The sequence below is a fragment of the Diadema antillarum genome, unplaced genomic scaffold (genome assembly GCF_040938485.1).
Source record: "Diadema antillarum isolate AM-2024a unplaced genomic scaffold, OU_Dant_1.0 seq00000835_RagTag, whole genome shotgun sequence".
Classification (NCBI taxonomy): Eukaryota; Metazoa; Echinodermata; class Echinoidea; order Diadematoida; family Diadematidae; genus Diadema; species Diadema antillarum.
In genome coordinates this window covers 771,259-915,437 of record NW_027271711.1, presented here as the reverse complement: position 1 = coordinate 915,437, position 144,179 = coordinate 771,259, and the positions used below count along the sequence as shown (strand labels likewise).

Here is a 144,179-nt window from a genome sequence, read left to right as displayed (position 1 = left end):
AATTAGAGATTTGCTAAATTGTAAATATGTATCTGTAATGGAATACCTATAATCATGCAGTTGAAACAAATACTCGATGAGCATATAGCATGAATTATCAGAATTTAGCCATTCACTGTTGGAATGTCAATCAACGATTATGTGTCAATTACAAATGCAGTAATTAGGCCTATACTAACAAATTTTGATATGTCAACCGGCAATAATTTTTAGGTTTTTTTCCAATTTTATATCAAAATTTCGTCGCCTTTTTTCCACTATTTGAATATATTTCCCTTTTCTATCCTTTTTTGAAAATAATTTACGGATTTTGTATGATAACTAATATGTATTTCCGCTTGATGTTTTGTCGATATCACAATCTTTATTTGTAGTTCTCATGCTTCGGTGCATTGAAATTTTTCACCCATTTCAACATTTTACTTCCTTGCCCGCTCGTCTCCATCTTGCCATATTTGTTATTCTCTATACAAGTACACTACATACTGTATCTCTTTACCTGTTGTGCAATATATATACCCTCACCTATCCCATTTTCTGATGCCCCGGTCTGATGTGTATTATGTCTTCTTCTTTTTTTTTTACATATTTCACGCATGCTTATCCTATCAATGTCATTTCATTTTTTTTTTAATGATTCTAATGTAAAGCAACCGTATCAGCCTTCGAGCTGCTGGATTGCTATTTACTTTTTTTTAATACTTGCACAATAAACCATATTGAATTGAATTGAATTGAATTGAAATGTCGATATACATGAAAATGCACCATTTGTAGAAGCATAACGATTAAGAATGAACACAACTGAATTGCGACTGTGTATACTATAGTAATGAACCTCATTCATTCATGTATTCAATGACGATACAAATGTACTCATTATCCGTTGTACGTAATGTTTATACATTTCAGGGCTTGTTTGGGTTCAGTTACGATCAGAACCTGCGAATAATAAAGAACATCAGTAACCAACATTGCGAGTCCCGGCTCCATTTGTTGCTCGATCGTTACAAAGAATAGGCCCTATAAGAAGAATTTAGATAAAAGGGGGGGGGTGGGTGGGTTATGATTAATTTAAATAAATTGAGATTCCATTGCCACAATGGTGCTACCTGTCGATTTTGTTGAAATTCTGCCAAGGATCTTATAGGTTTTCCCGCCCAATTTCATCATTGCATTCGAATTAGTGACAAGGCGTCCAAATTCAAGGGATTTTTGTCACTGCTCTACTCTCACGGTTCATTTTAATTCTTTGAGAATTCAATTTCATTTCATGTCATTCCTTGTAGATTTTATTTCATTCAATTTTTAGAGAAAGTCATTCAATTTAACGGCTCAAAGTTGGCATTCAATATTTCGCGCCAGCTGGATAGACGTTCAAATTCTCACCAAATGCCAATTTCAATTTCATTTATAGGCACACAACTTCGACCTTTGAACGTTCAAATTCAATTAGCATAACCAAGTCCTATAATTCTTGCAATTCTTACGAATATTCTTACGTTGATGAATGGCAAATTCATCAAAGTTCAGTGTTATCATATCAATTTCAACATCTCTTCTTCACGTTTTTTTTTTCGGCTATATAGTTTCACTCTATTTCCCCATCAAAATGGATAGCACATTATTTTACAGAATGGTTAAACTCCGACTTTGCTAACATAATGAGAGATCACATGAGAACATCGATATGTCAAATGTGACTATAGATAGTCAGCATAGGCGCCGGAAGTATGTGTGGGGGGGGGGGGGCAGGGGGCGGCCGCCCCCCCCCCCCCATCCCCAAAAGGGGGGCGCAAAACGCATTTTTGCCCCCCCCCCCCCATAAAAAAAGCCCCCCCCAAAAAAAATAGATAAAAATAAATGAAATAAAATAAAGATATATAGGCCCCTATATAAATAAAATACAAATGGGGAAATTTATTAGCTAAGACTAGTGATTCTAACTCTCATAAATGTTTAGACATTCATTTTTTCGTTGCGCGTGAGCAGATTATCTCAACCGCATTCAACGGTAACCGTTGCAGTTTTAAGAGGCCTTTGGCTATGGAAAATCGTGTAAATATCAAAATGTTAGCTTTAAGCACTGGCGGATTTAGAGGCGGGCACAACTGGCCTACGCCAACCCTCCTTTTGAAGCAACTTTTTAAAAATTCTTCTTTGTTTTGTGATTTTTATACGTGTGCCCCCCCCCCCCCCCCTTGAGAAAAAAAAATCTTCCATACGTCCCGCTTCCACCGCTAGTTGTTACTAATGTGACACCTGACGTAGGTAGCGCTCCCGGTAGATAGTTTTAACCCCCCCCCCCCCCCCCCCATCCCCGCTTATCTGTTTTTTCGGCGAGTTTCGACTTGGGGTAAATTCAGAGGCTGGGAAAGTACACAAAACTGCGCCACCACCCCCCTTCTAAAATCCATATCACTACACTCGTCAGTCGTCATTCTCCGGCTTATAAAACACAAAACAAATGGGGTGCCTCCTCCCTTTACGCAAAAGGTAGGGTCAAAACGCAGCCCCCCCCCCCCCCAAAAAAAAAAAAAAAAGAAGAAGAAGAAGAAGAGAATGAGTGAATGAAAGCAAAAGAAAACGAAATAAGAGAGAAAGAAAAGATAGATAGAAAGAAAGAATGAATGAATTTCAATGAAAGAACGAAAGAAAAAAATAATAAAAAAGAACGAACATTATAAAGAAAGTAAGAAAGAAAGGAAGGAAGGAAGGATAATTGTGCCTTAACCTATGAAACAGAAGCTACAAAATTAATATAAGTCAGACACTCATGATGAAACTACGAGTCTATTTGTCAGATGTTGCAGACAGGGATCCCGTGGGTGTCCACTGAATTCATTTGAATTTATTGTAATCAGGAAAAATCGACATGAACCTCGGCTACAAGTCATGTAGATGCTACTCTGTAGGTTTAGGCTATAGATTTGGTTTGGATTATGGTTGGTCTGCTATTGTCCTAATTATAAAAATGTGTAAAGTTGTATGTTTACACTTGTTGACTGGTCATCATTTATTTCTCACACCTAGACCACCACCACATCCGTCACAATCACTCCAGCACGCGTTATAACTCTTTACACTGAATGAAGACGACTGACATTGGATTTAAGTGGATGCCACATTATATTATGACCTTACAAATCTGACAGGTTGAAACCATCATTTTGATGTATATCTTAATTATTCTCTTAGTACTCATACAAGTTATAGATACCTAATATGGAGGTGAATTAATACTAAACTTCATTTTGTGTTACTCACCGTACCGTGCGCGGAGTCCATTGTCCGTATTTACAATTCAAAGGATGCGCAAGTCATCAAAATAAAACAATTCCAGCGAAACGCGAAATGGGGGGTAGGGGCGTCTCCATGGTTCAGATCCTCAAACGTTAAACGGCGGCGGCGCTCCAGGCTTGGCTCCAAAAGGTCCAGAGTGTTCGTCGGGGCGTCCAAACTCCATACCATTGTTCGGGTCTCGGCTTTGAATAGGCAACAGGAACATTATCGAGATACGATGTAAATCAACGTCTTTTGTTGAAGTCCAAAAGCATCAATATAGCTGCTGATGCAACATAATCCGCTCCCGGGATCAGGAAATCAGAAAAGCATCTCCAGTGTACATATGATAAATATAGGAGCTGCAGTAAGTTGGTACAAAGTCTCAGAAAAGTACCATATTGAAGTTTCACGATGCAAGACTGATCCCTTTGAAATTTTGTAGAGAATTATGAAACTTTTAAGACGTTTTGGAACATTTCTGCTCCTCTGGAGTCCCGAGAAGAAGTCTCAGAAAGGCATCATTTGAAGTTAGCAGGATTTGGGAAACATAATTGCTCCCTTCAAAGTCTAAAGAGAAAGTTGCTCTGGATTATAATGATTTGGGAGGCATGACTGCTCCCTTCGGAGTCCAAAGGAGAGATCGCATTGAGTTATAATTTTCTCTCACCTCCACATCTCATTCACCTCAACCCTAAACAATCTACATTAATATTAAAACCCTCTCTTTACAACTCATACGCTAATTGGTTAACTTTACATGTCAGTCACTGATGGTTGTCAAGTACCATTGGTTGATTACATCTTAGGGTGGGCAGAAAGTATAAAATAAATTCTGATTGGTCAAATGTTCTTTGGCTCCGCCTACCTTCCTTCCAAAAATGATTACTAAGCACTTGCCAAGAACTGTCCATTGATGCATCTGGTTTATTTACAAACCCTTCTAAGTGATTGATATTGTGGTTGGGGTAGAGGTCTGCGTAATCTCCCGTGATTTTGACCTTCTAAGACGTTAGTGATTGATATTCCCATTTCTTTACTTTCTCTTTCTTTGGGTTTATCTATACTCTGACCTCAGTCATTAACAATTCCCAGTTTCAGGACAAAGGTCCCTATGTACTCTGGGCTTGGCCGGTCAGTGGCCTATATAGACTACATTATTTACACAAGGAAGATTAACTTTGTTTTAGATTTTGCTAACTGTGTAAATGGGACAACCTGTGGGAGTAAGATGGGGGAATTCACATTGAAATATGGTCTTTAGGTGAAGTAACCGACTGAGCTTATAAACACTGTGTGAGTGGGCCGTGCCTATATGATTCATAAATAAGGGATAGTTTAGTGTCTGACCCCAGTATAAGAAAGACCGCATGACCTCTGGTGAATGACCTCTGGTAAGAGATAGATGGGACAATGAAATAGCTCAAGTCAAATAAATCAAAGAGTGCTTCCAATTTGTAAATGGGCACAAAGAATGGAATAAAATCAAAGGACTACATAAACTGGTATTTGGTGAAACTTAATCCTTAGCCAACTGGCTGGACTACATAGAGAATTATCAAGTTTTGTCATGTTCAATGTTACTCGAACTTGCAAGAAAATACAGCAAGATTGGTGTGAGTTACACTACAGTAATACATTTGTTGTTAACATAATATTTAGTGCATTTGATAAATGTTACAAACAAATATTTCACTGTATTTCTTTCGTAGGTACAGAATTATAGTATTTTACTGACTTACTGTCATACGAAACGAAAGCTAACTCTAAAGTTTTGTGTGGTGACTTGTGAAATAACACCATCCTGTCAAGTTGACTTGAACATTGACGTTTATAGTACAAAAGTGCACTTTATATTTATCTTTTAAACTCTTCATTTGTTGATATATTTTGTCAAGACTTATTTCGTTGTAAAACTTATCCTTCTTGTCAACATTTTTCTTCTCTATAAACAGCTTAAAACAGGAATATGTAATACACAACAAAAATGTTATTTTGTTTTACTGACAGGTGTCCGTCACAAAGACTGGTCGTCTTCATGTTTGGTTTCATCTTTGTTAATGATTTATTGTTTCGCTGCGCTCGCTCGCCAAAATTTATCACAAAAAAAGATAAGTACAAAACGTGATGATGACGCGGAAATATACAAATTTCGGCTCATTCGCGCGTACTAATTTAGAGTATTCTTTCAAGTCCTCACAGTTTGTTGGTATAAATCGTTATCTATAAGGCCGTCACTATATCTTGATTAGAATTGTAAGATTTAATAAGATTTAATAATAAAATTTATTACATTTAAATCACCCTCAAAAGACCCCTTTTATGTGCTTGAAAAAGCATATCATGTGGACTTTTTAAAAGTTCCTACCGGGATGGGGTTGGGGTTGAACAGTTTTTCAGAAATTCTAGGGGCGCAATTTTCGCGCTTGCCCCGCGGGTGCCGTTTTCCCTAGATACGCCATTGACTAATTTAAAGTATTTTTTCAACTCCTCAGTTTGTTTGAGTAAATCGTTATCTATAAGGCCGTCCACTATATCTCGATTAGAATTGTAAGATTTAATAAGCAAAAAAAATGACAAGAATTCCATGTTTTATAAGCTGAAAAACAAAAATGTTCGGCTCGCTCGCTGCGCTCGCTCGCCAAAATTTATCAAAATTTATTACATTTGAATTACCCTCAAAAGTGTTATTTCCTTCATTTGATATAAACAAACATAGTGTGTTTAATTCTAATAAATATATAGATATTAGATATATATATATATATATATATATGTATGTATATAATATATATGTGTCTGTGTATGTGTGTGTATGTGTATATTGTGTAACATGTATGGTCTATCGTGAGCCCCCTCCAATATTTGCCCCCCCCCCCCCCCAATCCAAAACTGCTTCCGGCGCGCCCGACTATAGTCGTATTACAGATTTTGTTTTCAGTCACGTTCGAGGTTTGAAATGTGAGTGAGATACTAAGTACATTGCATTGGGATATTCCTTGTTTTACAAAATTATTCATAATTTCGATGTTCAGTCTCTCAGTCTCTTCAGCCGACGATCTGTTGACGCGCCCGGCACCTTGGCATGTACGTCTGAGAGTGGTTGTACCATTATTCAAACAGATGGAGAATATTCAAAGAACATGAGCAGCAACGAAAAACACTGCCCAGATGCTGTAAATGTTTGCCTATTCGTTAATTTGAATTCCTTAATGTTCATCGCAGCTGTGCTGGTGCGAATTTGGTTGCGTTTCACGTGTATTTTTAATTTGAAAGCGCTGTTCACAAGTTTATATGACAAAATCAGGAATTCGAATGCTGATGAAATTAAATTCAATAAACTATACTTAGCTTTTTAGCTCACCTGAGCCGAAGGCTCAAGTGAGCTATTGCGATCGCTCTTCGTCCGGCGTCCGTCGTGCGTCGTGCGTCGTGCGTCGTGCGTCGTGCGTAAACTTTTTACATATTCATCTTCTTCTTGAGAACCCCTTGACCGATTTTCACCAAACTTGGCAGGTAGCATCCCTCGGGGGATAGGATCTCAATTTCTTCAAGTGGGCACCATACCCCACCTGGGGGCCCCCAGAGGGGCGCACCCCCCCCCCCCAAAAAAAAGGAATCTTAAAAAATTTTCTTCTCTAGAACAAGAAGTGATAGAGCCTAAGTTGATACTATGAATTAGTACATTGATGACTGTAGTTTCAAGTTTGTTCATGGCGGAATCAGGGGTGCCCCCCCCCCCTTGGGACCCAGGGGATGGGGTGGGGAGGGGTCCTAATGGGGCCCAAATTGTACATTTTCATCTTTTTCTTGAAAATGCCATTATGAATTTTCACCAAAGTTGGCAGGTAGCATCCCTGGGGGAAAAGAATCTCATTCCCATCAAATGGGCACCATGCCCAACCTGGGGGACCCCAGGGAGCCTAAAATTGGACCGAAATTGTAAATTTTCATCTTTTTCTTGAAACCCTATCATAAACTTTCACTAAACTTGGCAGGTAGCATCCCTAGGGGAATAGAATCTCAATTCCATCAGATGGGCACCATGCCCCACCTGGGGCCCCAGGGGTCCCAGGGGTCCCAGGGGTCCCAACCCCCCCCCCCCCCCCTCTCCTGTAAGGAATCTTTACAGATTTTCTCTGGAACCAGAAGTGATTGAACTAAGTTGATACAATGAGTCAGTATATTGATGACTGTTGTTTCAAGTTTGTTCATGGGAAAATCAGGGGTGCCCTAACCCCCCCCCCCCCTCCACCCCCTTGGGACCAAAGGAAGCTTGATAGGATGGGGGGGGGTCCAAATGCGGGCCTAAATTTTTATCTTGCTGAAAACAACAATGGATTTTCACCAAACTTGTCAAGTAGCATTCCCATGGGGATAAGATTTCAAAGTGTTTGAATGGGCACCATGCTTTCCCTGGGGGCCCCAGGGGGTCCAAACCTCCTACATTAATGAATATTCAATAATATTTTTCTCTAATTCTAATCAAAAGTGATAGGGCTTTAAGTCTTTTTCCCCCAAGCTGCATAATCCAACATTCTATAAAGTACAGTGTACTTGGTAGGTATTTTTCACCAGTGTGATGGAATATGTAAATGGACACCATGCCCCCACTCTCAAAGCTACCCCCACCATAAGTTTCCAATGTTCTCAGGTAAGAGTCTGCAAGAATGCATGGAAGGTGAACTTGCGATACTCAGGTGAGCGCGTGACCCCCGGGTCTCTTGTTGAATGTTGACCTCGGTGATCATTCAAATTCGCTCGAAAATGAATGCTCGCGTCATTAAATTGAATGCAAATCTGATGAAATTGGGCGGGAAAACCTATATTAAGAAAATATTAATGGTGGAGGTTCATGCGCGCAGTTTTGCGCAGTTTATTTACCATCTTATACACAGTATCGCTAAAGCAAATGATTTGCACAAATCCCGGCGACGTTTGCACATTCCCGGCAAAATTGAACTTTTGCACAATTTAACGGCGTCATGTTTGCACATTTTCCGGCGTTTCACATTTCCCGGCGAGACGTTTGCACATTTCCCGGCGTTTGCACATTTGCTTCCTGGCTCCACAGCCATGTCATCAGTTCGTACATGTGTAATGTTGTTGTTGTTGTTGTTGTTGTTGTTGTTGTTGTTGTTGTTGTTGTTGTTGAGTGACTCACTCAATGCCCTTCAAGCCATACGATCTCAAAGAGAAGAAAGCTCTGTTACAGAAATATTAAGATTCTGCACTAATCTATATTTTAAGGGAATATTAAGTAAGTTTGGAATGGATTCCTGGACAGTGTGGAATAACAGGGAATGTAGTGGTAGATTAAGCAGCAAAAAAGGCTCTACAAAATGTTTTTTATACAAGTGAATAACAAGTTGAATACATATGAATTTAATAAACTGTTGAAAATGTATATTGAAAATATATCATATTACAAAATGGCAAACTAAATGGGAGGAGACAAACTCCCCCCTCAAATGTGTTCAACGAAAGGTTTCTCAGACCTATTTATGCACTTTGAATGATAGAAGGGCTGAGAAAATTACCTCAGTATGGGGAACTTAGGTTTAAATGACAATTTTGTTTAAAATAAACCAACATGTGAATATTGTATAAACGTCCCAGAAACAGCTGATCATTTTCTTATGTTCTGCCCCAGATAATACCCAGATCTATGATGTTGGCTGAAACAAAAAATTCATGAGAACAGCATTCAAAGCTTATTAATTTCATCTAACTCAGTATACCAAAGAGCTCTTGTGTTAATGTTAAAAGATCACAAAGATTTTAGATAAACTTTCGTGCATGTTATGAGTGTACACAGTTGTACTACCTCTGCCTCGAGGTATTCTGAAGAGGCAATTCATGCGCACCACAGCCCAGAGATTGCTTACTTTACTCAAGAATTTGCATGAGATTATTATGTATATATTTGTATCTTATTAATATTGTTTGTTTGTTCTGTTTGGCTTTGAATCGGACCAATTGAGGTTCCTGTGTTGGTAAGCATCGGACTCTACAGCCTGTATATCGGAGGGGCTTAGGCCGTTAATAATGGCTGAGAATTCTGCTCGAGACAATGAGCCGGATGGCCTGAAGATATAATACTTTAAGCAGGCAAATAGACGTACCGACAGCTGACCAAGGATTCTCATTCCAATATTTTCTTTTTTGTGAAAGAAAAAAAAATGATCAAAAGAAAAAGAAATACATTGAGCAGTATTTGGCGTATTCTAAAGAGAATGGAAAACGCCACTAAACACTAAACACAAAACAACGACAACAACAACAACAACAACAACAACAACAACAACAGTGATCGCTGGACCGAGACGCGTCGCCTGCGGCCCCTCCGGCCGTGTTCGTTAACGTTGTTGTTGTTGTTTTGGTTTTAATGGCGTGTATTACTCACATTGAGTATTTACGCCAAGATTGAGTACATGTATTTAAGGTGTTGTTGTTGTTGTTTTTATATTTTGAGGCGCGTCATTCAAATATGAATATTTACGCCTTTATCTTTATAATATGATTATTTTACATATAATTAATTTTAAAAATAATAAAAGCTTTTTACAATTATTTTTATGCGCGCTATATGTCTGCTGTTATACGGTTGGGGCAAATAAGTTCTGGTGCATGCTGATAGCAAACTCTGATCAGCCCGGCTCGTTACATTGAGCAGGCTTCTCGGTCTTGCTGTCGCGCAATTAGTCTCGATTCAGACACACATAGGATATAAGCCCAGACGGCATTGGCTATAACAAGATCGTAGGGGTGCAATAACGGACCATGATGGGTGATGACAGTCTGTTTTAGAATCTCCAAAATTGCGGCAATAATGCAGCGAAATTAATTTGAATTTGTGTTCCTTGTAAAAGAAAAAAAAATAGTATAGATTTTAGTAGGTATTAGGCGTAAATATTCATAACTGAATGACACACGCCTTTAAACTAAAATGACAACAACAACAACAGTACGACATTAAAGGACAAGTTCACCTTCATAAACATAAGGATTGAGAGAATCTAATAGCAATATTAGTAGAACACATCATTGAAAGTTTGAGGAAAATCAAACAATCCGTTCAAAAATTATGAATTTTTGAAGTTTTTATGCAGTCACCGCTGGATGAGAAGACTTCTGCAGCGTATGATGTCACATGAGTACAACAATGTAAAGAAAATATAAAGAGAATTTCACAAAATTTCATCTTTTGAAAAAAGTACACATTCCCCTGACTTGTTACTGACATATGTTATGGGTAATATTATTTCCCCTGCCTTTAGAAAGAGGCAAGTCAAGTGCTCTTTTATTATACGAAAAAAGTGAAAATATGTTGAATTTTCTTTACATTTTCTTTATACTGTTGTACGCATATGACATCACAAGCTGTAGTAGTCTCCTCATCCAGCAGTTCCAACACAAAAATTTTAAAAATTCATAACTTTTGCATCTATTGTCTAATTTTCCTCAAACTTTCACTGATGTGTTCTACTAATATTGCTGCATTCTCTCAATCCTTATGTTTGTGAAGGTTAACTTGTCCTTTAACGATCTTTGCTGTTTAGTGCAAGTGCGCTTCTATTTTTGATAGTATAACCAAAGAGGTTAACCTCTTTGGATAGTACTCTATGCTCTTTGGTACACATCACGGTGCGCGAGAAGCAGTTGAACGAGAGGTCCAGATATCTACAACTGTAACTGTTAGTACTGTCTCTTGTAAAGGTTCAACGCAGATTTGTCTCGTAGTTGAAACACTCAGATGTACTTCATCTCATTGAATATAATTTCTCTTCATGTTCTAACGTTACCAATACTGTAAACTGACCCATACCAACCTAAGGAGCTAGTACCTCCTAGACAGAAAGATCCGTCTGTCCGAAGGAGTCTTTTATTTTTTTGACGTTATCACTCTCCTCAAGCCAGACCCAGTCTCCGCAGAACATTTCCCCGACGACCAGATACAGACCGATCTTTCGGTCAAGTACCTCCTTGCCCATGCATATACTAGACAGAAGGTTGTCTCCCGTCCTACTACAGAGCGCTCGGGTTCTCCTTTGGATGGATCTACGGTTATAAGTTTCAAGTTTAATACTTAAACAAGTTTCAAGTTTCTTTATTTCACCAAAGCAAAGAAGATATTAAAAAACAAACAAACACATACAACAACATTAGAAAACAATTACAAACATATCAGTTAAACAGTGTAAAAAGAAATGCTGATAGTAGGCAGCAGCCAGATAGGAAATGTCCCTTGATTTCGGCTGACCTAAAAACCTTCGTTAAATGTCTGTTACCAATGTGTTCGAAGCAAGTAAAACATAAGAACAGGACAAGACTAAGACATGACAATCAACATACAATGACAAATAACAAATACCTTATGTCTCATAACATAAAGGATTAAAAACTGATGCTCTTAACTTAAATGAGTTTGGTTGTAATTATTGAGGAGAATTTTTTTATAACTAGATTTAAATATATTCAAAGAGTTAGCATTGCGTATACAAAGGGGAGAGAATTCCACAGAATAGGACTCCTGTAAAGAATAGATCGTTGATAGAAAGATGTACGAGATAAAGGTATAATAGGTGAAAATCACTCGCGGTTCGCGTATTGTAATTATGAATTTGATTATTGTATGTGAAAAAATCCAAGAGAGTTTTTGGTAATAAAAGATTCTTACATAAATACATAAAAAATCCCCACTTGATATTTATACATATCATTCAATTGCAATATTTTCAGGGATAAAAAAAGTGGTGGGGTATGGGCAAGATAAGAGGCATGGGAAATGATTCGTATTGCACGTTTTTGAAGCACTAAAAGTCTTTGAATATGACATTCATGAGCATTACCCCAAACAGTTGTTTTATTCCATAATACAAATAAGGTAAAAGTATAAATTGATTTTAAAACAGACTTCGGGAGAAAACTAAGTTTATATATTACACCAATATTTTTTGATAATTTATTACAAACATAATTAATATGATTAGACCAATTCAACTTATTGTCTACAAAAACTCCAAGAAATTTCAGTGAAGAAGCCTGCGTGATTTGAGAACCACGCATGTTAATAGATAGTGTCAATGCTACATTTTTTCTTTGTAAATGTCATAAAATTAGTTTTTTATATATTAATTAGTAATTTATTTATTCGTAGCCAACTTGTAACATATTGCAATTCCTTATTAAAAACCTCTTGTAAAGAATCCATATCATCATGAGACAAAAATATGCTTGTGTCATCGGCAAATAAAATACATTGTAATAATTATATTAGAAACATTTGGCAAATCATTTATATACAAAAGAAATAAAATAGGCCCAAGGATCGATCTCTGGGGCACTCCACATTTTATGTTTTTATATTCAGAAACATTCTTATAAATTGATACAAACTGCCTACGATTACTCAAATAACTTTTAAACAAATTTAAAATAAATTACCTGTGGTTATCGTACCGCACGTCGGACAAATTTTCAGAACGATAGGGAGTCAATGTTTATGTCTAATAATGCAATGCGATGTTTACATTTACACCAAGGACGCTTAAAGGGGGCATAGTCCCGGTAGTGTAGAGGGCGCTGTTGATGATACTGCCGATCACCGTTAGCATTAATACGAAGATTACCGAAGTTGAGCTGTCATCAAGAGTAAAGTGCGTAGGTGTTGCTAAGTAACGTTGCCTTCGTTGTCTTCTCTGCGCATCGCGCAGTCTCTAGTAATGCCAGGGTGCGTGCATATGTGCTTGTTATTATGACATCACAAAAGAAGTTTGCTAAAGCTGTCATCCCCGAATCATGAGCCGAACTGTGATCGGACCACTGACTACAGTGGATCGGACTTCTTCGCCCGACTTCGGACTCGGAGAAGTGGGCCAAAGCGTAAGCGCTAAAGAGGAGTCGATAGCGTAGGTCTCTGTAGGAAACTTGCGCCGTGCGCCCGCGTACGCATTTGACTAAAACACCGGGACCATGCACCTTTAACTAATAAGACACGAAAGTGCGCGCTAATCCTGTACAAAACAAATGGACAGTGCGCGGTCCTCATGCGTATTATGCGCATCACCTGAGACCACTCAGTTAAAGGGGCATAATCCCGATAGTGTAGAGGGTGCTGTTGATGATACCACGGTACTGCCGATCACCGTTAGCATTGATACGAAGATTACCGAAGTTGAACTGTCATCAAGAGTAAAGTGCGTAGCTGTTGCTAAGTAACGTTGCCTGCGTTGTCTTCTCTGCGCATCGCGCAGTCTGTAGTAATGCCAGGGTGGGTGCATATGTGCTTGTTATTATGACATCACAAAAGAAGTTTGCTAAAGCTCTCATCCCCGTCAGCCGAATCATGAGCCGAACTGTGATCCGACCATTGACTACCGTGAATCGGAATTCTTTGGACTCGGGAAAGTGGGCCAAAGCGTAAGCGCCAAAGAGGAGTCGATAGCGTAGGTCTCTATAGGAAACTTGCGCCGTGCGCCCGCATACGCGTTTGACTAAAACACCGGGACCATGCCCCTTTTACTTCAAAGACAGCGCGTCTCAGGCGATGTGCGTCTTTGCCTGAGACGCGCTGTCTTCGAAGATGTTGTTGTTTGTTTGCAAGCGTCTTTGATTGGGAGATCATGTTGTTGCCAAATTTTTACCTCCACGAAATAATTCTTATTAGTGGAGCGGCATAGCCGAACAATTGTGCATTTTGTGATAAAAGCACCAAATTTCGTACACAGGTTGACAATCACGTTCAGATTAAATTTAGATATTGGGCCATCGCAGAGCGGGTTGATAGCGCCCTCAACGTCCATGGCAGCCATTTTTCAAAATGGCTGCCATAAAATGCCATGTTTTTGCAAAATTTGCTAATTTTAGGAGAGAAAAGTCACTAAGATTTGGGTTACAAATGGGAAATTACATTCCAAATAAATCTAGATATTGGGCCATCGGAAATAGCGCCCTCAACGGCCATGGCAGCAATTTTTCAAAATGGCCACCATAAATGCCATTTTTTCAAAATATTTGCTAACTTCAAAAGGAAAGCCAGTACAATTTTGCAAACAAGTGGGAAATTACATTCAAAATGAATTTAAATATTTGGCCAGTGTTAATTGCGCCCTCAACGTCCATGACAGTCATTTTTCAAAATGGTTGTCTAATGTGCCACTTCTTCAATGATTTTTCAAATTTCAGAAGGGAAAAGTTAATAAGATTTTGCCCATAAATGTTAATTACATTAAAAATAAATCTAGATATTGGGCCATCAGAAATTGCGCCCTCAACGGCCATCGTAGCCATTTTTTCAAAATGGCTACCATAAATGCCATTTTTTTGTTAAAAAATGCAAATTTCAGAAGGGAAAGCCATTTTTTTTTCTTTTTTGCAAACAAGCGGGAAATTACAACCAAAATAAATCCAGATATTGGGCAATTGAAAATTGCGCTCTCAATGGCTATGGCAGCCATTCATTTTTTTAAATGGGCACCATAAGTGCCACTTTTTCATTTTAAAAAAAATGCTAATTTCAAAACAAAAATTCAATGACATTTTGGTTATAAATGGGAAATGACATTTAAGATAAATCTCGATATTGGGCCATCGGAAATTGAGCCCTCAATGGTCATGACAGCCATTTTTCAAAATAGCCGCCATAAATGCTATATTTTCGAAAAGATTTACTAAAATCAGAAGGGAAGGGAAAGCCAACGAGATTTTGCAAACAGGTGGGAAATAACATTCAAAAGTAAACTCAAAATTAGGCCATCGCAAATTGCCCCCTCAATGGCCATTCCAGCCATTTTTCAAAATGGCCACCATGAATGTCTTTTTTTCGTAAAGTGTTGCAGACGTCAATCAGAATTTCCACAAAGGTGGAAAATTACATTCAAACTGAATTTGATAATAGGCCATCCAAAAGTGCACCCTCAACAGCCATAGCAGCCAAGTTTCAAAACAGCTGCCATGGATACCCCCCCCCCTTTTTTTGGCAAAAATTTCCTGATGTCAGAGGGAAAAGTCAATAAGACTTTGCAAACAAGTTCAAAATTGTGCTAAAAAACACATTTAAGTATAAGGTCTTCTTAGAAGGCGCCCTGAAGGGTCATGGTGACCGCCTTTTTTGTGTGGAAAGATTTGCTAATTTCAGAGAGAAAATCAATGAAATTTGTACACATGTTGAAAATCACATTCAACAGAAAATAATTATGACCAATTATGACCATGGCAGCCATTTTCCAAATGGCCGCTATAGATGCTATTTGTTTCTTGAAAATATGATAATGCCAGAAGAAGACAATTCAATTTCTTGTGCAAATTAACAAAAGACATTCAAATAAATTCAAGTTTGAATTTCAATTTGAATTTGAAATGAAGATATCAAGCCACCATATAAACATCGTCCCCAACGGCTATGGCAGCTCTTTGTCAAAATGGCTTCCACACACTCCTTTTGTTTTATTTGCTTATTCCAGAAGGAGAAAGCAATGTAATCCTGCTAAACAGCCATTATATCTAATGCAATCTGGTATTCAAAGAAATCTAAATTTACAAAAAGGTTTCATTGATGGGTTCTAAATTCGTTTTCAGTTTAGTTCTAATTGCAGTATTTCGCTTGTGACGGCTAACAGTATGGATATCAAAGGTATGTGCTTTTATGGAAGCATAGCAAGTAAATAAACTTTTTTCGTAAAATGACAGGCCATTTTCTCGTATCTGTCTTAAGAATATTTAGGAAATTACATTTTAGAACAGATGCACGTCATATAGTGCCATATATGATATGGCGTTACTGTCAAAGTTAATACATGGCGCCATTATCCCTGGATATTCATATTACTCTTTTTCGGAAATTGTTCATGTTTGCCACCTAAAATATGCGTTCATCATTGGTGAGATATAATCGCTAAGCATTTGCCTTGTTTATTTTAGTTGTTCCTCAAACGATTTCTTTAACACCATATTTCAAATTATATAATGTCTCTGTGAGTATTGTACTGTCTTCTCCTTCTGAAGTTAAGCAAATTTTCAAGACAAAAAAGAAAAAGAGTGTATTGTAGCCATTTTGACAAATAGCTGAAATAGTCACTGAGAACACAGCTTATGATGGCTCAATGTCTAAACTTCTTTGTATGTAATTGTCACCTTGCGCAAAAAAAAAAAAGTTTATTGTCTTCTTCCGGCATTAGGACATCTTCATAAAAGAAAAATGGCATCTATGACAGCCATTTTGGTAAATGGCTGCAATTACCGTTATTAGCAATTTTTTCTTCTTGAAAATTTGCGAAGGAACAATTTCTAGACTTAATGCAATCTAGATATATATTTTTGATTTTAAACATGATTTTCAATTTATGTACACATTTGTTGATTTTTCTTTCTGAAATTACCATTTTCTAAAACAAAACGATCATGACAATGGCAGCCATTTTGGAATATGGCGGCCATGGCCGTTGAGGCCAGTATCATAATAATCTAATACAAATACTTATTTCAAACATAATTTTCAAATTGTGTGCAAAATCTTATCGACTTTTCCTTTTGTGAAATCAGGAAATAAAAAATAATGGAATCCATAGTGGCCATTTTGAAAAATGGCTGAATGGCCATTAAGGGCACTATTAACAATGGTGTAATACATAGGATCAACATATATTTCAAACGAAATTTTCAAATTGAGTGCAAGATCTTATTGACTTTTCCTTCTGGAATTAGTAAATTCAGAGAAAAAGGTGGTATTTATGGCAGCCAATTTTAAACATGGTCGCCATTGGCGTTGAGGGCACAATTTGCGATGGCCCAACATCTAAATTTATTTTGAATTTTATTTCCCACTCGTTTGCAAAATCTTATTGATTTTCCCTTCTAGAATTTTTTAATTTTTTTGCAAAATATTGCATTTATGGCGACCATTTTGAAGAAATGGCTGCCATGACCGTTAGGGGGCGCAATTTGCGATGGCCCAATATCTACATTTATTTCAACTGTTATATCCCACTCGTTTGCAAAATCTTATTGATTTTCCTTTCTGAAATTTGTAACATTTTACGAAAACTGGCATCTATGGCGGCCATTTTCAAAAAATGGCTGCCATGGCCGTTGAGGGCGCAATTTGCGATGGCCCAATATCTAAATTTATTTTGAATGTTATTTCCCACTCGTTTGCAAAATATTATTGATTTTCCCTTGTGAAATTTGTAAAATTTTATGAAAATTGGCATTTGTGGCAGACATTTTGAAAAATCCTTGCTATGGCCGTTGAGGGGGCAATTTGCGATGGCCCAATATCTGAATATATTTTGAATCTTATTTCCCACTCGTTTGCAAAATCTTATTGATTTTCCCTTCTGAAATTTTTAATTTTTTGCGAAAAATGGCATTTATGGTGGCCATTTTGAAAAAAGGCTGCAATGGCCGTTGAGGGTGCAATTTACGGTGGCCCAATATCTAAATTTCTTTTGAATGTTATTTCCCGCTCGTTTGCAAAATCTTATTGATTTTCCCTTCTGAAATTTGTAAATTTTTACGAAAAATGGAATTCATGGCGGCCATTTTGAAAAATGGCTGCCATGGCCGTTGAGGGCGCAATTTGCGGTGGCCCAATATCTAAATTTCTTTTGAATGTTATTTCCCGCTCGTTTGAAAAATCTGATTGATTTTCCCTTCTGAAATTTTTAATTTTTTGCGAAAAATGGCATTTATGGTGGCCATTTTGAAAAAAGGCTGCAATGGCCGTTGAGGGTGCAATTTGCGGTGGCCCAATATCTAAATTTCTTTTGAATGTTATTTCCCGCTCGTTTGCAAAATCTTATTGATTTTCCCTTCTGAAATTTGTAAATTTTTACGAAAAATGGAATTCATGGCGGCCATTTTGAAAAATGGCTGCCATGGCCGTTGAGGGTGCAATTTGCGGTGGCCCAATATCTAACTTTCTTTTGAATGTTATTTCCCGCTCGTTTGCAAAATCTTATTGATTTTCCCTTCTGAAATTTGTAAATTTTTACGAAAAATGGAATTCATGGTGGCCATTTTGAAAAAAGGCTGCAATGGCCGTTGAGGGTGCAATTTGCGGTGGCCCAATATCTAAATTTCTTTTGAATGTTATTTCCCGCTCGTTTGCAAAATCTTATTGATTTTCCCTTCTGAAATTTGTAAATTTTTACGAAAAATGGAATTCATGGTGGCCATTTTGAAAAATGGCTGCCATGGCCGTTGAGGGCGCTATTTACGATGGCCCAATATCTGAAATTATTTCAAATGTAATTGTCAACATGTGTGTGTAATTTGGTGCTTTTGTCATAAAATGCAAGCGGCATAGCTTGAAAAATTAGAGGAATTGTGCATTTTATGATAAAAGCACCAAATTTCACACACATGTTGACAATTACATTTGAAATAAATTCAGATATTGGGCCATCGTAAATAGCGCCCTCAACGGCCATGGCAGCCATCTTTTAAAATGGCCGCCATGAATTCCATTTTTCGTAAAAATTTACAAATTTCAGAAGGGAAAATCAATCAGATTTTGCAAACGAGCGGGAAATAACATTCAAAAGAAATTTAGATATTGGGCCACCGCAAATTGCGCCCTCAACGGCCATGGCAGCCATTTTTCAAAATGGCCGCCATAAATTCCATTTTTCGTAAAAATTTACAAATTTCAGAAGGGAAAATGAATAAGATTTTGCAAACGAGCGGGAAATAAGATTCAAAATATATTCAGATATTGGGCCATCGCAAATTGCCCCGTCAACGGCCATAGCAAGGATTTTTCAAAATGGCTGCCACAAATGCCAATTTTCATAAAATTTTACAAATTTCACAAGGGAAAATCAATAATATTTTGATATTTTGCAAACGAGTGGGAAATAACATCAAAATAAATCTAAATATTGGGCCATCGCAAATTGCGCCCTCAACGGCCATGGCAGCCATTTTTTGAAAATGGCCGCCATAGATGCCAGTTTTCGTAAAATGTTACAAATTTCAGAAAGGAAAATCAATAAGATTTTGCAAACGAGTGGGATATAACAGTTGAAATAAATGTAGATATTGGGCCATCGCAAATTGCGCCCCCTAACGGTCATGGCAGCCATTACTTCAAAAATGGTCGCCATAAATGCAATAATTTGCAAAAAAAAAATAAAAATTTCAGAAGGGAAAATCAACAAGATTTTGCAAACGACTGGGAAATAAAATTCAAAATAAATTTAGATGTTGGGCCATCGCAAATTGTGCCCTCAACGCCAATGGCGACCATGTCTAAAATTGGCTGCCATAAATATCACCTTTTTCTCTGAATTTACTAATTCCAGAAGGAAAAGTCAATAAGATCTTACACTCAATTTGAAAATTTCGTTTGAAATATATCTTGAATCTATGTATTACATCATTGTTAATAGTGCCCTTAATGGCCATTGCAGCCATTTTTGAAAATGGCCACTATGGATTCCATTGTTTTTTTATTTCCTGATTTCACAAAAGGAAAAGTCAATAAGATTTTGCACACAATTTGAAAATTATGTTTGAAATAAGTATTTGTATTAGATTATTATGATACTGGCCTCAACGGCCATGGCCGCCATATTCCAAAATGGCTGCCATTGTCGTGATCGTTTTGTTTTAAAAAATGGTAATTTCAGAAAGAAAAATCAACAAATGTGTACATAAATTGAAAATCATGTTTAAAATCAAAAATATATATCTAGATTGCATTAAGTCTAGAAATTGTTCCTTCGCAAATTTTCAAGAAGAAAAAATTGCTAATAATGGTAATTGCAGCCATTTGCCAAAATGGCTGTCATATATGCCATTTTTCTTTTATGAAGATGTCCTAATGCCGGAAGAAGACAATAAACTTTTTTTTTTTTGCGCAAGGTGACAATTACATACAAAGAAGTTTAGACATTGAGCCATCATAAGCTGTGTTCTCAGTGGCTATTTCAGCTATTTGTCAAAATGGCTACAATACACTCTTTTTCTTTTTTGTCTTGAAAATTTGCTTAACTTCAGAAGGAGAAGACAGTACAATACTCACAGAGACATTATATAATTTGAAATATAGTGTTAAAGAAATCGTTTGAGGAACAACTAAAATAAACAAGGCAAATGCTTAGCGATTATATCTCACCATTGATGAATGCGTATTTTAGGTGGCAAACATGAACAATTTCCGAAAGAGAGTAATATGAATATCCAGGGATAATGGCGCCATGTATTAACTTTGACAGTAATGCCATATCATATATGGCACTATATGACGTGCATCTATTCTAAAATGTAATTTCCTAAATATTCTTAAGACAGATACGAGAAAATGGCCTGTCATTTTACGAAAAAAGTTAATTTACTTGCTATGCTTCCATAAAAACACATACCTTTGATATCCATACTGTTAGCCGTCACAAGTGAAATACTGCAATTAGAACTAAACTGAAAACGAATTTAGAACTAACCCATCAATGAAACCTTTTTGTAAATTTAGATTTCTTTGAATACCAGATTGCATTAGATATAATGGCTGTTTAGCAGAATTATATTGCTTTCTCCTTCTGGAATAAGCAAATAAAACAAAAGGAGTGTGTGGAAGCCATTTTGACAAAGAGCTGCCATAGCCGTTGGGGACGATGTTTAGATGGTGGCTTGATATCTTCATTTCAAATTCAAATTGAAATTCAAACTTGAATTTATTTGAATGTCTTTTGTTAATTTGCACAAGAAATTGAATTGTCTTCTTCTGGCATTATCATATTTTCAAGAAATAAATAGCATCTATAGCGGCCATTTGGAAAATGGCTGCCATGGTCATTGATGGTGCCGGTTGTAATGACCTCATAATTATTATCTTTTGAATATGATTTTCAACATATGTACAAATTTCATTGATTTTCTCTCTGAAATTAGCAAATCTTTCCACACAAAAAAAGGCGGTCACCATGACCCTTCAGGGCGCCTTCTAAGAAGACCTTATACTTAAATGTATTTTTTAGCACAATTTTGAACTTGTTTGCAAAGTCTTATTGACTTTTCCCTCTGACATCAGAAAATTTTTGCCAAAAATGGCGGGGGGGGGGGCATCCATGGCAGCTGTTTTGAAACTTGGTTGCTATGGCTGTTGAGGGTGCACTTTTGGATGGCCTATTATCAAATTCAGTTTGAATGTAATTTTCCACCTTTGTGGAAATTCTGATTGACGTCTGCAACACTTTACGAAAAAAAGACATTCTGGTGGCCATTTTGAAAAATGGCTGGAATGGCCATTAAGGGGGCAATTTGCGATGGCCTAATTTTGAGTTTACTTTTGAATGTTATTTCCCACCTGTTTGCAAAATCTTGTTGGCTTTCCCTTCCCTTCTGATTTTAGTAAATCTTTTCGAAAATATAGCATTTATGGCGGCTATTTTGAAAAATGGCTGTCATGACCGTTGAGGGCTCAATTTCCGATGGCCCAATATCGAGATTTATCTTAAATGTCATTTCCCATTTATAACCAAAATTTCATTGACTTTTTGTTTTGAAATTAGCATTTTTTTAAATGAAAAAGTGGCACTTATGGTGCCCATTTAAAAAAATGAATGGCTGCCATAGCCATTGAGAGCGCAATTTTCAATTGCCCAATATCTGGATTTATTTTGGTTGTAATTTCCCGCTTGTTTGCAAAAAAGAAAAAAAAATGGCTTTCCCTTCTGAAATTTGCATTTTTTAACAAAAAATGGCATTTATGGTGGCCATTTTGAAAAAAATGGCTACCATGGCCGTTGAGGGCGCAATTTCTGATGGCCCAATATCTAGATTTATTTTTAATGTAATCAACATTTATGGGCAAAATCTTATTAACTTTCCCTTCTGAAATTTGAAAAATCATTGAAGAAGTGGCACATTAGACAACCATTTTGAAAAATGGCTGTCATGGACGTTGAGGGCGCAATTAACACTGGCCAAATATTTAAATTTATTTTGAATGTAATTTCCCCCTTGTTTGCAAAATAGTACTAGCTTTCCCTTCTGAAGTTAGCAAATATTTTGAAAAAATGGCATTTATGGCGGCCATTTTGAAAAATTGCTGCCATGGCCGTTGAGGGCGCTATTTCCGATGGCCCAATATCTAGATTTATTTTGAATGTAATTTCCCATTTGTAACCAAAATCTTAGTGACTTTTCTCTCCTAAAATTAGCAAATTTTGCAAAAACATGGCATTTATGGCAGCCATTTTGAAAAATGGCTGCCATGGACGTTGAGAGCGCTAACAACCCGCTCTGCGATGGCCCAATATCTAAATTTAATCTGAACGTGATTGTCAACCTGTGTACGAAATTTGGTGCTTTTATCACAAAATGCACAATTGTTCGGCTATGCCGCTCCACTATTTACACCGAAGAGTATAGAAGCGCACTGCGTGCGCTCTATACAGTATGGTTGGGTGTCCATAATACCGGACACCTAACGTTTTTCTATCAATAGAAACGTGAAAAATCTCACAATTGGCCTGAAATTTTACTCACGTGTGGAGAAAATACTCCGCATTCACAAGCGCGCACTGAAAATGCGATCTGAGGTACGCGCTCTAATAGATGGCGGCTTCGAACGCGTGGGGTGTCATTTTTTCCGCACTCAGTTGCCCTGCTCATTTCCACCGACCACCTTGAGAATACGTATAAAGGGCACTTAAATGCGTTTTTTCGACAGGCCGCTGTTTTTTTCTAGCCGTCATTTTTTTTCCCAATAATATTTGAATATATTTTGAATCCTTCGATATTACTTTTGAAGGACCGTTTGATGAATTTGAATTGATTTTCATAAGGAAACTTTTCATCGTAATTGAAATAAATTAGATGAGTCGGTTTGTTTTTTCACATTCATTTCTCGTTTCTGCATCAACTCGTACGGTCGTAGCGGGCGACAAAATGTTTATGTCATGTGTATGTGTAACGTGTGTGCTCGATCGTACAAGCGGCGGTGACAATTTTGCGGTCAAAATCGTCAAATTTATTACGGAAGGATACTCTACATCTAACAACGAGTCAGCAAAGGTAGGCCTAGTTATAATATATGTAACGTTAGTTACACGATAAACCTTATTCGATTTTGCTAAATTTCGGTAATTTAGAGGGAATACTTAGTTGTTTTCGCCACATTTTACTCGGTAGCGTAGCCAAGTGAATAATCGAACACCGTTGCGCGTAGTCCCATGCGTACATTTTCTTTCTGTACGCGCAATGCCATTATAATGCGCGGCCGGTCGTTATGGACCCGGTCGGTAGGTTGGACACCTACCATACTCTTTTGTTTACACCCGAAAATCGCCACCCTGCATACACGCACGTACGTCGCGTCGTCCATTTGCGTTCAGCAGGCAGGGGGGACCGGGAACAAATCCAGGACCGAGTACGAGAGCTCGAGAGTCGGAGCGGAGTAGAAGCTTTTTTGTGTTGTGCATTCTGAGAGTAGCAACGGTCGTTCTTTCTTTTTATCGAAGTTTATCGAAGTTTTCGTAAGTATCAATGACTTAAATGTCTGTTATTATTGATATCATCTGTGCCCAAAACCCAATTTACGAATAGAGTGTAGTCTCCACTCTTGACCGAAAGATAGAGTCTGCATCATCGCGGATATGTTCGGCGGAGACTACGTTTGGCGTCTCGCTGAATCCCGTGGCCACCGCGCCGGAGCTAGGGGGATCGTAACTACACGCAGCGCTGTCGCGAATCGCGACAGCGCTGCACCCCTTTTCCTTCGCGGACGTTGTTATCGCGCTTATATCGTTCACTGTTTCCTTCATGAATATCTTTATTAATCGTGGAAAACTAAAATATAAGGAACTATCGTAATCTATGATCATCATTCAATAACCGGTATGCGATTTTTTGTTTAATTACGTCTAAGACTTACCGAAATCTATGGCTGAAATCAGGTCTGTAAACGTCCTTACTGCTTCACTCCTCATCTGCGTGTTATATGAATAGCATTCACTCTCGTATACTACAACGTAGGTAGTCGGAGATAGTCGGATGACCCCGACTCAAAAAGGTCAAATCATTGCCGGTGCAGCACGCGCGGATCTACTACAAGTTTTACGTAGCACATGAAACGCACGGGCGCACGGGCGTAGGTAAAAAGCAACCACTTCTGAATGCGCATGCGTGGTAGTTTGTTGATTTTTTGAAGCTCTCGAAGGAAAAGATGCTACCGCACGATCTATACTCCGAAAAATTCAACAATAAGGTCTGGATACCGACAAAACGCCGAATTCAACTCAACAATCAGGAAAATATGCTGTAGGTAAGTGTTGCAATTATATTACTCTTAAAATCATACAAAATAAAAGGTATTTTATGTGATTTTGCCGTCAATAGTGACGGTCGGTTACAACGTTGAAACACTAACACATGTCAGACCCTGTTCACAGTGTCTGGTCAGGCTAGGGGGATCGTAAACAGTGAAAGTCAGACTCTAACGTTAAGGGTGGTATTCTGAAATTTCTTCCTAAGTCAAGATTTTTTCCAAAGCGGTATTCTGAAAATCTTCCTAAGTTTCTTCCTAAGTGTTTCCTAACTTTTTTCCTAAACTTAGGAAAAAACTTAGGAAGAAATGCAATGAATGAGGATATTAAGATATAAATGCAAAATTCTAACTTAAAGGCCCTAACGTTAGGCTTTAGGGAGAAGTTGGTATTCTAACAGATGTTAGAATGCACTGTCACAGAGACTCCAACCCCAAGCATCCTGATCTGGAGATTCTCCCGCCTGAACCCCTCGCAAACAGGAGACTCCAACTTGATGTGAAGTGGGAAGTCCCCTGGGTCATTATAGGGTTCTATAGATGCTCTCTCGCGCTATCTCAGGCTTATTTTCAACATACGATGGCACTATAAAGTAAGTAATAATTCAATTAATCAAATCATATATTTTAGCGTAATAAAACTTCATTTCATATATCATGTGCAGATGCTAGACATATGCATGTGCATTATGAAATTGACTGGCATCTACATAGCCATACAAGCGGGAGACACAGAGCCAGGGCAGGAGAAATTTAATCTCAAGCGGGAGAACGGGAGATTTTGTGAAAATGGGTTTTCGGTTGGAGATCTCCCGTCGAATGCAGGAGAGTTGAAGTGTCTGTGCACTTAAGAAAGAATTTTAGGAAGATATTTAGGAAACCCCCACCCCTGTCTGAAGTACGTTGTTAAGATACAGGCCTAACGTTAGCTCTAGCAAGCTGCAAAACATGATAGGCGCATCTCATTCACTGCGCGCAACATGTCAGTTCGGGAAACCCACTCACAAGGGGGGCCCCTCCTTATAAGTAACCCGTCCCCCTTATAAGTAACCCCGTCCCCCTTATAAGTAACCCCGGGGGCACCCCTTATAAGGAGTCTCCACGCTTTTTTGCAATGCAACGCGAAAATGAAAGGACTGCGGCAATTCGCTTGATTATGTCCATAAAGCTTCACAAGTTTCCTAGTTACTCACGAAATTTGAGCAAAATCGGTTTGAGGCATCATATCTAAAATCATGGATTTAAATGCGATGTCAAACGACCCATGCGAATGCTGAAATGCGAGCGATTACTGGCGTGAGTGTCGCCAGTCGCGGCGGGGCGGCAATGCTTGAGTGCAGACGTGGCGACTGAGTACGTTACTCAGTCGCCACGTCTGCACTCAAGCATTGCCGCGCCGCCGCGCCTGGCGACACTCACGCCAGTAATCGCTCGCATTTCAGCATTCGCATGGGTCGTTTGACATCGCATTTAAATCCATGATTTTAGATATGATGCCTTAAACCGATTTTGCTCAAATTTTGTGAGTAACTAGGAAACTTGTGAAGCTTTATGGACATAATTAATCAAGCGAATTGCCACAGTCCTTTCATTTTCGCGTTGCATTGCAAAAAAGCGTGGAGACTCCTTATAAGGGGTGCCCCGGGGGTTACTTATAAGGGGGACGGGGTTACTTATAAGGGGGACAGGTTACTTATAAGGAGGGGCCCCCCTTGTGAGTGGGTTTCCCGAACTGATGTACTTTATAGATCTATGCGCAAAAGAAATGGGCATGAGAAAGGAACATGCTGCGCACACATGTAGGGGCCTATTGGCTAGACTTCCATATGTACCCTCCCCGCCCCCCCCCCCCCCCCCCCGCTAAAATTATTTTAAAAAAGTAAGAAGAAAATATATATTTAGTCATAAAATACATTTATATCTTTGTATAAAGGTAGAAATAGTGGCAGAAATTAATAAAAACCTATAAAAATGTAATAGGCCCTATATCACGATTATGCCTGAAAAAGATGAATTCTGATGGTATGGTACCGGATTCTAATTGCTAGCGAATTAAATGTAACTTACAGTTCAAAGACTGATGCGATGGATGGACACCGTACTTTGCTGTGTGTATGCGTTTGCATGTACGTCACTCGGTTGAAGGTAACTACATGTGTAGCCCTTAATTTAACTCACTACAATTATTAGACAACTCGGCCGTGACCATGTACAGGTTTACGGTCAGGGTAAGGGTAACGTTGATCCCGCAGTCTTATAGGGTGACGCTGACCCCGGTATCCTAGGGAGACGCGGACCCCGGTGTCCAAGGGTTACACGGACCCCGGTGTCCTAGAGTTAGGGTTAGTGTTAGGGTAATGTTGATCCTGTAGTCCCTAGGGTTAGGCGGACCCCAGTGTCCTAGGGTGACGCGGACCCCTGAGTTATGTGATTCCCTGTGACATAGACTCTTATCCACCTATAAACCCTCTATGGTTTTCAAACAGTCAAAACTAGAAGAAGTCTGAGATCGGTCTGTTATGGGGTGAAACTTCATTTGCCGAGACTGCACCTATTATGCAAAACAATACAAGGCAGACAACTTGGAAGAAAGTATGTAAATAGAGCCATCTACGGCGAGCATAGAGCAGTTGATGCATTGTATATTTCTCAGGAATTACCTCTGTATCACAACTCATCGTGCAGCACGATCGTAAGCGCACTGGGCTCAGATACTCATGATAGTGAGTTCGAGACCCAGACCCGTCAGTAGTTTCGGCAAAATGTGTTCTCTGTCTATTATGTCATGTTTGTCATTTCAGATTCATTGCAAGAATTCCACTTGGAGATGGTGATCGTGAAAAGGAGAGACAGAAAGAAGGAGAAAGAGAGGGAGAGAAGGAAGAAGGGGACGTGTGAGAGGAGAGAAAAAAATTTTTTTGCCTTTTTTTCTCTTTTAGTAATAACCCCCCCCCCCCCCCCCAAAAAAAAAGATACCACGCCCCATTTTTTACTCAACCCCCATCAAACTTTTCGCCCTCTTTTAGAATGTCGACGTAGAGCTGTTTTCACACAATTTTAGCTGGGGGTACATACAGTGTATGGAAGTCTTAAAGGAGAAAGAGAGGGAGAGGGAAGAGAGAGAAGGAAGAAGGGGACGTGTGAGAGGAGAGAAAACATTTTTTTCACTGTTTTCTTCTTTTAGGGCCTGGCCACACTGCCCAAAAGTCGCGTAAACGCATGAATCATGCAAGAAATTTGGTTGTGTGTGCTTGTCCATCGAGAATATTTGCTGATTTACGCGATGAAAATCACTGATGAATTGCGCAAGAACTACGGAAAGATCACGCAAAAATCACTTCCAAACTACGCACTTTCAGTGCATAGGCACACAAAGGCCCCAAATAGGGCAAATTCGTGTGTGTGCGCGACGACTGAGGTCCACGGAAAACCACGCATAATCTGCGCTTTATCACTAATGAACTGCGTATGAATCGCGCATGATTCGCACATGAATGCGATAGCGGCAACATTTTCACGAACGATCACTGATATTACACGCATATTTTGCGCATTGTTCGCGTAAGAACTATACAAACTACGCAAAAATTAGTAAAACAGGGCAATACTGCGTAAACTTTTATGCAAAGCCGAGTTTTGAGCTGCTCAAAACCTGGCCAAGGCCTGGTCACACTGCCCCAAAATCGCGTAAACACATGAATCACGTAACAAATTCGAGCCTTACGCTATACATGCGCGATTTGCGCATTTCATGAGTTTGTCTGACGTGAAACCTTCGTAGTTGTCAGCCGATGTGCGCCGGATCGGCGTTTTACGCGATTCCGGGTTTTGAGCAGCTCAAAACTCGGCTTCGCGTAAAAGTTTACGCATTATTACGCTGTTTTACGTAATTTTTGCGTAGTTTGTGTAGTTCTTACGCGAACAATGCATGAAATATGCGTGGAATATCAGTGATTGTTCGCAAAAATGTTGCCGCTATCGCATTCACCGACAACTTTCCACTGATGTTTAGCAGACATATGCATGTGCGCTTGTAACATACTACGTATCACTGAAAATCGGTAAAAAACAATTATTGGCGTATGTATCTCTAACAGAACACGTGAATAGAAAGCGCATGTAATATTTATGAAATACTGATGAATCCCTGATGTAACGACTCACGTATGATTGGCGCTATTTTAGTGATTTTTGCATGAAGAATGTGGGCGGGGATAAGGATGGCCTTATTTGCATTAAGTTCCTTGGAAGAAATTTCAGAATACCCATTCTGTCTTTCCTAGGCACTTCCTAACTTTCAAACTTAGGAAGAAAATTCGTAAGATTTTCAGAATACGGTACCATGAGTTTGTCTGACGTGGAACCTTCATAGTTGTCAGCCGATGTGCACCGGATCGGCGCTTTACGCGCCAGAATTCCTGTAGCTCAGATTAATATATGTGAAAATCTTTTTTTGTCTCTCGGCTTGTCGTCTCTGTAATAAAATCTTCAAAATGATGAATTTTCACGTCAAAATCAACATAACATGTTCTCACGGCAGCTCGCATGCAGCAGGACAGGCAATCATTGGATCTGAATGTAGCGATCCCATAGCGATCACAGCTACAGTAGTTTTTCCTATGGTATCTTTAAAAAGACATACTTTTTTTCCCTGTCCCTCAATTAGCTTGTCCCAAGTCTTGCGCAAGTAGTGGTATTGGTTGTTTATAAAGCAGTTAAAGAGAGTCCTGTTTACCTTTGGCAGCAGTGATTTTAAAAATGTTTAAGATATCATTTTTGAAGCATGTGTGTAGGTCAGCTGTATCACAAAACATTTTACCATATAAAATTTTAGCAATAAAGCCTAAAATATTAGGAGATATCACTGTTTTTCTCATTAAACCATAATTGTAGACGGTTTAGTCTGGAAACATTTTTATCATAACTATTGTTCACATTTTGTATATTTAACAATACTTAACATCCATTATACTGGTTCAAATTTTTACATTGGTTGTTTCTATCCCTAACTCACATTATAGAACTATTTTGAAGCACTCATGCTTGGTTTTTGTTTCATCTGCAAATGGTTAATTATACCTTTAATTGAGGTGTTGAGTGTTTCGTGTTGCATGTGTGGTGTGTGTTTGAATGATATATAAGAATAAAAGATTTGACTTTATGTCGATCTCAGAAAATAGCAAAATATGGAATTTGGTTGATTAGGTTTATTTAAGAGAAAAAGACAGGAGATAGGAGATACAGACAGAGAGAACAGAGCATATGGGGGGAGGGAAAAAGAGAAAGGACGGGAAAAGGAGGAATAGAAACTACAACGATACAGCACTGAAAGGCCAGAATAAAAATTATGAAAAAATACATTTATAGGATAGAAATAGCCTTAAAATGAAAAGGAAAAGAAAATAGGAAGGGAAGAAATAAGAGACAGATGGGTTCCAAAAAAAAAAAAAGGAGGAAAGGATGCATTGAAAGTAAAAGGAGAGAAAGATTGAAAACTAAAGAAAAAAATGAATAGAGAAGGAAACAAATTTTATTGTACTAAAACAAAGGTAAGATAAACTTATTGATGAAGAACTTGGTGAAAAAATATTGGTTTGTTGGAGAGAAAAAAAAATGAATGTAGAGGAAGAGAAAGGTATAGACAAGTACTTAAAAAATGAAAGAAGAAAGATACAAGAATGCACAGCAGTTTTTTAATCATGTTCTTTATTTGAATTTCATTTAAATGCAACCAAAACCCCAAAAGAAATGTGGATTGAGTGAAAGCAACAACATTAGTAGAACACATCAGTGAAAGTTTGAGGAAAATCGGACAATCGATGCGAAGGTTATGAATTTTTAAAGTTTTGGTGTTGGAACCGCTGGATGAGGAGACTACTAGAGGTTATGACGTCATGTGTGGACAACAATATAAAGGAAATATAAAGGGAATTCCACAGAAATTCATTTTTCATGAAAATTACACACTCCACCAACTTGATACTGACATATTGTTAAAGGTACAGTTTACCATTGGGAGCAGTGATGTTTGAGTTATCACATTTGATGCATATGTGTAGGTCAGTTGTATCACAAAACATCCTACAAATACAAATTTTGCAGTAAAACCAAAGACATAAGGAAATATCGCTATTTTTATGCCCGCCGTCACGAAGTGGTGCCGGAGGCATTATGTTTTCGGGTTGTCCGTCCGTCCGTCCTTCCGTCCGTCCGTAATGAATTTTGTGGACAGGGTAACTATCAAAACCTTTTGAGGCATCCTAATGAAACTTGGCATGTATGTGTATTAGGGGGTGAAGTTGTGCCTATCAACTATTGGGTGCACATGCTCAAGGTCAAAGGTCAAAAGGTTGAGGTCAAATACATAAAATTTTACTATTTCCACCATATCTATGCAATGCCTGAAGACATTTTCTTGAAACTTATTGTAAACATGTATTACCCAATTAAGATTCTCTGGTGAAAGTTTGGGGTCATGAGGTCAAAGGTCAAAGGTCAAAAAGTCAAGTAAAAATATTAAAACTACCTTTTTTCTCTGAACCTTGGAAATTGTTCAAGGTATCTTCATGGAACATAGTATACATACATGTACTGACTGGCAGTGATTATCTAGAGAATTTTGGGGTCAAAGTCCAGATGAAAATGGTAACAATTTACTATTCAATACAGAAATTGCACTTTTTCTCCATACCTTGAAAATTACTCAATGCATAAACGTATGAATGGGTCAAAGTCAAGTTCAAGTCCTTAAATCCCAAATACATGCTCTCCTATTCATCCAATTAAACCTAGGTCATGGAAGGTGAATATTCAACACATTTGTGACAAACTTGTCATTCTAATAAAAGTATTTTGCCAATTTTGTGAAAATGTAATCACACATTGTCCACATATACTATTTAGACCTATTAGGAGAATCATGCATTATGGCGGAGGCATACCAGTCGCCATAGCGATATTTCTAGTTCTCTTTAAACCGCAACTGTAGACCGCTAGGTCTAGAAACACTTTTATTATACCCCCACCCACACTTGGACCCCGTTTACAGTGAGTGAAAGAGCCAGGCTCGGCCTTCATTTCACTGTAAACCCGCAAAAGGCCATATGCAGTACCAAAATCGGCCGCGCATTTGGCCAAGCTCTGGAGGTAGTCTCGTCTGCGGCCGATCCCGGCCTTTTCTCACTTTAAACGCAAACTGGGCCAAATGCGGTACCAAATTGCAACCGGCACACTCCCAACAATAGTCGTTTGTTTACGAGCAGAGCGGCACTACGACAAAATATTGGAAGGTTTGAATTAAAAGCCCAGGCAAAGTCCGCACAAAATTGCTGGGCTAAGTATTTTCAATTGAGGCCGGGCTCGGCCGCGACTCGGCCCAGGCTCGGCCCAGCCCTGCACTGAAACGGGGTCATAGTGTGAATGGGGGTACTGAGTACATAGGAATCACTCTGAGGTCGGGTGGCCGGGCTGTCGGTCGGTCCCTGTTGCAAATTCTTGTGGATCGAACTACTCTCTCATTTTTTGAGCAATCGAACCCAAATTTGACATGTGTGACCACTATCAAAAGAAGATGTGCAAGACCCCTTTCTTGTTAGTATCGCATAATGCGTTGCCTTGGTAATGGCATATTTTCATAAAAACTTGTGGATCTAACTACTCTCATTTTTTGAGCAATTAACCCCAAATTTGACATGTTTGACTGCTATCACAGAAAGATGAGCAAGACACCTTTTTTGTTACTATTGCCTAATGCATTGCCATGGCAATGGCAAATTTTTAAAAAAAATGTTGCAAAATGTTGTGGATCAAACTGCTCTCGTCATTTTCAAGCAATTGACCCCAAATTTGGCATGTATGCCTGCTATCAAAGGTGGATGTGCAAGACACATTCATTAGTATTGCATAATGCATTGCCATGGCAACGGCAAATTAAAAAAAATGCAAAGTGTGGATTGAACTCCTCTCATTTTTTGAGCAAGTAACCCCAAATTTGGCATGTTTAACCTCTATCAAAGGTAGATGTGCAAGACATCTTTTTTGTTAGTGTCTCATAATGCATTGCCATGACAACTGCATACCGTCTCAAAAACTTGTGGATCGAACTACTCTCTCATCTTTTTTCAGCAATTAACTCCAAATTTGGCATGCGTGACCACTATCAAAGGAAGATGTGCGCAACACCATTTTCGTTAGTATTGCATGATGCATTACAATGGCAACAGCACATTTTAAAGAAATCTAACAAAATGTTGTGGATTGAGCTACTCTCAGTTTTATCCCAATTCAGTTGAAATTTTGGATATATGATCAATGTATTGGTAGTTGTGCAAAAATATTGTGGATTTAGCTACTCCCTCAGTCTTTGAGCATATGGCTTAAAATTTGGCACACGTGACAGCAATGGTGCATAGATGTGCAAACTTAATCTTTCGTCATTGTTGAAAAATGTGTTGCCATGGTAACAGTGTATCCAGAATGAAAAATGTACAAAAATACTGTGGATTCAGGTATCTCACTCAGTCTTTGAGCACTTGGCTTGAAATTTGGTACATGTGACCGCTATAGTAGGTAGATATGCAAACTTTATCTTTCGTCATTGTTAAACAACGCATTGCCATGGTTAGCGGTTTTTTTCACTAAAAAGCATACAAAAATATTTTGGATTCAGCTTACTCCCTCAGTCTTGGCACATGTGACCACTATGGAACATAGATGTGCAAACTTAATCTTTTGTCATTGTTGAATGATGCGTTGCAATGGTAACAGCATATTTTGAATGAAAATCATTCAAAAATAGTGTGGATTCAGTTTACTCCTTCAGTCTTTGAGCATTTGGCTTGAAATTTGGCACATGTGACCATTATAGTATAAAGATGTGCAAACTTCACCTTTTGTCTTTGTTGAACAATGTGTTGCCGTGGAAATAGCATGTCTTGAATGAAAATCACAACAAAAATGTTGGTTCAGCTAACTTTCAGTTTTTAAGCATTTGGCTTCAAATTTTGCACATGTAACCACTGTATTACCTAGATGTGCAAATATATATCTTTCATCATTGTACAAAAATGTGTTGCCATGGTAACATTTTGAATGAAATTATGCTCTGATATGAATTCCGCTAACTCTCACCTTTTGAGCATTTGACTTGAAATATGGCACATGCGACTGCTGTGATATAGTTATGCAAACTTCATTTTTTGTTAATGTCAAATATTGTGTTGCTATAGTAAAAACATTTTTAAATTAAAATCATAGAAATTACCGATTTGCTTATCTTACTCCCCTCAGGTTTCGAACCCTTGACTTGAGATATGGTACATGTGACTATCAGTGAGCAAAATATACATTCATTCAATGTTGAACAATACATTGCCATGGTTTCTAGTTGGTTTTTTTTCGATAAAAAAGCATACAAAGTAATAACTAGTTGAGCTAACTCCCTCACTGTTACATGTAGGTAGGGGTATTAGTCACATTGAGTGATAGTTCTAGTAATAACTATTGTTCATATTTTGTATATTTAGCAATACTTAACATTGTCTACACTGATTCATATTTTTACGTTGGTTGTTTCCCTAACTCACATTTTAGAACTATTTGAAGCACTAAAGCTGGGTTTTTGTTTAATCTGCAAATGGTGAATAATGTCTTTGAGGGTAGTAAGTTTTCCTCCTGCTTTCTGAAAGGGGTAAGTCAAGTGCTCGCTTCATTACGCTCAGAAATGATTTTGTTTGTGTGTGTGTGTGTGTGTGTATGTGTGTGGAATTCCCTTTACATTTTCTTTATTGTTGTCCACACATGATATCATAACCTCTAGTAGTCTCCTCATCCAGCGTTTCCAACACCAAAACTTTAAAAATTCATAACTTTTGCATCGATTGTCCGAATTTTCCTCAAACTTTCACTGATGTGTTCTACCAAGGAGGTTGAAGAGATGGAGTAACAACAGAGTTATTCCCTTTTATCCATGTTCGAAGCCGCCGCTCAAAAATATTTGAAGCATGTGCCAAACAGGATCTGCCGAGCCGATGCGAAGACAATTGACTCGTGTCTCATTGCATAATCACCAGCCACTTTCAAAGGAAGATATGTCTTTGTGATGGTAATTACTTTTTGCCATCCCTTCTTATAAAAGCTAGGTGGTACAGACACAAGGATGCGTGAACAGAAATTGAGGAAAAAATGCTGAAATGAAGATGAAGATTACTCGACTGGGCATACGCGGGCACTAATCTGATGGTATCAATAAAGAATTATACTTGAAGATTATTACATGCTAGTTTCATTTGGGGAAATAAAGTCAAAAAGTGATAAAACCAGCTTTCCGGGATGGTACAGTTTTAAACGTTTTCACATAATACAGCTCTGATTTACACTTTTGCGCAAATTTCTGAATAGAATTGACTTTTGTTTTACATGCTGTATTATTAAGTGAAATTCAATTTCTTTTAATAAATAAGCAAAATATGGCCAACATTATGATAACGTTCAAAATTAATCTTCAGATTGCTCAGCAAGACGGTGGCTTGGAACATCGATCATCAAAGGCACAAGTGCACCTGTGGAATTCTTTTGTACATCAATAGAAATCTGACAACTGCTTCAATAATTACAGCCAGTTGGAACTCCATGTATAAAACCTCCTTGGTTCTACTAATGTTGTTACTTTCGCTCAATCCACATTTCTTTTTGGGTTTTGGTTGCATTTAAATGAAATTCAAATAAAGAACATGATTAAGAAGTGCTGTGCACTTTTGTATCTTTATTCTTTCATTTTCAAGTACTTGTATTAAATACATATCTTCTCTTCCTTCCTATTTATACTCTTTTATTCCTCCAACTTTGTTTTTTTCAATGTTTTTTCCTCTTATCCGTTCTGTTTCCTTGCTTACACCTTTCCCTTCCTCTACATTTAGTTTTTTTTTTTCCTCTCCAACAAACCAATATTTTTTTCACCAAGTTCTTCATCAATAAGTTTATCTTTCCTTTTTTTAGTACAATAAAATTTGTTTCCTTCTCTATTCGTCTTTTTCTTTAGTTTTCAATCTATCTCTACTTTTACTTTCAATGTATCCTTTCCTCCTTTCTTTTTGATTTTGTTCTTTATTTGAATTTCATTTAATATCAGCATAAACACACACACACACACACACATGCAAATATTACATTAAACAACAGAGATGCTAGGATTGTTCAGCACTAGCACTGTATGTAGGTACATTTTGTATAGTAGTCCATCTACTGTAGTCTAGGCGCTGGCAATCGTAGAATCATACCATGGCCACTGACGATAGATGGGTGGTAGCCACTGATGTACACTGCTGGGCACCGTCGAACCATGGGCCTAATATACATGAACTGTTCACTGCAGTCTTTCTTTGATGTAATAATCGTCGCCGACACCTGATTATGTGCATCTTAATGACTACATTCAGGTGTCTGGACAATCATGATTGTGTGATCATGTATTGTCACTCACAAAAGGATCGTTTCCCTCATTTCAGTCTTGTTTCGCTGATGTGCCTTTGTCAGATGGAAATATCTTTGAATAAATACAGGTGATGAGGAGCAGCAAACCTGAGATCATTACAAATTTTGTGTCAAAGATGGGTAATTGCTGATTCGCACATTTTCGCACACGCATAAGGCCTTGCCTAATAACAGGATATATCTGTTCTCTACCATTACTGTCCCTTCTTGCTCTGGAATAAGCTGCGGAAAAGTGAAATATTGAGATCACAGATGACAGTCATTCTGCCAAAATGTTAGCTTTCTTTTAAAAACTACCGGGTACCTGCTTCTCCCGAGCAAAATTGTTTGAGGCATGATTTCGTAACATGCACCACAACTGCACATTCACTGTACTTGATCTTTGTGAGTTATTTTCTTCTGCGCATATAGTTTTAAATTTCTCGAATCTCCGTCTTGTTCTTCTCCCAGCTTGCTGGCAGTGATGGTCATGGGATCAAAGCAGTGAAGCATGCTAAAAATGTCTTTGTGGCGCTTTTGAGATGAACGGGTGCATGAATTAATTAACGATACGATGAATGTCCGTGTGTATTTAATAGGTCCATGGTCGAACAAACAGGAACTCCATGCATGAGCCCTGATGGCAGGTTCAATACGTCAGTGTAGCCACAAACACGATACATTCAATAGCCAAGCCTTATGTGGTATGCTGGTAATGTTCAGTCAGGAGCACGATGTATGCTAGGTCAATGACATTACATGGAAGTCCCTGGTAGTGGTGTGTCATAGGAGTGACTCGTACTATCCGAGGTTGGGAATGTCCAACGTATTAAGCACAGTTCAATATAAATCCACCATTAAGATACTGGATAACTGCAGAACAAAAGACCTCCACAAGCAGAGCTAAACAAAACTTGTCTATACATGTACTACATAGACTGAGTAGTAGACTAGTATAGGCTAGAGAATCTCAAAAGTCAACTCAACTGACAACCCAAGACAAGTGTGCCTTACATAATGGGAGCACATGACAGGTCTGAGCAAAATTGAAATGTATAACAAGGTGTTCACTCCATGAAAGTTGCAGCAGGACTGCCTAAATTTGGGGGTCTGAAACTAATCTGGCAAGCTCCCAATGGCGACGAAGGCAAAACTATTTTGATTGGTTATAAAATACTGCATACATTATGTAACTGCAAAATAATTGGCTGGTATACGTACAGTAATATACAAATAGTGAATGGTCACGAGGTCTATGGTACAAGATTTCGCACGAGGTGAAAGATAGAGGCGCTCTATTCAACGAGGCGAAGCCGAGTTGAATAGTGCGCCTCATCTTTCACCGAGTGCGATATCTGGTTCCATTGCACGTGTAAAGACAATACACTATTTGTTTTATACAACACCTCGAACGTCAACAGATTCGGTACTCACAGATTCTTGAATTTAGCACAGAAATGGCAACCATTTTCCGTGAAAGACGAATGAGTAGCCTCACAGTCGCAGTCACCGTGTATGTACATGTACGTATGCAAAACGAAGTTAGTTGTTTACAAAAATGAGTGACAAAAATACGTGCTTGTTAGCGCGCTTGTAATTGTTGAGTGCGTGCGGCACATATTTGTTTATTGTGACATCAGAGCGCATGCAATGGAACATTTTGGTCAAACAAAATTGCGCTGCTGACAGCCAGAGCATGCAATGGAACTTTTCACTAAATGTCACGTGATGGGCAATCGACCAATCGGATAGCTACATTCTAAATATGTGTTGTATAATTATTCATAATTGCTTCATTAGCATACAAATCAGTTGACACTAACTTTTCAGACAGGAACTGACCTGAGCATCCAGGGTATGTCTAGCTTGCAAATAGATTGTGGTGGTAATTAACACACATAAGCAGCCATCTGCAGTACCGGTACCGGTAGGTGTTGAAAAGCTATGTACAATTGTATATGTGAAACCTACAGCAGTGTATAAGCACACTGCATTTCATGCTCTTAAGAGTTACAAAAAAAAAAAGCACTGCATATCTCTTAATGCATTATCATAATTATAGACAAATGTTGATCTGCTACATCAGTCCCTCGCTAGGCTAGATACAAAGTGGTGAAAAACCTCTGAGTGGCGACAAAAATCAAAACTGCATAGTCAACAATTGAAAAAAACAACAAACAATGTACATATTTGTATGTGTAGCGTCAAACATACAATACCCCATGCACACAATGTATAAAAGAGAATATAAGGACATATTTATACATGAGAATTGAATCAATTGTGGTTATGAAACTGCATGAGCACTAAACCACAACCTTTAAGGGAATGGCTAGTAACTGATCAGTGGGAATCAGTGGGAATGCTGGGGGATGATTGTTCCAATTCTTGTGGGATTCATTTAAGAGTACATTATATATCTATTGCTGTGTGAATATTATTTGCTTCAGAATGGTGTCATATTCAAGTAATGTGCAGTTTAATGCCCCGTCACTGTACTGGTACAGGCATGCTAACCTGGAAACATTAAACTGCACATTACTTGAATATGGGACCATTCTGAATCAAATAATTTTCACACAACAATAGATATATAAAGTATTCTTTAATAAATGAATCCCACAAGGATTGGAACAGTCATCTGCCAGCATTCCCACTGATTCCCACTGATTCCCACTGATCAGTTACTAGCCATCCCCTTTAAACAGGGAAAGTTTATCTCTTAAGAAAAAGAGAAAAAAATCAATGCATATTCATGTATTAAACACATTACACATAAGCAATTTGTACGAAACTCTTGGGGAAATGAACATGCCTTCCTGAACATGTCATTCGGGTTGGAGGTGAAGAGGCAGTGGCACGTGTAGGCAAAGACATTTTGGGAGGTTTGGGAGGGGAAAGGAGGGAAGTTGACCCTTGACTAGATATGACCACAGCATCTCGTGAAGAAACAGGCTGGTTCTCAGAGTCAGATGATGAAGGCTGTTCCAGATGGGCTACAGAGCTACCAAGTCTCACGCATTCTGAGTGAGACTCAAGCATTTAGGGGTCGTCTCACCATCTCACGCATGGCACCCATTTTTCTCACGCGTCGGGCAAAGTCGGCGATTTGGGGCCATAATAAGGAGCATAGCTCAGAGGATTAAAGTGGTAGTTACAATTGAAGGTATATTTTCCTTTTGCCTTTCAAAATAAGTAAAAAATAATCACTTAAAGGGGCATAGTCCCGGTAGTGTAGAGGGCGCTGTTGATGATACTGCCGATCACCGTTAGCATTGATACGAAGATTAACGAAGTTGAACTGTCATCAAGAGTAAAGTGCGTAGGTGTTGCTAAGTAACTTTGCCTTCGTTGTCTTCTCTGCGCAACGCGCAGTCTGTAGTAATGCCAGGGTGCGTGCATATGTGCTTCTTATTATGACATCACAAAAGAAGTTTGCTAAAGCTGTCATCCCCCTCAGCCGAATCATGAGCCAAACTGTGATCGGACCACTGACTACAGTGAATCGGACTTCTTCGGACTCGGGGGAAGTGGGCCAAAGCGTAAGCGCTAAAGAGGAGTCGATAGCGTAGGTCTGTATAGGAAACTTGCACCTTGCGCCCGCGTACGCATTTGACTAAAACACTGGGACCATGCACCTTTCAGTATGCACCTGATCGCACCATTAAGAGCTAAAAATTGAAAAAGCTCCCTACCGTGGGAGGCCACTGGGGGGACCCCTCCCACACCCTCGCTTGCGTGCGCCTTTCGCTCGCCGAGATGCCGAGTCATGCAAATCTCACTCATAAAAATTTTTTGAACTTGGCATCCCTGGGGCTACTTTCAGGCGATCAATGGTGATGTTTTCCTTCCTCCCATTCATGTCAAAAAGGTAGAATTTCTCTCTCTTCTTCAAGATACAAAAGGGGCCAATGGAAGGCTGCTGTAATGGTTTCTTAACCATGTCCATATGCACAAATCCAAATGGAGCGTTCGCTAAATTTGTGGGTACATAACTCTTCACCTGTTGATCTCGTGTGCGAGTTGGAGCAAGATGATGCATGTGTTCGCATAAACGCTCGACGTAACTACCAGAATCTAATGGAGGGGTAGGTCGTTCTGGTGCAACGATCCAACGGACCGGTTCGTCGTAGCGTCGTACCATACACCAGTTCCGCTGGTGAACAGTTCAAATCAGCTTTTGCTGTAGTGTGGATCCCGAGAAGAGTCAAAGAGAGATACTCGAACCAGTGGTCGGGGTCGTCATGTGCGTTCAGTGCAGCTTTCGAGGTGTGATGAAATTGCTCAACCAATCCATTTGAAACTGGATGGTATGCTGTCGAGTGAAGTCTGTTTGTACCGAGTAATCTGGTCAGCTGCACAAAGAGATAGGACTCAAACTGACGTCCACGGTCTGTTGTTGTGGTAGCAGGAGTGCTATACACTGAAATCCATCTCTCGACGAATGCCTTGGCGACAGTCTCAGCCTTGATATCCTGAAGAGGAATAGCGTCAGGCCAGCGTGTGAATCTGTCGATGCAAGTCAACAGGTAGGAAAAACCATGTGAAACTGGTAACAGTCCAACAATATCCAAGTGTACATGGGAGAATCAACTGTCAGGAGTGCTAAAAACTCAGATTGGAGCTTTAGATATGTGTTTGTGCACCTTTGACTTCAGACAATGTAGACATGTCTGTGCCCAAGTGTGGGTATCTTTCCGCATTCCAGGCCACACAAAGCGTGAAGAGATCGCCTTCTGAGTCGCCCTATTCCCTGGACGGGAAAGCCCGTGGATAGCAATAAACATTGCTGGCCTTTGTCCTTTAGGCACGAAGGGCCGAGGACTGCCTGTAGACATGTTGCAGGTGATGCAAATACGCAGTCATCTGCAGTAGATGTTGAAAAGCTACAATTGTATGTGAAACCTACAGCAGTGTATAAGCACACTGCATTTCATGCTGTTAAGAGTTACAAAAATAATGCACTGCATATCTCTTAATGCATTAATCATAAGTATAGACAAATGTTTTCTGCTACACACTATATTATAGATTAATTAACTGCATACTGATAACCCGCAAAGGCCACGTATAAAGACATGGGCCAAGATGTAAGACTTAAGAAGGAATGGATGGGTGCACGTCACGAGACCAACACCCGCGATTCATACAGCTCACAAGTTATACAGCCCAGGAGTCATACAGCCCATGAGTTGACACTAAACAAACAAAGCCCACGAGACCGACACATTAAACCCTGTGTTGTTTCTGTCGAACTTGTGGGCTGTTTTTACGTAGTGTCGAACTCATGGGCTATATTTGCCTGAGTGTCACACTCATGGGCTGTATGACTCGTGGGGTGTATTACTCATGGGCGTTGGTCTTGTGGGATGACCCCAAATGGATTTGGATCTGTGCGAATGATTTTGCTTTAGGAGCCCAAACAGTTTGGTAATTTAAATTAGAATGAAAACAGATGAATATTTAGTTATTGTAGCCTTGTCTAATCAGGTACAATGGACTCCTGTTGTAACAACGTCCTCAGGATTGGCAGTTTAATTTTCTTTCGTTGTATCAAAATTTCACTATAACCGAACAAAAAACAATTAAAAACAAAGATCAGACAATGTTGCAGCCTGAATTTTTACTTTGTTGTACCTGGAATTTTGTTATAACCATGTTCATTGGGAGTGCACTGTATTTAGGGAAATTTATGTGAAGTTAGTTTTGCAATTGAGTTCAGAATTGTAGGTTAAGATTATGGTTCAATACAGCGCTTATGCATAGAAAATGATTACACGTAGCTCATACGCTGTAGGTATTGTGAAGGATTGCGGCTCAGTGGGCCGAAAAGTAAAATGATTGAAGAGTAAGTAATTGAAGCTTGCATGCTTTAATGGAAATATGAGATTGTGCATGTTTGGATTGACATTCATCTGTTGATTTACAGAATGCTCAGAAGGTTTGCACTTGTAAAGTACCGGTAGTTGGTTATTCAGGAATCAGACTAAATGTAAAGGCCCTTTCACACCTTACCGGGCAAGCCTTGCATGCAACTTGCGAAGAACAATTTTTGCTACCTAGGAGTTCCCCGCAGATGACCCGCACATGACAGTACAATGTACCTACACGTAGCATGTATCTCACCCGTAGTTACCCAGAGTTGCGCACGCAAGTCCTCTTTACCCGCAGCCAAGTTTTGGCCCTTGATGCTTGTTGGGATTTTCCAGCTCGCAGGATAATTTTTGCAGGTGGACAAGGATTTGGGCGAATTTCGCATACGTGTGTCTTACCTGCTGGACCTGTGCTACTTACGTTCTACTTACGTCCATTGCGTTAGACCTGCATGTAGGCACATGGGTGGCGAGTGAGGGCTTACAACTCGGTGAAGGAATTCCTCTGAAGGAATTTGGTATGGTGGATGTCCCACAGAATGTTATGCAGATGACGCGCACTTCTGGCGCAAAAGCATAAATTTACGAGCAACTTACATACGTCAAGCGGGTCAACTGCCTGTGACTTGCGGCAGCTACAGGCCTCCAACTGGTGTTCTGCGTGGACCTCTGTGGGCAATTCCTGCAACTCACCCGGAAAAGTCTTGGTCATGCTCAAAACTTGGCTGCGGGTAAATCGGATTTGCGTGTGCACCACTGGGCAACTACGGGAGAGATGCGTGCTATATACTGTCAGGTGCGGGCCAACTGCTGGGAGGTCCGGATATCAAAAGTTTTTCCCCACAAAGCAACCCGCAATGCTTTCCCAGACATGGTGTGACAAGGCCTTGAGCATGCTCAAAACTCGTCCGGGCGAGTCGCGGGGGTTTACCCACAAAGGTACATGTAGAACACCAGTACGAGGCCCTTAGCGGCAGCACTTTGCAGGCAACTCATACGATGTAGATACTTTGCAGCTGTAATACAGGTACTTCACAGCCCCCATACATCACTCGTATCTGAAAACAGATCAGTTTCGAAGCTCTCACGTAGGACACAAAATGCACGCAAGTAGCAGGTAAGTAGCATGCGTCTAAGGCCAAAATAATATGTTGGTTTCCGGTAACATGACCTCAAGAACAGTGGGTCGGAAGGTAGGGGAAAAAATTTATTTTTCGAAAAAATTTTACCCTCTGGTAACCAAACCCCTAGAATAGTGGGTCGGAAGGTAGGGAAAAAATTTCATTTTCCAAAAAAATTTTACCCTATATTTTATTTTGTCTGTATTTGCTTCCTGAAGCATAGTAAAATCTGTGGGATAGGAAATCCGAAAAAAGGGACATATGAGAGCTGCCAACCGTTTCGAAACCAATTCATATTTGTTACGAAAAATCGAAGGGAATACGAAAATACGAAAACGTCCTTACAAAGTACAAATTCACAGTTGGAAAAAATAATGGGTAAAAAAATGGCAAACGCACATCACATGTGCCATGTTATCTGTACTCGGCTTGGATATCGATGCAATGCGTACGCACCGTATGTGGAAAGCGCTGAATAGAAAAGTGTGCGCACACCATAGAGCTGCATTTACATATCGCTAGAGGGCGTACTCATTTAAATCGCTGTGATCGCATGGAGAGCTCGCCGCCATTACTAAGAGTGGCAAGTAAGGGTGGCAAGTGCATTATGCACGCGCACTGCATCTGCCAAAATTGTGCATGCAGACGATATTGCCAGTGCGTACTTGGGCTTTAAATAATTCTGTATTTTGTGTTACAGATTTTCTAACAGCCATTTATGATGTATGTCGAATAATTTGAGAATTAATATCCCATGACAAGATTAAATGCATAGAATATATTATGCTCTGTAGTACATGTATTCATTTGTGTGATATGTTCAAGACTTTGTGTGTGTGTGTGTGTGTGTGTGTGTGTGAGAGAGAGAGAGAGAGAGAGAGTGTGTGTGTGTGTTTGTGTGTGCAGGCATATTCACTATGTCCCATTCAAATGATTGTATTCCTAATTAAGGTTGAGGTGGGGGCCTTCAGTAAGTAAGTGTGTGTGTGTGTGTATTTGTGTTTGTTATGGATGTGTATGTGTGTGTGTAGGCCTACTTGTGTTTGTTACGGATGTGTTTAATATGGATGTGTATGTGTGTGTATTTATGTTTGTTATGCGTGTGTGTGTGTGTGTGTACAAGTAATGACCCTTTGATCTCAAAATACACCAAATTCACTCTGAAGATACCTTTTTTCAAGTAGCCTAGCTACTTCTGTAAAAGTATGGCCTTTTCCTCTGATTTCAGCGATTTTGCTACCCTTTTCACTATACGCGCGTACATCGCCCATCCGTGAAAAACAACCCCTTTTACACGCATTGTTTATACAGGACTTGTAATGGCAGTGTCCCCAGGGCTGTAGATATGGGGGACCTGCCCCCCCCCCCCCCCCCCCCCCCCAAAAAAAAAAAAAAATTGTATGCCACCATGTGCCTCCCACCCCCACCCCCTGAAAAAAAAAAATATGCTGAATAAAAAATAATCACAGTAGCAGTTCAGGGTGCCCCCTACTGGAAAAATCCTAGCTATGCCACTGATCCCCACCCCCGGGGTTACAAATTATCTCCAAGTCGCGTTCACCACTCGATCAATCAGAGCTAAATATTAGCTGCGGGGTAGCTGCACTTGAATGTCCGCGATGAACAATCAGCGCTCAGCGTATGAAAATTGATACACTACTGAGGAGATAATTATTTAGCTTTAATTTACATTAAAAATAGCAATTATATTGCGTTATGCGTGGTTTTGTGAATGAGATTATAAAATTATCACTCAAATCGTTGATTTTCATCGCGTGTACGTCTTGCAAAGGATTAAATCCGGCGTTGTCAACCCCGTTTGTCAACGCAACGGTACATTGCTAGTACACAAGCGATTCGCACTGTACTTAAGTTTTGCCACTCTTAGTAATGGCGGATCAGGCTCCATGCGATCACAGAGCCTTAACGTGTGCGCGTATGACGAGTCCGCACTCTAGTACGTATAATACAGCTCTATGGCGCACATGCAAGTCGCTGCTTGTGCACTGTGCGTACAACGAACGGAACTTTGCGCGCGTGAAACCCTATCGCCTACGGACCCTGGATGTTTACATTGATCGCCGTGGTATCCCCATGTGTGGCCGGCTGGGGAGCGTGTGTGCCAAGTCTGTAGCCAGCTGCCACTACAGTACCCTATTTCATTTGGAGGCGGGGTAGAAGACGTACCGTTGTGCAATGTCTGCTTCTTTTTCTCTTCTTCTTCATCCGCTTTTCCCTTGCCTCCCAAGTATGAAATGAGTGTGGTGTGTTTTTTATAACGTTATTGCATCATTTTTCTGCAAGGAAAAGGTGAGTTTCTGTTTGTGTATTGATGTGCACTGCAGTAAAATTATGTGCAGGTGAAAAGCGTTCAAACTTTCTTTCCCGAGTATCGTGGAAACTCGATGTATTTCTAGGCCTATTAAGGGAGATCTCATATAACAGAATACTTATAACAAACTATTTTCCAGACAAAATGAATTAATTTCCTTTGTTTTGTATCGTTTATTGACTTGATCCCAAGGATCTCGTCGCAATACCAGGTTTCCAAAGTGTATTTATTTTTGCGTAGCTTTCGGTGCTGCAAACTTTTGCTAGGGCCTAAGCTTATACTACTAAACTTCGTTTTATTTCTGTCGTTTCTCACACCTGGTTTGGTACGATTTCTTCAATTTTATATTGCTTTATCCGTTCCCTTTATATTTTGAAGTATTTAAACATAATTCTTTCAAGTGTATCGCACTATTATTTTCGTAACGGCGATTTTCTGCTTTCCTGCAATACTTTTTCGAATCGAAGCGACGGAGTTTGATCCCAGCCGCTTCGATGTGCTTTGTGTTGTTTGGGAGGTGTTGATACTTTGTATTTGTTATCTATTTTCCTAGGTGTTTATCTTCAGGGACTATGCGTGTTTCTTAATGTTGATAGGAAAAGGCTAAAATGATCCGAGTGATGTCTGATGGTGATGATAACTATGTTGGTGTAAAAAGAAGGCTTGCTGTGAGCGTACGTGCCGTTTTATTTCACTTTCCCTCTTACTCTTCTTTCCCCTCCCAAGAATGATAAAAAAAGAAATTGCATACACCTCACAACAAAAAGAACCACATGCTAGCAGCCTTCGTAAAGTTAAATCTAAATATTCAATATCAGCAGAGAATATACAAGGGAAACATGAATGACAATAAATAAAAGCGAAGAGATTGCGTATGCAGTCAAAGATCGTACACGGCTCTGATCTTTAAGTCTCTTCAGCTCGAAGAAACTTGACACCCCACCCCTCTTCCCTTGTGGAAATTTCCACAAAAGCAGGTGCCACACCCAGGTGCGTGCCAGACGAAAGAATGCGCGCACTGGAATAAACAGCGTGTAAATATCCTGGAAATATCGATCGAAGAACCAGCTCATTAGTTGAATTAAAGGAATGATTGCAAAGATATGATTCTATAGCCTTTCTTTTGGCGCATAGTAGGAAACATCGAACAGTCGATTATAGTGTACTTGATCGAATATCTTATGTTCCCTGAACAGTAAAAAAAAAAGGATTGATTATTCAGTCAATTATGAAAATCCAGGACTGATTTTCTTATTTACTAGATAAATCTATGTACCCACCTATTTTGCTAGTCTCTGACTACGCACACCAAACGAGCAAGTTTTAACACAGAACCAAATAGAGTGCACACCCCACCCCCCCCCCTGACTCCCCACCCTGACTCCCCCACTTGCGCTGTCCGCGGGCGCCATCTTCCTCGAACACTGCCGTAGCCCTTGGGAGTCCCAAGCAGTGGGACATGTCGAGGAGCGGGGATGGTAGGTGGGTCATAGGTGGGTACATAGATTTATCTAGTAAATAAGAAAATCAGTCCTGGATTTTCATAATTTACAGCAATAAATCAATGTACCCACCTATTTTGCTAGACTTACACTGATAATGTCTGGGAGGCATGTCCCTCTGGGAGGAAGGGTCCACCAGGAGTCAGGCAACACTTCCTGCGGCGGTCAGCACTGCAGAGGCGAAGGATTCCTCCCCGGCTGGGATGTCCCGCAGGTAGTGAGAGATGAAGGAGTTGGAAGAGCGCCAGTATGCTGCTTTCTGGATCTCCGCTAGAGGCACCCCTTGAAAAAGTGCCCAGGAAGTGCTAATGCCACGCGTATCATGGGCCCAGGGGGTAGCTCCTGGTAGTAAGGCTTCTGTACCAGCGGCCTGGATGGCTTCCACAATCCAACGGGAAATGGAATCTTGCGATGCTGGTGTGTAGGGCTCGCGTGTAATAATGCATAACTGGTCGTCCTTGCGTAAGCTCTTGGTCCTATCGAGGTACCAGTTCAAGGTTCTGACCGGACACCAAACCTTGTCTTCTGCGATAGAGGACAGTTCCGAGAGTGGGCTAATAAAAATCTCCACTGGACCTGAGGAGGCCGTTTGATTTTTAGCTATGTAGGTAGCCCAGGGGATGAGGCGTACCCCACGCCTCTCCCACCTGATATGACCTGGGGTAAGGCAGAGAGCATGTAGCGCACTGCGCCTCTGGCCTGAAGCAATTGCTATCAAGAAGGCTGTCTTCATACTAAGGTGGTGTAAGGAAGATGTGGCCATGGGTTCGAAGGGTGGTCTGGCCAATGCATCTAAGACGCGGGGCAAGCTCCAGGCGGGGACCAACTTGGTCATGGGGGGTCGTTTCAAGAAAAAAGAGCGGAGCAACTTAGTAAGATATGGTGAAGAGGAAATTCCTGACCCGTCTGGTAAACCTGAGTGTACTGCTGCAATGGCTGAACGATAGCCCCTAATGGTAGAGAGGGTTCTCCATGCTGATAGGAAGAATTGAAGACGCCCCCCCCACCCCCACAGGGGGGACAAGCGCTCGGGAAAACCCGTCAAAAACGGCGTCCGCCTTTGGCGGACTTGCAGGTATCACCCCGCCGTTTGTCACCAGCAGCTTGTCCGCCACATGGCCGATCTTGTCGGGCTGATTGGGCGGGGCTGGGTGCCGGTACCGTCACCGTGACACAGCGCTGGGATTGCGCGGTATGCCCTCCCGCAGTCGGGGGACGAAAGGTCTCCTTCCGAGGTCGGGGGGTATGCCCCTGTCTGGGCTGCTTTAATTGTGCTATCTCAGCCGCTTGTTTGCGGCTGGCTACCTCCCTCTCGATTACCTGAGCAAATTGTCCGGCAAAGAGGAGGGGGCCACGGCAAGAGAGGCCCTGGGTGAGGGTGGGGACATCCCCCTGCTTTACACCCAAACTTTGCAGAGTCATCTCGCGGTGGCGATGGGTATATACCGCGGCCTGAGATAACTGGGACCATTGCAGTCCTGTGAGGGAGAGGAGTAAGTCATCTATGACTGCTCTGTCCCCTTCGGATACCCCAAGTTCCTGTGCACGGGTGTTGAGCCCAATGAGGGCACCCATATAGGCCGTAAGCCGCATGCCCGAGCGTACCATAGTGGACATGGCCGCCCAGTGGGCATCACCCTCCCTGAATGTGCGGGAGCGCAAGGGGTTGCGGGAGGCTACACGTTCCCCTACCGCTAGCGTGTCAGGGGAAAGTTTCTCCGCTAAGAAGAATTGAAAATCCTCCGCCTGGAAGGTGAAGGCCTTGCCCAGGGCTGTGCTGGATTTTTGCGGGGGTTGCCCGGCAATGCGGTCAAACTCTCCTTTGAAATCGGCAGTCAGGGGAATGCCTGTGGGCGGGGCTTGTTGCCTAAAGAGCAGTGAAGCCCGCGATTCCTGCCCTGCCTGTTTGTAAATATCGGGCAGGTGTTTGTGCAGCAAGGTATGGGCTTCAGTGCCCATCCGCTGAAGAGTAGGGGGGTCCTGGGCCTCCTTGGGTGTGGGGGACGGGGCCCTCGAGCTGGTTGAAAGGCAGGACACCGAATCGGTGTCTCCCATGCTCGGTCGAGAGAGGCCATGACTTCAAAAGGCGGGTCCACATACAAGGGAGTGGTACTAGCCTGGTACGTCTCCTCCCCGGGGGGCGCACCCAGCGCCACCGGAGGATGAGATGGCCTGTGCGGTGGTGCTGGCGGCGATATGATAGCCGCGGGCCCAGTGGCAGGGCTTCCTGTGCTAGGCGGGTTGCTGTTCGCCCCAGTGGGTGGCGTTAAAGACCAGCCCTGTTGGGCGGCAAATGCCTGAAGCATGCCCATAAGTTTGCCTTCCGAAGGGACAGCTGTCGGGCGATCTTTGCCAGACTTTTTGTCTTTATTCTTCTTCCTTTTCTTAGCTTTCTTATCCTCTCTCTCGTAGTAAGGAGAGGCTTCTGCTACCCGCTTTAAGCTGTGGGAGGAAGGCTGGGCTGGTGGTGGGTCGAGGTTGTGGGCCAGAAGCGGGAGGGGGGGACAAATCCCCAGGGTCCTGAGCCAAGCGTCGGTCCGTGGCAACCACGAAAGATTGCCCGGCCCCCGGCGCTGCGCGCCGTGCTCGCTCCCCAAGAAGTGGCGCAGAAACCACCGCTGGCTGGGAGGAAAGAACGGCTGCGCAAACCAGGGGGGCGGGGGGCAGAACCCCTGCCGCCTGGGATGCGCTCCAGCCCGTAACGGGCGCAGAAGCCCGCCTGGCCACTGGCTGTGCATGCCCCGCCAGCTCCCCAAGCGGAGGCGTAAAAACCCCCGCTGGTTGAGAGCGCGGCGTCATCCCCTCGCCCTGGCCAGAGCTACTGACGGGACAAAACCCGCCTGGGACGGCCTGGGCACCCTGGTTGTTGGCTGGCGGAACAGCCACAGGGCTTGGGGAAGTCGACTCGGGCGAAGACCCGGCCGATGGGCGCCATGGACGACCCAAACCATTTGAAACTGTCTCCGAAGAGGAGCTCATATTGTTTCCAAATTTTTGTGTCCTAGAAATCATACGCCTTGAAAAAGCGGTTGGATTTATATATCTAAAGTCAAGTAATCTCGAAACAAAAGATATGAGAAAACTTACAGGACTTACCCTGATGCTAGGCCACAGGATATGCACTCACGTCCCAACACGAACGTCTGCAGTCACGCAGAAAAGATCAGGAGCCGGCGCATGCACGGCGCGCGATATGCAAAAGTCCTGCAGTGAAACACGTACGCGGGACTACAGTGTCGGTACTGAACGAGGAGGTTACGATAGTACAATAAAATCGTCTAAAATCCCTCGAAATATTTAGGTTCTCAGATGAAAAAAGGTTACAAAATTATATAGAACACCATAAAATTTGTAACACTAGTGCAATTGAAGACAGTAATACTCTGAAAGTTACAATGGAAGGGGATGAATTCCCCGTCCAAAAGAACTTAGCTGCTTCGTCTAGGCTGCGAGCAAAAAAGAGGAAGATGGCGCCCGCGGACGGCGCAAGTGGGGGAGTCAGGGTGGGGAGTCAGGGGGGGTGGGGTGTGCACTCTACTTGGTTCTGTGTTAAAACTTGCTCGTTTGGTGTGCGTAGTCAGAGACTAGCAAAATAGGTGGTTACATTGATTTATTGCTGTAAATTAAAAATGCAATCACAGAAATACATGAAAGGTCTCTTACGCCCAGACAAATTCACTACGAGTAGGTCCAATGAGATGCAGTCATCACCTGGTCAGACAGCAAAATAATGACAATTAATTTCAGTTCACGCTCATCAAAACTGCTTATTACTTTTCAAAGTTTTGGCTATCAACATACGTTCATGGGTTTTTTTGTTTTTGTTTGTTTTGTATGTTCTTCCCTCGTAAAAGACGTAATGGTTTCTTCGTATCGAACGTAAACTGCATGTTTACCGTAAACAAGCCATTCAGCTCAGCTTATGGCGCATTCGATCCATCGAACTTGCAGTACTAGTAACCTCTTAGGCAGGAGCACATGGCGCATTCCTTTAAACTTGAAAGTGAAACCACGTGTTTGCACATCAGCGCTTCCACACACAGCGCGGCATTTTGCGATCATCGTTATAGCAGACTTTCCGATTCCAGTCTGGGGGGAAAGGAATTTGAATACTTCGGAAAATACTGATGTCTAAAATCCAATAAAATGAAAAAGCCTGAAAACAACGCATGATTATGTTTTATAGTAAACAATAATTGGAAACACTGAACAGAGTTTTGCATTCGCTCACACAGAAGCTCTCTTGACAAGATGAAAGCATTCCCCCTCCCTTACTAGATAGTGGAAGCTTCCATTAGACCTAGCTCTGCAGCATACGTTACAGGAACGTATGCAAGTCGCACAATATTGCAATGCACACACAGTCATCCAAATGCATTTTATACCGTACACACATGCATTGCATTGTGCAAAAAATGTATCGGGTACGCCATATACGGTACTTCGCAGTAAATTGCGTGCAGTACAACGTTGTCGTGTAGTTGTACTTGTGCGCGCTGGTGCAATTTCTACTGTCATTCTTCGTATGGATCATAAAATTTCTGTTGAAAGTCTTGGAGATAGATTGCTTACACGGACGGACTACTGAAAATTTTGTTTTTTCTCTATGAAGATTTCTTACACGGACAGACTACTGAAAATTTTATTTTTCTCTATGAGAATAAAATTTACCGCGTCGCCACCTTTTGGTCGGGTCGGTCGGGTTACCGGAAAGCAACATATTATTTATTTTGGCCTAACAGGTAAGACGCAAGTACGGAACTCGCCAACATTCTTGTCATTCCACAGAAAATTTTCCCGCGTGCTGGAAAATCCATACTTATGTAATGTTTGTGAAGGTATTAGTTTCATTAATTGTTATTACATTGAGATGTTAATTACAAAGACATTTGTGAGTTTAAAGGGAAATGCTAGTTTGAATATAATGAATTTATTCCAATTGTTTTCCTATTCTAAGATTTGTCGGTTGTATTCCGCGATAGACAATTTGTGGGGATGCAATATGATTGCATTATTTAAACTAAATTATGCGAGTGATAGAGATAAAGGCCACCTCATTACGCACAGTGAATTTTTTTTTTTTTTTTTGAGAATGATCAAACAGAAACAAAATGTTGCAGGACTATGTCATTAACAATTCCTACTCCTACAATTGTATGCAGGCTTGTTGCGTGTATGGATTTTCAAGACCACAGGATAAATTTCTGCGGGGGACTAGGATTTGCAGAGCTACCAAGTCTCACGCATTCTGCTTGAGACTCAAGAATTTAGGGGCCGTCTCACGATCTCACGCATGACACCCATTTTTCTCACGCATCGAGCGAAGTCTGCATTTTGGGCCTGTAAAAACATGAATAATGAGCATAGCTCAAAAGATTAATGTGATAGTTGCAATTGAAGGTATATTTCCCTTTTGTCTTTCAAAATATCACTGAAGTATGCACCTGATCGCACCATTAAGAGCTAAAAATTGAAAAAGCTCCCTACCAATAGTTGCAATTGAAGGTATATTTCCCTTTTGTCTTTCAAAATATCACTGAAGTATGCACCTGATCGCACCATTAAGAGCTAAAAATTGAAAAAGCTCCCTACCGTGGGAGGCCACAGGGGAAAAAAAACCCTCCCACACCCTCGCTCGCGGGCACATTCGCTCGCCGAGATGCCGAGTCATGAAAATCTCACTCATAAAAATTTTTTGAACTTGGCATCCCTGGATTTGGGTGCGTTTCGCGTGCATATTACCTGCTGGAAGTGTGCTACTTGCATTCTACTCAGGGTTACAGGCAAGTTGCGGGAGGGTTGCCATCGAGGTGCTACCGCTACGGCCATTTCTAGTTGAAGGCATGTCTTTGCAACAGCTTTCATGAGTGGATGCGATGCACTGATTATTTGAAACAAACCAATGAATGATAACAGAAGGTACCAACATAAAGTTGTATTTTGCCATTGAATTTCTCTAATTTGTATTTCATGTGTGCCTATATAAATACAGATGGTGCACAGAGCAGCTCTATAGATCACTGGTGTTCATAAGATAATCCACTCACTTCAAGAAAGATGTCAGCACAGCATGTTATGAATAGGTATGTAGACATTGCTCATGGATATGCCATGATTTTAGCGAGTCTGATTTGTCCCGAATCTTTTTTCCTTACAATTTCACAAATTTTTACATTTATGATCATGGAGTACATTAATGAACAAATTAAAGTACATGCTCACATCAAACTCATGTTGAGTTAATATTTTTCCAAGTTGCTTAAAGGGATGGTACAATATTGGTGGGGATGAGAATTGGGCCTTTAACTTTTTGCAAAGTACCAAGAAAACACTTAGGGTATGGAATAGTACAGAGCATACCATTTTAAGAGGAATTCAAAGTTTATTTGATGAAAATCGGGTTTGGAATGATAAAAACATCCACAAACAAAGTAAAACAAAGTGATTGTAATAAAGTGTGGGTCCCACACTTATTAGAATCGCTCTGTTTTGGATATCTCAGCCATTTCAAAACCAATTTTCATCATATAAGCGTTGAATTCCTCATGGAATTACACGCTCTTTCATATTTCATTAGAGGTTTTTCATTATCTCACCAAAAAATGTTAGAAACCTGAAATTAGGTCTCAACCAAAACTATACGACCCCTTTAAAGGAGAATTCCGGATGATTTTCAGACTTTTACATTAGAATAACTATGCATCAGTGGGGGCTCAAGGAAGCAGAGCAAAACTAGAGGAGCCGTCACAGGTGGCAGACCCACGCCTTAGTGGCGTTAGAGTAGTTGCAATACTACACTATGGGGTCAAAACTGCAAGGTCACATAGAATTTCTTTCGTCACTTCCACCAAAACACTCTACAATGAAAAAGAGTGCGAAGCAGTGATCGTGTCATCTATGGTGCTGTGTCCAAATTTCGCCCAAGACTTCAAATTTCGCCCAGTGAGATAGTGCACTACGAAATGGAAGCATACGCACTGCAGTGTGACTGGGACCGAGCAAAATTTTTCTGTGATTGAGGAATATTCCTCCAACGAAAAAAAGAAAATCAATTTTAATATGAAAAATCGCCAAATACGGGCCATTTTGTGACGACGGAAAGTGAACTTTCACAAAATGTTCACAAATTCAGGACTAGTCCCTCAAATAAACATAAATTTCGGAATTCTTCCTAACATTTGACAGCGAAGTCCATTGTCTGGGAGTTCTGTTTTCGTATGGTAGTGGAAAATGTGCAAAGTAAGAAACGGGAAAATTTTCAGAGTGGTCACCCCATCATACTATACTATGGGGTCAAAACAACAAGGTCACAGGGGTCAACCGATTATCACCAAAATCTAACTGATTCTTTCCTGTCACTATCCAAACATTCCCTGAACGTTTGGTGCAAATTCGTTCACCCATTCTCTGTTCATCTTGTACACAAACAAACAAACAAACATATGGAGCCCTTTACATAACCCTGCCAATTTTCATCGGCGTGGGTAAAAAGAAAGCATACATAAATTTTGCACAGGTGAACTTGGTAAGCAAGCGGTGTTATAATGGAATTACATTGTCTGGAATATTTGAGCCTCCTACTCACAATGCATTCTTATGGTGAGCCCAACTCCTGCATTCTTATGGTGAAGCTGCAATTTCATCATCCTTGTTCACTGTAATTGTACCCCAACCCACACAGAATGTGTATGGGGGCATAGGAATCACTGTGAGGTCGGATGGCCAGGCGGTCAATCGGTCCATTGCAAAATCTTGTGGATCAAACTACTCTCTCATTTTTTTGAGCAATTGACCCCAAATTTGGCATGTGTGACCACTATGAAAGGTCAATCCCGTGTGCAAGACACCTTTTTTGGTTAGTATCACATAATGCATTGCCATGGCTTCGGCAAATCTTCATATAAATCTTGTGAATCAAACTCCTCTCGTTTTTTTTAGCAATTAACCCCAAATTTGAGGTGTGAGACCGCTATCAAAGGTAGATGTGCAAGACAACTTTTTCAGTAGTATTGCATAATACGTTACCATGACAGTAGCAAATTTTCATAAAAATCTTATGAAATATTTCAGATCAAACTGCTCTCCCAGTTTTAAAGCAGTTCAGTTGAAATTTGGGATAAATGATCAATGTAATGTGCTGTGCAAGACACCTTTTTCGTGTGTTGAAGAAATGTGTTGCCATTGGCAACAGTGCTCAGGGTTTTGTTTTGTTTTTTTTTTTTTGTTTTTTTTTTACCAATCACACAAAACATACCTGTATGTGGATTGACCTTACTCCTTGAGTTTTTGAGTATTTGACTTAAATTTTGACACATGTGACTGCTACATTATGTAGATATATGTGCAAAACATAATGTACCTTCTGCCAATGTTGAACAATGCATTGCCATAGTAACAGCATTTTATTAACTAAAAAGCATGTGTATGAAAATATTGTGGATTCAGCTAACTCTCTATGTCTTTGAGCATTTAGCTTGAAATTTTTCACATGTGAGTGCTGTGATACATAGATGTGCAACCTTAATCTTTTGTTGTTGAACAATACGTTGCCACAGTAACAAAGTAGTTTGAATGAAAATCATTCAAAAATACTGTGGCTTAAGTTAACTCTCTCTATGAGTATTTGGCTTTAAATTTGGCACATGTGACCGCTTTAGTATGTACAATGTAGATGTGCAAACTTTATCTTTTGTCATTATTAAACAATGTTTTGCCACCGTAACAGCGTACTTTGAATATCATGTCCAAAATATTGCAGATTAGGCTAACTACCTCAGTTTATTACTATTTGACTTGAAATTTGGCACATGTTACCGCTAAAGTACAAAGATGTGCAAACTTCATCTTTCGTCATTGTTTAGCAATGTGTTGCCATGGTGACAGTATATTTTGAATGAAAATCATGCCAAAATTTGGAGTCGGTTCTGTTTTTTAGCAATTGGCTTAAAATTTCACATGTTACCACTATATTACCTAGATGTGCAAAATTTTTCTTTCTACATTGTTGGCCAGTGTGTTGCCATGGTAGCAGCATGTTTTACCCTAAACTGATAAACACAAGATTAACAACGTATGAAAATTTTGTGTCTTGTTCGGCAAGGACAAAATATCTTATATACATGTATGTATCTTCCTCTTTTTAATTTGTTAGACATGTCTTTGCAACAACTTTTATGAGTGGATGCAATGGACTGATGTGAATATGTTTGCCCTCAATAAAAATTCACACTTTGAAATAGCCTATCAGTGACACTATGAAGCATCATTGTCAAGTCCCCCTGTTACTGTACCTACTAGTGTAACTTTGTTTTTTGTACACTTGAGCTGTGTACATTCTGGTTGGCATTATGTGTTATTACGTCTTTAATCTAGAGTGGATATTTTTACAAGATGGTTGATAGGTGTCCATAAAATCATAATCATTCTGATTACTTTTGCATGCATTGTCATTTTTGGACCATTTAGGAAGAGTGACTGTGGACTCAATCCCCATCTGAAAAAATATGAGAGTGACTGTCTCTTCCATATTGGGTTCACCACAGTGGAGGATGACTTCCAAGCATTATTTGGAGACATCAAGGTGAAAATATCATTCTCTTTTTAACTTATCTGGTTGTCTGTCCATCTTTCCACCCATCCTTCAGTCTAGAATTGATTTTGTGGTCAGTAGAACTTAAGAACCCACTGAGGTATCCAAATTAAATTTTGCATATGAGGTCAATTTTGTAGAATATGCCACATGTACACTATACCGTGTGTCCCCACCCCCCCCCCCCCCAAAAAAAAAAAATATGGTACCCTCCGTAATGATAGCTTTAAAAATAGTGAATCAATCCAAATACAATTTCAGGGTATGAAACTATAACTCATTGCCCACATCTTACAGAAAACCCCATTTGATTTACTTCAGTGGTCAAAGAGAAAAGAGGAATTTGTAGAGCATGTCAGGAATCCCTTCCCTCCAAGTTCTGTCTATCGAGTTCACACATTAATTTGCATTTCCAAAAACATCCAAGTGCTAAACTTGGAAGAATCAAACTCATGCCATGCTTTTACAACAATCCACATTTCTCTGTGACCGCTTAACCAAATTGAATGGGGTTTTCTGCAAAATAGAGCTAAGATAATATATTTTAAGACTCTGAAGTGGCATTTAGAAGGTTGAATCATATTGGGTGTTATCATTGCGAAAAGTGGATTGTAATTTTTTTGGGACATACTGTACATGTTTACAGGGTTTCTGCGTAGTATTAAAGGCACTCAATCGTGGTGAGTGGTTTGTGCGGCACGGAGACGAACGCAACACGCTGCCTCCCCCATTCTGTATCAAATGTAGTGACCCCGAATGAGAATAGCGCTGGCTCAATGGGTCAGCGAACAACACGCTGACCTACAAGAGCTCTATGCTACAAATCTCCTAACCCAAAATGGCTGTCTGAGCAAGCCACGAGAGCTTCCGAATGGACGCACACTCTCAGTGCCCTTGCGCATGAAGAGAGGCCAAAAGAGCCACGCGTCTTCTGGCCTCTCTCCTCCAATCACCGCAGCTCGCGGTGACAATGTTTGTGTATGATGCAAACACACACACGCACACACACACACACGTGTCTCAGTGGCAGCATTGTCCCACACGTTTATGGATATAGCACCGAGTCTGGTATTGCGCAATTGCATGCACAAACTTCGGTCGTTCGGAGTTTACGTACCATAAGGAATGGCGATCGGCTGCCTTTAAAGTAGAATTTGGCAGTGAATTTGCAATTTGTCCAGTAATTTGCTCCTTGCAATGTAGATTAAAGCACGTCTGTTTGTTTTTGTTTTTATGCCTCTGCAACAAAGTGGTGCCAGAGGCATTGTGTTTTCAGGTTGTCTGTCCTTGCGTCCGTCCATCCGTCCGTCCGTCAGTAATCAATTTTGTGGACAGTGTAACTAAAAAATCTTTGGAGGTATCCTAATGAAACTTGGCATGTATGTTTAAAGACCTAACAAAATGGTTTAGACATTTTTTTCTTAATGATGTACAATGTAATGATATTAAATGTTAAATTCTAAGTAATTCTATGGTTGTGCGGAGTTTTATACTGTTCTGAATTTTGTTCTATATTTGTTAACGTACTGGATGCAATTTCCTTGGTTTTGGAAAACTTTCTATACTTTCGCCGCATGCGGCGCTCTATCACTTCTAAGTTGTGATGACGTCAAAGATCGGAGTCGTCGATATCGATTGTCCGACCAGCCTAGCCATAGTCAGCGGGCTAGCGCAGCGCTATCGCAGCGCGCGACAGCCGGCCGGCGGCTAGCACTGGCGGGGGAGCGAGCTAGCGAGCGCATAGCTAGCGCTGCGCTGCACTATTGTCATTGGCTAAGCCTTTGGACAAAAGAATATTTAATGAATTGTATCGGATTTAATACTGCCAATAATACAGATTACAACTGTGGTACGCTTGGATATCCATTATTTTCACTGTAAGATCATGGAGACTGTGGCGAGAAAAGGATACTTCGCACTCGGACAACGCTAAGCTTACATAGATTTGTACTAGGCAAACTCGTGAAATAGGCCCCACCACTGCGTGTCTGTACTAATACTACGGCGACTCGCCTGTTTATACTTGTGAATTTAGCCCCACCGTGTGGCGTTCATCGGTAGATAAGCACGGCTGTGGGGCTTCCTTCCACAGTATGATACTCGTGAATGCGGCGAAAAGGACTTCCTAATATGTCCCTCGACTAATTTAACGGCCAATTTAACCATAAATACAACCCTACCTAACCCTAAACCCTAACCCTAGCCTAGGACAAACCCTTTGCTTGCTATAAACGCACAGGTGCACGTGCACTGCGGTGGGGCCTATTTCACGAGGTTAGCCCCACCACTGCATGTCTGTACTAATACTATGGCGACTCGCCTGTGTATAGGCCTAGGCCTACCCGTGAATTCAACCCCACCATGGCATTCATCAGTAGATAAGCACGGCGGTGGGGCTTCCTTCCACAGTATTAAACTACTCGACCAAAATTGATGATCATTCTTGGTATCGTTTTTCTTAGAAAATGGCGCATCTAAATAACTGATAACAATTATTGCAGAACTGACCATGGGGGAAACTGGTTAGGCCTTTTTTTTTTTTTTCTTTTTTTTTTTGAGCCATGACCCACCCTGTAACATACTCTAATCCCCCTAATGTATATGTTAAGAGTGTAGCCTCTGTACTACTACCAAAGATTCTGCTACTATTACTACTTACTAGTCTACTAGACCTAGTGGTACTACTACTAGTACTAGTTTAACTTGTTAGCGCCGGCCGACGGGCCAGGCCACGGCCGGGACGCTCCCATTCCCGCTGGCGGCGGCCGGAGTAGCCACTCACTTTGTGAGCGAGCTGGGTCTGTTCATCTACTACTTACTAGACAAACAGTTACAACTTACAGTGTCAATCATGTAGAATACAGTATATCCTTTCTAACGTTAAACTATGGGGGCATACCACTCTGTATTTCCCAGGCGATCGTTTCCGTGAGGTCTTTTCTCGGACTTGGTGCCATGTTCATACGCTCTTGCACTGGCAGCGGGAGATGCAGCTGGTTCATATCGGTAAGGTGCAGCCCCACGATAACGTTCTGGTTCATCGGCTGCCTCTCCCTCCCCATCTTCCCCTTCAACTTCACGTGCTTCCTCTTCTTCTCCGCTATCGTCAGAGCTGCAGTCTTCATCATCATCATTATCATCAATGTCGAAGTTTACCCATATAGGGGAAGACATTATGCTCGAGGTACCAGGTATTTGTGCAAGCTAACTTAGTGATAATGTACGTGGTACTAATGCGTACATGTCGACAGTCAGTGGGTCGACCGGGAGCGCACATCCCGGGCCCGGGCCTGGCCGGGCTAGCTAAGGTGTACGCACGTGTACCAAGCTAGTAACCTAAGTGCTAGTGCTGAGCGGCGTCTGCTAACTGAGCACAACTCCGTGCTTATAAGTCATCAATCGGTTCAGGGGTGTTGGTCACGTGACATATTTTTTTCGCAAAAGCTGCAACGAGGTCCTCCAAAAATGTGATATTTGGTGGAGTTTCTAGAAGCGATAAAAACCGGAACGACACTGAAAACATATTTACATTGATAATCATGACATATATTTTACATTTCTTTTGCATATCAAAACATTTTGCACGCATTTTATTAGGTCTTTAAGAGGGAGTGAGATTGTGCCTATCAACTTTTGGGTGCACATGCTCAAGGTCAAAGGTCAAGGTCAAATGCTCGAAATTTCACTATTTCCCCCGTATCTGGGTCATTCTTCGCTAAGTGTATATTGCTGTGTCCCACCAATTTAAAGGTTATATGTACAAAAATAAAAGGTCATTTCATTACTCTCTGTTCTGTTCACAATGACTTACATTTATGGAATTAAGATAACATACAAAAAGAGGAATTAATTGTTTATCCTGACCTATTATTTTAATTTTTTGGTATCCGTACCACTGAAATCCCCATGTCCCTCTATTACTACAAATAAATATCCTTATGTTGCATTTCAAGATGGAAGCATGTTGAAACGTTTTTAAATGCTTTTCTATTTCATTTCGAAGCATACTATTAAATTATTAGCATAAGATATACCAATATCAAATGATTTAAGAAAAAAATGAAATTAATAATTCAAAATTGTGTCCCACCATTTTGCGTCATCTCCGTCACGAACATTTAGGGAGCCATTAACGAAAAATATCGGGTACCCTAAGTATCGATTTTAGTGAGCTACATGACAGTTACATGCTGAAGTTGAAGAACTCACCTAGTTTTCCCCTATTTTAATCAAGAAAGTTATAATTTTTTTTTAGATTTGTGACAAAACCCAGGTCGTACCTTTATTCAGCATCATCTCCGAACGCCTAAGATTACATATCAAATCAAATTAACTTATGATTTTGGTGACATAACGGGAGAGAAGATCATACCGTCTACCAGTACACACGGTTCTTACTGCAGGTGAATGGATTAGGAAGATGATATGAGGCCATTAATTGTTAAACCCGTCATCTCCATCACGTCATCTCTGCCACGAAAAGTGATGGAGATGACTTTGATGGAGTTTTTTCTTTAGTACAAAATAACAATAAAGTGATATTAAAAATGCATGGTATTAATCATATTGGAAGTCCTTTAACCATTGCTATTTTTTTTTTCGTTCAGTTGCATTAAATATCTATCCTTAAATTTGTTTATGCCATATTAGATTACCAAATGTAATCTCCGTCACGTCATCTCCGTCACGTCACATTTTGCATATATTTATTACTGCAGCACTAAAAATTGAAAGTTAGATCCCGTTTACAGTGCGGGGCTGGGCCAAGCCGTGGCCGAGCCCAGCCTCAATTGCGGGGCCAAGCCCCGCAATTTTGTCTGTTTACACCGCCGGGCTTGGCCGCGCTTTTAATTCAAACCTTTCAATATTTCGTCGTAGTGGCGCTCTGCTTGTAAACAAACGCAATTTGGTATAGTCTGGCTTTCAGACTCTTTGCCAGCTGGATTCCATGGCGACAAAGTCGCCGTTCGGGCAAAGGCCTTTGCTGAAGGAAAAATCCTTTGCAGGACAAAACCACCTTAAACTATACTAGTTTTTGACATTGAGGGGGTTATTATCCTGAATAACGAAATAGTACGGGCAGAGGGTTTGGAAGCCAGACTTAAATTGGCCGCACATTTGGCCCAGTTTGCGATTGCACTGAGAAAAGGCGGGGCGCGGCCGAGACCATCTCCACAGCGTGGCCAAATGCGCGGCCAATTTTGGCCCCGCATTTGGCCTTTTGCGCGTTTACACTGAAATGAAGGCAGGCTCGGCCACAGCCGAGCCGCGGCCGAACCTCGCACTGTAAACGGGGTCTTATTTTAAATGAGGAAACACCCCATAAAGATTGCACCCATATTAAATGAAGTCAACGTTCATCGTGATTTTCCCACTTTATGTAAGATTTTCCATTTCTGAGACACTTTTTCTTTCAATAATTTGTAATGCCAAAAATATACACTTAGTGAAGAATGACCCATCTATGCAATGCCTGAAGATATTTTCTTGAAACTTAGTGTATACACACCAGATGTACTACCAAATTGAGATTCTCTGGAAAGAGTTTTGGGTTATGAGGTCAACGGTCAAGTGAAAATGTTAAAATTTCGTTTTTTTCTACATATCTTGGAAATGGTTGAAAGTATCTTCAGGGAACATAGTATATATGCATGTACTGACTGGCAGTGATTATCTAGGGAATTTTGGGTTCATAGTGTCAAAGGTCAGGGGTCAAAGGTCAAGGTCAACTCTTCGAAATCTGACTGTTTTCCTCACATTTGTTGAAAAGTTGGTGTATACATGTATTACCCAATAGAAATTCTCTTTGAAGTTTTTTTTTTTTCAAAACAGGTCAAAGGTCAAAAAGTCAAAGATCAAGTGAAAGTGCTGAACTTTACTTCTTCCTCCATATCTCGGAAGTGGCTCAAGTTATCTTGAAACTTAGTACATATTTATGCATGTTCTATCTGACAGTGATTCTCTTATAAATTTTACGGTCATAGGGTCAAAGGTTATGGGTCAAAGGCTAGGTGAAAATGGTAACAATCTGCTATTCAATACAGATATTGCACTTTTTCTCCATACCTTGAAAATCACTCAATGCATAAACTTATAAATGGGTCACAGTCTAGTAAAAGTCCCAAATCCCCAAATACATACTCTCCCATTCATCCAATTAAACCTAGATCAAGGAAGGTGAACATTCAACACATTTGTGACAAACATGTCATTTTGATATTTTGCCAGTCATGTGAAACCGCCATCACACATTGTCCACATGTACTATAGACCTATTAGGAGAATCATGCATTATGGCTGAGGCATGCCAGACGCTATAGCCACATCTCTAGTTTATATTTAGAGCTCTCTTTAAATTGTCAATTGAGTATCTACAGACTTACGTACAGCTTACTGTGTACCAATCAATTTTCTGTACCATTTTTATATCACCGCCCACACATAAGGTATGGTCAGACTGGCAAAAGATTGTGAAGTTTAAGATCGCGATCTTTAAGATCTCAAAGTTTTGCTGGTGTGACAGCAAACTTCCCGCAAAACTTCCCGCGAAGCTTCTTGATCCTGTTTGCGGGCGGTGCCCCCGAAGCGCGAGGCCATTGCCATGTTCAGATGTGTATTGTTACGTCACAATCAGTACCCATCGGACGGTGCACTCTTGCTTGCGCACATACCAATGGCCCAAACTTCGCAATCTTAAACTTTGCGATCTTTTGCCAGTCTGACTGTGCCTATCGTGTGTATGAGGGTATAGAAATAACTCTCAGGTTGGGAAAGCCGGTCAGTCGGTCGGGTGGTCGGGTGGGCGGTCGATCCATTGCAAAATCTTATGGATCAAACTACTCTCTCATTTTTTGAGCAATTGACCCCAAATTTGATATGTGTGACCGATATGAAAGCTAGATGTGCAAGACACCTTTTCCGTTAATATCGCATAATGTGTTGCCATGGCAACGGCCAATTTTCATAATTATTTGTGGATAGAACTACTCTCATATTTTGAGCAATTAACTTCAAATTTGGCATGTGTGACCGCCATCAAAGGAATATGTGCAAGACACCTTTTTGGATAGTATTGCATAATGTGTTGCCATGGATTTTTGTAAAGATTTGCTGTTGCCATGTGTTTCCATGGCAACAGCAAATCTTTAGAAAAATCTTACAAAATCTTGTGGATCCAACTACCCTCATTTTTACCCCCCAAAATTAAGGAATCTGTAAAAATCTTCTTCTCTAGAACCAGAAGTGATAGAGCTAAGTTAATACTATGAGTTAGTACATTGATGACTGTAGTTTCAAGTTTGTTCATGGCAGAATCAGGGGTGCCCCCCTTGGGACCCAGGGGAGGGGGGTGGGGAAGGGTTCTAATGGGGCCTAAATTGTACATTTTCATCTTCTTCTTGAGAACTCCATGACCCATTTTCACCAAACTTGGCAGGTAGCATCCCTAGGGAGTTAGGAACTCCATTTGTTAAAATGGGCACCATGACCCACCCAGGGGGCCCCCAGGGGGCCCAAACCCCCCAAAATTAAGGAATCTGCAAAAATCTTCTTCTCTAGAACCAGAAGTGATAGAGCTAGGTTAATACTATGAGTTAGCACATTGATGACTGTAGTTTCAAGTTTGTTCATGGCAGAATCAGGGGTGCCCCCCTTGGGACCCAGGGGGGGGGGGGTGAGGAGGGGTCCTAATGGGGCCTAAATTGTACATTTTTATCTTCTTCTTGAGAACCCTATGACCCATTTTCACCAAACTTGGCAGGTAGCATCCCTAGGGGGTTAGGATCTCAATTTGTTAAAATGGGCACCATGCCCCGCCCAGGGGGCCCCCAGGGGGCCCAAACCCCCCAAATGAAGGAATCTTTAAGAATCTTCTCTAGAATCAGAAGTTATAGAGCTGAGATAATACTATGAGTGAGTACATTAATGACTGTAGTTTCAAGTTTGTTCATAGGAGATCCAGGGGTGCCCCTCTTGGGGGTAGGGGGGGGGTGGTTGGAAGGGTCCAAATGGGGGCCTGAATTGTACATTTTCATCTTCTTCCTGAAAACCTCATGATGGATTTTTGTCAAACTTGGCAGGTAGCATCCCTAGGTGGTCAGGATCTCAATTTATCAAACTGGGCACCATGCCCCACCCAGAGGGCCCCAGGGGGCCCCAATTCCCCCAAATTAAGGAATCTTGAAAAAATTGGGTGAACAATTAACCCCAAATTTGGCATGTGACTGCTGTCAAAGGAAGATGTGCAAGACACCTTTTTTCATAAGTATTGCATAATGTGTTGCCATGGTAACTGCATATTTTTAAAGATCTTACAAAATGTTGTGGATCAAACAACTCTTTCAGTTTTGTAGCAATTCAGTTGAAATTTGGGATATACGATCAATGTAAAGTAGTTGTGCAAGATGCCTTTTTTGTGTGTAAGTGAATCTCTTGCCATGGCAATACCCAGTTTTTTGTACCAATCATACAAAAATATATGTGGATTGACCTAACTCCCTGAGTTTTTGAGTATTTGACTTGAATTTTGGCACATGTGACCACAACAGTATGCAGACGTGTAGAACACATCTTCTGTAGATGTTGAACAATCCATTGCCATGGTAACAGCATTTATTCACTAAAAAGCATACAAAGATATTGTGGATTCAGCTAACTCCCTCAGTCTTTGAGCATTTACATTCTACATGTAGCTTGAAATTTTGCACACATGAACGCTAAGGTACGTAGATGTGCGAACTTAATCTTTTGTCATTGTTGAACAATCCATTGCTATGATAGCGACATTTATTCACTAAAAAGCATACAAAATTACTGTGGACTCAGTTAACTCCCTCAGTCTTTGAGCACTTTGCTTGAAATTTGGCAAATGTGATTGCTATAGTACGTACATGTGCAAACTTAACTTTTGTCATTGTTGAACTATGCATGCCATGGTAACGGCATTTTTTTTCACTAAAAAGCACACAAAAATAATTGTGGATTCATCTTACTCCCTCAGTCTTTGAGCATTGAGCCTGAAATTTGGCACATATGACGACTATGGTACATAGATGTGCAAACTTAATCTTTCTTCATAGTTAATGCATTGCCATGGTAGCAGCATATTTTGAATGAAAATCCAAAATTACTTTGGATTCAGTTAACTCCCCCAGTTTTTAAGCATCTAGCTTGAAATTTGGCACATGTGACCGCTATAGCACATAGATGTGCAATTTTTTTCTTTCGTCATTGTTTAAAAAGTGTTCCCATGGTAACAGCATTTTTTTTTACTATAAAGCATACAAAAAAGTATGGATTCAACTTAATCCCTCAGTCTTTGAGCATTTAGCTTTGGATTTAGCACATGTGACCGCTATAGTACATAGATACATGTGCACACTCAATCTTTCCTCATTGTTGAAGAATGCATTGCCATTGTAACAGCATATTTTGAATGAAAATCATACAAAAATACTATGGATTCAGTTAACTTCCCAGTCTTTGAGCGTTTGGCTTGAAATTTAGCACATTTGAAAGTTATAGTACATAGATGTGCAATCTTCCATCATTGTTGAACAATATGTTCCCATGGTAACAGCATTTTTTTGAATGAAAATCATACAATAATACTGCATTGATTCAGTTAACTCCCCCGGTCTGATTATTTGGCTTGAAATTTGGCATGTGTGACTGCTGTAGTACAAAAATGTGCAAACTTAATCTTTTGTCATTGTTGAACAATGTGTTGCCATGGTAACAGTCTATTTTGAATGAAAATCATACAAAATTTGAATATAGCTTTTTAACTCAGTTTTTGAGCATTTGGCTTCAAATTTGGCACATGATACCACTATATTACCCAGATGAGCAAAATTTATCTTTTTTCGTTGTTGAAAAATGTGTTGCCATGGTAACAGCATATTTTGAATGAAAGATATGGCAAGCGAAAGGGGAATATATTCATCATTTGTATTTATATTCATCTTTGAGGAAATATATTCATCTCTGAAGAAATATATTCATCTTTTGAAATTGTTTACATTCATCTCTGAAGAAATATATTCATCTTTTGAATGTAGTCTATTCATCTTCAACACATATATTTATCTTCTAATAACGTTTGTCATTCTAAGATATCCATCTTTTCTATATGTTCGTCTTTGAATTTATTCATCATTGTTTATGTTCATCTTATCACTATATTCATCTTTTTTATTTATTCATCTTTCTAATGTATTCATCTATGGAATATATTCATCTTTTCAATATTTTTGTCTTCTAATTCATTTATCTTTTCAATATTTATTTCTATTTATATTCATCTTTTTCATTTATTCATCTTTTCATGATTATATTCATCTTTTAATTTTATTCATCTTTTTCTCATATTCATCTTTTTTATTTATCTTTTCAATTTATTCATCTTTTAAATTATATTCCTCTTTTTTCATTACATGTCTTTTTGTTCGCCTGTTTAAAATGGCACAAGATGGCGCTTGTATCTATGCGACTCCAGAGCCCTTGATCTATGCGACTCCAGAGCCCTTGATCTGTGCGACTCTGTGCGACTCTTATTCATGCATTTATTCCACCTCAGGTTTGTTCGTCTTTCAAATACGTTCATCTCTCAAAAATCATTCGTCTTTGACAACATATATTCATCTTCTCCAATGGGCACGAGATGGCGCTGCTTTCTGCTCTACTACTACTAGCTAGATACTAGTATACGGTACCCAATACACCAAGGCTGCGCCATCACCAGGACCAAGGGCAAGGGCTCTGCTCTGCTCGAGGGAACTGAGCTCACTCGCTCGAGCTACTACCTTGCCTTAACCAAAGGAAGTGCACGGAGATCAGTCAAGTGGTAAGCCGAAGAAATACAGTGTACGTCTAATCTGTTTATTTAGATTCGAGGGTTTTCATTTAAAATACTGACCATAGACTTAGATCTTCACCGACTAGTAGTAGTACTAAGAGTCTAACAGTTACAGTAACCATACTTACAGTTAGGCTCAGTCCCATGTATGACATTTTTTGTGGCTTCTTGTTGAATAGGGTTTTTAACACCCTTTAGCCTTAAAAGACCTCAGCACACCTAACTTTAGACAGAAATAACCGTCAGTTTCTGGGGAAAAATTACGGCCTTATCGTGAAATCTGTCACCTCTCTTCCCGTGGGTTTACTGCGGCGTTCGGGCTGCGTCGTGGCCCGGAGAAAAAGCTGGGTGTCAAACTGTTCCCATCTCTCCTGCGACTAATTTTGCTGTAATATACAAATTAATTTCTATGAAGCTAGTTTAGATACTTATAAAGTAGGTACTTATATTTCCAATTTGTTTACTATGCAAATCTATGACAGGAAAGGTAGAAATCCAGTTTTTCCACCAAAGAAAATTAAAAATGCATTTTCAACCCTCGAATAATTCAGCGTTGTTTACAAGGTAGACATGTCTGAAATAAAATACTGCAGCAGTGAATCGAGAGATGTGATATGTGATGTTATACGCAAAAAAAAAAATAAAAAAATAAAAAGATCTTATCCATGAAATTCCTCTCCATCAATCAGGGATCTGGTTCACCGTCAGACGGCGTGTGCAGCCATCAAGCACATGGCGCTGGGTGTGTTTGGCTTCGGCTGCGAGGACGCCCTGATCCACATGCTGAACTTTGTGTGGCCCAACGTGTTTGAGACGTCTCCCCACGTCATCCAGGCTGTCATGGAGGCCATCGAAGGCCTGAGGGTCGGGGTGGGCTCCATCAAGATGTTGCAGTACACTCTACAGGTGAGCTCATTCATTCCCAGTCTGTAGGTTCTCTTCCCCTCCTGTGTAGCGCTGTTGAAATGTCCTACCAGAAAATCTTAGAATGTTTTGGGATGATGTATGACTTCCGCCATACCTCTGTTGACACGTGGCAATGTGTACTGTTAGACGTAATCCCTTCACATGGGGTTAACAAAAAGCCATTGTCAATTTTAAACTCACATTTAGGTGTATAAGTTTAAGCAGGCTTGATTGATTTTTGCTCAATCTGTATCTACCACCACCATTCTGCTCCCTTAGCCCCAGCTGTAAAGTAGGTCAAAATAAGATAAAACAGATGAAAAGTGACAGTCCTAAGATTGCCTCAATTTTAGGATTGAGAGTGATGTTAGGTAAATGAACAATTACAAGAATAAATAAGTAGTGAAATACAAGACAACAGGAATTTGTGCAATTATGGATATCCCCAAATTCTCGTATTATATGTGTTCTATGAAAAAAGTGTTCTAGATGATAGGTTTTTATGCCTCTGCCACGAAGTGTCGCCGGAGGCATTGTTTTCGGGTTGTCCTTCCGTCCTTAATCAATTTTGTGGACAGCATATCTAAAAAACTGTTAGAGGTATCCGAATGAAACTTGGCATGCACAGGCTCAAGGTGAAAGGTCAAAAGGTCAAGGTCAAATGCTCAAAATTTCACTATTTCCCCTATGTATATCTATGCAATGCCTGGAGGTATTGTCTTGAAACTTGGTGTATACATGAACTACCAAATAAAGATTCCCCAGAGAAGGCTTTGGGTCATGAGGTCAAAGGTCAAGGGTCAAAGGTCAAGCGAACATGTTAACATTTCACTTTTTTTCCATATCTCAAATATTTCAAGGTATTTCTGGAATTTAGTATATATGCATGTACTGACTGGCAGTCATCATGTAGGGAATTTAGGGGTCATGGGTCAAAGGTCAGGGGGTGAAAGGTCAAGGTCAACTCAATAAAATGTCATTATTTCTCTCTTATCTGTGCAATGCCTACAGGATATTTTCTTGAAACTTAGTGTATGCATATATTACCCTATACAGATTCTCTTGGAGGTTTCTTGCCCAAGGGTCAAAAGGTCAAAGGTCAAGTGAAAGTGCCAAATTTCACTTCTTCTTTAAACTTATAAAAGGGTCAAAAGTTGGGTACAAATCCTCAAATCCCCAAATACTTGCACTCTTAGACAGTATAGCCATTCATCCAAATAAACCTAGTTCAAGGATAGTGAACACACAATGCATTTGTGACAAAGCTGTCATTTTAATATTTTGCCAGTTATGTGAAGCTGTCATCACACATTGTCAAGACATTGTGCTATAGACCTATTCGGAGAGCCATGCATTATGGTGGAGGCATACCAGTGGCCATAGCGACATTTCTAGTTGATAAATTGTAGTCAGTGTTCCAGGTTCCATGTATTGATGATATGATAACCTCTTGCATGTCACATGATCATATGTTTTGAAAATGTTTTTGTACATTGTGTCCCCCCAACTCTAGGGTCTATTCCAACCAGCCCGTAAGGTTCGTGACACATACTGGAGAATCTACAACACACTGTACATTGGGGCACAGGACTCACTGCTTGCTGGATTCCCCAGGGTGCCCAATGATGAGAAGAACCAGTATCTGCGCTATGAGTTGGATTACGTACTGTGATGGCACCGTGCACCGCATAACAATACATCGCACTCAATAAACTCATGGGCAAATACTCCAAAGACATTCAGTGCATTGTGCAGAACGGCAATAGTGGATTTGAGGATTCGGGGGGGGGGGGGGGGGGGGGGGGGGAGGGCCAGGTCTGAGCTGCTCATCTCAAGAAGGTGGTATCCAGGTTTTATCAGATCTTGTCTTCATGTTCTTGCGAGAATCCAACCCACAAACCTGACACTTCATGACTCATTTGATTCCCATGCAAACTTGAGTTTAACCTGATCTGTGCACTCACACTCAGTGGGTGGCAGATTGTGTCTTGAACCTTGTACGATGTGATATTGTGTCGGTTCTGTGACTTTGGTGGAAATAGACACATGAGCACATTTTGTGAGAAGCCTTGTTCTATAGTAAACATAATACTCTCGATTTGTGGGCTTTAGATGGCAGTGTATACAAAGACAATCTCTATCTTTTCTTATCATGATGCAGCAAGGTCAAGCGTTTGCTTTACCTGTAACATGACATTGATTTCCAAATCACCCTCGTTTTACATCTGCTTTCATTAGAGTCTCCTATATGTAAATAATTGACATCCAAACTCCTTAGGTCTTTGCTGTTGAATATCATGAATTTTCATCTTCACAAGTTGATAATGTGTTGTACTACTTTAAAGCAAGAAGTGTAACATAACGTGTTATGGTATTGAACATGTATGGTATGAAGAGGATATGATGAGTGAAACAGCCTGTATGGTAGACCCACTGTAGTACAAGTCTGGCTGCAGAAAAGGCAATACCACACAGATATTACCGATACAAGATTCTTTGTCTGATGGTACAAAAAAAAATATAACCTTCCTTTGACAAAAGATGGGGAAAGTGGCATACCTCTCTGCTCTGATTACTCTGGTTACGCCCTGAGAACAGTGGCATCTTGTCAAGTCACAGAGGACCCAAAACCTGATGGTCTGCAGAGAATTTTCACTCAACTAAAAAATTTGCAGGAGAATGTGCTGTGTTTAATGAGCCTGGGGTCTGTTTCATTAAAGCCTTATGAGGTTTTTTTTTTTTGCTCATAAGACATAATTTATGACATACTTCATGAAATGGATTTGAAAGTCTCAAATAGCTACATAATAAGTGACTTAGGCCATTCTGTGATTTATGCAAAGACTCTTATGTGAATGACTTCATGAATCGGACCCCTGGAGCCGTAGCCATCCTATTTTAAGACTGTGAAACTGACAGCTAATGATTGCAATAGCTTCCACTCGTCTCATATACTAGATTTCATGAATTGAAATGGCATTTTTACATTTTGAAGCATATGTTCTCAGTAACCAGGATCATTACATCAATATTTTTTATAGAAGTACCAGGTATTAAAAAAAGAAAATCTGCAAACTCACTGTTCATGTCATCATGTGTGAGGATTGAGAACATTTCAGATATGTAAGAAATTTCCTTTTACTGCTTTTTACTTTTGTATGACGACATTGTGACCTATTATTTTATGTACCTCATTTCTTGTTACCTGAAATGTATTTGATGGGGTTATTACACCTGTGTGAATGTATCCAAAGCCAGTGAGTACTCACACGTAATGTTGGGATGTTTTCTTTTCTAGTCAAGGAACAATAAACCCATGTGTTGCTGATGTCAATTAATGATGAAGATTGTGTGTATAAGATTTTATACTATGAGAACCGACAGGATTGTGATAGCATTGACAGTGTACTACAGGTATTGCTCGTGTTTCCAGTATTGCGGAGAGATTTCTTGTTATAAAAAAAATAGAATGACCAATTTCAACAACATTGCATTGCAGAAAGGGTTGATTTTGTGTCAAGGTTCTCACTTCACATTGTAATCACAGTGAACAAGATTGAAACCTTTTTTTTTTTAAAGAATATTGTAGGCATTTATTTTTCATCCAAACATTTTTGATTTACATAAAGATCTACTGTTAATGTCAAAGAAGAAATAAATTTAGCTGTGGAGAGAATAACATGTACAAGTTTTTATAGTGATCACCTTCAATATTTGTGACAAAGCTACTTGAAAGATACATCTTTGTCTTCAAAATACTGTGAAAAGAAAGATCGCTAGACTTTTTTTTCAAACCACTTCTCTTTGAAATAACCGCAAAATGTGACTTCAATTATCCAAACTCAGAGCCCCACCACACGCTGTGTGACGTGCAACACTTGTGTACAGCGACAGGGGTGTGTGTAGTTTATACATTGTAATGCTAAACCCAAAGTTCTGGTCACACCAGTTTAACATAATATGGGAAATATCTATTCCATTTGGGGTGGGGGAAGGGGAAGAAGGAGGGTGGGGTAGAGATTCAAAATACTAGTTCAGAGTGTAATCATTAAGTTTACATATTCTCACAAAACTGATAAGATACATGGATGTACAGCTGTACATTATCTCAGTTGTCTACACAGAGTGCTAGGAACAAAGTGGGTGAGGGAAGCAGGTCATATCGATTCATGCTGCAGTACTGTAAAAGTGGATATTTTCGTGCAACTAATTTTTTTTGCTCTGCCGGGTAAGAAGAGTTTCGTGTGATTTTAATTCTGCGGAATCAAGACATCAGCTACTGAAACATACAGCAAGCAAATTTGCATGCTTTAATTTTTGCGCTAGTTTCTGGTTGCCCGAAAACTTCAACACTGCAAAAATTTCCAGTTTTACAGTACAACCAGCCAGGGCTGGACATTAGCAATGGCCTGTGGCCACTAAAAAGGACGTCAGGGCACCATATTTCATGATATTGTGTATTTCCTTTTATTTCAGGCTCCTACATTTCTTTTTCAGGGCCACCAAAGTTTCAATGTCAAAAATTTCAGTGACCCAAATGGGCGACCAGAGAAATATGTTAGTGTCAAGACCTACAATCGCTGTATTCAAGCACATTGATTAAACAGAGTACACATGGAAACAGAGTCAAAACTCCCTATGGAAGAAGAAGGTTGGGTTAAATGCATATCGACCAGGAGGGATACTTTGTACCAGGTAATTGACTTCCATGAAAAATGAGTACATAATAAAAATTAATGTACATGTGTCGCTAGTGCGATGGGGAAAATCTGGTCTTGTTCAGCTTTTAACTTGGGTGCATACTTACCTTGGACAAAATTCTCTGAGAGTAAATGCTTCCACTTTTTCTTTGTCATTTTCTTTCTAACAGTGGGAAAGTTTATGCAGTAAAGGAAAATCATACTTAAAATCTTCATTTTATCCTGCATCTTCCTAATACACAAGAAGCATACATATGAATAAGTAAATCTGTACATTCAATTAACATGTTCAAAGTAACAACTTTTTTTTTTTCAAATCGACAACAATCTGACACATCTACTAGTAACCCAAACCTAACATTTTGCTGAAGATGCTGAAGGCTGCCAATTGAGAAATCATGGCAACAAGGAGATAAAGGGAACCAAAACTTTTAAAAAGACTATCTTGCAGAAAAACACCACGAAAAGTATGCTCCAGCATCCTCACTACCCTCAGGATCAGTTTACAATTAGAGCAAACAGCTTCAGCTTCCAACCAAATGCCTCTGACTTTAATGAAGACTATTTGCCAACTTATAATGGCATGGGATGATGTCAAACTGCTGCCATGCATTTCTCTGTGAGACAATGAACTAGGTGTGGACACTGACAGCCAGCCCATATGAATATTAAATCTTCGACACCAAGATGACCTATTGAAGTATGTCTTGCCATCATTCTTTGTACATGTGGTTTGTCAAAATGGCAAGGAAAGGACAATAAATCAATGTTTTCTCTCTCCAAACTCCCTTCTCCCACAGGTGGAACAAGTACTGCTGCAAACATAAAATGACATCCTAATAAGTCTCACACATTTACAAATTTATTGTGATATTTCATATGGGACCAAACTACTTGAAATACCTTGATCACGAACAAACAATTCAAAATACCATTCAAGTATACAGTAAGGCAAACTCCAACCTCTTCTTAGAAACAGGGGGTACATCAGAGGAATGTGAAACAAAAGTAACAAAGAGGGTATCCTGTGTATATCATATCACGATGAATGGAAAATTGTAATTGGTATTGTACAGAAAGGTACGAGAGTGATGTAAGCTCAGCTGTGATGTAGAGAGATGATACTTAGTCTTCAGAACGGGATAGACCAAACACATTCGCAAACTTTCTTGTCATACAATATCACTGGTCTAGCTGTCCTTTTTTCACATCATGACACAGTGCAAAATGTACACACAACTTCAGGCCTGATGTGGTTGTACCCATATAAAGTCCATTGATCACAGTATATGATACACAAGTTGTATAAGCCATAAAGCACACCTGATGTGATCGGCTACATATATGGGTCATGCAGTGGAATAGGCATCGCAGTGTACTTCATGCATTTGAAAGCTAATCTGTAGAAAGCTAAACATTTCCCAAAGCCTTTTTTAGAAGTACAGAATTGTGTACACAGATCAAAGATGCACGACTTAGAAATCTCACATATGTACAGTGCTTCTCACACAAACACAGAAAATTGATTAGCTTAAAGTTAGCATTAATATAGAAAATAAAAGTAATAATTACTAACCTAAACTTCTATTGAATGAGTTGAAATCTGAACATAGTGATCAACCAGCCAAACTATTGATCAACCAACATAAATAATTTGGGAAATATATCATAATATGTCCAATCCATTTGCACAATGGGAGAAGCTGCGTTCCTGGCACGGTAGACTAGATATTAACTCGGGCCACACATGCGACACAGAAAATGACACAATACTGCCAAAAAATTTTGTAGGTACAACACTAGTTTGTCTGGTACTGACCAGTTCAATGTCAAAGCAAACACTATCACCATAGAGTGACCCACTGTCCACTAAACACTTGGATCAGCTGGTCATTGGACCTGACACAAAAGTGACATGCTTTGCCAAGTTCTCTTTTGAGCATGGTAGTGAATCTACAGAATTAACACTATATTGTCTACCATCACATGCCTTCTCTCTTTCTCCCCCTCCCTCCCCCCCCCCACTCTAAATCCAAACAAACAAAAATGTAAACCTAGTGAAGCACAGCTCATGCCAATCAAGACTAAAGATAAAGTGAAGTGGCTCCAATGTTTTTGCCGGTATGCCACTTTCCCCATCTTTTGTCAGAGGAAGGTTATTTTTTTTTTTTTGTACCATCAGACAAAGTATCTTGTATCGGTAATATCTGTGTGGCATTGCCTTTCCTGCAGCCAGACTTGTACTACAGTGGGTCTACCATACAGGCCTTTTCACTCATCATATCCTCTTCATACCATACATGTTCAATACCATAACATCTTATGTTACACTCCTTGCTTTAGAGTACTACAACACATTATCAACTTGTGAAGATGAAAATTCACGATATTCAACAGCAAAGACCTAAGGAGTTTTGATGTCAATTATTTACATATAGGAGACTCTAATGAAAGCAGATGTAAAACGAGGGTGATTTGGAAATCAATGTCATGTTACAGGTAAAGCAAACGCTTGACCTTGCTGCATCATGATAAGAAAAGATAGAGATTGTCTTTGTATACACTGCCATCTGAAGCCCATAAATCGAGAGTATTATGTTTACTATAGAACAAGGCTTCTCACAAAATGTGCTCATGTGTCTATTTCCACCAAAGTCACAGAACCGACACAATATCACATCGTACAAGGTTCAAGACACAATCTGCCACCCACTGAGTGTGAGTGCACAGATCAGGTTAAACTCAAGTTTACATGGGGATCAAATGAGTTGTGAAGTGTCAGGTTTGTGGGTTGGATTCTCGCAAGAACATGAAGACAAGATCTGATAAATGCTGGATACCACCTTCTTGAGATGAGCAGCTCAGACCTGGCCCCCTGAATCCTCAAATCTACTATTGCCGTTCTGCACAATGCACTGAATATCTTAATTGGAGTATTTGCCCATGAGTTTATTGAGTATGATGTATTGTTATGCCGTGCACGGTGCCATCAAAGTACGTAATCCAACTCATAGCGCAGATACTGGTTCTTCTCATCATTGGGCACCCTGGGGAATCCAGCAAGCAGTGAGTCCTGTGCCCCAATGTACAGTGTGTTGTAGATTCTCCAGTATGTGTCACGAACCTTGCGGGCTGGTTGGAATAGACCCTAGAGTTGGGGGGACACAATGTACAAAAACATTTTCAAAACATACGATCATGTGACATGCAAGAGGTTATCATATCATCAATACATGGAACCTGGAACACTAACTACAATTTATCAACTAGAAATGTCGCTATGGCGACTGGTATGCCTCCACCATAATGCATGGTTCTCCGAATAGGTCTATAGCACAATGTCTTGACAATGTGTGATGACAGCTTCACATAACTGGCAAAATATTAAAATGACAGCTTGTCACAAATGCATTGAGTGTTCACTATCCTTGAACTAGGTTTATTTGGATGAATGGCTATACTGTCTAAGAGTGCAAGTATTTGGGGATTTGAGGATTTGTACCCAACTTTTGACCCTTTTATAAGTTTAAAGAAGAAGTGAAATTTGGCACTTTCACTTGACCTTTGACCTTTTGACCCTTGGGCAAGAAACCTCCAAGAGAATCTGTATAGGGTAATATATGCATATACTAAGTTTCAAGAAAAAATCCTGTAGGCATTGCACAGATAAGAGAGAAATAATGACATTTTGATGAGTTGACCTTGACCTTTCACCCCCTGACCTTTGACCCATGACCCCTAAATTCCCTACATGATGACTGCCAGTCAGTACATGCATATATACTAAGTTCCAGAAATACCTTGAAATATTTGAGATATGGAAAAAAAGTGAAATGTTAACATGTTCACTTGACCTTTGACCCTTGACCTTTGACCTCATGACCCAAAGCCTTCTCTGGGGAATCTTTATTTGGTAGTTCATGTATACACCAAGTTTCAAGACAATACCTCCAGGCATTGCATAGATATACATAGGGGAAATAGTGAAATTTTGAGCATTTGACCTTGACCTTTTGACCTTTCACCTTGAGCCTGTGCATGCCAAGTTTCATTAGGATACCTCTAACAGTTTTTTAGATACGCTGTCCACAAAATTGATTAAGGACGGAAGGACAACCCGAAAACATAATGCCTCCGGCGACACTTCGTGGCGGAGGCATAAAAACCTATCATCTAGAACACTTTTTTCGTAGAACACAAATAGTACGAGAATTTGGGGATATCCATAATTGCACAAATTCCTGTTGTCTTGTATTTCACTACTTATTTATTTTTGTAATTGTTCATTTACCTAACATCACTCTCAATCCCAAAATTGAGGCAATCTTAGGACTGTCACTTTTCATCTGTTTTATCTTATTTTGACCTACTTTACAGCTGGGGCTAAGGGAGCAGAATGGTGTTGGTAGATACAGATTGAGCAAATCAATTATTATTATTATTATTTATTATTATTATTTATTCGGCATTTGCAAAACAATACAAGTGATAACAGAGAAACAGAATAAACAAACAAAACACAAGAAAACAAAGTGTCAGGCTTTCCCTGTTGAGCTTCCCGAAGGAGCCGGGTTGGAAAAAAGCAATCAAAATCACTATGACCCTTGGGCCTCTCCAACCAACTTAAGGAAGCACATCAGGGAACTGTTGAACATAAAAGAAAAGAAATAATACAATTTTGAATTAAGCGTGTACACCAAGGGATTTTTTCTTCATACAAGCAAAAAATATAATTGTGGCAAATGGGTATTCCTTCCACCCCCCCCCCCCGGAAAAAGAAAAGAAAAAAAATCCAGTATACAATAAAAAAAATGTTATCAGAGTACATCTCAACAACAAATATCCCCTCTAACTGCACTGCAGTGTATGAAGCCAGCAAGTATCATCAACATCCCCCAAACCATCTTCAATACACTGTAAATATAAAAATAATTTCAAAACTTTAACTTCATCATTACCCTGAGACTACATAACCCAGCACTTTCTTTAAAATTCCCTTGTGTGGTATTACATACACCACTGTGCAATATACATTATATATCAGACGCCAAAAGTCATAAATACAGTAATATCAAATAATGCAAGGCATGATTTAAGGCATAAACATCCCCCCAGAAAAAAAACTATAAAATTACTAATCAGTTCATGTATTATGTCTTACACAAAAAATCTGAAACCCACATACAAAGATATAACTGGGTCGCAAACAAAACTGAATATCAATCAATATTCTGTGTTTTATGGCAACCAAGAGCAATCATGATAAGAAAAACAGCAAAAAAAAAAAAAGAAAGAAATCACAATTATCAGGTAAAATCAATCATAATCTTCCTTTAGACATGTCCTGCATCTTCCAGGGATTGAAATTAGCTGAGTTACAATATACTGATGACACAGAAACCTGAAAAAAGTCGGTAAAATCCTCTCCAAATGAGAGCAGAAATCAGGGCACCAGGGCACCCGACCTGAGATAACACACTCATACAGTTTAACTTAACAAATTTGTGTATTTCAAACAACGTCAAAGTACAGAGACTCTCATACACATGTACATTGTATGTTTATCATGCCTGTGGTTATCAATACACTACATTAAAATGAACCTTTCAGTTGTTGAAGGAAAGATGAGAGAGAATCAATGACTGCCGAGTCCCTTACTGAGTCAGGTAATTTGTTCCAGAGTCTGGGAAACCTACGGGTGGGGGACAGGAAGAGTACTTGGGTTCTAGACGGGTGGTGAGTGAATGTAAGAAGGTATGGGTGCCGGGTATTTATCTGAACAGTGTTGGATATAGCTTCACATTTAATAACCCCTGAAAGGCATTTTATCAAGCCTGCTTAAACTTATACACCTAAATGTGAGTTTAAAATTGACAATGGCTTTTTGTTAACCCCATGTGAAGGGATTACGTCTAACAGTACACATTGCCACGTGTCAACAGAGGTATGGCGGAAGTCATACATCATCCCAAAACATTCTAAGATTTTCTGGTAGGACATTTCAACAGCGCTACACAGGAGGGGAAGAGAACCTACAGACTGGGAATGAATGAGCTCACCTGTAGAGTGTACTGCAACATCTTGATGGAGCCCACCCCGACCCTCAGGCCTTCGATGGCCTCCATGACAGCCTGGATGACGTGGGGAGACGTCTCAAACACGTTGGGCCACACAAAGTTCAGCAGGTGGATCAGGGCGTCCTTGCAGCCGAAGCCAAACACACCCAGCGCCATGTGCTTGATGGCTGCACACGCCGTCTGACGGTGAACCAGATCCCTGATTGATGGAGAGGAATTTCATGGATAAGATCTTTTTATTTTTATTTTTTTTTGCGTATAACATCACATATCACATCTCTCGATTCACTGCTGCAGTATTTTATTTCAGACATGTCTACCTTGTAAACAACGCTGAATTATTCGAGGGTTGAAAATGCATTTTTAATTTTCTTTGGTGGAAAAACTGGATTTCTACCTTTCCTGTAATAGATTTGCATAGTAAACAAATTAGAAATATAAGTATCTACTTTATAAGTATCTAAACTAGCTTCATAGAAATTGATTTGTATATTGCCGGTACAGCAAAATTAGTCGCAGGAGAGATGGGAACAGTTTGACACCCAGCTTTTTCTCCGGGCCACGACGCAGCCCGAACGCCACAGTAAACCCACGGGAAGAGAGGTGACAGATTTCACGATAAGGCCGTAATTTTTCCCCAGAAACTGATGGTTATTTCTGTCTAAAGTTAGGTGTGTGGAGGCCTTTTAAGGCTAAAGGGTGTTAAAAACCCTATTCAACAAGAAGCCACAAAAAATGTCATACATGGGACTGAGCTTAACTGTAAGTGCGGTTACCAGTACTGTAACTGTTAGACTCTTAGAGTCTACTACTACTACTAGTCGGTGAAGATCTAAGTCTACGGTCGGTATTTTAAATGAAAACCCTGAAATTTAAATAAACAGATTAGACGTATTTCTTTGGCTTACCACTCGACTGATCTCCGTGCACTTTCTTTGGTTAAGGCGAGGTAGTAGCTCTAGCGAGTGAGCTCAGTTCCCTCGAGCAGAGCAGAGCCCTTGCCCTTGGTCCTGGCGATTGCGCAGCCTTGGTGTATTGGGTACCGCATACAGTGAAACCCCGTTATAACGAGTTCGGTTATAACGAGGAACCGCTTATAACGAGGTGATCGCGTCGGTCCCGTTTTCCTTTGCGTGTAAACGAATCGGTTATGACGAGTTCAGTTATAACGAGATTCCAGTTATAACGAGGACAATTTCGATAAATCATGATAAAGAAAAACATAAGCAATTTGATCGGATATAACGAGGTCCCTTTTCTTGACTAAATTGCCGCTTTCAAACACGCGACAAACGAAACATTGAAAGCCGAATTCACGCTATCCACGTCTTTTCCCGTTTTGCAGAAAACTGTTCTTCTGTGTTTTCTTCTAAATCACGCGATAAGACACAAGAATGCCTTCCGATGTTTCTACTAAATTATTAAATATAATCATTCGATTTTCTTTTTCGCGTGAAACGCGTGTGTGATATTAGGGCAGACCACAGCGCAATGAGAAAAAAAATGGATAACGCAATCAAAAACTTTTCATGTAGCGACACTTGTGGCCAAAAATGGACAATTGGAATGCGTGTGAAACTCATCATTATATCCTTTCCAATTTTAGTTCCGACTTCCAGTTCTTTTGCTGGTTAGCAAATATGAGTTTGGATGATTAAAGCCGAAATATTGAAATCATCGCGATCCCGCCAGGTGACAGTAGCATTAAAATAGTTGAATAACGCATGTTTACCTACTTAATCGGTGATCTGAAAAAGAAACAAACGCATTTATTAGTTTGAATAGATCTGGATTTGTTCATTATCATTTAACAAATGACAATTTGAATATGAGTGTGCATGATTAAAGCAGAAATAATTAGTGAAATCATCGCGATTCCGCCTGGTGACAGTAGCGTAAAAATAGTTAAATAACGCATGTTAACCTACTTTATCGGTGTTCAGATAAAGAAACAAACGCATTTATTAGTTTGAGTAGATCTGGACTTGTTCATTATCATTTAACAAATGATGATTTAAATATGAGAGTGTATGATTAAAGCCGAAATAATTGATAAAATCATCTTGATTTCGCCGGGTGACAGTATTTTATAGCGTAAAAATAGTTGAATAACGCATGTTAACGTACTTAATCGGTGTTCGAAAAAGAAACAAACGCATTCAACAGTTCAAGAACGGATGTACAAAACGCGAAGAGATTTTCGGAAGAAAATAACGCATTTTCAATCCCTTCAGGCGCAACGATCATACATTGTATGAAATCACAGCCGAAATGATTCATGAAATTATCGAATTCCCGCTTCGCATTTTCGGAAGAAAATAAAGAACGCATTTTCAATCCCTTCGGGCGCAACAATCATACATTGTATAAAATTACAGCCAAAATGATTCATGAAATTATCGAATTCCCGCTGGGCACCAACAGCGTAAGATACCTCGCAAGTTACGGTAAACAACTAATGCCTGTATTTTACTCTGAAATCATCGCGATCTCGAAAGGTGACAGTAGCGTAAAAAGTTGAATGACGCATGTTAACCTAAATCAGAAAAAGAAACAAACGCATTTATTAGTTTGAATAGATCTGGGTTTGTTCATTATCACAATTTTAGCACTGCATTTCACAATGAAGATTTTTCTTTCTTTCAGAATGGTCTACCAGGTACAGATTTGCGTGAAAGGATGACAACCTTCCACATTCAATCCTGTCGCATATTTTTCAAGAGCGGTTGTACAAAACCCGAAGAGATTTTTCGGAAGAAAATAAAGAACGCATTTTTAATCCATTCGGGCGCAATGATCATACATTATACAAGATTACAGCCGAAATCACTCATGAAATCATCGCATTCCCGCTGAGCACCAACAGCGTAAAAATACCTCGCAAGTTACGGTAAACAACGTTTGTAGTTACTCTATTTGCGCTGGTGTTTATAAAAAACTTAACAAACAAGAATTACAATAAAGAATTAACTCATTTCAGCCCCTATTTCTTCGTCTAATTCACAAATAATTTCCCTTTATTCTCTCCATAATAATGACCCATAATTGTGTAATAACAATGCAAAGGATGTTCTTAAGTTTCATTGATGGGTATATGATGTCGTGCTTATGTTTTCCTCTGTTTTTGATGCGTACGGTTATAACGAGGTACCGGTTATAATGAGGTAATATCGCCGGTCCCATGGACCTCGTTATAACGGGATTTCACTGTACTGGTATCTAGCTAGTAGTAGTAGAGCAGAAAGCAGCGCCATCTCGTGCCCATTGGAGAAGATGAATATATGTTGTCAAAGACGAATGATTTTTGAGAGATGAACGTATATGAAAGACGAACAAACCTGAGGTGGAATAAATGCATGAATAAGAGTCGCACAGAGTCGCACAGATCAAGGGCTCTGGAGTCGCACAGATACGAGCGCCATCTCGTGCCATTTTAAACAGGCGAACAAAAAGACATCTAATGAAAAAAGAGGAATATAATTTGAGAGATTAATAAATTGAAAAGATAAATAAAAAAGATGAATATAAGAAAAAGATGAATAAAATTAAAAGATGAATATAATTATGAAAAGATGAATAAATGAAAAAGATGAATATAAATGAAAATAAAAATATTGAAAAAATAAATGAATTAAAAGACAAAAATATTGAAAAGATGAATATATTCCATAGATGAATACATTAGAAAGATGAATAAATAAAAAAGATGAATATAGTGATAAGATGAACATAAACAATGATGAATAAATTCAAAGACGAACATATAGAAAAGATGGATATCTTAGAATGACAACGTTAGTAGAAGATAAATATATGTGTTGAAGATGAATAGACTACATTCAAAAGATGAATATATTTCTTCAGAGATGAATGTAAACAATTTCAAAAGATGAATGTATTTCTTCAGAGATGAATATATTTCCTCAGAGATGAATATAAATGCAAATGATGAATATATTCCCCTTTGGCTTGCCATAGTAAGATAACTCCCTCAGCTTTTGAGCTTTTGACTCGAAAACTTTGTGACGGCTATGATATATAGTTGTGCAAACTTCATTTTTTTGTTAATGTCAAACATTGTGTTCCCATGTTAATTGAATTTTGTATGAAAATCATAGGAATTGCTGATATATCTTACTCGGGTTTTGAGCACTTGACTTGAGATATGGCACAATTGACTCTCAGTGAGCAAAATATACATTTATTCAATGTTGAACAATACCGGGGTTATAATTTTTTTTCAATGAAAAGCATACAAAGTAATTGCTGGTTGAGATAACTCCTTCAGTGTTATGTGGGGGTATCAATCACATTGAGTGATAGTTTTAAATTAGTTTATTGTTATACCCTCGCATTCAGAAAGTATATGGGGGGATAAGGAATCAGCGTGTGGTCAGTAGGGCTGTCGGAAGGAAGGGCTTTCGATTGCAAATCTTGCATCGCGAACTCCTTCAAGCAATTCAAGGGTACATGATGACATGGACGTGTAGATGTGCAAGACATGTTTTTGTGTTTGTACCCATCAAGGCATTGCCATGGTAACTGCATATTTTCTTGAAAATCTTCTGGAGTGAACTATTTCCACAGTTTTAAAGCAATTGAAATCAAATATGGTGGACATTATGGCAATGAGGTATAGATGTGGAAACCTGATTTCTATGTTTACCAGACAAAGCATTGCCATGGTAACCACAGTTTTACCAAAACCTTGTGACATTTGGGGATTTCTTCATAAACTTAGGATGTACATTAATAAAGAGCACAGCAGACCTGATCAAACTCACAAGATACCCACAAGATACTACAAACACACACACAAACAGAACCTTTCTCAGCGATAGAAAGAGTTTGTTGTGTAGAACGTGCGATTGTTGATTCTTTGATTGTTGAAGCTGGAAATATTTTAAACTTAAATCGGCCTTCTTTTTTTTTTCTTTTGAGATGTGCTCCTCTGAAACTGGAATATATGTTCTAGAAGAGCCAGCCTCATCAGGCTCAGCTGGACCAGCCTGCAGGGCATACTGTGGCATTGCTAGTAGCAGAACCAGGCTCAGTGATAGAAAAAAGTTTGCAACTGATTGACAAATTGCCCTACATAGATGTTAAGCCCCCGTTCCACTATCACGATTTGGACCCCGATCTGTCCCGATCTAGCAGATCGGGAGAGAGCGGCAAAAGCGTGCGGGGATTGGAAGCATCGTAGCAGCAGCGTGTGGAGGTCGGGGTTGGAGCGGGCATTTTTTCAGATCGGGAAGAAATTTTGAACCGGTTCAAAATTTCTTCCCGATCTCCCCGATCAAAATTGACATATTTTCAATTGTACGGCAAGCGGGAAGAGCGTAGTGACAGCGTAAACGCAGCGGGGAGAGCGTAGTGACGGCGTAAACGCAGCGGGATGAGCGTAACAAGGTCTGAGCGTAGTAACATCGGCACAAGAACGGGAAGTAATTTTAGCTGTAATTTTCAAAGAAGGAGAAGAGATGAAGAAAAAGAAGAGAAGAAAGCAGCGAAGCAGGTACCCAAAAGGCGAAGAAAGAGAGACTTCACGTGATGCTGAAAGAGGAGGAAGAGGACATAGCAGAATTTTGAAGAATATGAAATCATCTACAACTGGAGGAAGACGGACTATAAAAGCAAGGACATCAAGAAAAAGCCTTGGAAAAATCAGCACGTCTTTGTGTATTCAATGCATTGCTGCAAAAGAACCGTGAGTTGAGGAGCCTCTTCGAGGTCCACAGTATATTTCTTCGGTTCTGCATGCTAATGAGTTGACTGACTGCAGACCGACAGTCGAATCGGGGTACATCGGGGCACATTGGGCACTTTTCAGCTCTCTGAACGGGGTAACAGCGTAATAATATCGTATAGATCGTTCAGAGCGTAGATACAGCGTGCATCGATCGGATAACAACGGCAACATCGCACTGACAGCGTAGCTACATCGTTCTAAAGCGTACCGGCAGCGGCAGAGATCGTAATGTCTCATTCCCGATCATCGTAGTAAGAGCGTAGCAAGCATTTGGTAGTCGTAACTGCAGCGTACTTAGAGCGTTCTAACATCGTACTGTGTCCAGATCGGCTCAGGTTTTACCCGATCCTTCCCGACCTGAGAAAATTGTCAAATCGTAGCGAGAACGGCATAGTGGAACGGGGGCTTACATAAGCACTGAATTGATCAGTGTTTCATGAATTTGAAGAAAAAAGTTTGTTGTTTTGTTGTGCAGAACGTGCAGTTGTTGGTGCTTTGCTTGTTGAAACTGAAAATACCTTAGATCGACAAGGGAAACCCATCTTCCTCTTCATGGCCACAGATTTATCAATACATTCATCTTTGAAATGTTCTGAGCATACCAAAGAATGTTTGGTAAGATTAAAATCAGACCCACTGTGGCACTCTGCACGAAATGAACGTGGCCACACATCAAGCTGCAGTGTCATTGGAAAAGCAGTCAGCCAAAACACACAAGTCTGAATTGTTCTCCTCGTTCTTAGTTTATTCACCAACAACATAATTATGAAACTGGCAAGATGGTACCTTTCCAAAACTACAATTTCCTAAACCTACTGTAGAAATCGGAACACATCACACTTAAACTGCATAGAATTGCTTAAACTATTTCTCCAAGCAACATCGTTCATGTGCGATATTGGATGGATAGCTGTACACATTTAGCTCGGTTGATGCATGCAAGCTGTGCTGTTTCCTAGTTTTGATGTCTGCATATCATCTTGTCATAAATTAGGTTGGAAACATTTTGGCGAGGAAGCGCTCTCAAACTGCTATGTTTTTTCATCATAACTGCATATATGTAGTGGAAGGGTTTATAGTGACCTCGTCTACAGCCACTCTGTCTATTTTCCAATTGGTCTACTGGCAAATCGTCTATTACTGATTCGTCTAATACCCATTTGGTCTACAACTTGTTTTGTCTGGTACACATATTGTCTAATAGTCACTTTGCCCACTACCCGTACTGTCTAATACCCAACTCGTCTAAGGAGCATTTCGTCTACTGAGCAATTGATCTAATAGCCAAGTTGTCTATACTCACGATGTCTACTTGTCATGTCGTCTAATATCCATTTCGCCTACTGCCACTTTGTCTACTCCCACCTCGTCTACAAATCATCTCGTCTACATTCACTTTGTCTAGTTATCATATCGTCCATCCCTTAGTTCGTCTATACCCAACATGGTCTATACCCATCTGGTCTACACCCAACTCGTCTATACACCACACTCGTCTATACACCACACTGTGACATTATTCTTTTTATAAAAAGTCATAATTAGAACAAAAAATTTAAACCAATTGGGGCACCAAGAGTGTTCAACCTATTTCAATGGGAAAGGAAACTAGATGAAGTAGACTTAAAGGGATGGTACAGTATTGGTGGAGATGAGAATTGGGCTTTTAACTTTTTGCGAGATACCAAGAAAACGCTTATGATATAGTACACAGCATACCATTTTAAGAGGAATTCAAAATTTATTTGATGAAAATCGGGTTTCGAATGACTGAAACATCCAAAAACAAAGTAAAACAAAGAGATCGTAATAAAGTGTGGGTCCCACACTTTATTAGAAGCGCTCTTTTTTGGATATCTCAGCTATTTCAAAACCAATTTTCATCAAATAAATGTTGAATTCCTCATAGAATTACATGCTATTTCATATTTCATAAGAGATTTGTCATTATCTCACCAAAAACTGTTAGAAACCTGAAATTAGGTCTCAACCAAAACTGTACATCCCTTTAAGTAAGGAGTTTGGAGTAGACAAAAAAAAAAACCTATATAACAAGTAGACCAGTTGGGAGTAGACCAGTTGGGAGTAGACCAGTTGGGAGTAGACCAGTTGGGTGTAGACCAGTTGGGAGTAGACCAGTTGGGAGTAGACCAGTTTGGAGTAGACCAGTTGGGAGTAGACTAACTGGTTATTAGACTAATTGTCCCCGCCGAACGAGTTCGAGCAGGGGACTATGAAACGGGCTCCGTACGTGTGTGTGTCTGTGCGCGCGTGCGTCCGTGCGTCCGTCCGTGTGTGCGTCCGTGTGTGATCAAAATGTTCAATTTGCTACTTCTCTGTCATTTATGAGCCAATTTTGATTCTGTTTGCTTTATATGATAGCACTACATGGGAGCTTTGAAACTTCTACACAGACTTTCAGTCGTGACCTTTGACCTTGACCTTTGACCTATATTGTACATTTTGCTACAAAATGCTACTCCTTCGCCATTTCTAACCCGATTTCGATTCCATTTGCTTTATGTGATGGCACTAGGTGAGGGCTTCAAAACTTCTACACAGAATTTTGACCTTTGACTTCTTTGACCTTTGACCTTGATTTTTTACCTATATTGTACATTTTGCTACAAAATGCTACTCCGAGACGAGTTGGTAGTAGATGAAGCGAGTTTAGACAAGATGGCATTAGACTAGGTGAACAGTGGACAGTGTGGTTGTAGACGAGGTGCCAGTTTACCAGTGGAAGATGAATGTGTTATACTACAGGGTGAGAGTTTATCTTTTAAAAAAATTGAAACAGTTTGAAATTTCATTTATACTTACAATCCCTTTTTAAATACAGTATTCATCGCATAATCGGGACAGGTTGGGAGTAGCAAACACGGCCCCTTTAAGCGAGGTGCCCGATTTCGCGATGAGTACTCACCATACACTAACGGCATACGACATGTACATGTAGTGCACACACACACACACACACACATGCATACTGACGTACTGTACATGTTCATGAATACACAACACGCTACCCCTCGGCGCGACCCTCCAGCTCTCCCTGCATTCTCGCAATGATGTAGAGTAATCGCAACCGGGTTCGATTCTTCTGTCAAACACGCGTGTACACGTAATCAATGTCAACTCATAGTCTAGATTCATAAAACGTTACGTATTCGCACATACATTGAACCCTTCTCATCTTTCACGCTCTCCCTCCCACTCTCTCCCCCATTTCACTGAATAAATAACTGTTCATAGCCCATTTCAATCACGTAACTTTTGCCCAGTCACAACTGAGGAAGATTGTGACGTACACACAGATCACAGTGTACAGCTGTATTGAAAGTTGAAACCAAAGACAGTAGATAACAAGATACGAAGGCGCGCGATAACAATGGACTTTGCCCTCAGAGTGTATGACTGAGATTAAACAACGCACACAGCCTGGGCTGTATGAGCGAGGCATGTTTTTTATTGGATGTGAGTCGAGTAGGAATTGCAAGCGAGCACATGGCTTTGCTTATGTAGGGGAGAAGAATGTTTGCGAAGGCATGTGCTTTGCAATGGCATGGATACTTATACACGGCGCTTTCGTGGCTATGCATGTACATGTACTGGATGGACGGAGGTCAAAACACACCAATCCGAAGCTTGCTTTGTAAGTTTGTTGTAAACGACAACTGATACGGAATCTTTGAAATATTGTTGTGGTATTTTGGTAGATTTTTTGTGTAAAATATTAACAAAATCAAAGATCGCTTGAAGGAAAATTGTCCCGTTTATCAGAGGTCCCCGCCCGATTATCCAGTGAAAATAACGTGCGTTGGAAATGTTTCTGGGAAGCGTATATCATTTAAGCGAGGATCCCGATTATCAGATGCCTGATTATGCGATGAATACTGTACTGTGAAAGTAGTTTGCTCCACAAGGTTTTGGGAAAATTGTGGTTACTGTGACAATGCTTTTCTCTAACACACACACACACAAAAAAAAAAAACATGTCTTGCGCATTTACACCTCAATGTCATCATGTACCCTAAGTTTCATTGGAATTGCTTCAAAACTGGAGAAGGAGCTCACGATGCAAGATTTTCAATGGACCTGACCTATTAACAATGTTTTATACAAGTCTTTATTTTGTTTCTTAATAGTTTATCTGCATGGGTGGAACCCCAAGCCGGATGAAAAGGTTTTCAGAGTTTGTAGCTGAACAGCTGAAAGTGGAGTGGAAGGACTATACCAGAGGGGAAAGATACTGCATCTTCAAGTCAGGTTGTGTTCTTTGTGTCAATGTAAGTGACCTCCACCTTGCATTTTACATAACTTTATTCTTGTATTGTACTTCACTGATAATGAAAGGGGTGATATAGTTTTGGTCGAGATGGGGCTTCAAGTATTCATCTCTTTTTGTGAGATAAAGAGGAACCTCTTATGAAATATGAAAGAGCATGTAATTCTAAGAGGAGTTCAAAGTTTATTTGATGAAAATTGGTTTTGAAATGGCTGAGATATCCAAAACTAAGTAGAACAAAGAGATCTTAATAAAAGGTGGGTCCCACCTTTTCTGGCAAGAACATTGCTTTGTTTTACTTTGTTTGGGATATATCTGCCATTTCAAAATCAATTTTCATGAAATAAACTTTGAATTCTTCTTAAAATTGTATGTTCTGTAACATTTCATTAGTGGTTTCTTAGTATCTCGCAAAAAGGTATGTGCAAAAGCTCAATCCTCATCTCAACTAATACAGTACTATCCCTTTAAAAGAGGACTGTACTGACATTTTGTAGTAGTCTAATAATTCCTATCTACATTTTTTTTTTTAAGAGAGGATTTTTAAACCCAGGATAAAACTAATGAGGGAGAAAGGCTTGCTGTAACATCATGTGTATGTAGAACTTATCTGGATTGTTGCTTGGCAGAAGAAGAGCCTAGAAAGATGAGAATTGAGGAGGGAAGCGACATTATGGGGGTTGTAAGGAGGGCAAAAAGCAAAGAGTGGGGGACAGTAATGAGCTGGAACTTGAAGTTGCACTAGTGCAGACGGGAGAAAAGGGAACAGAGAGAGTGGTAAGGAAGAATAAAGTGAGAATCAAGTGAGATGTTTGGACATTGTTAGGAGGAGAAAGATAAAATAGAAGGGAAGAGGAAGAGGGAGGAGTTGAAGGTTGGAAAATCATGGAGACAGGAGAGAGAAGTGAAGATTCATGAAACCACGAGAAGAACGAAGTCGGTGAACGATGTGGACTATGGAACGTGGAATCAAATGGAGAAAGGATGAATAATCCCAAAGGAAAGGTAAGTCAAGGAGAGATGGGACTATAGGTAGAGAGAAGGAAGGGGGGGGGAGAGAAAACAAAAAAGAAAAAGAGGAATGAAAGCTTAGAAAGTAAAATGGAATGATAACAATGGAAGTGATAGATTACTAAATTTCCTAGAAAAGAATAAAATTTTATGAGCATCAATATGGCTTCAGAAAAAAGTATAGTACAACAAAGCTTTCCTTGATCAACTTGACTTATGATGATATTCAGTCTGAATATAGATAAAGGAATGGTCACTATAGTAATTTTTATACCCCCACCCACACATAGTGTGTATGGGGGTATAATCACTTGGATGGCGGGTGGTCGGTCGGGCGGTCGGTCCGTTGCAAAAAAATTGTGGATGGAACTACTCTCTCATTTTTTGAGCAATTGACCCAAAATTTGGCATGTGAGACCGCTATCAAAGGTAGATGTGCAAGACACCTTTTTTGTTAGTATTGCATAATGCGTTGTCATGGTAACGGCATATTTTCATAAATACTTGTGGATCGAACTACTCTTTCATTTTTTGAGCAAAAAACCCCAAATTTGGCATGTGTGACTGCTATCAAATGAAGATGTGCAAGACACCTTTTTCGTAAGTATTGCATCATGCGTTGCCATGGCAACGACAAATTTTAAAAAATCTTGCAAAAAGTTGTGGATCAAACTACTCTCTCATTTTCTGAGCAATTAACCCCAGATTTGGCATGTGTGACTGCTATCAAAGGTAGATGTGCAAGACACCTTTTTGATTAGTATCGCGTAATGCGTTGCCATGGCAACGGCATATGTTAAAAAGCATTTGCAAAAAGAACTTTGTGAATCAAACTACTCTCATTTTTTGAACAATTAATTTGAAATTTGGCATGTGTAACCACTATCAAAGGAAGATGTGCAAGACACCTTTTTCGTTAGTATTGCATCATGCGTTGCCATGGCAACGGCAAGTTTGAAAACTTGCAAAATATTCTGGATCAAACTACTCTCATTTTTTGAGGAATTGACCCCAAATTTGGCATGTGGGACCACTTTCAAATAAAGATGTGTATGACACCTTTTTCGTGAGTATTGCATAATGCGTTGCCATGGCAACGGCAAATTTTTAAGAAATCTTACAAAATTTTTTTGAGCACTTGGCATGAAATTTGGTACATGTGACCGCTATAGTACGTAGATGTGTAAACTTAATCTTTTGTCATTCTTAAACAATGCGTTGCCATGGTAACAGCATTTTTTCACTAAAAAGCATATAGAAATGTGGATTCAGCTTACTCCCTCAGACTTTTAGCATTTTGTTTGAATTTTGGCACATGTGACCACTATGGTAGGTAGATGTGCAAACTTAATCTTTCATCATTGTTGAACAATGGTTTGCCATTGCAACAGCATTTTTTCACTAAGAAGAATACAAAAATATTGTGGATTCAGTTAACTCCCTCAGTCTTTGAGCATATGGCTTGAAATTTGGCACATGTGACGGCTATGATACGTAGATGTGCAAACTTAATCTTTTGTCATTGTTGAGCAATGTGTTGCCATGGTAACAGCATATTTTGTTTGAAAATCATACAAAAATACTGTGGATTCAGTTAACTCCCTCAGTCTTTGAGCATTTGGCTTGAAATTTGGCACATGTGACCGTTTTAGTACGAAGATGTGCAAACTTCATCTTTCATCATTGTTGAACAATGTGTTGCCATGGTAACAGTATATTTTGAATGAAAATCATACAAAAATTGTAGTTCTGCTAACTCTTTCAGTTTTTGAGCATTTGGTTTCAAATTTGGCACATGGGATAACTGTATAACCTAGATGTGCAAAATTTATCTTTTGTCATTGTTGAAAAATGTGTTGCCATGGTAACAGCATATTCTGAATGAAAATCATGCGATAATATGAATTCAGCTGACTCCCTCAGCTTTTGAGCATTTGACTTGAAATTTGGCACATGTGACAGCTGTGATATGTAGTTGTGCAATTTCACTTTTTGTTATGTCAAACATTGTGTTGCCATGGTAACAACATTTTTAAACAAAAATCATAGAAATTGCCAATTTACTTATCTTACTCTCTCAGGTTTTGAGCACCTGACTTGAGTTTGGCACATGTGACTATAAGTGAGCAAAATATACATTTATTCAATGTTGAACAATACATTGCAATGGTTTCTTCTTTTTTTTTTCAATAAAAAGCATACAAAGTAATTGCTGGTTGAGCTAACTCCCTCAGTGTTAGGTGGGGGTATTAATCACATTGAGTGATAGTTTTAGTTATTTTCAATATCATTCATCATTTAAGAAACTAAAGCATTATTGGGTGCAGTGTGTGCCCCTTCGATTAGTTTAAAGATTATTTAGCTAACAGATTTCAATTTGTTAGTTGTAACAAGGTACTCTCTGAGTGCAAACTAGTAACTTACGGTGTACCTTGGGGGTCTGTTTTGGAATAAAATGTCTTTCTATTGTATGTTAATGATCTACCAAATTCAAATTATTATTTTACTTTGAGATTGTTCGCTGATGATTCTAATCTATACATTGCCAGTCAAAAAGTATGAGATAGATTTGGGAGGAATAGCCTTACAATTAAAGAACGTACTATACCGGTGTAATGCTAATAAAGTCACTATAAATTTGTCAAACACAAATTACATGCTAATTAGAGGATAAAGACAGACAATCATTGTCCAAGGACGAATTCAAATCATGAATACAGATCTCCATGGAGTAGATGTTGCACCTTTTATTGGAGTAGACATTGATAGACATTTGACATGGAAAAGTCTTATATCCTAAATCAAATGTCTACCAAAAATGATTCGGAAATTACATTTAGTTGTGAAGATCATGTGACATCTGAAAATATTAAAATGGCGCCCAGATGACCTCACAGATATGTTGTTGTCAAGAAAAGTTTCATGTCATTAGATATTGACATGAGATATGTTGACTGAAAATTTCATGTTAATTGGTTATGCCATTGTTGAGATATTTTGTTTATTAAATTCGTCAGAAAGAAAGACGAAAAAAAAGGAAGATTCCATACAAACACAATAGGTGATACACTGTTAGCGTATCATATAATTACTGTTGGTTTTATAGCTATCTCCCTCAGTTTTAAGTGGGGTATTAATCACATTGAGTGACAGTTCTAGTTCTGTCAGTCATTTATTTTTTTAATGCAGACACTTTCAGCTTTAGATGATAAGCTGTTCATGGCACTATTGGCAGATTTGTGCTGGATGCATGGCCAAGCAATACACCCTAGCCTACATGTACTGCAGAATATTCCTTTACACATACCTTGTATGCTTTCTATGACTGCTGAAGACTTTTTCATTACACATAGCTACCTTTTGTCACAGATTTACTAAATTATCATTCTTCATAGGGTGACTTCTATACAAAGTTCTATTTTGCACAAATATCTGATGATTGCAATAATAGTGAAGCTTATTATACCCCCATCCACACATAGTGTGTATGGGGATATAAAGGAAAAACTCTGAGGGAGGGTGGGCGGTCGGTCGGTCCGTCGGTCCGTTGCAAAATCTTGTGGATCGAACTACTCTCTCATTTGTTGAGCGATTGACCCCAAATTTGGCATGTGAGACCACTATCAAAGGTAGATGTGCAAGACACCTTTTCCATTAGTATCGCATAATGCATTGCCATGGCAATGGCATATTTTCATTAAAAATTGTGGATCGAAATACTCTCATTTTTTGAGCAATTAATCCTAAATTTGGCATGTGTGACTGCTATCAAATGAAGATGTGACAACTCTCTCATTTTTTGAGCAATTGACCCCAAATTTGACATGTGAGACCGCTATCAAAGGTAGATGTGCAAGACAACTTTTCCGTTAGTATCGCATAATGTGTTGCCATGGCAAGGGCATATTTTCATAAAAACTTTTGGATCGAAATTCTCTCTCATCTTTTGAGCAAGTAACGCCATATTTGGCATGTGTGACCACCATCAAAGGATGATGTGCAAAACACCTTTTTCATTAGCATTGCATAATGCATTGCCCTGGCAATGGCAAATTTTTTGAAAAATCTTGTGTTGTGGATCAAACTACTCTCTTAGTTTTGTAGCAATTCAGTTCAAATTTGGGATTATATGATCAATGTAATGTGTACTTGTTTGTGAATAAATCTGTTGCAATGGCAACAGCAGTTTTTATACCTATCATACAAAAATATGTGGATTGGCCTAACTCCCTGAATATTTGACTTGAATTTTAGCACATGTGACCACTACGTAGATGTGCAGAACACATATTTTGTCGATGTTGAACAATGCATTGCCATGCTAACAGCATTTTTTCACTAAAAAGAATACAAAAATGTTGTGGATTCAGCTAACTTCCTCTGTCTGTGAGCATATGGCTTGAAAATTTTGCACATGTGACCTCTATAGTACATGGATGTGCAGTTTTTATCTTTCGTCATTGTTGAACAATATGTTGCCATGGTAACAGCATATTTTGAATGAAAATCATGCAAAAATACTGTGGATTCAGTTAACTCCCTCAGTCTATGAGCATTTGGCTTGAAATTTGGCACATTTGACTGCTATAGTACATAGATTAGCAAACTTTTTCTTTTGTCATTGTTGAACAATGTGTTGCCATGGTAACAACATATTTTGAGTGAAAATCCAAAATTACTTTGGATTCAGTTAACGCCCTCAGTTTTCAAACATCTAGCTTGAAATTTGGCACATGTGACTGCTATAGTACACAGATGTGCAAACTTTATCTTTCATCATTGTTGAACAATGTGTTGCCGTGGTAACAGTATATTTTGAATGAAAATCATATAAACATTTTGGTTCAGCTAACTCAGTTTCTTGAGCATTTGGCTTCAAATTTAGCTCATGTGACCAATATAATTTCCTAGATGTGCAAAATTTATCTTTTGTCATTCTTGAAAAAGGTGTTGCCATGGTAACAGCACAATTTGAATGAAAATTATGTGATATTGTGAATTCAGCTTATTCCCTCAGCTTTTGAGCACTTAAAGAAGAAATTTATATGAAATAATCTCATATAAATTTACTGTTTTCCATCATTTTATGTTATTTTGATTAATTTCTGACATAAATCATGCAATAGAGTTGTCTCTGCTTTGAATATAAGAATCTTTATCTTTACCAAATTTGGGCACTAAAAAAAGTTCGATGCGGCTACGAAAAGTGCCAAATCTACGACGTCACTAAATGTGTATGCAACCCGGTGGGATTTGCGTATCTATATGCAAACTGTGTTCACTTTTCAGGAAATTGGTGTGTAATTTATTGTCAATCTAGAATAAATCGTCTGCCAAAACTATATATTCACGTCGTGAAATTGTTTGTTTGTTTGTTTGTGTTCATTGGAATAATTTTTTCCACCCATAAATTTACATAAAAACAAAGTTTGAAAAGCACAAAACCTATCGTCAGCTCAAGATTCACGATTGCCGTGATCAGCTGTTCCTTCGTACAGCCACAATTTGCTGTTATTATTGACACAACAAATCGATCATTGTGGGGGAATTGCGTATAGCTGAGGTAATCTTACATACTCATAAAGGATGATAAGTAAGTCAAAGAGCTGTAATTGATTGGAAATCATTTTTACACCCATAAATTTACGGAAATACGATGTTTGAAAAGCACAAAACCTACCGTAATCAGCTCAAGATTCGCAATTGCCGTGATCAGGTGTATGCACAACAGTAGCAGAATCGGCAGTGAAGAGGTATTCCTTGATGCCGTGATTTCAGCTTGATTCTTCTTCGAAATGGCATGATGAAGGTTTGTTAGATAAATGTGACCTTCTTTTTCTCTTGTGTGTTGGTTTAAATTCTAATTTCTACCTCAACTTGCTAAAAAACAGTCTAACAAAGCGGGAAACTGCAACATTTCCGTGCTGAACAGCAGTCACGATACACGTGTTGCATGCAAGCATGCACCGCTGCTGCAGCGATCCCCATAGTATAACACGTAGGTTGCTTGTAAACAAGGGGGTCCTCGGCGCAGTTGACCAATCGTGAACACGCATTTCGATCACGTGTCTTGGTAAGCAACAAGGCTGTTTACGCGTCTGGGAGACGATTTGCATAAACTTACGCATGTTTCAGACGAATTTATGAATGAAAGTGAGTAGCATGACATCATGCCATGACCATATTTGGAATAAGCAGAGGTAGAGCTTTCTGTAGGTGCCAAATGTGTCAGGGTTCAACGCAGAATATCTAAGACACGATCGCCAAAAGAACAGTCATTTTCGCCGCAAGCGAAGGTGATTTGGTCTTTAGACGTAAGATTTTGGCCAACTTTTGAGATTGACATCCCACTTTTCTCTTCAGAATTCCACATTTTGTAGGTTGTATTTCGAAATGTTGTTGATATCAATCAGAAACTAGAAAATTTCCCCTACAACGTGATACCAAATGTCAATTTGGTCCCTGAGGTAGGTCATTTTTTGACCTTTTTTGGGCTGTAGCGCAAAATCACATTTGCCAAGAAGTTTCGGGTTTTGCCAGAGCGGGTCTCATATAGCCGTACGGCAAATCAGCTCATACACATTTACTGACGTCGCTCAAATCCGATGTTTCTTGTAGCAAACGGAGCTACGTGGTCATGGAAATTGGGTGTTTTTTCAATCTCAAAAACAGTTTGGGGGTAAAGTTACATCGTTTAAAAGACATCCAGTTTTGTTAACTAGCTTCTTAGCTTTCCGTAGATATCGAACTTGTCATATTTCTAGATTCTCTGTAAATTTCTGCTTTAACTTGAAATTTGGCGCATGCGATGGCTGTGATATATAGTTGTGCAAACTTCATTTTTTGTTTCATGTCAAACATTGTGTTGACATGGTAACAGAATTTTATATGAAAATCATAGAAATCGCCAATTTTCTTGTCTTACTCCCTCACGTTTTGAGCACTTGACTGGAGTTACGACACGTGACTATCAGTGAGAAAATATACATTCAGTGTTGGACAATACATTGCCATGGTAACTTTGTTTTTCAATAAAAAACATACAAAGTATTTGCTGGTTGAGCTACTTTCTAACTCCCTCTGGGTTAGGTGGGGGTATTAATCACATTGAGTGATAGTTGAATAGTTTGCTGAATTAGCTGAATTAGCCGACATGAGGTTGACAATACATGCTTGCACCAGTGCAAAATGGAATAACAGTCAGCATATTCTTATTTTTGATAATGGTAATTTCCCTATCTGGCAGCATGGCATTGGAAAGCCTTCTGCCTCTGTGGTCCTACATGAGATCATCAAGCTGGTCCATTATGCCCAGTGCAAAGACCCAGTCTTCATCCGAATGGGAACCTGTGGAGGTATCAATTGTGAACCTGGGACCGTTGTCATCACAGACAAAGCATTGGATGAGATGTTCAAACCAGAATACAACCTGGTAAGAAAGTTTACCTCACTTGTTTAATAATATTTTTTAATGTATGAAAAATTGATTGTATCGCATGAAATAACTGGGGTTCATTTGAGGAGAGAATGATAAGAAAACACATAAACCGCAATTCTCTCAGTGCCTTTAATGCCTCCAAATGAGATTCTCTTTGCCGGTCGACAGAGAACGGACAGGTTGGTAATCAACCTGTGCGAAAGCAGTTAAGCAATGCATGTATCCCCCCCCCCCCCCCCCATGGTCAAGTACATGTACCATCAAACAATGAGAGTATCGATCGGGCGTGAGGTATGACTAGAGTGTGTGCTGATGGGCTCACAGACTCTTGTGATCTACACAAAACCTGGCACTTGAATGGGGTGACTGGTGTCAGCAAACACGGAAATCTACTGAGCTCAGCTTTGATCGCTATGTACATATTCATACGAGTTTTTATAGCTGCACAAGCGCAAACTAAATGAGAAAAAAGGTAAATATTACTGTGATATATGCATTTTCCAACAGCAAGAGAACAAATACTGATATGATAAACTCTTATCTTTTTATCAAACCCCTTTTTGGGGGCATTGTAACACAAAGAAACATGAATTTAGGCCACAAAAGCAGGCACTCTTGTTTTATATCAGTTGCTCCCATAGGAACCTGATATACCAGGTTCCCGTAAGGAACAGGTTAGCCCATTTAGGACATGTCCCGAGTATACACTGGCTGACATTTTCCAGGCTGTGGACTAGTCCTGAGTATACTCGGGCTGAGGGACTGACATGAACATATTAAAGATGGGCCATCCCTTCTGCATTCCTTCCCAAATAGCACAGAACATGATATATTCCACCAGAATGACAAGACTATTGTAAAGCTATAACATTTCTGTGATATTTGAAGGTTGTTAGCCGTTAAAATTCAAATAATGCACCAAACGCTCACCGTAACGTATTCTGTGTACTAGGCACAGCTGCATACATTATTCCTCCTGTGGTTGTAAATATTGATACTTATACTTCGAACAAAAGATATGCATGTTAAAGCTGTCAGAAAATAAGAATTCTCTAGCTTCTCTTACTTTGTTATTGATGGCAAATAACAACACGCCACTTACATGAAATACATGTGCAACTAAGTGCATCACACAGGTCTGTAAAACTAGACTAGTAGTTTCGATTTGTAATTTTTTTCGTAGAACGTAAAAAATTATTCAAATCTGAATGGTCAATTTAACAAAACAAATAAAGACCCTTTTGGGTTCAAAATTTACAGGAGGTTTCCTGCTAGTGTTTTCTTCAATGGGGGTACCTGTTCTTACCAATTTTTTAAAAATTTGAATGCAAAAGGGATTGGCTGTCTTTAATGTTAATCAATATTGATGTACAAATGTTAAAAATGAATCTGCAACTGGAAACAAATTCAGAATTGTATCTTTTGTGTGTGTGTGTGTGTGTGTGTGTGTATGTGTATGTGATTATTACACCATGTTACTGTCATACTGGTACCTAGTCTGAATAGTATTCAGATTATATCATAAAATTGTTAATCCACACAAGGATATGTATACGATCCCCGTGCCGTCTCTCTATACATGAACTATCTGAAGCGAGAAGACTCGGAAACAAACATGTTTTAGTCCCACCGTTATCCTTCTTTACCGCCCATTATCCGCGACGAATAAACGAGTACCGTTCCTTCCATGTTTTCTTCTAACCAGCGCGATAAGAAACAGGATTGCCTTCCGATGTTCCTACTAGGTTATTGAACATAATAATTCAATTTTCTTTTTGGTGAGATACTTGTGCGTGATATCAGGTCAGAACACACAGCAACGAGAAAAAAAAAAGAATAGCGCATTCAAAAACTTTTCATGTAGTGACACTCATGGTCAAAAATGGACAAATATGTTTTTGAAATGCTATGCAACTCATCATTACATCCTTTACATTTTTAGTTCCGACTTCCAGTTATTTTGGTGGTTAGTAAATATTAGTGTGTATAGTTCATAAATGATTAAAACTGAAATAATTAATGAAATCATCGCGGACCCGCCGGGTGACAGTATAGCGTAAAAATAGTTGCATAACGCATTTTAATCTCTTTGAGTCAGTGTTCAGAAAAAGAAACAAATTCATTTAACAGTTTGAATAGATCTGGGTTTGTTCATTATCATTTAACACTGCATTTCACAATAAAGATTTTCTTTCTTTCAGAATGGTCTACGAGGTAGAGTTTCGTTTAAAAGGATCACATTTACCTCCGCCTCCGCCAACGAAGTGGCTGGAGGCATTATGTTTTCGGGTCGTCCGTCCGTCCGTCCGTACGTACGTACTTCCGTCCCGTTTTGTTTTTGTCAATATCTCAAGAACCGTGTGGTGGTTTTACATCAAACTTGGTATGAGGGTATATCCTGGGGGGATAATACTTTGTTTGGATTTTAGGGTCACAGGGTCAAAGGTCAAAGGTCACAGGTAATTTTGTGAAAAAAAGGTTGAAAATTCATGTTTTTCTCCATATCTCTCAAATGGTTCAAGGTATCTTCATGGAACTTAGTATATATGCTTGTTCCAATGGGCAGTGATTATCTAGGGAAGTTAGGGGTCATGGTTCAAAGGTCAGGGGTCAAAGGTCAAGGTCAACTCCTCAAAATATCACTACTTTCCTTATATTTATGCAATGCTTGAAGGTTTTTTTTTTAACTTGATGTATACATGTATTACCCAATATATATATTCTGTGGGAAGTTTCTTGCCAAAAGGTCAAAGGTCAAAGGTCAAGTGAAAGTGCTGAATTGCACTTTTTCCTCCATATCTCAAAAGTAACTCAAGGTATCATCATGAAACTTACATATTTATGCATGTTCAACCTAACAGTGATTCTCTTTGGAACTGAGGTCAAAGGTCAAAGGCGAGGTTTAGATAATGCTATTTTCCCATTTGATACTGAAATTATACTTTTTGTCAATACCTTGAAAATTACTCAATGCATAAACTTATAAAAGGGTCAAAAGGCAAGTAAAAATCATCAGTTCCCCAAATACCTGCACTCTGACATTTTAATAATTCATCCAATTGAACCTAGTTCTAGGAAAGTGAACATTCAGCACATTTTTGTCAAACCTGTCATTTTAATATTTTGCCAATTGTGTGAAACTGTCATCACACATTGTCAAGACATTGTACTATAGACCTATTAGGAGAACCATGCATTATGGCGGAGGCATATCAGTCGCCGTAACGATATATCTAGTTCAAGAATGGATGTACAAAACGCGAAGAGATTTTCGGAAGAAAATAAAGAACGCGCTTTTAATCCCTTCGGGCGCAAACATAATACATGTGTAAGATTACAGCTGAAATGATTCATGAAATCATCGCATTCCCGCTGGGTACTAACAGCGTAAAATACCTCGCAAGTTACAGTAAACAACGCATGTGTGTTATTCTATTTACGCTGGTGTTTAGAAAAATTTAACGAACGCATTTTATACAAAGTGATTTTGTTCATACAAGAGGAAGAGATATTGTAGAAAGAATCACGAATATGACTCTGTCGAGTGGGCCTACTTCTCAACAACGTATCTGCAACTGTTATGCGAAGAAATTTTTGGAAGAAAAATAAAGAATGCATTTCAACCTCTACTTTTTTCATCTTTTTTTTTTGTATCACTTCACAAATAATTCCCCTTTATTCTCTCAATAATAATGGTCCATACTTGTGTGATAATAATGCAAAGACTGCTCTTAAGTTTGATTGATGGGTATATGACTTCACGCTTATGTTTTTCTCTGTTTTAAATGCGTACGGTTATAACAAGGTACCGGTTATAACGAGGTAATATCGCCGGTCCCATGGACCTCGTTATAACGGAGTTTCACTGTATAAGGCAAACAGCTTCTGGATCTGGACTGCGAACAAGTAAAGATAAGTTGATGTACACGATATCAATCCATTTCCAGAATACCTCTATCAGCGTTGTTTTAGCTATGTTGGTGTGGGTCGATAGAAATTCAAATGGCGCGCTTGTTATAGCTTCAACAGTGTGAAAAAAAAATTGAATGTTGTTAAGAAGACAACCCACGACAGTCCGGTATTTTCTTTGCAGTGTCTGTCATTGTTTTCCACTGAATCTGCTGTTAGTGAGGCTTTCTTTAGTTTTTCCTCAGTTTCTTTCAGACTTGTAAGAGTTGAATCTCTATCAGCTCTAAGGGCATCCATCTCTTGGTAGATCATACTTTGTTCAGCATCAGACAGCCATGTTCTCATGGTCATTGGTGATGATTTCAAACAAGGTGCCTTGAGCTGGGATGGGGGATTGACATTGCTGCTCATTTCAGAATTGACAGAGGCAGGAGCAGCTGTGTTTACCCTGGGTTGCATAATCATTGACGGGAGCTCGACTACATCACCAATATCCTCTGAAGTGGCTGGAGTATTGATGCCTGGTCTTTCAATATCATATTCCAGTTGTCTCCTTTTAGCACTGTGATATCTGTTCATCTTTTGCGCTACATCATCACTCTTTCTGTGCTTGAAAATTGAGTGTAATCAGGGTGTGATGGATCATTAATGGTTTACCTGTTCTGGAAGATATTGAACCAAGAGAATTGTATGGAACTTCTAAATATGCCACTCTGATTGTCATTCTTATTTGTGATGATACAGCTAAGCTGAAGCTGTGAGATATTTAGAAACCTATGAACAGAAGACAAGTCTACATCTCACTTAGATCTTCAATAATAGTACTAATTTACTAAAATCTTACTTTTTAGGCCTTGTTATGTTAGAACCCAGTGGCCAAAGGCTATATAATATACAATGTAGGTTGGTCAACTTCTCTGAAATTATAGTCTTTAGTCTTGGATTCCAATGGGAAAAAGGAGAATATCAAAGGCTTAAAAAAAAGTACTATGCATGGTCTAACAACCATTTATTCATACAGGCTGTAGTTTCCTCTTTCATTTCTCAGTCAGACTCGTGATTTATAACGTCATCCTTACTAGTAGCAGAAAATGATCTGTAAGTACTGTTCCTTTGTCATAGACTAAAATCTACTGAACTTCATACATGTACTCATTGAGTCATACATTTTTGTTCCTCCGGCATGAAGTGATGCCGGAGGCATTATGTTTTCGGGTTGTCCATCCTTCCGTCCTTCCGTCTGTCCATCCATCCGTCCTTCCTTCAGTCTGTCCGTCCTTCTGTCCGTAATCAATTTTGTGGACAGTGTAACAAAAAAACTATTTGAGGTATCCTAATGAAACTTGGCACGTATGAGTGGGCAAAGTTGTGCCTATCAACTTTTAGGTGCACATGCTCCAGATCAAATGTCAAAAGGTCAAGGTCAAATGCTCAAAATGTCACTATTTCCCCCATATCCATGCAATGCGTGAAGGTATTTTCTTGAAACTTAGTGTACACATGTATGTTACCAAATAAAGATTTTCCAGAGAGAGTTTAAGGTCGTGTGGTCAAAGGTCAAGTCAAAAGGTTAAAATTTTACATTTTTCTCCATATCTCACAAATGGTTTAAAGGGGATGGCTAGTAATTGATCAGTGGGAATGCTGGGGGACGATTGTTCCAATCCTTGTGGGATTCATTTAAGATCGTATACACATTATACAGCATGCCTGTACCAACGCGTAAATCCGTACTGAGGAGTGGGGGGGATGATTGGCGATAGTCACCATCACCACGACTACAAGCCCATAACCGGACCGGCGCAGCCCTGGGGGGGGGAAGCTTGCCCCCCCCCCCCCCCCCACACACACACACACACACACTTTACAGGGATCAAATGTCCCACTCTTTTCCATGCAAAGTGGGAGGGAAGTGGCAGCAAAAATATGACGAATTTTTTGTTCTTGTTTTTGCTTGTTTGTTTTTTCTTGTCAGCCGACTTTCGGCGGAAAATCAGACCTTAAAAATATGAAGACTTTTTTGTTGTTGTTTCTCTTGTCTTTTGATGTTCTTTCTTCTTGACTGACAAGCGATTTTGCCCCCCCCCCCTTTCAAAAACGTAGCGCAGCCCTGAATAATGCCCAAATAAATTAAATAAAATGCTAATAAGGATATCCATTTCTTGAATAACGTAGTAGATATTTTCCTGTAGCTATTATTGTATTCTTCAATTTTCTTGATTTAAGTCAGTGAAGCAATCATCACAGGGGCATCGTTCCGTTTTAATGATGGGGAGTAGGGGAGGGACTTTGAGTTTGAATATCTGTGCGAGGGAGCGGAGCGGCCTGGAGGAGGGTGTGGGAGGGGGGTATCCCCCTCCCACACGAAAATTTTAGCATTTTCAGACCTCAAATTCAGCGATCTGGTGCACACTTGGTGAAATTTGGGATTTTTTTCCTATAAAAAAACAAGTAAGAAAAAGAAATATAGATATTAAATTGAATGACTATGTCGTGGTATTTCAGCTCTTGCTCCGCCTGTGCACGTCACCTCCCTGGTCTGTGCGACATCACTGTGAAGGCCTACTAAATAGTGGGGCCTATCACCGGTGTAGCCAGGATTTGATCTTAGGGGGAGCGGTTAGATGCGAGGGAGAGACACGAGCGAGGGGGGAGGGTGTGGGAGGGTGTGGGAGGGGGGTTTCCCCCTCCCACAGTGAGAACTTTTTGCACATTGATGTTGTAAACGGTGCAATTTGATTCATTTTTTTTTTTTTTTGCGTGTTCTATCGACTTGAAACAGTCCAACATGTTTAAGGTAGCAGTACATTTTATGTAGATTATTATTGAACAATTTTGCCTATAAAATGGTATAATTTAGAGAAACTTCTTGTCTTAATTCTTACACTGAAGATCATGAACGCGATCATGAATTTTGACATTGTACAGTCCAAAAGCGGCTGTTTGTAGCTATATATTTTTTTCGCTTTGGAAATTAAGGTGGGCGCACCGGGCGCATTTGCTGGCAATGTAATACTGGCAGCAACATCAGGAGAATGACATAACGATTTAATGCGAGCGAGTGAAGCAAGCGAGATTGAAAATTTTGACATTTTACAGTCCCCAAACTGCCGTTTGTAGCTACATTTTTTCGCTTTGAAAATTAAGGGGGGGGCACCGGGCGCAACTGCTGGCAATTACCCGGCAGCAACATCAAGAGAATAGCATAGCGATTAAATGCGAGCGAGCAAAGCAAGCGAGCTTGAAAATTTTGACATCGTGCAGTCCGAAAACGGCAGTTGGTAGCTATATTTTTTCGCTTAGGAAATTAAGGGGGGTGGGGGCGCACCGGGTGCAACTGCTGACAATTACTGGCAGCAACATCAGGAGAATGACATAATGTTTGAATGCGAGCGAGCTTGAAAATTTTGACATTTCACAGTCCCAAAACTGCCGTTTGTAGCTATATCTTTTTCGCTTTGAAAAATAAGGGGGGGGGGGCGCACCAGGCGCAACTGCTGGCAATTACCCGGCAGCAACATCAGGAGAATGGCATGACGATTCAATGCGAGCGAGCGAAGCGAGCACCCTTGAAAATTTTGACATTTTACAGTCCAAAAACTGCCGTTTGTAGCTGTACTTTTTTCGCTTAGGAAATTAAGGGGGTGGGGGCGCACCGGGCGCAACTGCTGGCAATTACTGGCAGCAACATCAGGAGAGTGACATAACGATTAAATGCGAGCAGGGAGGTGTTTCTCTTCCCACCTCCCTGATGCGAGCGAGCTTGAAAATTTTGACATCTTACAGTCCAAAAACTGCCGTTTGTAGCTGTATTTTTTTCGCTTTGAAAAATAGGGGGGGCGCACTGGGCGCAACTGCTGGCAATTACCCGGCAGCAACATCAGGAGAATGGCATGACGATTCAATGCGAGCAAGCGAAGCGAGCGACCTTGAAAATTTTGACATTTTACAGTCCAAAACTGCCGTTTGTAGCTGTACTTTTTTCGCTTTGGAAATTAAGGGATGGAGGCGCACCGGGCGCAACTGGTGGCAATTACTGGCAGCAACAAATATCTCGTAAACACATTTATGATGTAATCTGTTGAAATTTCAATCCCAGAAGTGTATACTATTTTTTAGGGGGGGGGGAGATCCTCTGTTAATTGAAAGTATCTAGATATCTCCTCCCACCCAAGGAACATTTGCATTTCAGACCTGGTGCACACTTTGGATGAAACATTTTGAAATCTGTCTTACGCGAGGGAGATTTTGTATTTTCAGAATTGAAATTCAGCCATCTTTGGGTGAAATATTTAGACAGTCTTCTATCAAAAAAGTAAGAACATTTCCACAACTCGGGAGTTACGAGGAGGAGCAAAATGATCTGTTTGTCCCCAATACTTTTATGGGGAAACCATCCCCCTCCCCCTCATTCGACACCTCTGCATATGAGGGATCTTTTGTAAGTGAAAGATCTGCTGCACACTCTTTGATAAATATAAGGAAATAAAACATCAATCTCAAAAGTGTACAAAGTCTATCGAAAGGGACCCAGTAGCTTTTGCATATTCATGATTGCAATTCAGCGATCCGGTGCATAAATCTGGCGGTAGTTGTCCAATTTTCCATAAGACCAGGCGTCCACTAGGGCGCGGACAAGACGCGGACAAGCCCCGGAATGCAAATTTGGTATTCCGCACTCCTTCGGGAACATGTCCGCACGTTCCTGAACGTGTCCGCTCACTGTCCTAAACATGTCCGGGCGTTTCCGCACCTTCGGGAGAGAGAAAAATTTCCGCGTCCAAATTTTGATCGAGACCAAAATTTGGACGCGGAAATGAACTTCCTGACACCTTCGGCGACTTGTCCTGACCATGTCCTGAGGATTGTCCCGCTTGTCCGGAACCCTTCCGCTCCTTCCGCACACGCTCCGGAAAGAATCCCGCGGTGTGGGGAAGCTTCCCGAATGAAAGCGGAAGACACCAGGAATGTTTTTAGGACAGCGCGGAGCCGATGCGGATCTATATATGCAAGTGTCCGGAACCGATGCGGAAATTTTGTGATCCAGACACGAAATGTCGACACTTTCCGCGAGCGTCATGCCAATGAAACGCAAAATGAGCAAGAAGGGAGGCGAGGCCCCATGCAAATATCCCCATCACAGGCACACCTTTCGTCTAGTGATGAAGAACAGGTAAATCTAAGGAATTTCCGGTCCAAGAAGGCAAAGAAGAAGGTAGGTAGAGACTGTGCCAAAAGCAATCAGAAAAAGTGAAATCAGCCCCCTAACTTCCTAATAACTTTGTTTTTGATTTGATCTTTTCAGACATTATTTTTCATCTGAGTGACTTTCCTGGTTCCTATTACTTACTATAGTACATTTTCCTTTATGTTGTTTTCGTATTTTATTTGCAAACAAACTAGGTTGTCCCATGTGACAGCCCAGCTGAAAAATCACAAAAGTAGGTGGAAGTACACTCAGAAAAAAAGCATAGAATTTTTGGCTAAATGTTAATGTATTATATAAACATGAACAAGTTGTTATTCATGCGTAAATGCTTTCTAATGATGCAACATATTAGAACAAAAGACAAATTCATCACAATAAAAAGCATGAATTCAATTGCAAAGATATACATGCAGTGGTCTCATGACAATGTAATGTCTTTGAAGTCCAAAATAACAATGAAAGCTAAAGATGATGGAGGAAAATGAAGAATTTTCTGTCACTTCAAAATTCAAGTAAAATGAGAGAAAAGCAATAAATCATGAACTCGAAAAAGTGTTAAATTTCTGTCTTTCTTTTGTTTTGTTTTTTTGCTGAGTGTATATATTTAAGTACACATTAAACATCACAAATCATTTCAGAAATATTCTTTACCTGAATGATTTTCGTAGTTGTTATTACCTAATAATTTTTTCTTGTCTTTTTGTTTTAGTTGCAAATAAACTCGATTGTCCAATTTGACAGCCCAGCTAAACCCCCCCCCCAAAAAAAAGTAAATTAAAGTAGGTTAGAAATATTTCCCCATGTTTACACTTCATTGACAATAGGCTAGTAAGCTCTAAGCATGAAAAAAAAATTCTCAGACTTGAAAATGTTCAAAAGTGATCAAAATAAGAGAGGGTTAGAGATGGACAAGGGTAAAAATGAGAGAAAGAAAAACAAATTTAATGATTAGGATCATTTTAGCGTGCTCTACAGAAGTATCAGACAAAACATGTATATACTTCGCGATGGATAAAGCACAGGTCTTAAAAAAAGGGAATGAATAATATATATATATATATATATATATATATATATATATATAGATATATAAGTAACAAACTGCAACAAAGTTCATGCTGTATTCACCAACGGTTTATTTCTTGTGAAGAAATAAATCGTTGGTGAATACAGCATGAACTTTGTTGCAGTTTTGTTACTTATCTTTTTATCTTGCCCACACGTGGACTACCTTATCGACATGATTATATAATACATATATATATATGTATATACATTTACATTTTTATGTATATTATATATATATATATATATATATATGGTTCAAAAAGTTTGCGAATATCATCCATGTGACTGTAGGCAGAGAAAAAAAATGTTCTCCCAGATGAGACAAAAAAAAAAATGAGTCGTCAGCCAACATGCAGACAATCCTATTCTTCGACTTTTGGTGGTCACATTTATCAAATAATATTGACAAATCATATCAATGTAATATCAGCCGCTACTGCGGAAGCACAACAAGGAGCATCAATGATGGCTAGCAGTCAAATGAGGAAAAGTCAAAGTCAGCGCCAAATTTATACCTTTCCATTTTCCTGGTATTGTCCGCAGTTTGTCCGCATGCCTAACTTGTGTTGTCCGGAAGGTATCCTGATTGTCCGCGTTCATTCCTGGTGTGATCCTAGATGTTTCCGCGCTGCCCGGCTACGATTAGCATATTCCGAGGTATTTCGCGCTCTTCCGGAGTGATTCCTAGGAATGTCCGCAGTCAGTCCGCGGACAGTCCTAGGAATGTCCCAGGACAAGCCGATTCACAAAGTTATTCTGCGTCTGTCGCGGACAGGATGCCGAAATAACAAAATTTGCTTCCGCAACCCTTCCAGAGCTTGTCCGCGCCCAAGTGGACGTCCGCCCTAACCCAACTTCATCCACTGCACATGATTGAACTTTTAAAGCGCTCGGTTTCGCGCGCTTGCGCTTTTATTTCCGGGGGGGGGGGGGGGGGGGGATATAATGGTACTTGGCAGAATAACGAAGAACGGTTTCCACAGAAGTCGAGTTGTAGTGGCAAGGTATAGTGACAGCTCTTCATGTAACCCGGGATAACTTGTGACATGCGACAACTAACACACTATTTTTCCTCTGATCAAAACACTATTGAGAACAAATTGCTGGATAAAGGTGAATATACATAGCTTTATTCACTTGAATAAATTTATTCCGCGAGATCAGTTTTGTACATTATGTGTTAAAAATCTTAACATAAAACAGTAACAAAGCAAACAAGGTTAAACAAACAAGCACAGTTTTTTCTCCGTATGTGTCTCTATGACAATCTTTGTGGACTCTAATAACGTAATTATGTTCCGTAATTCCAATCGACCATATAGAATATTACCTTTTATGTCTAACCCCATTCCTTTGGAGAGTAAACAATAAGCATTATCAGAAACGCAAGATTATATAAGGACCGTATAGGCGGAGATTGAAAACTTGAAAGTTCATCTCGTATTGAAGGAAATTTTACCTTTTAACTTCAGTTACCTCACAGGCATAGATTAAGCAAACCGTACTTTAATTGAAGACAACCCAACGCTTACTAACTATAAATCTCGCAACATAGGCCTACATATCAGAGCACTTCTGAAGCCCAGGTCTATCAGATGTTAACATACTGTAGCCTTTGAAAGTTCAAACATAATTGGGCATATGATGCCGACAATTTGAATAATTTTCTGAGATTTTTTCTTCAAGATTCTTTTGTATATTTTATTACCATTTATACACCATTCATATTTGCAGAAATCAAAATGAGTTCAGCCCTTCCTTTTCGTAGAGATAGTTCTATTTATTTTGCTCACCTTTTTTCCATCTTTGTCAAGTTAATGGCTTCATATCTGGCCCCTTCTAAGCATAATGACATGATAAGCAACGTTATTTTCCAACAACATAACAGGCTCATAAATACAGTTGTAAAATTCATTCTGGATCACGGCACACTTCAGGTTTTATACATTCTTACCAACGTGTGAAAATGATTTGGTAAGGCACAATATCCGTTTCTGTACTCAATTCCAAGTAGGTCCTATTCACTGGAAAAAAAAAAAGTGAAAATCTTTTCGTACTATTCTGGCAAACTGTTAGAATGTCTTGCCTTTTCTGTGGGATTGTTTAATTAGGGATTAAAGAATCCATTTTTCTGTTCGTGAGATGAATGTTGCATATCAATAAAATTGGCTGCAAATAAACTTGTCTTATTAATCTATTGATGTATGTTTGTTAACAGGTGAACTTGTGTTTTTTGCACATCTCCCATGAAAACAAAAAGAAATCTGGTTAATAGGTCTGAACCATTAATCTAAAGCAAGGTTCATTAGATTAAAGGAAGTACTTGCATATGGCAAAATATGGGAATCGACACCCGTTCCTTCTGTTTTTTCTGGAGGCAAACGAATTATATTAACTGAGCAAAATCACTGCCAATATGGAGAGGATAAATGTGTTGCAATTCCTACGACTGAAACTCGTACAAGGCTGTTAACGAACTTGTTTGTTATCTAGATCTTTGGGTAACTCATGCGGAGCTCGACGTGAGTCGTATCGCGCTCGGCATGGTGCACTCGTTCACGCCTACGTCCATGGTCCTACAGACTGTGTTGCATCAAGGAGGTGGGAAGAGCACCTCCCTGGTTGCATGCAGCTGGTTGCCATCTGGTTGTGTGGCTACTATAGTAGTTCAACATCCGAAGCATGCATGCATTACGGTCGATATTGTTCTACATGCATTGGCGTGCGAGAGAAGTACGCGAGCGCTGCTAGCACTGTTCAGCAGTATGCTCTCGTCACGAGGCAAGCGTGCGAACGTCATGGCTCATGCATACAGTATGTAGCCTATAATCTAGGTGGGGATGCAGCTGGTCTGATGCGACGAGACTACGAACAGTGGATGCGCGCGAATACACCGCCTATGATCCAGTTGTTTGTCGTTGTTTTCTTATTTTTTTTGAATGGGTGGCAGTCTTCTTACACGGAAAAAAAAAAACTGCCACCGATCGTGGCGCCTAGCGGACGCGGTAGATGCGTCCACTGTTCGTAGTCTCACCGCATCAGAATCGCTTGGCAAAGACAATTATCTCGCTGCATCATACGTTTAGCTTAACAGCAAATTACAAAGACAATAACTGCATTCTCCGCCTAGATTATAGGCTATGCAATAATACATCATGCTGAAATCATTATCACATTTCTTTTTGTTTGTTTTTTTGTTCCTACATATTTTTCTCAGGAGAATTTCAGGGGGGATATTTGTACAGGCCATCCCCCCCTCCTTCAAAAGCGGGGGGGGGGGGGATATATCCCCCCCCCCCCCCCCGGGATTTACGCCCATGGCCTGTACAGTGTCAGGGCGATCGTTAACGGGGCCGTTAACGATTGCCCTGACACTGTACAGGCATGCTAACCTGGAAACATTGAAGTGCACATTACTTGAATATGAGACCATTCTGAAGCAAATAATTTTCACACAACAATAGACATATAATGTACTCTTAAATGAATCCCACAAGGATTGCAGCAATCACTTGCGAGCATTCCCACTGATCAGTTACTAGCCATCCCCTTTAAGGTATCTTCACAGAACTTAGTATATACCAGGGCCCTGTTGCATAAAACCCTTTCCGCTGGACTTACCGCTCCTTTCTAGCGGTAAGTCTTCAAATCAGGGGTAAATTTTGTAATCCTTGATGCTGATTGGCTGTGACGCCTAATTTTGACGGTAGTTACCATTGAAATTCAACGGTAAGTTTTATGCAACGGGCCCCTAGTGTGCATGAACTGACTGGCAGTGATTACCTAGGGAATTTGGGGGTCAGGGGTGACAGGGGGGATCAAGGTCAACTCCTCAACATGTCACTACTTCCCTCATATTTATGCAATGCCTGCAGGGTTTTCTTGAAACTTAATATTATATATTATACAAATATACCAGGCCTGAGAGCATGAGGTGACTTCAGTAGCACTATTTTCTGAGGGGCGCAGCCCCGAAGAAAATAGTGCTACTGAAGTCACTGAAGGCACATAGTTTCAACTGGTGCCTCGAAAAATTGGCCTGGTATAATAATAATAATAATAATAGTGGCTACTTGTATAGCGCACAGGTCCACTTTTCAGTGCTCATGGCACTTCAAAAATGAAAAGATATCATATATTTACATGCATATACATATTCAAACATTTCAACAAAGAAGAAAATGGTAAACAAAAACAAATATATACCAAATAAAGAGTACAACATATACCAATTAAAAATACAATATTGATCCAACATTAATGGCATACAGCAATTACAGTCCTCAGTATGAAAGGAACAGATAAGTTTTAAGTTTGGATTTGAATGACTCTGTAGATGACAGTTCCCTTAGCTGAAGAGGTAACTGATTCCACAATTTTGGTCCCATAACAGAAAAAGCACGATCACCATACCCATGTTTTACTCTGGGTGTTTGGAGTAAGAATGTATCTGATGATGAACGTAGCCTTCGTGTCAGATTGTATTTTTGAAAAGAATTACTTATGTATATGGGGGAAAAAGAATGAACTTAATGATGTACTAATAACAGAATCTTGAAAATAATCCTTTTTTCTACAGGTAACCAATGTAAGGAACGGAGAACTGGTGACATGGAATCAAACTTATTAGTAAAAGTTAACAATCGGGCAGCAGAATTTTGCAACCGTTGAAGTTTTGTGACATCTTTTTTTGGAAGATTACACAATAATGAATTCGAAAAATCCAACCGAGAAGAAATCAAAGCATGAATAAGTATCTCAGCTGCAGATTTAGACAAATATTTCCTTATGAAACTTAAATTACGCAACTGATATCGAACATTCCGCTGAATATGAGTTACATGACTTCGAAATGACATTTCCTGATCAAATATGACACCTAAATTACGGGCTGTTTTCGACGGAGTAATGCAAGTGCTACCGATGTTGACATGACATGACTGATAATCAACTTTGCTTAACATATGCTTTGATCCCAATAACAGAAACTCAGATTTATCATCATTTAGTTTAAGGCCATTGGATGTCAGCCAGATTTTCAGGTCTTGCAAACATGCTTCGAGTTTTGCAATGGCGGATGACAATGAAGACACAGTGGGTTTAAAAGACAAATAAAGTTGTATATCGTCCGCATAACAATGATAACTAATACAATGCTTGCGAAATACTTCACTAATTGGTTGCATATACAGAGAAAAAGCAGCGGGCCTCCAACAGAACCTTGAGGTACACCTTGAGGTATATTTGTTTTATATCCCTCCCAATGAATTTAAGAGTATTTGACTGCTGGTATTCTGTAATTTACCCCCTTTTTAGGGCATCTTGCTTTAATTACTCTTTTCAAGAAGATTGGCAAGTCATTCACGCTTGGGAAAGCAGCAGGAGGGCAGCGCGTACGCGTACTATGAAGAGACAACTGCGCGCTCAGCCGCTAAAGTACTCGGTGCTTTGCTGTACAACGTACTGGTAAACATGCGCAAACTGCAAAGTCACTACGCGCTTCATACATGCAATACGCCTACTAGTATCCGATCTGTCAACAAGTACGTTGGTGCGGTACGGTGACGTGCGTGCTCGAGCTGATCAACGATGTGACTGTGAGCTGCAGTTGATTGTGTTTTCTGTCGTCTTTCTAGCGTTTTCTAGCTGTCTGTACAATGAATATGGACTATCCTTTCCTGTTAAAAATGCAAGTATACATTGTAAATTTTGGTAGAACATTCAGTAACAGCGAGTCTAAGGTTAGATTAGGCACTGGAAAAATTCTAGCAGTTAGCATCGATCGAGTGCCACTGTAAATTCGTGTGATTCGTATCAGTTAACATGTTAGACTCTAATTCGTTAATAGACACTCTAAAAAAATAATTATTAGGATGAGATTACGGGAACTACTGTTAGACAGGTAGAACTAGGCTTAACTAGGTCTATTTACGCTAGAAATAATTAAGCAGGCCTACGATCTACTGCAGTTTGTCAACATCTTTTGGGTGGGTTGGTCGAGTTTCTACAGTGAACTGCGAGACCAAATTTCAAGCGACGAAGCATGAACTCCCCAAAATTAGACAGTCCTACACTGGGATATAGGCATAGGAAATCTAGCATACTGTAGTTAGGGGATCATACTTTCTCATACATTGCACCAAAACCTTGGAACGATCTTCCATTGTCTCTACGACACCCCCATGCATCTTCAAAACCAGGGCCAAATGAGGCCTAACTATCCAACGTTAGATTATTACTAATAATATTAGAATAGATCTAGGCCTACGGTACGTTGAAGAGCCCTAACACGTTAGCTTGCTCATTGTTGTTGTCTAATTATAGATCTACGATATCGCCTACTCTGTTGTAACGTAATATTCTATTTCACAATGCCATGAGCATCTTTTTAGGTAGAATGAGGGCTTTATAAGAGTCTCTCTGAGTCTCTTATTTTCTCTAACGTTACACGTATTGAGTGTATTGTCTACAGTATGCGTGCCTTGTGGTTCTCGCGAATTCGCGAAGTGAAGGCGCCGCAATACCCATTCATTTGTACATGAAATCTCTCGCGAAGCGAAGGTGCTGCGATACCCATTCATTTACACGTGAAATCTTTCGCGTCGCGACGCGAAGCAAAAAAGGCGCGAATTTCACCAGCGTGATATAGTTTTTGTACTATTTCCCTAGGGAGAATAGTCATACGCGGATTTGTATGGTAGAATTATGTTTTGTTGTTTACAGTGCTCTCGACCAATCAGAGGACGAGAAGCAATTTGTGAGGGATATAATACCCCATAGAGATTCTGTGGGAATTTTCTTGCCAAAAGCTCAAAGGTCGTGCGAAAGTGCTAAATTTCACTTCTTTCTCCATATCTCGAAAGTGACTCGAGGTATCATCATGAAACTTAGTACATATTTATGCATATTCTACCTGACAGTGATTCTCTTTGGAACTTTAGGGTCTTAAGGTCAAAGGTCAGGTGTCAAAGTCAAGGTTTAAAAACTAATATTTTACCATTTAATACTGAAATTACACTTCTTCCCCATACCTTGAAAATTTACAAAGTCCTACCTAATTACTCTCTGTTTTTGCGCGATTGACCCCAAATTTGGCATGTTTGACCACTATCAAAGGTAGATGTACAAGACACCTTTTTCGTCAGTATCAAATAATGCGTTGCCATGGCAACGGCAAATTTTCATAAAAACTTGTGGATCGAGCTACTCTCATCTTTTGAGCAATTAACCCCAAATTTGGCATGTGTGAGGGCTATTGAAGGAAAATGTGCAAGATACCTCTTTTGCATAATGCATTGCCATGGCAACAACAATTTTTACAAAATCCTACCAAATGATATGGATTGAACTTCTCTCTCATTTTTTGAGCAATTGACCCCAAATTTGACATGTGTGACCGCTATCAAAGGTAGATGTGCAAGACACCTTTTTTGTCAGTATCAAATTATGCATTGCCATGGCAATGGCAAATTTTCATAAAAACTTGTAGATCAAACTACTCTGTCATCTTTTGAGCAATTAACCCCAAATTTGGCATGTGTGACCACTATCAAAGGAAAATGTGCAAGATGCCTCTTTTGTTTGTACTGCATAATGCATTGCCATGGCAATGGCAAATTTTTGCAAAGTCCTAGCAAATGTTATGACACCTTTTATGTGTGTGTAAATAAATCTGATGCCATGGCAATAGCAGTTTTTTATACCAATCATAAAAAATATGTGGATTGACCGAACTCCCTGAGTTTTTAAGGATTTGACTTGAATTTGACACATGTGACCACTACTGTAGATGTGCAGAATTCATCTTCTGTTGATGTTGAACAATGCATTGCCATGGTAACAGCATTTTTTTCACTAAAAAGCATACAAAAATATTGCAGATTTAGCTGATTCCCACATTCTTTGAGTAGTTTGCTTGAAATTTGGCACATCTGACTGCCATGGTACATTGATGTGCAAACGTAATCTTTTATCATTGTTTGACAATGTGTTGCCATGGTAACAGCATATTTTGAATGAAAACTCATATAAGAATACTGTGGATTTAGCTGACTCTCTGAGTCTTTGAGCATTTGATGTGAAATTTGGCACATGTTACTGCTGTAGTACATACATGTTCAGATTTATTTTTCCGTTGTTGTTGACAATGTGTTGCCATGGGTAACAGCATTTTTTCAATAAAAGGTATACAAAAATATTGTGCATTTAGCTAATTCCCTCAGTCTTCGAGCATTTAGCTTGAAATTTGGCACATGTGACCGCCATGGTATGTTGATATGCAAACTGAATCTTTTATCATTGTTTAACAATGTGTTGTCATGGTAGCAGCATATTTTTAATGAAAATCATACAAAATTACTGTGGATTTAGTTAACTCCATCAGTCTTTGAGCACTTAGCTTGAATATTGATGCATGTGACAACTATGGTACATAGATGTGCAAACTCAGTTTATCATCATTGTTGAATGATGCATTGCCGTGGTAACATCATTTTTTCACTAAAAAGCAAACCAAAATATTGTATATTCAGCTTATTCCCTTAGTCTTCGAGTATTAAGCTTGAATCTGACACATGTGACCGCTATTGAATGTTGAGGTGCAAACCTAATCTTTTGTCATTTTTGAACAATGCGTTGCCATGGTAACGGCATAGATTGAATGAAAATCATACAAAAATACTGTGGATTCAGCTAACTCCCTCAGTCTGAGCATTTAGGTTTAAATTTGGCATGTTTCACCACTATAGTACAAAGATGTGCAAACTTCATCTTTCGTCATTGTTGAACTACAATGTATGTGTTGCCATGGTAATAATATAATTTGAATGAAAATCATACAAAATTTTAGATTCAGCTAACTCTCAGTTTTTGAGGATATGGCTTCAAACTTGGCACGTGTTACCACTATATTACCTAGATAAGCTAAATTTACTTTTCGTCATAGTTGAAAAATGTGTTGCCATGGTAACAGCATTTTTGAATAAAAGTAATGCAATTATGTGAATTCAGCTACAGTGTGTAACTCCCTCAGTTTTTGAGCATTTGACTTGAAATTTGGCTCATGTAATGGCTATCATATGTAGTGCAAATGTCAATCAAATGTCAAACATTGTATTGCCATATGGCCCATTCTCAGTAAAAGTGTGCAAATACGGAATTTTGGTGTCGCCGACATTCCATGACCGTTTGCGGTTCCCTGAAACCTATTAGATACTATTTAAATGTTTATAATATATCACGAGGACATTATTTGTTAAAAATAAACTTGATCAAATGCGGTTGTCTGCCTTTTTGTATAAAATTTTGCTGTTAAACTTCGTTAAGACCCCCAAAACGCAGTGTCGCCGGCTATTTTAGAATTATGTTTTATTGCTCCTCTCCGTCCACAAACACACTTTCCAAATATCATTTGCATGGACGATAAGCAAATCATATGTGCTAATCACAATACTCGAAAAGTTCCAAAATTTCTATTGACTTTTTTTTTTTTGCCTTTTGAAACCTGTCGCCAAATTCACCGCCAGATACGTTACCAGTTTCTTTAGTGTTACAGCATTGCGAAAATAACAAGACTATGCACTGACCCTGAGTATATGAAACCCTGAGGATATACTTCATACATTGCAAGTACTTAGATTTTTTGTGCAACAGCTTTTTATTGAGAATACGGTACAATGTTTGAAATATCGGTTTTCTACATTTTTATTTGGACAGATACGTTACATACATTTCACGCCACCCACTGCGACAGATATTGCAATGTCAGACAAATTGTATATTATACGCTACTCCTCGGAATGACGCATCGATTCAACATTAAAGTTTAGTACAAGTGAGAAATATTCGGTAGATATCGCTCTCATAATATCATGATCGACCATATACGTTACCACAGATACGTTACCGCAGATACGTGACCGAATTTTGTTCATTGGTCTTGTGCTTCCACGGGATCAAATCTGGTCAAAATTCATCCCTTCACATTACATGCTTCGTTTTGTTGGACCTCAGGATTATATTCTTACACCAAAAGGACAGGAAGTTGAAAAAGAGCAACACTTCCACATGATTTTTCTTTCTGCGTCAGTGTCTCACAACTTAATGCCAAGTTTTCCGACAGATACGTTACCACATATTCAAAATGCTGAAAAAAAATTGTACATGTTTTGACAAACAAATCTTTGTGTGTTCACAAATTCCAAAGTTCTAATCTATAAAACCCAGCCACTCTCATATTCTATGCAACAACTTTTAATGTTTATTTTACAAGACGAAGCTATGATTTAGCATAGCAGTTTTTTGCTTTTCAGATTTAGCAGATACGTTACGTATTATTCAGGGCACCCACGGTGACAAATAATGTTATGTAAAACAAAGTGTTTATAAAACAATTCTGCATAGAATGACGCTTCTATAAAAAAATTAAAGTTATGTTCAAATGAAGAATATTCAGTAGATATTGCTCTGTAACTTCACCGACGGATTCATTTACGGTACGCCAGATACGTTACCTAACTTTGAAAGAGTAAAAACTAGTTTATGAAAAGCTTCCGAGAAAAGTTTCAGTGTTCTGTTGCATATTTATTCTAGTGTTTTTCAACATATGAAGAACTACTCAAGATTCATTGATAAGTTGAACAATTATTTATTCATTTTCATTAAAAGGGGTGAGCCAAATACGTTACCATAGATAAAACAACGTTTTAGTATATCAAGTTCATAGAGACTGTACCTACTTCCTTCTAAGTGCCTGCAAAAATATATTTTTTAAACCTTGTTTGCATTATCCATCAAAACTTAATGAATATTTATAGTCAGATGGATAAATACATTCAAACGTAAGATGAGAATATTCTGTGAATGAAGAACTCAGCTCTCATATCTAGGGCTCTTTTCCACTACATTTCATAGTTTAAATATTACGTACAATGTTTAAAATTGTTAATTTGGGCTTACATCATTCATTTTTACATCAATTCATAAAGTAAATAACTAAACAGGTAATATTTATTAATTCATACACAACTAAAATTATTAGTTATATTTTACCAGATACGTTACCAAAGGCAATTCGATGTTTTTCAATAGTTATTTCCCCAGGAAAGCAATTCATATTTGTTTCCTGTGCAAATTCCAGATCGGATCGTTCCCTTTGCATGATTTGTGGCATTCAAAACTTTATTTGTAAGCGAAATTTGTTAAAAATACAAAGTGAATCTTAAGGTTTTATTTTATTTCAGCAAAAAACATATTTCAACCTACCACACAGAAATAATTTCTACCAACTAGCAAGGGATGACAACGTCTTTACCTCTTGAAAAATCCCAATATCTTTAGGGGGGACAGATGTCTTTTCCTGAACAGAAATTGGATAAAAACAGTAAATTTAATTCAAAGTTAGGAATCCATTACAACATGTAAATTTGCGGTAACGTATCTGATTGGTGATCAAAAATCATATATGATGCTCTATTTCAATCCATTTTTACTCAATGAATGGCCATCATTTAGAATGTTCCACTTTTTGTTTCGTATTTGACTGGTTTTGAAGTTACCAAAAACACATCTTTGAATGTATTACTTTGTGGTTGATTTTTCGGTTTTACTCACGTGGAATTGAACACTTAATCTGAGAATGGCCCATATGATGGTAACAGCATTTTTAAATGAAAGTCATAGAAATTGCCAATTTATTTATCTTACTCAGGTTTTGATCACTTCACTTGAAACATGGCACATGTGGCTACCAGTAAGCAAAATATAATTGATTCAGTATTCAAGTTATTCAGGTCAAATTTGGTGTGTACATTGTATGATGATCTATAGGTGTATTTGTGCAAAATGCCCTTTGTGTCTGTACCTGACAAATCCTGGTTCAATTCTTTTTCATAGGAATCTGAGCTGCTGGATCAGGAGTATTCTTCTTCTGGTTCAGTCTGCCTCCTTCAAACTTGAAGATTCTTGCAAACTGCAAGATATATATTAATCACTTTCAGTGATAGTTCCAGTTAATGTAGGTTTTCCTGGTCAATTTCATACTTTTGTCATTCCAATTCATGAGTGGGCGTACAGATTCACACAGCACGCACACGCGAAAAAATGAATTTGAATGCTCATCGCTTAAATGCATGCTCCTATCTTAGATTTGAATGACACAAATGAAAAATTGATTGCTCCTATAGTGAATTTGAATGACTGGATTTTGAATGTCATTGCTGCTTCAGTGCTGCGAGCATGAAATGCGTGAAGTTAAATGCTTAGAATAGGGACTTGAATGATAAAATTATGAAATTAACCATGAGAACCTATATTATATTTCCACATGATTAACAGGGTTGGAAAAACAATGTTATGAAATTCTCTTTTTGTAATACCCAAACTATTGTGGCACCCACATGCCTGGCAGTACACCATCTTGCACATATTGTAATGGGAATTGTGGTACCAAAGCCACTAGAGCTGTGCCAGCATTCCCCATACCTCATGTCAATACCCTGAAATAACAAGAGGAGATTTCATGAAAATGACAGCTGCCTAGCACATAGCAGACAACCACATGGATACCACAATATAGGGTATTTCTTTATTCTTCTCTTTCTTTTCTTGTTTTTACAAGATGATCTAAATATCAAATTAATATTCAATTTATGCTTTATGATATGGTAACATTGTCAACTCATAGTTTCATTCAGCACAACAAGCAACACACACAGAATGATATGTCATTATAAACTCTGTTCATGTCTTGTAAAGTTGCTTATAGTGGTCCTTCTTATAATCATGTTTTTCAGCCTGTCCTAGGTAGGATTGTGACACGCCCTACTCAATTGAGCCAAGAGGTAGCTGATGACATCCAATCTTGTCAGCCTTCATATAACAACTTCAGCATCATCAAAGCAAACACCCTCTGTGCTTCAGATTTCTTTGAAGGTGAACATCAAGTTAGAAATACCTCAGTATACTGTATATGCCAAATATTTCGCAAGGTTTTTATTTTTGCGAATTTGTGAGTCGGGTGCTATTCGCGAAATCAAAGACTCACGAAAATATTGACTCTGATCCCGATGTGGATGTGACGTACGCGTTTACATTTCTCCGTTCGGTATAGGACTCCACGATCGCGAATTTAACCACTCAAGAAATCGTCGGGAATTCCCGATTCGCAAAAATTTATACTCACGAAATATATCACGTATGCAGTAATTTTTGTACATACAATGAGATGAATGTATGATCAATTCATCATGTAGTGAATTCTTTTTCAGGTGTTAAAATTGTGTGATGCTGGAAAATTTTGAAGTGCTTCATGAAGACTGAATGATCAGGACAAGTTTTATATGGTTGCTAGTTAGTGTGACTCCAACACACAAGATATTCTGATCAGTCGTGATGTATACAGTCGCAGCGGACGGGTGCAATTAATTTGCTGTTTTCATTTTGACGTGACCTCCCTTTCCTCTTGAATGAACACGTTTCGCACAAAAACCGCTGGGAAAGTGTCACAGCAAAACTGCTGTAACTTTACTATTCATATTTTTTGATGATCCAAACGGTTATGAAAATTTCAAACCTCATTTTAACCTGCCATTATGTTACTTTTTTAAAATAACGACGATGAAATATTCCAAAATGGAGCAAATTTTACTTTCAAAACAGAAAATAATTGTCAGAAATAGTTGCTAAAATTTCACATTTTCACTTCATGAATAACAAAAAACTTACAAGTATGTCAGTAAGTCTGTATTTCTTTACGGAACTCTAAGAAATCACATTCGAGACGTCATGCGTTTCAGTTTCAGTCTTTAGATATATCGAATGATAATTTTTCATTGATGCACCTGAATGTTAGAAATGTAAATAGTAACTTCGAACATTTACAATCTCTATTAGATAATTCTACCCAGATTTCATTTTCTGTTATTGGGCTCACTGAGACGTGGCTTACTGAAAATGCCCCTAATTCTTTTGCATTTTTTGGTTATGACTTTATTACAAACAATAGAACTAACAAGGTAGGAGGAGGGGTTGCATTCTATATCAAACAATATTTAGATTATTTTGTACATACCGAACTTATCTCTATGAATGAAATTATAGAATCTTTGGTTGTTGAAATGAATATCCCAAAGTCTAGGAATATTTTGTTTACATTGATATACAGACCTCCAAATTCCAGCAGTGCATTATTCTTAGAAGCTTTACATGATCTCATCCATAACCCAATCTTTGTTAATAAAGAATGTTTTATTATGGGCAACTTCAATGTTACATATTCTTAAATGTCACACAGCAAATGCTTCTCAAAATTTACTTGATAATATGCTTACAGCTTCCTTTTTACCACTCATTACTAAACCCACCCGAGTAACAAATAATACAGCTTCTCTTATTCGATATATATTTTGTAATGTTACGCCCACTCCTAAATCAAATATTATCTTATCCAATATATCAGACCACTTCCCAATTTCCACATCCATCCAGTCACCACAAAACCAATAAGTCCCATTGGAGAAGCATTCAGAAAAGTTACAAGGGATAATTTACAGAATTTGAAGAATAGTTTGAATGAAGAAACTTGGGGAAAAGAATATAGCACTCATGATACTGATCTATCATTTGATGTTTTTATGAATATTTTGAATTCTCATTTAGAGAAATATGTTCCTTTGGTTGAAGTTAATGTGATTTTTTTAAAAGCATTCAAACTAAGGTATTGTAACACAATTAAAAGACTGTTGGTTCACAAGGTCAACCTTAGTTTTCCATTCATTCAGAGGAAAAATAGTGTTTTACACACCAAGGAGTTGTATTAGGCTGTTCTGAGTCGAGAATGCATCGGGGTCGCAGTGGACTGGATGAGCAAAAGATCCATGTGCAATGTGTACAAAAGTGCATTTACATTACCTAAATTGCAACTGTAACTTAAACATATTCAGTTCAGTTTAGTTCAATATTTCATGTTTCCAATTTCTCAATGAAATTACAAAATAATTTATAGTAATACAATTAGTAAGAATACAAAATATTTACAACCACGTCTTTTGATTTAAGAAAAAAACAACAACAAACTGAACACAAATGCATATATGGTCAAATGATGATGTAGAGGTGTCACAAGGAAATAACAAATATGATGGGGCCTACATAAAAGCTATATATTGTACAACTGTAGGTCCCCAAATTCATAGGCGTGGAATTAAAAATACAGAGAACAGATATGTTTATCTTGACCAACTAAAATTATTCCAGTACAAAAGTCAATATAAAGAATGAACTAATTGACCACATTTACATTGCTCCGACCAGACTATACAATTTTTGCCATGTTTGAAAAAACAATGCTGTATGTTTTATCATTACCATTCAATTACTTTGTGCTGAGATGAATACAAAAGAATCAGAATATTAAAAGAAAGTTGCTAAAAGCCTGGCAGGGTGTATCCACTAAGTAATAACTGTTTTAATTTGTGTTTAAAGGTGAATAGGGATAAGGAAGAAGTAATATCTTGAGGGAGGTCATTCCAGTATCTGGGTCCAGTAAACATAATTGTTTTCTTTGAAGAAAAAAAAAATAGTGCGAATACGGGGAAGGTGATAGGCATCACTTAGGCAAGTGGGATAACAATGCATGGAGGAATTTCTTCTTTACATATGAAGAAAAACAGGTGGTAGGTAATCCATTGGTGGTTAGCTTATACATAGAAATTCTGAGATTATAATAAATAAGTCTGGAATTTTCAGAATTCTGTTTTGGTGAAAAAAGCAGTTTGTATGAGCTTAATATCCAGCTTGGTTTATGATTCTTATTCAGTTTGCATTTGCATGTCAATGCATTGTTTCTGTGGTAGGTCAAGCCAGATTGGATGGTGCTCTGTGCCAGTACTCTGAGGAAGAGAAGATGGAATATATAAGGAGAGCGAGAGATGCTGGAGTGAGGAACATTGAGATGGAGTCTGCAGTCATTGCTGGAATGTGCAATGCTGTCAACATCAAAGGTAAGAATATCAGCTAAGTATTATACACATTCTCATGCTGTTCTTATCATCCCTAGTGTTCATATGATGACCAGCTTATGTAACTTACTGCAGTAGCATGAATTTGAATACGCATCTCATAAGATAAGACAATACAGAACTGATATGCTTGCAATGAATTTATAACAAGGGCACCATTGTAACTGTAAATGTTGTGCCTAACTAGAGAAAGCATTTTTTCTTCCCTTGGAATGGTGGAGAAAGAACTTGCTGTATATTCATGTCATATTGTCATTGCTTAATTGTAAAAAGAGGAGTGGCATTGAATTTTACATTTATACACTCAAAAGACTATGTACGTACAAAAAGAAATCACTTTCCAAGTCTCAGTATCGCCAATACCTTGGTGCTGTGGGCAGAGCAGCATTTTAGATGCATTATGGGATAGCTCAGAGGACAAACTTGTCCCAGTTTTGGCTGCATATGCACTTGGGTCACGTTCTGTCTTTATCCAGGGGTATTTTTTTGTTGAAGATTTCTTCGCTTTCCATCATGTGACCAGCACATTGTAGCCATGCAGTAGTGAACCATGACTGTAGTGACTGCAAATCAGTCAAATTTAGAAACTTTCAACTCTTTTAAAGCTGAATTATAGCCAAGATAAAAGGAGTTACAACAGAAAAGTAGACAAATAACCCAATTGAATTATGTGGGAACTGTGACACGAACGAGACAACCGGAAGTGACCGTTGCACCAAAGAATCCCACAGTGCATCTGTGACAGGGCTCTTTATCATGTGCTGAAGTTTTCTGCGCATTGGCGATACCGTTAATTGAAAGGAGTAGGATATAAGATTTTTCAGTTGGTAGAAATACCGACTATGTGAGATGCAAGAGACATGGCCACATTGAATTGTTCCTAGTTATTCTCATTATTTTATTGGATGCTGTTCGTTTTTTCGATGGTTCATATTCCGAAAGTTTGTTATTCCAAAACACACAAATGCCCTATACCTAGATGTTTCTTAATCCAAAAATGAAAAAGGGTTCGTTAATCCGATCATTTGTGGCGTTATTCCGAAAGTTCGTTAATCCGAAATTGAAATGGGTGCATGTCACGAGACCAACACCCACGAGTCATACAGCCCACAAGTCATACAGCTCGCAAGTGTTTGCATGTGTGAGTGTTTGCAAAAAAATTAACAAAATTCAGTAACAGTGTGCATTAATTTTAACACATTGATTTCAAAAGTGCCAAAAATCCCTCGTTTCCCTTTCTGCAAAACACATAATACACTTACTTAGAAAAAAATAAGTAAATGAAATGATGCAGACATTCAGATCAACCAACTAAAAAAAATACCCAGCAGGGAAATGAAGTTTACATGGAAATATTTTACAAAATGTTCAGTGCTGCAGTGCAGACCTGCTTTACATGATCTGGAGGGGTGTAGTCATCTGCAAAGGTGTTGATTTAGTATAAATTCACAGAAAATAATGTGATCGGCTGTCTGAAAACAGCTATTCTATTTCATTAAAAAATGTACCATTTTGGGGAGAATAATTTTGCAAACATGAGCAACAAATCATGGTGAATTGCTGCGATATACAACATTTCCATCCATTGAATGTCTTACATCATAGTTACAGAGATAATGACAAATTGAACTCAAAAAGTCTTTACAGGCGGGAATTATATCTAATAAGGCCTACTTAACACTAGTGAAGCGAGAAAGACATTTTATTTATTCATCCTTTTTGGGGGGTTGGGGTCCCATGAAGAGCACAATTTTACTATTAAAAAAAATAATTGGTAACAATGTTGCTCCCTGTAGCACGACAAAACTGCCCCCTAAAAAAGTCACACATGTAGAAATACATACTTGATGTCTTTAATAGGTACATGGTGCTGTTCACTTAGTTGAATCTCTTTGCTTGATAGCGTGATGAAAGTGCATCCGCCAGTATGTTAATTTCTCCTTCATGGTACACCCTGTCCAAGTACATATTTGTAATTGACAAGTAGATGGCACTGTTCATCCTGTCGGTCTCGTGAGCCTTCTTTTGGTAGTGTCGGTCTCTTGGACTTTCTTTGCCTAGTGTCAGTCTCGTGAGCCTTTTCTGCAAAGTGTTGAACTCATGGGTTGTATGACTCGTGAACCATATAACTCGTGGGGTGTATGACTCATGGACCTATTTTTTATGTCAGTCTCACGGACTGTATGACTCATGGGTGTAGGTTTCGTTGGATGACCCCAAATGAAATAGGTTTTGCTATTCGGAAGGTTTGTTAACCGTAACTAGGCCGGGGGGAGGCCTCCGAGGCCACCTCGACGCTCCGCGCGATGTATCGCTATCGCGAGAAGCCATCGCCGCGCCGTTTCATGACTTTTTTATTTCGACTCTCCCGCATCTTTTGACACCAAATTTGCGATGCCCGGGCGTGCAGTTGCGAAGTTGCGCATAAATATGTACATGCATGTCAGACCCAAAATTGCTAAAAAACGTGAATTCGTGTACAATTTCAATGCAAACTGTGCTTACAGGCAAATTTCATAAAAGCATGATTATTTGGGAGTTTATTGATTAAAATCAATTGATAACATATTTTCTTGTTTGGAACAATGTCGCGGACAAATTTCATCAAAAAAACAATGAAAAACATAAAGTCGAAAAAACAAGGAAATACATAAGAAATTAAAAAAAACAATAAAATACTTAGGAAATTTTTTCTGATGACACAATTTTTTTCACTTACATTTGCTAAGGACACTAAAAAGAATATATACACAAAAAATGTGCCTGTTTTGAGCTTTATTTAGTGATTTATACCAAATTGTCTGATTTCATGCATCATTATGCATAGATTAGCATAATTTAGCATAAATGATAATTTTTTTTTAAATCAACTTCATGGTAATTTAGATTACGTCATAGGCAATGTGTGTGCCAATTTTCGTCGCGAGCGTGCGGTCGACGGCCGAGATCTGGAGGGGGGCCTGCCCCCCACCCCCGGCTCTATCATCTACCTAAATAGCCCGGCCTAGTTAGGGTTAAACCGAAAATGAAATCAGGTTCATTATTCCAAAGGTTCGTTAATCAGAATATGAAATAGGGTTCATTATTTGGAAGGTTGGTTTATCCAAAAATGAAATAAGGTTCACTATTCTGAAGGTTTGTTTATTCCAAAGGTTGCTATTCTAAAGGTTTGTTTATTCCAAAGGTTCGTTGATCCAAAAATGAAATAGGGTCCCTTATTCTGAAGGTTTGTTAATCCATAAATGAAATAAGGTTCATTAGTCCGAAAATAAAATGAGGTTCGTAATTCCAAAAATGATCAGATCAACTTTTATCTTTCTACAGTTAGTTTTTGTCAACGGGGTCTGGTACAGGGATCCATCTGTATAAAGATTGAATATGTTGTTTGCTTTAATATTACATCTGGTGTTTCAAGTTTCTTTAGAATACAGGACTTTGTATTATGTAGTGATGATGAAAGCACATTCATCATTACATTTCTACAGTTTGTTGATGTATTTGTTTTTTCAACGAAAGAAAGAAACACATTCATTTGGAACCACTAAAACAGGAGAATCTCATTTAACTTCTCATTGAATTCATGCAAAAATTATTTCTGACATAGTATTTGATCGGTAGGACAAGTTTCATGAAATTCCACTCCTCACAAGAGATTCAGTGTTTGTGATGGCTGTAATAACACAATCTTGAGCGTAGATAGCAATTAGTATCCTGGGCTTGAACCAAATGCAAACATGGCTATGTAACTTTTTCAGAATCCTGCAAACGTAATACAACTAGTGTCATGGCAAAGGCTCTGTGTGTGTGTGTGTGTGTTTATGTGTCCAAAAAGAGTATGAACATGCTGGCATCCCCTTTTCAAAGTGAACATGCCTCTCTTTAATTGTTATGATGATGATTATGAATTTTAAAGGGTGTGTACAGTTCTGGTCGAGGTGAGGGTTTAGCTTTCAACGTTTTGCGAGATATTCAGAAACCACTCTATGAGATGTCAAAGAGCATGCAATTCTAAGGGGTATCAAAAGTTTATTTGATGAAAATCGGTTTTGAAATGGCTGAAATATCAAAAAACAAGGTGAAACAAAGAGATCCTAATAAAAGGCGTGGCCTGTAGTCTTTTATTATTATCACTTTTTTTGATATCTCAGCCATTTGAAAACCAATTTTCATCAAATAAACTTTGAAACGAGGTTTTTCATTATCTCACTTAGAAATGTAAAAAACATGAATCCCCACCTCAACCATTACTGTACAGCCCCTTTAAACTACTAATAAACGTGAGGCTATAAGGCGCAGATAATGGGGTGAGGGCTGATAAGATGGGCATTTAAACAATTTCAAGAGTTCTATGTACTTGACCTCAACACAAACAATCACACTAGGTGTTTTCACATCAGCCCGATGTTTCGAAATAGCGCGCCATTTTCTGACTTGGGAAATTAACCCGATCACGAAATAGCGCGCTATTTGATAATGTGAACACAAATTAGCGCGCTACTTGTATCGCTCTGATCGAGAAAATTTGTCGAGTCCCACACGGGAAATTTCTGAAATAGCGGGATAGTATAGCACGCTAGTTGAAAATGTGAAAACGACTCGAGAAATTAGGCCAAAAAAAAAAAAATTGTTGCATTGGCGTAACCCGCCCGACCCTAAAAATTCCGCCGACCCCATGTTTTTTTATTATTTTTTTTTTGCTATCGATATCAAATATCTTGTTGATTGCGATCGCGATCGCACAAACCCGGAAGTGGAAACGGCTCTGGGGATATCGGATGTACGAGGGAGAGATCTAGCGCCTCGCATAAGCCTTCCTTGATCAGTACGTCATCTGTTTCCAACACGGACACGTACTCTAACAAGATTTATTCAGTGTATACGTAGCATTCAGACTGCGATGTATTGTGCACAGTTTTGCCATAGGTTTCTTGTGTGGAGAACTTACACGAATCTGTATATGTGGGACTGTAATAGAGATCGCCGTGTGCGATGAAAAGATCGTACATATGGGTCAATTTGCATCTATCTTATCTAAGTCAAAATAGTAAAATATGAAGTGAAAACATTCAGGATAGGGATTTCAACATCTTTAAATTCTGTGAAGGGGTATAATTCCAGTAATATCGGCCTCATAAATGATTTGTAGAATAGATGAACACAGCACATTCGGTGCAGCAGTTGTAACTGTTTACTGAGCTGAGCACGAGTTTAACACGTAAAATGCAGGTAGCAAAAAAAAAAAAAAAAATCCGCCCGACCGACCCTATTTGAAAATCTCATGTTACGCCAATGCAACAATTTTTTTTTTTGGCCTTAGCGTGATGCATCCCATCATGCTTAGCCTGTGTGACCCTATCGATCGAGGCAAACTGCACACAAATTATGAGGAATTTTTGAGAGGGCACACACATTACTGATGCTGTTTGCACATACTCAGCTGTCGAATTAGCTCGAAAAAAATTCGGACTAATTCTCTTCAGGCTGATGTGAATAAGAAATGAAATAGCGCGCTAATTCGCAATCACGAAAAATATCTCGAGCTTCAATTTTTATCGGGCTGATGTGAAAACGCCTACTTATGCGCACACATATCAATGCATGCATAGGACAGTATATTAATTACATCACCATATTTTGTCACTACAAGACTAGCCTTATTTTTTTTCAGATTTCATTTTATTTTCAGGTTTACAAGCCTTATTTCATTTTCAGATTAACAAATCTGTGGAATAACGAGCCTTATTTCATTTTCGGATTAACAAACCTTTTGAATTACAAACCCTGTTACATTTTTGGATTAATGAACCCTTTTTCATTTTCGGATTAACGAACCTTCACAATATTGAAACTTATTTCATTGTCAGATTAACAAACCTTCGGAATAACGAACCTTGAACATTTTCAAATATATGGACCTCAAGAATAATGGACCTTATTTCATTTTCGGATCAACGAATCTTCAGAGTAAGGAATCTTCGGAATAATGAACTGTAATCATTTTATCAACTGGTATGGTATTCTTAAAATTGATTACTTTCAAATTAAGCTTCTAATAGCAAATTGTGCTGTATGTCATCTCCGAGGTGGAAAATAACTAAAATTCACTCTGAAAATTGTAAATTGTACTTGTTTTCATTCTGTCACTTTAGATCTTTTCGATTGTGAATTCAGCCATTCTTGAAAGACAAAATCTTGAATCTTGAAAGACAAAATTATCTTTGAAGTCTTAATTTGCAGAGTATAAGTATTACCCTTGATACAGAGCCTATGTGACTGCCAACAACAGTTTCGGGCAAATGTCAGGAATTTTCACAATTTTCACAATTTTTCATGGAATCACATAGCCCATCTCCTAAAGCTTTCCAGTGATGTAAAGTGATGTAAAGTGATTATAGTCTTTGGCATTAAATGAGCATGTAATATTAAAGCAAAATATAACACACATTTTTTTTTAATTTCTTACCTGAGCAAAATTCTGAGACAGTGGGCTTTGAAGATTTGCTTCTTGATCAAAGACAGTGTCAGTGCAGCAATGCGATGCATTATGACGCGTATGAAGATTCAAATCAATACTAAGGTCTGCCTCTAGCAACCGTAGCGCCATCTGTTTGGTTCAGGAATACAGTCAAAATTCCTGGGCCGCTTCTCAGAATTCTGCATGCAGAGCCGAAATTCACATGCATAGATCTCACTTGTGTTTATTGATTGCGCCTTTCAACGTGGCAGATTATTCTGAGCATGGTCTGCTGTGTAGTATGGTTGTATAAATACTAATGCACGTATTACCAAATCCCATCCTCACATTCTAGGCTTGCAACGATCATTGGCGCCATTCAGTCATGTTTTCTGTGATTTTTTGTTTATACCCCCGCCAAACGAAGTTTGAAGGGGGTATATAGGAATCAGCGGACTCGGTCGGTCGGGCGGTCGGGGGCGGGCGGTCGGGGCGGGCGGTCGGGCGGTCGGTCGGCGCGGTCGGTCCGTTGCAAATCTTGCGTCGTGAAACTACTTCCTCAGTTTTCAACCGATTCCCATAAAACTTGGCACAGATGTGTGCCTTGGGTTGTAGATGTGCAAGACGTATTTTTTGACAGTACTCAAAAGTATGTTGCCATGGTAATGGCATATTATGGGCAAAAATGGGTACAAATCTTGCGTCGCGAACTACTTCCTCAGTTTTCAACCGATTCCCATAAAACTTGGCACAGATGTATACCTTGGGTTGTAGATGTGCAAGACGTATTTTTTGACAGTACCCAAAAGTACGTTGCCATGGTAACGGCATATTATGGGCAAAAATGGGTACAAATCTTGCGTCGCGAACTACTTCCTCTGTTTTCAACCGATTCCCATAAAACTTGGCACAGGTGTGTGCCTTGGGTTGTAGATGTGCAAGACGTATTTTTCGACAGTACCCAAAAGTATGTTGCCATGGTAACGGCATATTATGGGCAAAAATGGGTACAAATCTTGCGTCGCGAACTCCTCCCACAGTTTTTGATCAATTTTTATGAAATTAGGTACAGATGTTCATCTGAATATGTTAATGTGCAAGACACATATTTCCGCAGTGGCAAAAAGTGCGTTGCCATGGTAACGGCATGTTATTGGTAAAATATAGGGCAAAATGCTTCATGGCAAAACTGCTTCATCAGTGTTCTTCCAATTCTCATGGAATTTCATATTGAATGTTTGTCTTAGGATATAGGTCAGCATGACACATTTCTTGACAGTGACAAAAAGTATGTTGCCATGGTAACAGCTCACATATTATGAGCCAAAATGATGGAAAATTTTGTGTTGCAAACTACTTCCTCAGTTTTTGCCCAATTTCCATGAAACTTGGTACAAATGTGTGCCTTTGGTTGTAGATGTGCAAGACGCATTTTTTGACAGTACCCGAAAGTACGTTGCCATGGTAACGGCATATTAATGGCAGAAGATCAAGGAAAGATCTTGCGGGTTTAACTACTTCCTCAGTTTTTTGACCAAAGCTTATGAAATGTTGTTTTGACCAAAGCTTATGAAATGTTGTTTGCCGGGGGTATAACCAGTCGCTGTAGCGACATTTCTAGTTTTTACATTTTGATATTTTGATATATTTCTCAACCAAAAATTTGCTGTTGGTTACTTCACAAATTGAATGGCAAGGTTACACTTCTTGATTTTTTATGCCTCCACCATGAAGTGTCACTGGAGGCATTATGTTTTTAGGTTGTCTATCTATCTTGTCTTTCCGTCCGTAATGTATTTTGTGGACAGCATAAATTATAAAAACCTTTTGAGGTATCTCAAAGAAACTTGGAATATGTATGTAAGAGTGGACAAAGTTGTGTGTATCACCTTTTGGAATCACAAGCTCAAGGTCAACTGTCAAAGGTCAAAATCTGGATGTTCCTATTTCCCCCATGTCTATACACATGTATGTGTATGTAATACCAAATAAAAACTATACTTGGAATTTGTCAACACTGACAAATTAGGTGATCCGATCTTTTCGAAAATCAATGATTTGAGTTCTCATCCCAATATAGGCATGACCATACAGGTTTCATCTGTGTTTAGGGACATTGGCCATGTGATGTTTGGAATCTCATTTAGAAAAGCGAGTCAGACCTGCCATCTTTGGTATCAAATTCCGTATACACTATAACGAAGATACAGAATGAAGTATATTTGACCATTGACCCCTCTTTGCACAGCCAAGATGGCATCTGAGCAAAAAGTGGTTATTTCGTAAAATGATTCTTGTAACATGGTCTTTGCGTGTGCAAAATATGGAAGAGATAGGACATGTATTCACTAAGATACAGGATGAAATATTTATGACCTTTGACCCTAATTTACATACCCAAGATGGTGTCTGATCAAGTAGTTGTTATTTTATGAAATAACGTACGTGACATGAAATAAACATGTGCAAAATTTGAGGGTGATAGAGGCTGTTTTTCTGGAGTTATTGCAAAGAAAGTTGCAGAAAGAAAGAAACATCTCAATACATTGAAGATAAGCTTTAAATTCAACCAAGTTTTTTAACATGATCCCGACATCGTATGAAAAAACAAAGAGTACAATGACGATAGCCCAAAGTCTCAGCTACAACATATTAAAATCTGGGAGAAATTCATCTAAGCATAAGTGAGCTAGTGCTCGAAAAAGATAGTCATGTCAATTTTCATTTGCAGAAAAACTGCACTCCCATAGAGATAACACATCATAACGAAGATACAGAAAGAAGTACATATGACCTTTGACCCCACTTTGCACAGACATGATGGCAACTGAGCAAAAAGTGGTTATTTTGTGAAATGATTCTTGTAACATGGTCTTTGCATGTGCAAAATATGGGAGAGATAGGACATGCATTCACTAAGATACAGGATGAAACATTTATGACCGTTGACCCTAATTTACATACCCAAGATGGTGTCCGATCAAGTAGTTGTTATTTTATGAAATAATGTACGTGACATGAACTAAACATGTGCAAAATTTGGGGCTGATAGAGGCTGTTTTTCTTGAGTTATTGCAAAGAAAGTTGCAGAAAGAAAGAAACATCTCAATACATCGAAGATAAGCTTTGATTTCAACCAAGTTTTTTAACGTGATCCCGACATCGTATGAAAAAAATGAAGGACACTTCTACGATAGCCCAAAGTCTCAGCTACAACATATTAAAATCTGGGAGAAATTCACCGTAGTGTAAGTGAGCTAGTGCTCGATAAAGATAGTCATGTCAATTTTCATTTCCAGAAAAACTGCACTCCCATAGAGATAACACGTAAACTGGTCAAATTTTACAAGAGTACTTTTGATACATTTTTACGAGGTGATGACGTCATCAAATCAAAATTTTGTACTCACACTTTTGAAAGAACATTAAATAAGCTACAACATACTGAAATCTCGGTGAACATTGGCAAAGGATTAGTGAGATACGCTCGAATGAACTTGAAATTTGATGACGTCATTTTAAAAATTTACTTTTTTTACTTTAAGAAATTTGATATCTTTTAGTCATTTTTTCAGCATTGCCAACCCATGAAGTGACATGTACAACTCATCAGCTTTCAGAATATGTAAAGAAAATGGGGGGTCACCATCCATCCTGACGAGTTAAATTGGATTTAAAATTGGCGGTTTTTTGGCATAGTTGCACTGTATATCGCCATTGACGCGCGCGGAATTTCAACTTTGACGGGCTCGTATAATGTCATATTGAGTCGGATGGACTTGAAACTTGGTAGAAATATTCCTTGACATTTCAGGCATCCGATAAGCGTAAAAAAACGGGAAATTTCTATTGCATATGAGCTGTGCATGCGTATATGTGCGCGCGCGTACGCGTCCGTCCAATTTTTTCAATTTTTCAAAAAATGCTCCAAATGGTCTGAAACATGTGCAAAAAAGTTTTGAGCTCGATTGGAGCATACAAATATTTCAACACGCGCGTACGCGCACGTTTTAAGGGTATAGATGAATTTTGAAAACATGAGTAGAATCAGGGAGGTGAGACAAAAAGGAGTGGGCACTCTGCCCTGAGGGTTTTCCCTATCACTCAACACAGGATTACAAGGGATCAGTGCCCCAACGAACAAGTAAACGACCTCTTACGTAACGAGGTCAGTCTGATCGTTATCACTGCTGTTTGATGTTCGATCCTCGGGGCCGCGGTGATTTGGCCCTCTATCGTTAGGAGTATGGACAGGCCAGTTGACTTGTGTGTGTTCACAAGGACGTGTATGAGGGTTTTACATTCTTAATGCAGGCTCACACGGCATATACTCTTGGGACCTGCTAGTCTAAGAATTCAGCTCTCGATAGATACAAAAGTTTTGAAAATCGGCCAAGAAGAAGTTGAGTTTTGACAATGTAACTGTTTAACAATAGCCATTGTTTTGTTCTTGTTTTAATCAAATTACGACGCAATGTCAAGTGTAAATCCTGACTAGTGCTGACGAAATTCACCTGTAGATCAGCAGATGTTGGGGTTTTTCTTTAGTCTGATGTATCACTTCATTGTTCGCTCGTGTTGGTTCTCTTGTCATATTTTTTGGGAAACTTGCGTACATCCGCCAAGACGTGTTTTTTCTGGTCCCACTAACATATTTTTGTGAGCAATTTTAGTTCTCCAGGGGATGAAAACACTATTTGAATGTTTTTTTGTTGTATGCTGGGGATATATTGAGGCAGGAGGGCTCGAATCTACAATAGAGTGGTCATGATGGAGACTACTATAGGACCTAATCTTGGTGAAATAACTTGCCTCCTTGCCTGGTGTATGGTGAAAACATGTGAGAGTTCAGTGAGAGCTGAACTATCTCACATGTCCTGTATCACTGTATGCCTGATAAGATATTCACCATGGCGCTTTTTTTTGTCTGTCTCTCTGTTTTTGTTTTATTCTTATTTGAAAGCTGAATGGGTATTTTTATGATGGTTGTTGCTGTTGTGGTTAGTATTTTCTGTGCTAGCTTGGTATTAAATTATTATTATCATCAGACATTATTAGGGCCTGTGTTCCACTACTCAGCTGTTCATGTTTCCTTCACATTCTTTCAATCAGTATATTATTATTGGTGCTGCTAATCATTATTATTAAATGTTTTTAAGTCTGTGTTAATTTGTTTCCATTTCATGTAAAAGTTATTTCACCATAATAGCATGCAAAGTTCATTTGTTCCCAAGAAATCTTATAGTACATGGACATGTAAATGCACATAAATTATAATACCTTGAATACTAGCTGCAAAATTCAAAATGTGACCATGCAACCAGTTCACTGCACATCACAATGCACCAGTGTTGTTTGCAGGCACAGCAATGGGTAATGCACCAGTTATGCACCAGTATACACCACCCATCCAGTACCACGTGGAGTAATCCAGGTTCTGGCCAGGGAGGGGTGAGACCCACCAGCCTGTTGACAAGGATTGCGCATGTGCACTGTGCGGCCAAGCGGCAGTAATCTAGTTAGTGGAGTGGTCTCTTGGGGAGTGCGGCTCCGAGGATGGTTCAAAAGACACTAATCCAGTGCCCACTCCTTTTCCTCTCACCTCCCTGGTAGAATCAACTTGATTTGAACTATATGTGACGTAAATTTCATTGAAAAATTCCATTCCATTAATGAGATATGAATGAGAATGTGTTTTCATATAATGACGTCATAGTGACGTCACGGTCGACTGATCACTATGATTTTATAAAATTTGTCATCTTTGGGACATGATACATATATGGTATAATTTTGAAATTGATAGGAAGAGCACTTTCTGAGCTAATCGATACACAACTTTTGAGGAGAAATAAAGAAGAAGAAAAAGAAGAACAAAGAATCCGTACAGATACAGAAGGTGATCCGAAGGATACTCAGATCACCTAATTCTCAGGGAAAGTTTTGGTATTCTCCTCTCATACGAGAGAGATTTTGCATTTTATGAATTGAAATTCAGCAATCTGGTGCAAACTTTTGGTGAAATATTTGGAAAATTTTCTATAAAAAAGCAAGAAAATGTTCACATCTCTTTGTTTCTGTGAAAAGAGTTAGAATTGTTACTAGAACTAGAATTCTGAGAAGGGGGTGGGGGAGTGACTGTGGGGAGATACCCCACTCCCACACAGTGAGGAAGATTTTGCTTTTTCAGACCTTAAATTCAGAGATCCAGTACACACTTTGGTGAAATTTTTGGATTTTTTTCCCTGTCAAAAAAGTAGGAGGAATAAATATTTACAGATATACAAATGACCAAATTGCGGTATCTCAGTGTTTGATCCGCATGTGCGACATCACTTTGTGGAAGTTGACAGGGGGGGTGACTGTGTGGGTGAGGATAGTCCCCTTCAAAATGACGTAGTTTTGACATTTTTAGAAGTGAAATAAAACAATCTGATGCTCACTTTTGTTGAATATTTGGCAAATTGTCTATCCCTAAGTCTAATTCCATGGATAGAGACCGAGTGTGGGGAGGGTAAATTGAAAGATGATTAGGGAACTATGATATTTATTTTACCCCCACCCACACATAGTGTGTATTGAGATACAGTGTATATAGGAATCACTCTGTGGTCAGGTGGCCGCGCAGTCCATGGCCGGCAGGCGGTCCGTTGCAAAGTCTTATGGGTTGAACTCCTTTTTCATTTTTTGAGCAATTTACCTCAAATTTAGCATGTGTGACCACTGTCAAAGGTAGATGTGCAAGACACCTGTTTCGTTCAATAATTAGTTGAATAAAAAATCTGGAAAACAAACTCACTGTTGCGACATTTTGCCAATTATCAGTTGGCTTCTTTGGGTGAATTTCCCCTCATATTTATTTTATGCAATCCCTGCAGCATTTTTGTTCAAACTTAATATATACATGTATTACCCAACAGAGATTCTCTGAGAAGTTTCTTGCCAAAAGGTCAAAGGTCATGTGAAAGTGCTAAATTTCACTTCTTCCTCCAATTCTTTAAGTGACTGAAGGTATCATCATGAAACTTAGTACGTTCTACGTGACAGTGATTCTCCTGGGAATTCTAGGGTCAAAGGCCAGGTTAAAATGCTATCATTTCACTAAATTTTACTGAAATTACACTTTTTTCTCCATACCTTGAAATTACTCAATGCATAAACTGATAAAAGGGTCAAAAGTAAAGTAAAAATCCTCAAATCCCCAAGTACCTGCATTTGTAGACAATATAGCCATTCATCTAATTAAATCTAGTTCAAGGAAAGTGAACATTCAACACATTTGTAACAAAAGTGTCATTTTGATATTTTACCAGTATGTTAAACTGTCATCACACATTGTCAAGATGTACTATAGACCTATTAGGAGAACCATTCATTATGGCGGAGGAATACCAGTCGCCATAGTGACATTTCTAGTTAGGTGATCCGAGTATCCTCTCGGATCACCTTGTGTATCTGTACTGATTCTTTGTTCTTCTTCTTCTTCTTCTTCTTTGTAGGTGATCCGAGTATCCTCTCGGATCACCTTCTGTATCTGTACTGATTCTTTGTTCTTCTTTTTAATCTTCTTTATTTCTGGACAAAATTTGTGCAGAGGTTAGCTCAGAAAGTGCATTGCCTTTCAATGTCAAACTTATACCATATTTGTATCATGTCGCAAAGACGACAGCGCAAGTAAAATCATAGTGATCAGTCGACCGTGACGTCACTATGACGTCATTATATGAAAACACATTTTCATGCATATCTCATTAATGGAATAGAATTTTTCAATGAAATTTACGTCACATATATTTCAAGTCAAGCGGATTCTACTCATATTCTCAATATTCATATTTATCTTAAAACGTGCGCGTTAAAATATTTGTATGCTCAAATCGAGCTCAAATTTTTTTTGCATACGTTTCAGATCATTTGGAGCATTTTTTGAAAAATTGAAAAAATTGGACGGACGCGTACGCGCGCACACATATTCGCACGCACAGCTAATATGCAATAGAAATTTTCCGTTTTTTCATACGGATCGGATGTCCAAAATGTCAATGAATATTTCTACCAAGTTTCAAGTCAATCCGACTCAATATGACGTCATACGGGCCCATCAAATTCAAAATTCTGCGCGTGCGTCAATGGAGATACACAATGCAACTATGCCAAAAAACCGTCAATTTTAAATTGGATTTTACTCGTCAGGATGAACAGTGACCTCCCTTTTTCTTGACATATTCTGAAAGCTGATGAGTTGTAAATATCATTTCATGGGTTTGCTATGCTGACAAAATTATTAAAAGATATCAAATTTCTTAATAAAGTAAAAAAAGTAAATTTTCAAAATGACGTCATCAAATTTCAAGTTTACTCGAGCGTATCTTACTTATCCTTTTGCCAATTTTCACTTAAACTTCAGTATGTTGTAGCTTATTTAATCGTCTTTCATTCATATAATAACACAATTTTGATTGGATGACGGCATCACCTCGTAAAAATGGATTGAAGGTAACCTTGTCAAATTTGACCAGTTTACGTGTTATCTCTATGGGAGTGCAATTTTTCTGGAAATGAAAATTGACATGACTATCTTTATCGAGCACTAGCTCACATATGCTTCGGTGAATTTCTCCAAGATTTTAATATATTGTAGCTGAGACTTTGGGCTATTGTAAATGTGCCCTTCGTTTTTTCATACGATGTCGGGATCACGTCCAAAAACTTGGTTGAAATTAAAGCTTATCTTCGATGTATTGAAATATTTCTTTCTTTCTGCAACTTTCTGTGCAATAACTCAAGAAAAACATACCCTATCACCACCAAATTTTGCACATGTTTAGTTCATAATAAGGTCATAAATGTTTCATTTTGTATCTTGGTAAATACATGTTTTTTCTTTCCCATATTTTGCACACGTAAAGACCATGTTACAAGGATCATTTCACAAAATAACCACTTTTTGCTCAGATGCCATCTTGTCTGTGCAAATTGGGGTCAAATGTCATATGTACTTTTTTCTTTATCTTCGTTATGACGTGTTATCTCTATGGGAGGGAATTTTTTTAAATGTGAAAATTGACATGATTGTCTTTATCGAGCACTAGCTCACTTACCCTTTGGTGAATTTCTCCCAGATTTTAATATGTTGTAGCTGAGAGTTTGCGCTATCGCTTTATGCCCTTTGTTTTTTCATACAATGTCGGGATCACGTTAAAAATCTTGGTTGAATTTAAAGCTTATCTTCGATGTATTCAGATATTTCTTTCTTTCTGCAACTTTCTTTGCAATAACTCAAGAAAAACACGCCCTATCACCCCCATATTTTGCACATGTTTAGTTCATGTCACATACATTATTTCATGAAATAACAACTACTTGATTGGACAATATCTTGGGTATGTAAATAAGGGTCAAAGGTCATAAATGTTGCATTTTGTATCTTGGTGAATACCTGTCCTATCTTTGCCATATTGTGCACACGTATATAGACGATGTCGCAAGAATCATTTCACAAAATAACCACTTTTTCCTCAGATGCCATCTTGGGAGTGTAAAGATGGGTCAAAGGTCATATGTATTCGTTGCTGTATCTTCGTTATTCACTGTATACAGAATTTGGTACCAAAGATGGCAGACATGACTCCCTTTTCTAAATGAGAATCCAAACATCACACGGCCAATGTCTCTAAACACAGATGAAACTTGTATTGTCATGCCTTTTGCGATCAGGACTCGAATCATTAATTTTAAAAAAATCGGATCACCTAATTTGTCAGTGTTGACAAATTCCAAGTCTAGTTCTTTTTCTTCTTTCTCCTCAAAAGTTGTGCAGAGGTAAGCTCAGAAAGTCCTGAGACTATCAATTTCAAACTTATACCATGTATGTATCATGTCCCAAAGACAACAAATCTAATGTATCAATGTGATCAGTCGACCGTGACGTCACTATGACGTCATTATATGAAAACACATTCTTAATCATATCTCATTAATGGAATGGAATTTTTCAATAAAATTCACGTCACATATATTTCAAGTTATGCGCATTCTACTCATATTCTCAAAATTCATATCTACTCTTAAAACGTGCGCGTACGCGCGCGTTGAAATATTTACATGTTCCAATCGAGCTCAAAATTTTTTTGCACACGTTTCAGACCATTTAGAGCATTTTTTGAAAAATTGAAAAAATTGGACGGACGCGTACGCGCGCGCACATATACGCACGCACAGCTCATATGCAATAGAAATTTCCCGTTTTTTCACTTAAATCTGATTTCTGAAATGTCAGGGAATATTTCTACCAAGTTTCAAGTCAATCTGACTCAATATGACGTCACACGGGCCAGTCCAAAGTTGAAATTCCGCGCGCTCGTCAATGGCGATATACAGTGCAACTATGCCAAAAAATCGCCAATTTTAAATCCGATTTTACTCGTCAGGATGGACGGTGACCCCCCATTTTCTTTACATATTCTGAAAGCTGATGAGTTGTACATGTCATTTCATGGGTTGGCGATGCTGAAAAAATGACTAAAAGATATCAAATTTCTTAATAAAGTAAAAAAAGTAAATTTTCAAAATGACGTCATCAAATTTCAAGTTCACTCAAGCGTATCTCACTTATTCTTTTGTTGATTTTCGTCCAAATTTCAATATGTTGTAGCTTATTAAATGGTCTTTCAGTAATATAATAACAACATTTTGATTGGATGACGGCATCACCTCGTAAAAAGGGATTGAAAGTAACATTGTCAAATTTGACCAGTTTACGTGTTATCTCTATGGGAGTGCAGTTTTTCTGGAAATGAAAACTGACATGAATATCTTTATCGAGCACTAGCTCACTTATGCTTCGGTGAATTTCTCCCATATTTTAGTATGTTGTAGCTGAGACTTTGGGCTATCGTAAGTGTGCCCTTCGTTTTTTCATACGGAGTCAGCATCACGTCCAAAAACTTGGTTGAAATTAAAGCTTATCTTCGATGTATTGAAATATTTCTTTCTTTCTGCAACTTTCTTTGCAATAACTTAAGAAAAACATACCCTATCACCACCATATTTTGCACATGTTTAGTTCATGTCATGTACATAATTTCACAAAATAACAACTACTTGATCAGACACCATCTTGGGTATGTAAATTAGGGTCAAAGGTCATAAATGTTTCATCCTGTATCTTGGTGAATACATGTCCTATCTTCCCATATTTTGCACACGTAAAGACCATGTTACAAGGATCATTTCACAAAATAACCATTTTTGGCTCAGAGGCCATCTTGTCTGTGCAAAGTGGGGTCAAAGGTCATATGTACTTCTTCCTGTATCTTCGTTATGACGTGTTATCTCTATGGGAGGGAATTTTCTAGATGTGAAAATTGACATGATTGTCTTTATCGACGACTAGCTCACTTACCCTTCGGTGAATTTCTTCCAGATTTTAGTATGTTGTAGCCAATTTAATACTCTTTAAGTTTTGTTCAATCAAAGTTTTAATCGGATGATGTCTTCACCTCGTGAAAATGGATATAATGTAACCTTGTCAAATTTAACCAGTTTACGTGTTATCTCTGTGGGAGGGAATTTTTCTGGAAATGAAAACTGACATGACGGTCTTTATCGAGCACTAGCTCACTTACTCTTCGGTGAATTTCTCCCAGATTTTAATATGTTGTAGCTGAGACTTTGGGCTATCGTGAATGTTCTCTCCATTTTTTCATACGACGCCGAGATCACGCCAAAAAACTTGGTTGAAATCAAACTTATCTTCTATGTATTGAGATATTTCTTTCTTTCTGCAACTTTCTTTGTAACAACTCAAGAAAAACAGCCCCTATCATCCCCATATTTTGCACATGTTTAGTTCATGTCACGTACATTATTTCATAAAATAACAACTACTTGATCAGACACCATCTTGGGTATGTAAATTAGGGTCAAAGGTCATAAATGTTTCAACCTGTATCTTGGTGAATACATGTCCTATCTTTCCCATATTTTGCACACGCAAAGACCATGTTACAAGAATCATTTCACAAAATAACCACTTTTTCCTCAGATGCCATCTTGGCTGTGCAAAGTTGGGTCAATGGACAAATATACTTCATTCTGTATCTTCATTATAGTGTATACCGAATTTGGTACCAAAGATGGCAGACCTGACTCTCTTTTCTAAATGAGAATCCAAATATCACACGGCCAATGTCTCTAAACACAGATGAAACCTATATGGTCATGCCTATTGCGATCAGGACTCGAATCATTGATTAAAAAAAAATGGGATCACCTAATTTGTCAGTCTTGACAAATTCCAAGTCTAGTTCTGTTTTGGCATTAATTCATAACTTTACTTTCATGTCTTTAAAAGAACAGTTTGAACTAGAAGTTGTAAATTGTCTCCATGATTTTTCTCCTACCACCTGATAGCTGCAGTGGTGTGTGTGACACTCTTGGATCGCTTGAAGTCAGACCAGGTGCTCTTGTCAGTGGATAAGGTCCATGAGCTGGAGCGGCGTCCCATGGAGGTTGTTATAGCCTACATCCGCAAGAAACTTCAATCAAATTTAACTGAAATGAGACAGGACCACAAGATATAAGCCATTTCCCAGTGTATGATATGAAATATGAAATACTTGATGTCATACAGTGATGATGATCATACTAATCATATGTGACCCACTACATACTCAAACATATTACAACTATTTTCATCTGAAAAATTATTCCCTCAGATGCCATGAAAGGGCAGAATTGATACGTTCTTTTGCCACGGTGATCTTCTGTAGCAATACATCATTTGTAGAGCAATATTTCACTCTGCCCTGCATGCACCCAGTATAAACAACCATAACATGAAAATGTATAGCAAAGCTACCCATTGTGTATGCATGCATACTGTCAACCCATGATTTAGAAACAGCTTTGAACGTATGCACATTGCCAGCAAATTGCTGAATCAAATGGATGAAAGTCAGGCACACAGAATTGTATTACATAACGTATATCCTCAAGTTCTATAAATGCCTTTAATTACTTCTTTGGTGTTTTTTTTTTCACTGAAATCGTAGCCATGTTAAAGATACATCATTGTTACATGTTTTGTAAATCAAAAACAGATCAACATGAATTTTCCTTAGCCTTGTGGTCCCCTTAAAAATACAAAAAAAAACAAACAAACAAACAAACAGACAAACCCAAAAACTGACATGGTCTGTCACTGCAAGCTATGTGTTGAATATGAAAAAAGAAAAATGGACCGTGTGAGTTGGCTGTTGTGGGAGGGACTATACATGTAAGTTATTAGACAGCTTGCCATTTTAAAGGTTATGGACCATGAAAGGTTAGAGGAAACCCTAAACACAAATCTGAATTCGTGCAAGCTGGCCTGTTTACTTGACCACTTTCATTAACAGATCTCATCCATTTCAGGGAGACATTCAATGATCCTTCATGATGACAGCCAAACTTGGATGAAGTGCAACTTGTCATTGTTGTATTCAAAGTAAATGTGCTCAGTCATGCATGACATTTGTCAATACAGTGAGGTACTGATGGAAAGAAGAAATAAATCTTTTCCTCGCAACCAACATTGCACTTCCCATAGTTGACAATTATGTAACTGTAGCCCTCTAAAGTTGGATTACTTTTATTTTTGATGCTCACAGTGGAACCCATAGCATAAAGTGTACATGCAGTTGATTTCCTTTTGACTTCCACTTAATGAAACTATGGATAGTCAAATGCAATGACAGGAACAATAACTTTTAGTGATGTGTCTTTTATCTGTGCATACAAATTATGAAGAATTGTCACATCATGTTTGAATAGTCCCAGATACCATGATGTTGGCTACCATATTGATGATGCTATTTAATATGGAGTCCTTTAGCATTTCAAGGAGAATACAGTGTATTCCCATATATATAACGAAATCCTCATGACCAGCAGTTTTCTTTTGTTATAACTATATTACGCTATAACTGAACAAATGCAGTACAATACGCAAACCATGCGTGTACACTTTTGTATTGTATATTGTTTGTTGAATACTCATCATACCTTGGAAAGCTATGCCA

General features: G+C 39.0%; 3 protein-coding genes across 3 annotated transcripts; 2 read left to right on the top strand and 1 right to left on the bottom strand.

The window, feature by feature from the left end:
- The first annotated feature begins 23,627 nt into the window (after positions 1-23,627).
- On the top strand, positions 23,628-143,078 carry LOC139740102 (uridine phosphorylase 2-like). The gene is made up of 8 exons (XM_071650688.1): positions 23,628-23,762; positions 52,840-52,930; positions 56,313-56,427; positions 88,872-89,012; positions 97,269-97,454; positions 120,438-120,576; positions 123,498-123,644; positions 142,531-143,078. The coding sequence occupies exons 2-8, from the start codon at positions 52,905-52,907 to the stop codon at positions 142,698-142,700; spliced, it is 924 nt and encodes a 307-aa protein (XP_071506789.1). The 5' UTR covers positions 23,628-23,762; positions 52,840-52,904; the 3' UTR covers positions 142,701-143,078.
- LOC139740108 (splicing factor 3B subunit 1-like) lies at positions 67,133-69,869 on the top strand. The gene is made up of 3 exons (XM_071650692.1): positions 67,133-67,279; positions 67,981-68,197; positions 69,711-69,869. The coding sequence occupies exons 2-3, from the start codon at positions 68,024-68,026 to the stop codon at positions 69,867-69,869; spliced, it is 333 nt and encodes a 110-aa protein (XP_071506793.1). The 5' UTR covers positions 67,133-67,279; positions 67,981-68,023.
- LOC139740107 (splicing factor 3B subunit 1-like) lies at positions 75,685-79,130 on the bottom strand. Its single transcript, XM_071650691.1, has 2 exons — positions 78,957-79,130; positions 75,685-76,045 (listed from the first exon to the last, which is right to left on the bottom strand). The coding sequence occupies exons 1-2, from the start codon at positions 79,128-79,130 to the stop codon at positions 75,887-75,889; spliced, it is 333 nt and encodes a 110-aa protein (XP_071506792.1). The 3' UTR covers positions 75,685-75,886.
- Positions 143,079-144,179: the final 1,101 nt, after the last annotated feature.

Bases quoted from the DNA above. Each gene is read 5' to 3' on its own strand.
- LOC139740107 (XM_071650691.1), bottom strand. From the start codon at position 79,130: ATGGCGCTGGGTGTGTTTGGCTTCGGCTGCAAGGACGCCCTGATCCAC. The intron at 76,046-78,956 runs GTGAGCTCATTC...CCCCAACTCTAG, and splicing joins TGTTGCAGTACACTCTACAG to GGTCTATTCCAACCAGCCCG.
- LOC139740108 (XM_071650692.1), top strand. From the start codon at position 68,024: ATGGCGCTGGGTGTGTTTGGCTTCGGCTGCGAGGACGCCCTGATCCAC. The intron at 68,198-69,710 runs GTGAGCTCATTC...CCCCAACTCTAG, and splicing joins TGTTGCAGTACACTCTACAG to GGTCTATTCCAACCAGCCCG.
- LOC139740102 (XM_071650688.1), top strand. From the start codon at position 52,905: ATGTCAGCACAGCATGTTATGAATAG. The intron at 120,577-123,497 runs GTGAACATCAAG...TTTCTGTGGTAG, and splicing joins TGCTTCAGATTTCTTTGAAG to GTCAAGCCAGATTGGATGGT. The intron at 123,645-142,530 runs GTAAGAATATCA...ACCACCTGATAG, and splicing joins CAATGCTGTCAACATCAAAG to CTGCAGTGGTGTGTGTGACA.